The following is a 144,179-nucleotide window of genomic DNA, read 5'->3' on the forward strand; positions in this document are numbered from 1 at the left end:
TTGGATTAAGCTCCATCTGACCGTATCTACACCAGATCTATATTGTGTTTACTCTTTGCTAGGGTGCTGCTATCCACAGATCCACAAATCTTTGCGTCATCTGCAAACTTATTGACCCATCCACCTGGTTTTTCATTCATACCATTGATACAACTAACAGGGGTCCCAACACCAGTCCTTATGGAACACCACTGGTCATGGATCTCCAGATGGAATAACACCATTCCACTACTCTCCTCTGTCTTCTATAACAAGCTAGTTCTGAATCCAAATGATCAATTCACTGTAGATCCTATGTATCTTTACTTTCCTACAATGAGGACCTTGTTAAATGCCTTACTATATGAGGACAACATGCATTGCCTTATCCTCATCAACCACATCTCAAAAAAAACAATGAAATTTCTAAGGTATGATCTGCCCTGACACAGCCATGCATTTCCCAATGTACCTAAATCCTTTATTATCTTCTTCAATAGCTTTTCAACCACTTATGTGAGGCTCATTTGCTTATAATTTCCTGGATTATCTCAATTTTCCTTCTTGAACAAAAGCTACTCTCCAGTCGTCCGGGATTTCACCTGTGTTTTGTGAGGACACAAACCTCCTGGAATCTCCTCTCTTGCTGCTTTCATTTACCTGGTTTTTATCCCCTCGGGCTCTGGGTGCTTAATACTCTTCAAAAAAGACCTAACGCCATCTCTGTCTTGATCTCAATATGCCTTAACATTCTTACATTCTCCATACTCTTCCTATCATCTATGTCCTTCTCCTTGGTGAATACAGATGCAAGTCAAGTCAAGTTTAAAACTGACAGCTTTCCATACCTCGATGAAGGGCTAATGCCGAAAATGTTGGTTATGTATTTTTATCTTTGCTTTACAAAGGATACTGTTTGATGTGCGGAGTTGCTCCAGCATTGTGTTTTTACTTCCGACGTGGTGTCTGGAGACTTCTGTGTTTTACTTCATGTTTATTGTCATCTGATTGCACAAGTGCAACCCGGCAAAACCAGGCCCTCTGGTACTTGGTACAAAACACGCAGACGCACAATCAAACATAACACACATAAAGACAAACAATGCACATGCAGGACAAGTATTTATGTATACAAATAAATAACTAAATATTGTTTCATAATTATGAGAGTCTTTGATGGTTAGTGTGAGCAGTTCCTTTGGTCGTTCAGCATTCTCACTGCCCGTGGGAAGAAGCAAGGAACTTATTTGGTACCTTGTCACCTTCCTTTCTCCTTGAGTGGTCCTATCCTTTCGCGAGTTATCCTCCTGTTTTTTATGTGAGATATCATACAAAAGTTTGTCATGTACAACTTAAAGATGGACCAAGTTTCTTACTTGCTGCAGCTACAAAAGATACACCAAAAATAATAAAAATAAATCAATCTTCACAGTTGCAGTTCCCAGTTTCAATAGCGCAGGCAGAAATGTTGTTAGCCCTGGAGCAGTTTATGGCTCATGTTAACTGCAAATGAAGATATCACCAAGTAAAATGACCCGCCAACATAGGCTCTGAACTTTCAGGGAGATAGTGATCTGCATCTCTATTGACAGCCTAGAGCAGCCTAGACTAAATTATAGTAATGCCTGATGGCTTTTGGAAATAATACAATCTGCAACCTAGAGATGCCAGAATGAGAAGTGAGCATAACCAGGGTGCAAGGGTTCCTTTATGATGCTGACTGCCTTCTTGAGGCAGCATCTCACATGGAGGTCCTCAATGGATGGTGGATGGAGCCCATGATTCCTTGGCAATATCTGCCACTTTCTACAACCTTTTGGTTCCACGAGTTACACAATGGTGATACAACCAATAGTGTATTTTCCACAATACACTGGTCGAAATTTTATAGTGCATTCAACAACATCCCAGTTCTCCTCAGACAGTAGAGGCATTGGGATGTCTTCCACATGTTACCTCAATGAGGTTGCTTCAGGAAAATTTCTTCAATCAGTGGTCACCCTGGATCATGAAGGTAATAATCCTTTCCACTGCTATCTCACCAATGAGGATTGGTGTGTGGTCCAGTGTTTTCACATCCCATCACAGTCCCATAATCTTTCCCTATGCTCTACCACCCGCTACACACTGTAAAATAAAATAATATACACATAAGGTAAGCATAAATTCCTTGGGAATCTCTTCAATCCTACTTGCCAAGGGCATTCATGGCTACATGGCCTTCCTTATGCACTTCTTGAGTTCCTACCCTCAACCTTTTATATTCCTCAAGTATCCTTTCTGTTTGCAGTATTCTGAACTTTACATATTCACACTTATTCTTTTCAATTCAATTCACAACCTCTCTTATTATCCAAAGTACACTTACTTTTCCATTCATCACCTTTCTGGCACATGCTAGACCTGAACTTTAATAAACTTGTCCCTTAATGACTCCCACATGTCATTTGGGGACTTGCCTGAAGACAGCCGCTCTCAATTCACTCCACTAGATCCAGTCTTGATGTCCACTGTTGTCTGGGTGGAGTTTCCCCTTGGTGTTCTGGTTTCCTCCCACATCGCAAAGATGTGCAGGTCAGTAGAATTTAGAAATAATGAGAGTAGATGGGTCCATTGAGATCTCTGACTTACAGATTGTGAAGAGAGGTTGAATAAACCATACTTGTATTCTCTATTATATAAAGGGTTAAATGGTTTGATTGAGGATTTTAAGATTCTATAAGGACTTTTATGGCAACTGTATCTTGTGTAACATGATTTGATCAATTGAGACCCAGGGCATTCAAGAGCAAGTTGTGAAATTTGGAACTGATCGTCTAAGGCACAAAGAATTGTGCTTTAGGCTGTATGATGTTGTCACAATATAGGAAGAAGAAAATTGTATTGGAGTAAATGCAGAGGAGATTCACAGGGATTGGAGGACTAGTTAGGGGAAAAAGGGCAGCATAGATGGAAGGGTTGGTGGAGCTGAACAGCCCATGATTGAGCTGTGTCACTTTGACTATGGCTTGAACAGTGAAGATACAGATCAGCTGTGATCTCATTGAATGGCAGAACAGGCTCCAGGCTAAGTGGTCTGCCCAAGGTCCCCTGCTACTGTTCAGATGTTGTAGAATATGATACTAACCAGCAGCTGGGTTCAAAATTAAATGATGTCAAAGCAATTTAATGGTCCACAGAGAACCGAGGGCAACTGAAGTGTCTTGAGAAGGCAAAGAATAGCTGAGTAATGTCAAATATCAGTCTGGAGCACCTATTATAGCATAGATGCGTATTATTATCTCAGTGTATGAAGCTTCATCGGATATTCTATGCTGGCTCGAGAAAACTGTCTTTATCCTCAAAGATCCTCACAACCCAGGCCATCAGGAAGGAGGTACACTGCTGTCATCAGGAAGGAGGTACAGGAGCCTGAAGACGAACATCCAAAGGTACAAAAACAACTTCTTCCCCTCTGCCATTGAACATTGAACCACAAACATGCCCTCAGTTCCTCTTCTTTTTGCACTAATATATTTGTTTTTAAAATGCAATTTTTAGCAATGTTTGCACCTGCAATGCTGTCACAAAACAATGAATTTCATGACATGTTCATGACAATCAATTTTGATTCTGAATACATAGTGTGAGGTGCAGTAAATAACTCGAGAGTCACTGATTTACAGGCTTGTATTCACAATGGACAGGGACCTCATCCTATGCTGTGACCCGGGCTTTCTGGGGAAGGGCCATAGTGTTAGAGGCTTTATACAAGGTCAAAAGAGGGAGGGCCACAGGTACAGTCTCAGAACGGGGTGGAACCAGGTAATCAGGAGTACAGCAGTTCACCACATAGTGGAAAGGTGGAATCAATAGTCAAGGGTTATTACATTTCTGTGGATTAAGCTCCCCATTATAACATGTCATATAAAGATGTCAATCAACCCATTGCATGTCAGTGCAGCAATCTCGTCAATCACATATTTGCCCATTCCTCAAGTCCTGCAAATTGTTTTCCTGCAAATGTTTATCTAATTCCCTCTGCCTCCACCACTCCACCACTTCAAAGTCCCAGAATAAAAATGTTTTCCCTCTCCCGTATCTCTTACCCAAATCCAATGTGATTTGAACCACTGATTAATTGATCCAGCATTCCTTCATGCTGACATGCTTTGAATTTGGAATGATTCTAATAAATCTCTTCTCTATTCTTTCTTGGACCTTCTTATCCTTTCTAAAGTTCGGCAACTAGAAATGGATGCTGTACTCCATTCGAGGCCTGCAGTAATGCAAGTAATAAATGAGGTTCCAGCGACTAATATTTCAACAAATGATTACTTTCTTATGACATTGGCATTCAAAAAAAAATAGAATTGAAGAAACGTGGGCATCTGGTTAATTTGCAGGTGGGATCTCCATAAAGCAACATCTCGGAACTTCTGCTGTACCGTTTAGGGACCTCAATTTAAAATGAACAATTATAATATTGGCTTTCAGACCCATTAAGATGAGCCTCACCTGTATGAGCTGATAAGATGAGGTCTATCGCTGAGAGTTTTCGAAGACTTGTTTGAGGTTGCCAAGACCTGTGCTAAGTTTAGAGGGTCTGTTCGGATTTACAATTCTATGCTGTCCAAGATAACTTTGCAATGTTAATTCCAGCAAATTAGTATTGCAAAACCTGATGGCTATTGAGGAAGTTAAAAGTTCAAAATTTAGAATGGGAAAAGTTGGGTGGAGTGTTTCAGTGCCATTAACCCACGTCAATTATCTACAAAAATAAGGAGACGGAAATTTGAGAGCACATTTCCGACCTGGCAGGAGATCTCATCAACTTGTTGACTAATTTTACTTCCTAGTGTTTTTGACATTCACCCTGAGGGTTTTTTTTTTGTTTTACTGAGCTAATCTTTGCAGGGAACCCTGGAAATGTGTTCTGCCTTCATATGAGATCCATTCACTGCATTGTCAATGGAAGTTTAAACAAGGGTACAACTCCCAGGAGGGAAGAGTTGGAGTGTGAATCAGAGGCTCAGCTATTACTGGCTCCAAGCTAAGAGCTTAATGTAGGCTAACATGCCAAGATGACTGACTCTACTGGACACCTGAAAGATTGTTATAATGAACCAGGTTACACTGAATGCAGACATGGTCTGCCTATTGTAAGGTCCTTTAGATAGACGGAAGGAGCAATGTTACCAGCATACTGTGTTTCTTCCGAGTTGCAAAATATTTACAATCCACTTGTTGTGAACTAAGGACTGGTGGCTAGAATTCCATATCACTAGGTGTAGTGAAGGAGCTACTATAGGTTGCGGTAGTTAACCACAAAAGCAACTTTATATTCAAAAGTGTCCCAAGAAAGCAGCCTCCATCAGAAAGGACTCAGACCTTGCCCTCTTCTCACTGCTACCATTAGGAAGGAGGTACAATAGCCTGAAGATGAACACCTAACATTACAAAAACAACTTTTTTCCCTCTGCCCATTCAGAAATCTGAATGAGCAATGAACCACACACACACTACCTTGCTTCCCCCCTCCCCCCCCCTCATCTTTGCATTAATTAATTTATTTTTAAAAGGTGTTTTTATGGAAATGTAATTTACGGTAATGCACAATACTGGTGTCACAAAACATCTAATTTTGCGACACATGTTCATGCCAATAAATCTGATTCTGAGTCTTACAAGAGATACTGACCAGGAGCACATTAAGACTTGAGATAGCTTCATGACTTTCTCATGGTTTGCAGGCTACAAATCTGAATGCAACTGAGTGGGACTTGGTTGGGCTAAAAAATAGAAAAGGAAGTAACCCAGCAATTCTAAGATATGGTTTCTTTGTATCTATTAAAGACCTATAGCGAAGTATTCTATACTGAACTACATTACCGGTGTGGACTCGAAAGGCCAACATGGCCTGTTTCCGCTCTGTAAATGGTTATATGGTTATATTCTGTCTTTTGGAATGAAGAATAATAGGTCTCGCATTGATCTACACAATTCCTCTGTGTTAGAGATGTGCTGTAAGTGTGAACATCAGATGGAATTTAGACATCTATTTGCGAATGAGTGGGGAGGGAGGGGTGGGTGGGAATGAGAGGGATGGACTGTGGGAAAGAGCAAAACATGCCAAAAGAAAAGGTTACTCACCCTATTGCTAATGGAGTGGTGTGAGGCAATGATTTCCTCAGTATCTATTGTAGTAATTTGCATTTAAGTGCAGATCGAAGTTCCTCATGTAATGGGGGCAAAGCTGTGAGCCTCATTACACAATAATCCAGTTCCAATTAAGCAGTCTTCCAGATAGTCAATAGCCATTTTTCAACAGCTGCTTCAGCGCCCTCTTCTTTACCACTTGGCCCAGTCCATGTCGAAGAATTGAGCCTCCTCTCAACTTCGAGAAAGATGTTCAAAGCATGCTGAGTCTTGACAACAATATGAAAAAACTTGCACCTTTACATTGCCAAGCCCAATGGGGCATTTTGGATGCACAGCCATTATTGGAATATAGAAAATATTCTAATCAATTGCAGTTGCCAATGCAGAGATGTAGAAGGCCACAGATATTGGAGTTAAAAACAAACTGCTGGAGGAACTCAATGGGTCAGGCAGCTTCTGTAGAGGCAAAAGATAGGACCTTGTGTCAGGATTCATCACAGAAGCATCAGAGTGACCCCACATATTCAATAGTGGCTTAAAAGATACAGACAACATTTAAAATTTATTTATAACACCATGGAAGCTGATTTTGGCCCTTGAAACCCATGCCACCCAATTAATCTATCGCAAATATATATTATTGGAGGGTGGGAAGAAACCAGAGCACCCAGAAGAAACTCATGCAGGACACGGGGAGAATGTACAAACTCCTTAGAGACAGTGTCAGATACCAACTTGAGTCGCAGGTGCTGTAAGACCCTTGTGCTACTCGCATAAGCTATATAAGATAACCTTTTTAATGGATAAACAGCAGCTATTTTGTAGATTTTGCCATTCAATAACATGTAACATTAAATTATCTCCCTGGTAGAAATGGAAACATTATATTTAGAAATTATGTGGATGATGTCCTGAGGAACCACAATCTGTCAGGCTAGGAAGAGACAACACTTTTGAGGCTGAATGTCATTTGGGTTCTCTAGCTTCCTGCGACATGGTCTCTGTCTGAAGAAAATGCCGACTCACATACAGACATGATGGACTGAAGGGCCTGTTCCTGCGCTGAACTGTACTCTCAACTGCTCCAATAACAGCACTCCACTCTGTCTACATTTGTACAGGCACAACTGATTCGCCTGATGCATTAACATGCTCTAAAGCCAGTTTGACTATTGTCTCTTTTGTCTTAACATACATAGATCATTACAGCACAGTACAGGCCTGTTGGCCCACAATAGTGTAATGTAAGATCAATATAAACCTATATAAACTTTCTCAACTTTCTTGCATCCATGTGCCTGTCTAACAGCCTTTTAAATGTTCCTATTGTACCAGCCTCCACCATGACCCATGGCAATGCATTCCAGGCACCCACTATTCTCTGTGTAAATTAAAACTTACCACTGATATCTTCCCTAATCTTTTCTCCCCTCCCCTTGTACAGATGACCTTTGGTGTTGGCTACTCCTGCCCTGGGAAAAAGGTGCTGGCTGTCCACCTTATCTAAGCCTCTCAATTATTTAGACCTTTATTAGGTCATCTCTCCTCCTTCTTCACTCCCAAGAGAAAAACACTAGCTCTGTTAACCTTGGCTAATAAGACACTTTCTCCAGCCCGGGCCACATCCTGCTCAATCTTGCTACATTGTTCTTTACCATGATGCTTTCTGTGAAGTTTTAAATCTAAAATGATACTAGAGTTTGGCAACTTTTAGCAAGCAACCCTGGAAAACACAAATTCAAACTATTTATTGTATTTTCACTGTAGAGAGGAAGACTATTCTGGATAAGTTCAGGAAGCATTTCCTCACCCCCTGAAGATGTAGCTCCTTCTCTGAGTCTTGTAGTGATACAATACGGATACAGTACTTCTCCTCAATTCATCCATGCAACAAAGGTACCAAACTGAGCAAGCTCTATTTGTCTATGTCTAGTCCCAAGATCCTCTAAGTTTTTCTTAACCATCTACCCGTCCAAATGTCTTTTAAATATTGTAATTGTACCCACCTCTACCACTTCCTCTGGCAGCTTGTTCCATATATTCATTACCCTTTGTGTGGAAAAATATGCCCCTCAGGTCCCTTTTAAATCTTTCCCCTCTTGCATTTATTCCCTCAAGTTTTAGACTCCCCCATCCAAGGAATGGATTCATCTTATCTCTGCCCCTCGTGAGTTTATGTGGAAGGTCACCCCTCAGCCTCCTGCACACCAGAGAAAAAAGTCCCAAGTGATGCAAGTCTCCCCTTACAACTTGTTCTCCTGTTCTTTTTGGCATCCTTGAGAATCTTTTCTCCACTCTTTCCCACTTAATGACATATTTCCTACAGCTGGTTTTAGAGGACTGCACACAGTACTCCAAGTGTGGTCTCACCAATGTCTTGTAAAGTAGAAACACAATGTCCTGATTCCAACACTTAATGGCCTGAGTATGAAAGCAGGAAAAATAAAACTTCCAAAATAAACTGTTGAGGTCAAATTGAGTATTGCCGATAAGACCTCTTTTCGTGATATCTTTAACATTTTATTTAGAGTATGTGTACACGAGTCAGCATTTATTGTCCTCCTAATTCTTCATGAGGCAGTTCAAAATCAACCACACTTGTGGGTCGCACAGGGACCATGCAAGGATGTATGGAAGATTTCCTTCCGTTAAGGAAGTGAATGAACCAGATGGGTTTTTTACCACAACCAGGTAATTGTGATTTTTATTCCAGGTTTATTTAAATTTGAATTCCCCAGCTGCTTTGGTGGGATTTGAACATATTTCCAGGTCAATAGTCCAGATCCATGTTTGTTATCCCTGCACATTAAACATGGTACTGTTTCACCCTCATCCAGGGAAATGAACCATTGCTCGCTTTCTGGTGTTAAGCTTCAGATCAGTCTAATCCTATTGAGTACACCCGGAGGCTAGAGTATGGGGCCAAAAAGTCAGCCTGCTGGAGGGATGAACGGAATGCCCTGAGGAGTTGAGAAAGGCGAGGGTGTCCCTTTGCTTCCTTCTGTGTTCACACTTCAGGTCTTCCTTCTGGGGGGGGTAACTGAATCATCAGTTTCACCTTATTAGGTTCCATACACTTGGCCTTAGTTCCTGCTTTTCACTCTCCACATTTTGTCTCCATCCGGCCCTTTCTTGCTTTTTTCTTCTTTTCTCTTCCCCTCTTTTTCTATTTCCTCTTCTTTTTTCTTTCTAAATTTAAATTCAGTCCACGAATCCGTGCCACCCAACTTACACCCAATTAACCTACTCCCCCGGTACGTTTTGAATGGTAGGAGGAAACCCACGCAGACATGGGGAGAATGTATAAACTCCTTACAAAGTGCGGGACTCGAACCCCGGTCCCGATCGCTGGCACTGTAAAGGTGTTGCGCTAATGGCTACACCAACCGTGCACCCTTCTTTTTTCATTTCTCTTTTGTTTCCTTTCTACTTTCTATTTTCTCTCTCCTTTCTCTTTTCTTTCTCTCCTTCCTTCCCCTCCATCTGGCATGTATCAATCACTCACCTATGTCTCCCACCCCTCACTTTTACCCTCTGTCTGTCATTGCTCACCCATCTGTTTCACCTACTGGCCCCTGCACCATCCTCCCACCCTTCTCCTCCTTAAATTGGTGATTTCCTCTCTTCACAAACAGTATTGAAGGGATTTTACCTGCAACAGGTTTTGGAAGGAATATATATGTCAGCATCACATTGAGTGCCGAAGAGCCTGTACTGTGCTGTAATGCTCTATGTTCGAATTCCTTTCTCTCCATGGATGCTACTTGACTATCCGTGCTCCCCCAGCAGATTCCTTTGAAGCCATTTTTATCATGTACCTTCAGATATAAACTTGATCCTTCAGCAGAAGGCATTGAGCATGACTCACTTTGCTCCGAGTCCAAGGCACCATTGATTTTGTACGTTTCTCTCATGCTGTATGGAACAAATGTGCTATTTAAATCCACAATGACCAGCTAAAATAAAAGCCAGGAAATGGCTTCATGCAATGAAGAATTCTCAGCTGTTTGACTCCTGGGGAAAAGAGTTAAACTGCTTCAAATCTGGACTTGCATACAAATCCCTCCAGAAAATGGGCAGAAGGATGCACATTTACAACCCAAAGCATTTAAGAACAGGTCTTGGGACTCTTAAAACAGCAGTATTTGATACTTGAATGTGAGCGAGTGGAAGTTGAGAAAGCATATGGTTTGCAGTGTGGCCTAAGGCAAGATTATTATATTGAGTATTGCACAATGCATCAATTTAGTTGCTTGCAAAAGAGAAGCAGGAACAAATTGGGGTTCAAGAAGAAACACTCATGTAAGATTGTTCTCTTGAGAATTATATGGGCACTTGGGGGTTCATTAAAATGACCACTTTCAAGCTGTTTTAAATAAATTTTAGCTGATATTGATTGCTATCTTCTGCCTGTGGACTTTTTTTGTGCACAATCTTTTAAGTGCTTTTTTTTGGAGTTAATAAAGAAAGGCAGTGGCAAAAGATGATAAATCCAAACTTTTAGTGATCCAAAAATTTATTGTTACATGGAGCACTTTATTGGGCTGTCTCCTTGTGTTAATTGTGTTCATGTACATGTTCCTTCCTGTATACCACTCCTAAGTGATTGTCTAATGGAGGGAGTAAGTGGTGTGAATTCCTGTGAGGTTTCCTGTGGACCTGTTGATGGTCCCACCTAGTTTTATGTGATTTGATGTCTAATGGTTGATGCCAGGAAGAGGCTATGCCTTTCTGGACATTCATCTATTGCACAGAGCCACTTGTTAGGAGTGCACAGGGAGCAATATAAGCGTTATAATTCTTCCTCTTTACACATGCTATTTGAGACCCACTACTGGAGCTCATCTGCAACCTTTGTGAGACCTCTGAATCTTGTCCTCATTGTTCTCCACTCCACTGGGTTTGACTGTGAATTATACTCATAAAGATGAAAGAACATAAGAAATAGCAGCAGGAGTGGATCACAGGGCTCATCGAACTTGAACCACTGAAAGCGCTTTCTTTATTTATTCATATGAAGCAGAAATTTATGGCAAGGACAGCATTTATACTCAACCCTGACCTCTACTTTGTATCTTGCTCAAATCCCCTGGTGTCCTCGAATATGGCTGGCCTCGACTTGATCAAGCAAAAGTCAGAGGTCCGCCATATTCCATGCTGTCTTGTGAGGAGCATGGCAATGGTGGGCTGAATGGACTGCTTCTGTGCTGTGTGAGCCTATGACTTGAGGTAATAGAGTCCCATAGCAGTAAAACAGGTCCACAGTCCAATCTCACCCACGCTTATATTGCTCCCTAGTCTCCAATCCTCTCTGTCATTATCTAAGTGTTTCTTAAAAGAAACTAATGCATCTGCCTCCAGCATTTATGTAATATGTAGACCACTTTGAAGTGAGTCGCTGTTGTCGGAGGTGAAGATATCAAGTGTACAGAAACCACACAATCTATTTGCCTTCGACGTTCTTTCTAAATATGACTGCAATAAAAGAGAAAATGTTGGATATAGTCAACAGGTCTGAGGAGAAATAAGTAACTGTGAATTGAACCAGATCTCTTTCTCCCTCCTCGATGGTGGCTGACTGACTTGACCATTTTCAGATTTTCATTTTGTTTCAGATTTTCAGCATCTGCAGTATTTTGCATTTGAGCAATCTATCACTGCCATCAGGAAAGAGGTATTTGGTGCCATAGAACTTATACCATCAGGTTCAAGAACAGCTGCTACTCTTCCACCATCAGATTCCTAAACAACAAACTCAATCAGAGACTTGTTTAAGGACTCTTATTTTGCACCTTATTTATGGAATGCTGTTTCAGAATGGTGTTTCCTCCAGGGGCTCAGGTTTCCTCCCACCCTTCAAAAAAAACTGGGGTTGTAGGTCAACTATGTGTAATTGGGTGGCATGGGCTCATGGGCAGAAATGTCCTGTTACCATGTGATAAAATTAAATTTAAAATTAAAAAATTGAAAAATTTTAAATGTAAAATGATTGAACATTTATTTGTTTACATTTTTCTATTTTGTATATTTTCTTGTGTACTGTTTTTTTGCACTACTGACAATTAGAAATTTTGCTGGGAATATATCTGAACTTTGAACTCTGGAATATGCAGATCTGTCAGGTAATCTTACTGAAGCAACATGCACTGGCACCCTTTGTTTTCAGAAACTTTGCCAGCAATGATGAGTTGGATCAAAGGGATTGCTTTCATTTTGGAAACTCTACGAATTGGATTATTCATTGTCATGTGTGGCAAGATAGAGTGAACAAGGATGGCTTCTTCCTGAAATTCCATCATCAGTCTCTTGACACTGATCTAAGACAGTTACCCCTGAAGAATTGGAGGAGGGAGCATGAGGAGATGGTCCACCAAGCACCAGGAAAAACACCAGCCCTGGGACTGGATAGATAGAGTGCTTTTCATGGTGAGAATTGCATGGAACAGTGGGCTGATCTTTGGATCAGTAGATCAGTGTGCTACCTTCTCAAAGGATGAAGACCTCCATCAACCTACCACTAAAAACCAAGTTGAGGTCTACACATATAGGCAGAAATGCTTAGATCATTGCCTGACCTGTCTGACAGAATGCAAGAGAGATTGTTGAGTGAGAAGGACAACTCCGACCTCTACAGGACTATGTGGAGCTGGGAACACATCCTTTCTCATATGGCCATCGTGTTCATGTCAATCCTGGGGGATTTGGCATTCACAAGTTGCAGATCAGGTCATCACACAAATGTATCTCCTCTCCATTGACTCTGTCTATATCTTCCATTGTCTTGGGAAAGCTGCCAACATGTTTAAAGCACTCATGTTAGTCCGGTCTCACACTTTTCTCTCTGCTTCTGTCGGGCAGAAGATAGATGAGCTTGAAAACATGTATCTGCAGTTTCAAGGACTGTTTCTTTCCTGTTGTTATCAGACTCTTAATGGACCTCTCATTTGTAAAAATTCTCTGTTTAACTGCTGCTTTCTCCATATCCTACACTTTGTCTCTGTAATCTTATACCCTGCACTCCTTGACTTTCTGTAAAATGAGATCTTACATTTTTTTAAATTATTTTCCACTTGCCGTAATTAGTATGGGTTAAACTTACCAGGATAGCACACAAAACAATTATTTTCATTGTATCTTGGGGCATGTGACAATTAACAATTCAATTCATAAGCTGATGGGGAAGGTATAAGGTGCACATGAAGACTATGGTGGTTCACAGAAGTTCTAGCTGGCCTGTCAGAGCTTTAATTGTCATCCAGGGCAAGTTGCTATTGTCACAACAGACAGAATAACACCCAGGTCCACACTTTCGGGGAGTAGGATGTTGCTTCAAAGTTCAGATTTATTGTCAGAGCATATACATGACATCACAGACAACCCTGAGATCCTTTTTCCAGTGGGCCAGGCAGAATGACCACTCATTGATGAGCGCAAAAAAACTGTACTCATGTAAATATGTAAACAAGTAAAGAAATGTAAACAAATTGTGCAATACAGAGAGATAAAATCATCAATAAAGTGTTTTTAAATGAGTCCCTGATTGAGTTTGTTGTTGAGGAGTCTGATGGTGGAAGGGTAGCAGCTGTTCCTGAACCTGGGGGTTGTTGAGGAGTCTGATGGTGGAGGGGTAGAAACTGTTCCTGAACCTGGGGATGAGAGTCTTGTGGCACCTGTACCTCTTTCCTGTCAGTAGCAGTGAGACCAGAGCATGCGCTCACCACAGGCAGCGTTCCCTGTAGATCATTTTCTCGATAGTTGATGCCTGTGATGCCCTGGGCTGTGTCCACTACCTTCTCCTTGGGGGTGTTGGAGTTAATTGAGTTGGTTCGCCATATCAAGAGACAGATTTAACCAAGTTAAAGAAATACTGTCAATCTGAGTTTATATGGATTTTGCATAATATTGTAAAACTGACCAATTCAGATAGTGTGACAAATTTCTTTCATACTTCAATTCAAAGAGGTCTCATCTAGTAGCAGGAAAGAAACTGATGGATTTGGAAACTGCAGGAATAGATAAAGAGGTCATCTCCATATTGGCAACTAAGGACCCATTGGATAACTTCATGGGTTGGAACCTTCTCTAAGTCGGAGGGACTGAGTAGAGATTGGGAGATCGCTTCGCTGAGCACCTTCACTCCGTCTGCACCAGTGACAGAGTCCTCCCAGAAGCCAAACATTTCAGTTTCACATATCTGTCCATGGCCTTATGAACTGCCCCACCAAGACCACCCACAAATTGAAGGAACAACACCTGATTTTCCGTCTGGGCACTGTACAGCCAGTTGGCATTAGCATTGACTTTTCTGATTTCTACAAACTTGATCTCATCTTCCCCCTCTCCTTCCTTTCCCCTTTCCAAATCTCCACCCTCCCTTCACCTAACTATCCTTCCTTCCCTTGATTGCTGCTATCCCTTACCTCTTTACTCCACTTATCACCTCCTCCCATTGCGACCACCCCATCCTACCCCTACTCTTTTGTTTGGATGCCTGCCCACATTTTTCTATACCTTGATGAAGGAACCAAGCCCGAAATGTCAGTTATATATTTTTACCTTTGCTATATAAAGAACACTGCATTACCTGCTGAGTTTCTCCTGCATTGTGTTTTTACTGGAACCATAAGCTGTCGGGTAACGCAGGGATCAGTGCTGGAACTATACATTTCAGAACAATTTACTCATTTTATTTAAAAGAGACCTGTTTATCAGTCTTACAGCCTGCAGTCCTAATTTTGATGCTCCTGTCCCCCTTCCTGATGGTAGTGGGTCAAAGATAGTGCGTGATGGATGGTGGGGACATTGAATAATTCTTTGACCCATATTTAAGCAACACTCCTGGTGAATGTCGTCAGTAGAGGAAAGTGAGACTCCAGTGATCTTGGCCATTTTGATGATCCTCTGTATTCTGCTCTGATGCTTTGCAGCCACCATAACATGCAATGATGCAGCCAGACAGGACGCTCTCAACTGCGCTCCTGTAAAATTATGTCAAAATGGGGGCTGGTAGCTTTCCCCCCTCAACATCCTGGGGAAGTGCAGGAGCTGCTGTACCTTCTTGACTAATGAAGATGCATTGTGAGTCCAGGATAGAAAGTGTTTTATGCTGAGAAACGTAGCTTTTTATTCAGTAAAAGGGAAGCAGTGGAAAGAGGGCAGAAAAATGGGGGAGAACTCTCTGAGCAGCCATGAATGCCGAAACAGTCTTGGGTATTTATTTTTGGTTTCATCCTGTCCTTATTAGATGTAGTTTTATTGTCTTCTAACAGAAAAAAAGTATAAAACTAGCTTGGGAGTTAAATTTATAATTATCTCTCCACTTCACGAATGCCTTCCACTGATCACAACATCGGTTGCTGAGCACAGGCAGTATGGAAACTCAAAGCATTGCCTCCCATGTCCTATCAGAGGTCAACCTGTGTCTGGCCCGTCTCTCTCTCTCTCTCTCCTTCTGACGTGATCTTTTTGACTTCCATTGTCCTGCCCAGGGCGGGAGGAAAGAGGAGCTGTAAAATGGCCATTCAGCAGCCGAAACAAGCAATCAACGCACCATTCAGGAAGCCCTTTCGAGCTACCTCAGCAGAAAGTGCCAAAGCTAACATTTAAAAAAAAGTTTAATTTCTTCGCCAGTTTGATAAAACCTGCAAACACAGCAATGAGGCAACAAAAATACTTGCTGCAAGAACATAAAAGTCGAAATGAAAAATTTTGTTTTCCGCTTGGCCAGTTTGCTAATAAAATTTTCTTTGACTTTCTGTAACATAACAAACACATTTAACCATTTTTATGTTTCTCTCACAGATCAAAGATCGCAGACCGCAGACTTTATACCATAAAACAGTAGAGCACAGGAATAGGCCCTTGAATGTGTTGGACATGATGTGAAAATCAAACTAAAACTGCTCCTTGCACCCAGCAGTCTCCACTCCATCCCCTTCCTATTCATGCGTCTACCTAAAAGCTTCTAAATGCTACGGTTTTTAACTGCTTCCACCTCCTCCCTTGGCAGCCAGTTCTAGGCATCCACCACTCTGTGTAAAATATTTGCCCCTCACATCTCCCTTCAACTTCTTCCCCCTCACCTTACATGCAAGTCCTCTGGCCTCTAACATTTTTTGCCCTGGGGGAAAAGATTCTGTGTTTCTCTCAAATTTATTCTACTTCTACATTGAGACCCCCGATTATCACTCGTTACAGATAGACCCTACTCGGTTGATAATTTATGTTCCCCCAACGCTTCATTCAACAGCTGTGAGTGTAAGACAAAACCACAGATTAATCAGAACTTTCTTCCTCTGGGACCCTAATTTTATAGGCCTCACACAGTGCATCACAGTAATGCAGCTGGTGGAGCTGCTGCCTCTCAGAGCCGGAGAACCTGGTTCCGTCCTGACTTCAGCTGGTGCGGAGTTTGTTTGTTCTCCCTGTGACTTTCTCTGGATGTTCACGTTTCCTCCCACGTCCCAATGGTGAGCTGGCTGGTGGGTTACAGTAAATTGTCCCTGGCGTATGTGAGTGGTAGGTAGAGTGTGGGAGGAATTGATGAGTACACAGTGAGAATTTTTACAAAATGGATTAACATGGTGGGTGATGGGATTGGGTTTGATGGGCCTGTTTTTGAGCTTTATCTCTCTCTGTGGCTCAATGTCTAGCTTCTCCTAATCTCTGCCGCAGATCAAAATGTTGTCTCTACACCTATAGTTGTCTGTAACTGTTGTGTTTATACCTGTAGTCTGGAGCCCAAAACCTTTCTTTATACCTTCAGAATTGATAGTGACTGTTTACCCTGTGGTTGGAGCTCTGTGTTGTGGCTTTATGCTTGTTCTTCCATTGTTGCCTTTCTATCTAAGTGTCTCAAACTGTTGCCCCACTTTCTGACTCGAGACAAATTTGGCCCACATCCTGGAGACAGAAATACTTTGACCAGTACAGCAGAAATGTTCAGATCTTTGAGTCATGGAGCTGTGCGGGACTGAAACAGGCCCACTGCCCCTTCATGCACATACCAACGCTTTCACACATCTACACAAATCCAATTTGCACATATTAAGACTGCCTGATATCTCAACGCCTCTTAAACATTGTGATTGTATCTGATTCCACCGCTGCCTCTGGAAGCGAGTTCCAGATATTAAACCCATTGTTTAAAAAAAAAGGTTTCCTTCCGATCCCCTGAATATTTGTTTCTTCTCCTCCTCAACTTTTGATCTCTCCTTTTTGGCACTGGCGCATCTCAGGGCTGTGTTCTCAGCCCGCTCCTGTTCACGCGGCTGACCTACAACTGCATCGCCTGATCCAGCTCCCATAGAGTCATCAAGTTTGGAGATGACAACAGTCGTCGGCCTCATCAGCAACAACAATAAGTTGCACTACAGAGAACAGGTGGAAAATCTCATGATATGGTGCAAGAGGAACAACCTGGACAAGATGAAGGAGATGATCATGGACTTCATGGAGGACCAGAGATGATCATTCTTCACTACACCTCAATAGCTCAAAATGGGAGATAATAGAGTGCACCAAGTTCCTTGGAGTTCATTTAAGAAGTGACCTTTTGTGGACACACATGTCCTCACTTGTCAGAAAGTGCAACACCAACAACTCCACTTCCTTAGAAAGTTGAGGCAGTCAAGGCTACTGGCCACCATTCTTATCAACTTTCTACAGGAGCATTCTGGCTGGCTGCATCACAATGCAATACAGTTGCTGTAGAGCAGGGCTTCCCAAATTTTTAGCTTTCTTGGAACCCTTTTGGGGAGCTCTTGGAAATCATGGAACCCAATAGTTGCAAACCCTGAAGCTGAACGGAAGTAGAATGGCATCAACTTCTGGTTCAAGGGTGGTTAAGTCTAATTTAAATTAAATTATTTTTCTTAAACAGTAAGCAATCTGAGGCAGTGTTGCAAAATCCATTTTCTTCATAATTTGATTATTTTGTTTCATCTGAATATTAACCAAATTGCAAATGCAAATATCACCGACCTCCAAGACCCCAAATGCCCACCATCACCAACCTTACAGAAGCGGGTTTGAAACCTGTCCTTAGCTGCCCACAGCCAGACCTCCCAATGATTCTGATGTGGGCATCCATCTCGGCCTCATATGCCCGCAGGTGGTGTTCCTGATGCCTCCGACGTGGGTTTGCATCCCAGCCCCTGCTGCCCATAAGCCCGAGCTTCCAACACCTCCATTGCTAACCCCTGTCCCTGCTGACTTGGTGCTGGAGCCACCATTGCCTACACTGGTGACCCCGACTGAAAACACACCCCCGACACCTATGTTGATGTAGGTCCTGGTCCCAACCAACACAATTCCAGCGCCCATGCTGACTCCATTACCAGTTCTCACACCAACCTCAGTGAGAGGGAGGTGGGAGGGAGAGAGCGAGCAAGTGAGTAAGCTTGGGTGTTAGGCAGTTTAGATTTAAAAAATGTGGCCAGCCTCATACCAAAAAAAAACCTTAGGTTCATTGGTTGAAAATGGTGTCTTGAGGCCTGACATCAGTGGTGACATCTGTGCTGCTGTCATCAGGGCTTAACTTGCCATTTTGTTCGTTAGCATCGAGACAACTGTTTAGAAATACAAGTGAAAAGTAATTTAAATTTAAATTAAATAAAAACAGTTATTACAAGTTTTACTTATTGCTATCCATTTCTTCCGTGGAACCCTGCTCCTTTCTGCGAAACTCAGTTTAGAAGATGCTGCTGTAGAGCATTGCATTGGTCAATCCACAGGACCATAAGAGCGGCAGAGAGGATCACAGGGTCGCTCATTACCGCCCTCCCACCCCACCCCACCATCGATGTGATTAAATGAGATAGTTGCTTAAAGCGGGCTCAAATCTGCTGCACACAGCATTTTCTAGCAACACCCATCAGGAGAATCAGAGCCTGCTCCACGTGGCTGAGGAATAGCTTCTTCCCACGGGCAGTGAGAATGCTGAATGACTGTTGAATTGTTAAAACAACTCCTCGTGACTCTACTATTATTAATAATATTTATTTTAATGTGTGTATATATATATATATATATATATATATTCTGTGCATATATGTGTGTTATGTCTGTGTGTGTGTTTGCAGTGTGTTGCTCCGACGACCAGAGAACACTGTTTCATCGGGGAGTAATGATAAAATCGGCTGATAAGTAAATTTTAACTTGATAACTGCTGCATGGTAAAAGACTACTATATCTGCACCTCTTATAATTTTACATACCTCTATCAGGACACCCCTCAGCCTCCTTCACGCCAAGTCCAGACTCTCTAGTCCTTCCCCATAACTGCAGTCCTCCAGTTCAGACAACATCCTGGTGAATCTCCTCTGCACTTTCTCCAGTGCAGTCACATCCTTCCTAAGGTGTGACTGCCAGAAATGCTAGTCCAAGTCTAGCCTCACCAATGTTTTCTTGCATCTCTGAGTGCAGATCTGCAGTACAGAAGACTGCTTCTATTAAATGCTGCGTGGTCAACATGCCCAAACCACTCTCTGAGCTTCTGCCTGGCACATCTGAGAACGGTGAAAGACGAGTGAAGGGGGGGGGGTGGGGGGGAATAAAAAAAAATGAGGCCGTAAGTTTAAGGTGAGAGAAGAGGAGATTTAAGGGAGATGCAAGAGAAAACATTTTAACAGATAGAATGTGCTGCTTGAGGAGAAGGTGGTGGATTCAGGTATTGCACAATTGTAACATGTGGACCAATTGGACAGGCATTTGAAAATGTTCATCTAGCATGGGCAGATATGATTAATAATGGCCAGTTCAAATGTTGGCATGGATGTATTGGGCTGAGAGGCCACTTCCTATGCTAAGTGACCTGATGATCTATATCACCTGAGGGTACTCACTGGAGTTTAGAAGGATGAGGGAACATCTCATGGAAACATGTACAATTGCACTGTACGATGAAGATTTTTCTTCCTGAACACTTTTGGGTGTATTTTATGCTGATCACGAAAATCACCTTAAAATTTTCCAACAAAATACCGCTTTGTAATTTCCTGTTATATTTTAAGTCTACTTTACTAAACCATGAAGTGAAACATGTCATTTAAATTCATTTTCTGCATTCATACTTGGACTTCTTCCCTGTTGATCTCAATGCAGTCAGTGACGACCATGGTGAAAGGTTTCACCAGGATATTGTGGCCATGGAAAAGCAGTATCAGGGCATCTGGAATCCATCAATGCCGGCCAACTATTGTTGGACACTGATATAAGTGGCATCAGATGCCGAGAATAAATGAATATCAGAGGCTACATATTTTTATGTAAGTTGAAATAATGTGATTAAACATGTTAAATTCAACAAAAGTTAATTTAATGTTTCTCCAAGTTCCTATGTGATACGGCAAATCTGAAATTATCTTTGTGTTCAGCCTGAAGTTGAATCCCCAATTTTTTTTGGGAAGCAAATATTTGTGGTCCTGTGTTATTAAAGGAATCCTGGCTTGGCCTCACGAACAAAGATTTAGGAAGGGGTCTTCCACATCCGCTGCGGTCTTGCTGATGACTGATGAGGCCAATGCAGAATAGACATTCCCGCCTGCAGCAGCTGCAAGGGAGATTCTGTTCTTGGTTTGGTGCTGCTGTGTCACCATCCTTCCTCCATCTCCTTTTGTCCTCAAGGCCAGCCCTGCATGCAGTCTCGGAGGAGACAGACTGGTGAATGGTGTGTCACCAGGCCACGTGATTGGAGGCTAGAGCAAACCACTGGTGATGGTCAGACAGGCACCAAGGGATTTCTTCAGAGAGGCATTGTACCTCTTTTTCGGATTCCCTCTGTCGTGGTGGCTAGTGGAGAGTTCGCCATACAGCACAATCTTGGGCAGGCAATGATCCTCCATCCTGGAGACGTGCCCTGCCCAGCATAGCTGTGTCTTCAACAGCATGGTCTCAATGCTGGTAACCTCCGCCTGCTCGAGGACTTGAATTTTGGTGACAAATTCACTTCAGTGAATGTTGAGGATGGTGCAGAGGGAGTTGTAGGTGGTGACGGTAGGTGAACTACAATTCAGAGCCATACAGGAGGGTGGTCAGTATAATGGCTCTGTACACATTGATCTTTGTGCCTTTCTTCAGATGCTTGATGTTCCAGACTTGTTTGTCCAGCCTGCCGAATGCGCTGTTCACCTTTGCCAGTCTGTTGTCAACCTCTTCATCGATCTTGGCATCTGATGAGATGGTGCATCCCAGGTAGCTGAACTGGTGAACTGTCTTCAGCTCAGTCTCGCTGATGGTAATCCTGAGGTATGAGCTGATGGAGAACCTCTGTCTTTTTCAAGATGACCAAGTCCAAAGAGCTCAGCAGCCTTCTCAAAGAAGGATGTTATATGCCTCAGGGCTGTCTCTGAACAGAGTAACAAGGGCAACATCATCGGCAAAGAGTAGCTCTCGGAGAAGTTGCCTCAATGTCTTGGTGTGGGACTGCAGTCGCCTCAGGGTGAACAGGCTGCCATTGGTATGGTATCGGATGTAGACACCATCCTCATCATCAAGATCTTCTGTGGTCCTTTGGAGCATCAGGTGGAAGAAGATGGTGAAGAGAGTTGGTGTGAGGATGCAGCCTTGCTTTCCACCATTGCCTGTTGAGAAAGGTTCTGAGATGTCATTGTGGCATCTGATTTGACCATGCTGATCTTCATGTAGCTGGGTGATCTTGCTGAGGAACATTTGGGGGCATCCTAGTCGTTCCATGATTTTCCACTAACCTTTCTCGCTCACAGTGTTGAATGCTTTGGTAAAGTTGATAAACGTCACGTACAGTCCCTTGTTCTGTTCCCTACACTTCTCTTGGAGCTGCCTGAGAACAAATACTCTGTTGATGATTTTTCTGTTGACTCTGAAGCCACACTGACTCTCTGGGTGGTGTTATTCTGCAATGACAGGCACCAGTCTGTTCAGTAGTACTCGTGAGGATTTTTTCTGCAATGGAGAGCAGAGTGATCCCCTGGTAGTTGGAGCAGTTGGGCTTTTCTCGCTTGTTCTTGTACAGGGTGATGATGGAGGTCCTGTGGTAGTTTGCCCTTTTCCCAGCAGCAGACAAAGAACTCATGGAATTTGGTGTGTAACACTAGGCCCCCAATGCTTCCAAAATCTCTGGTGGGATTCCATTGACTCCTGTTGCCTTACCACTTTTCAGCTGCTTTATGGACGACGGTCACTTCTAGGGTTGGAATTTTATCCAATTTTATTTTTTCTGGCTGTTGTGGGATGCGATGAATTGATGAGTATTGGTCTATGCTGAAGTGAGTCTGGAAATGTTCTGACCACCAGTTCAGGATGGGCACCTTGTCTGTGTAGAGCGCCTGGCCATCTGCACTACGCAAGGGACTGAACCTGGTGCAAAAGGCCATATATCACCTTCAGGGCTTCATAAAAAGCTCTGTAGTCGCTGGTGTCTGCGCAAAGCTGAATTTTCTCTGTGAGGTTGGTCCACCACACATGTTGAATCTCTCAAAACGTACCCTGGAGATTGCTGCATACAAGGAAGAAGCCTGTTTTCTTATCAAGACAAGATGGCTGAGCAAGGTGTGCCTGGTGGATGGATCTCTTCTTCACCAGCAGTTCTTGGATCTCCTGGCTGTTTTCATCAAATCAGTCTTTGTTCTTCTTTGTGGAAAACCCTAGGACTTCTTGGATGGTGGTTTTTAGGTGTACCCAGAGAGGGGTCTCTGGGGAAACTGGGATCCTCAAGCCTCAACTGAAGGTTCTCTTGGAAGTTAGCTTTCTCTTCAGTTGACTGGAGATTGCCAACCTGAAACTTCTTCCTTGGAGCACCTCCTCTCTTTGTCTTGGGTTTGAAAAGAAGACAATTTTCAGTGGACAAGACGATGGTTCATATGTCACTCTGCACTGGACATCACTCGGGTGAGTAAGATGCCTTGAAGGTCTCTCTGACGCACCAAAATGACGTCAAAGAGGTACCAATCCTTGGACCGAAGATGCATCTAGGTTGCCTTAAGATTGTCTTTCTGCTGGAGTATAAGCAGTTATATATCTGTGGGTTTAAGTCCGATATGACTGATTACACTATGTTGTACGATTGAGATTACTAGTGTGTGTTATCCCTGTTGCAATCCTCTTCCGTGTGTTTTAGTTAAAATCCCTCCTGTATTCAGTTGCTCTTTGAACCCACCAAACTCATTTCCCTTCTCACACAGCACTGCTGTCATATAGAATGCCATGTTTTCTACTGGCCTCAGCTTGGTGTGTAGCTTATAATCCACTCTCTGGCCATGGAGCTTCTCTGAATGCTTGTTATTCACTGCATTTCTTCCAAGGGCGTGACGCTTGTTCAGAATAGTGCAAGCTTTCCAAGTTCAGAAAAAGGTTTCCAGCATGTAAAAGCTTTGCGCCTCCCTCTGCACATCTGAAAAAATACTCAAGGAGAAATTACACTGTCAACTGTTTCAAACATGTGTGTGGCAGTTGTTCACACTGAATCCCTTCTTTCTGAATGGGAATGTTAGGATAATCTGAAGATCAGAGCTGTGTTTTGAGAGATTTCTGAAATGCCAAACACTATTTTGTTTTTTAAGAAAATCATGCATTTGTAGCTGCAGTGTTTCTCAGATTAAAAGATTAATGCAGCATTTAACATTTACTTCCAAGGCAACCCACAGCCTTTTACAGTGAAGATGATCCCTGTTGAAAGGGAATGACTGTAATGAGTTTATTGTCATATACATAAGTACAACATGGAGGTGAACCTAAAGTCTTATCTGCTGCATCCACACAGTATGTAAAATACACCAGTGACAATAGCATACATTAAATTACCACAATACTCCAAAGAAGACAAAAATAGAGATTCAGATAATCATTCCTAATTGCTGTCTATGCAACTTCCAGTTCCCTACCATCCAAAATGGCTCACAGATGCAATAGCCTTGACATTAAAACATAAGGAGCAGGAGTCGGCCATCCGGCTCATTGAGCCCATTCCATCGTTCAATGTGATCATGGCTGATCTGATAATAGGCTGTTCTCCACCTACCTGACTTTCCCCAATATCCCTGAACTCCTCTACTATGTAGAAATCTATCCAACCTTGTCTTAAATATATTTACTGAGGTCACCTCCACTGCGTCATTGGGCAGCAACTTCCACAGATTCACTATCCTAAGGGGAAAAACAGTTTGTCTTCACTCTATCCTGAATCACCGAAAGATGTCTTTTACATCAGGGTGTTGCTTATTGACTTCAGTTCGGCGTTCAACATGTTCATAATTCAGAGGCTGGTGGATAAACTGTCCTCACTGGGACTCAGTACTCCTCTCTGCAATAGGAGTTTGACTTCTTGACTGAAAGACCTCAATCAATCTGGGTTGGTAGCAAAACCTAAGCCCCATCATGGTGCACGTCAGCGCTGTGCGCTCAGCCCGCTACTGTTCACACTGCTGATTCACAAGGGCACTGTCAGATTCAGTTCTAACAGAATGGTCATTTTTGCAGATGCTACAATTGTTGTTGGTCTCAACGGGAACAATGATGAGTTTCATTGCAGAGAGGAGCTTGGAGGACTTGTAAATAGTGTGAGAACAGCATCCTGAGTCTCAACGCGGACAAGGCAAAGGGGATAAATGTGGACTTAGGATGAAGGTTGACCATTCTCCATGGCACATCAATGGTTCCATCATGGCATTAAGTTCCTTGGTGTGCCTATAAAGGATGACCTGTCCTATGGTCCTGCGGATTGACCTCTGATCCATTTCTCTGCAGCAACTGTACAACGCTGTGATGCCGCTGATAGAGCTCCTGTAGAAGGTTGAAATAATGGTGGGTGGTAGTCTTGCCCACTTCAGCCTTCTCAGGAAGTGCAGTCGCTATCGTACCTACCTGACAAGTGAGGAGATGTTGTGTGTCCACGATAGGTCACTGGTCAAGTGCACTCCAAGGAACTTCTAGATAGACAGAGTTCAAAATATAGAAAAATAGTACAGTTAGAATAGTTCAAGAGCATTGTCTTTTACCATGAGGTCAAGTCAAGTCAAGTCAAGCCATCTCACCTTTATTTATCATTCCTACCATGCTCGCAAGAAAAAGACAAGATAATGTTTTTCCAGGACCACGGGAGCATATTTGCATAAGTTAGAATAGAAGTTAAACAAATTGAAATATTAAAATATTAAGACGTATGTGGTAAAAGTCCATGGTCCACTATCCACATATGTTCTGGGATTTCAGGAGCCTGATGGCTTAGGGCAAAAAAGCTGTTGCCCAATCTGGACGTAATGACCCGAGTGCTACTGTAGCTCCAACCAGATGGCAGAAGGGAGAACAGTTTGCATGAGGGTTGTGTGGAGTCCTTCACATTTTTTCTTGCCTTTCATCTGCATTTAGTGTTGTGGATGTCCTTCATGGTAGGAAGAGAGTCCACAATGATAACAAAGTCTGATAACAGCAGGAAGGAGACTGACCTTGAATCTGAAAGATTCACACATCTTGAAAGAGAAAAAGATTGAACTGCTAAAACAATTTTCCAGGACTACTATTTATTCATAATATTTATTTTAATATTTGTAGATATGTACTGAATGTACTCTGTTCATTTAATTATTTGAACTCAGATTTCTTGGGTGTCATGGCTATGGCTTGGACTGTTGAATGTTTCATTCCTAGGCTAGTATTCTACTAAAACCATTTTCACTTCTATCTCGTTTAGATTGTTATCATCCTTGCAGAACAAGCCAATTTTGTGCCAAAATTGACCATCTGACATGTATCCATCCGGAAATCTGTTTCCCAATTACACTGCACAACACACAAGTGTGCTGGAGAATCTCAGCAAGGCATTCAACATCCATAGGAAGTAACAGGTTATGGATATTTCAGGCCTGGCCATTTCACTCAACCCCAGCATCTGCAGTCCTTATTAGAACCATAGATCATTGCAACACAGAAACAGGCCTTTCAGCCCTTCTAGTCTGTGCTGAACTATTATTTGGCTTCATCCTACAGACCTGCATCTTTTCCATATCCCCACCCCCCCATACCCTTCCCATCCATGTATCTGTCAATTTTATTTTTATATGCTAAAATTGAGCCTGCATTCACCACTTCATCTGGCAGCTCGTTCCTGATTCCCACTACTCTCTTTGTGAACAAATTCCTCCTAATGTTCCCCCTAAACTTCTTCCCTTTCACCTTTAACCCATGTCCTCTGGTTTGCATCTCGCCTAAGGTCCATGGAAAAAGCCTATTTGCATTCACTGTATCCATATCCATTATAATTTTGCATACCTCATTCAAATCTCCTCTCATTCTTCTACACTGCAGGGAATAACGTCTTAATTTGTTTAACTTTCCCTGTAATTCAGTTACTCAAGTTCTGGCAACATCCTAGTAAATATTTTCTGTACTTTTGCAATTTTATAGATATCTTTTCTGTAGTTAGGTGACCAAAATTACACACAATAATCCAAATTAGGCCTCACCAATGTCTTATACAACTTAACCATAGCATCCCAACTCCTGAGCTCAATAGTTTGATTAATGAAGATAGCTAAAAGCTATCTTTACAACTCTATCTACCTGTGATACCAAGGGACTATGTATCTGTATTCCCAGATCCCTCTGTTCTACTTTACTCCTCAGTGCCCTACTGCTTACTGTGTTTGTCCTACCTTGATTTGTCCTTCTAAAGAGCAGCACCTCATGATGCACCATCAATAATCACAAAAGACTGGAGTTGTGAACTATCAGGCTTTTATTAACTATAGACTGGAATTACCATCAACCTCATTGACTGATTGAAGCAGAACGGAATAGAGAGCATGCAAGAGGCTATGGGTAGGATCCGTCTTGGGAGGTGTGTCCAGCTGGGAGCAGCCAATCATAGCATAAATGTGGTTTACCACATTCACCCCTCCTTTTTAAGAAGAGTCCTGAGAAAAAAAAGGTGAAACATCTATACATATATACATTTTACAGATTATGTCTGTCAGGGGGTCTCCTCTGCCACTGTGAATGAAGTGGTAATGGTAGGGGTGCTGCCATAGTATCCTGAGCAGCTTGTGGGTTTGGCTTGTAATGACCAGTTACAGTTTGTTGGGGGGGGGTGTGGCAGAACAGGTAAGGGGGAGTGGTCAGCCACAGGCTCAGGGACCCCTAAGGTAGAAATGGTGGGAAGTGTATGTTGGTGGTCTGTGGTGGTTGGGGAGGCGTCCCATGGTGCCAGAGCCCTGATCAAGACCGTGTCCTCGTGCCCGTCAGGGAAGAAAACTTCGGCATACTAGGGGTTAGTGTGGAGGAGGCGGACCCTCCCAACCAATGGGTCAGTCCTGGCATGCTTCTGAAGCAGGACCGGTCCTGAGGAGATAAGCAGGTGGGCAGCGTGGTCCCTGACGCAGATTTCCTCGGGAAAGCAAACATCCGTTCATGAGGCCTTGTTGTTGGTGGCCGTACGTAAAAGTGACTGGATGGAGTGGTGTGTGAGGACATCTTGCCATTGGGAGACTAGGAGGCCCCATGACCTCAGTGCTACGAGGATAGTTTTCCAAACCGTGGTATTCTCCCTTTCCACTTGCCTGCTTCCCCTAGGGTTGTAGCTGGTGGTTCTGCTCAAGGAGGTTCTTGATAACTGTGGACGTGGTCATGTTCAGCCATGAGATGACAAAATGGAGGCAGGAGTATTTGCAATGATTTTGGTGGGAAGAGGGGAGGGACCCCTTGAAATCAATACTTGTGGACTTGAAGGGGCAGGTGGCTTTGATCAGGAGTGCCTTGACTGGTGGGTAGAATTGCAGTTTGCATTTGGCACAGACCTGGCAGTTCTTAGTCATTGTCCAGACTTCCTCAATGGAGTATGGTAGGTTCTGAGCTTTGATAAAATGGAAAAAGGGGTGATGCCAAAAGGGGACATGGAGGATATGGTAGAGGTGGCCATCTGCCTCGAGTGCAGTTTACTGGTGGTCCTCTTGGCCAATCAGGAGCTGGTGATACACCAACCTCAGGTCAATTGTGGGGAATACCTGATATTTGTGCGATCTGGTTGACCATATCAGATATGCGGGGAAAGGGGTACACACTGAGCTGTGTTTACCCATTGATAGTCTGGCTGTAATCTATGACCATCCTATTCTTTTTCCCGTTCTCTACCATATCAGATTATGCGGGGAAAGGGGTACACACTGAGCTGTGTTTACCCATTGATAGTCTGGCTGTAATCTATGACCATCCTATTCTTTTTCCCGTTCTCTACCATATCAGATTATGCGGGGAAAGGGGTACACACTGAGCTGTGTTTACCCATTGATAGTCTGGCTGTAATCTATGACCATCCTATTCTTTTTCCCGTTCTCTACCATATCAGATATGCGGGGAAAGGGGTACACACTGAGCTGTGTTTACCCATTGATAGTCTGGCTGTAGTCTATGACCATCCTATTCTTTTTCCCGTTCTCTACCATATCAGATATGCGGGGAAAGGGGTACACACTGAGCTGTGTTTACCCATTGATAGTCTGGCTGTAGTCTATGACCATCCTATTCTTTTTCCCGTTCTCTACCATATCAGATATGCGGGGAAAGGGGTACACACTGAGCTGTGTTTACCCATTGATAGTCTGGTTGTAGTCTATGACCATCCTATTCTTTTTCCCATTCTCTACCATAACCCCCTGGGGCCTCAAAGGGCTATTGATGGCCTCGATGATGCCGTCGCCCAACAAGCGCTGAACCTCCAACTTAATGATCACCTTGTCTGCTGCATAGTACCGCCTACCATCTACTCCTGTTGCATCGTTTGCAGTCTGCCTATTTGGACACTTGCATAGGTCCTATGGGATAGAGCATCCCGGGGTTCACTAAGTTTGCCAGGCTGGTAGAGAATGTAGTAGTTGTAAGTGGAGAGTTCAGTTCTCCTGCTCGCAGATCTGTGAGAAGAGTGAATTATTTTTCTAGTGAGGTAGTGCCTCCAGTGGTATATTGCCTCTATGATGGCTTGGGCCTCCTTCTTGATGGAGGAATTTCAGGGGCTTGGAGGATACGTGAGAAAAGGCGACAGGTCTGCCGACTTGGTTGAATGTGGCAGCCAGGGCAAAGTCAGAATGGAGTGGACTCGCCTATGGCATGAATTTTTGCCTTGGCGATGTCGTCTTTGATATGGTCAAATGCAGTTTGGCCCTCTGCTTGCAGGGGAAATGTGGTGGCTTTGACCATTGGGCGAATCTTGATTGAATAATTGGGGATCCATTGAGCGTAATATGAGAAGAATCGAAGGCATTGCTTCAGTGGTTTGAGGGTATGTGGGAGAGGTAGCTCCAGCAATGGACGCATGCGGTCAGGGTCAGGGACAATGATGTCGTTCTCGATATGGCAGCTTAGGATGGCTAGTCGTGCTGTCCGAAACGCACATTTGTCGTTGTTATAAGTAAGATTCAGGCATTTTACTGCCCAGAGGATCTTACAGAGATTTTAATTGTGATTTTGCAGGTCATGGCTGCAGATGGTTACATTATCTAGGTATGGGAAGGTGGCCTGCAGGTCTGTCATGTGGTCCATCTTCCACTGGAAGACAGAGACCCTGTTTGTGATGCCAAAAGGGGACATGGAGGATATGGTAGAGGTGGCCATCTGCCTCGAGTGCAGTTTACTGGTGGTCCTCTTTGCCAATCAGGAGCTGGTGATACACCAACCTCAGGTCAATTGTGGGGAATACCTGATATTTGTGCGATCTGGTTGACCATATCAGATATGCGGGGAAAGGGGTACACACTGAGCTGTGTTTACCCATTGATAGTCTGGCTGTAGTCTATGACCATCCTATTCATTTTCCCGTTCTTTACCATAACCCCCTGGGTCCTCAAAGGGCTATTGCTGGCCTCGATGATGCCGTCGCCCAACAAGCGCTGAACCTCCAACTTAATGATCACCTTGTCTGCTGCATAGTACCGCCTACCATCTACTCCTGTTGCTCACTGGCTTGCAGTCGGAGGTGAGGTTGGTGAACAGTGGGGAGGTCACACTAGTCTGCATTAAATACCAACTGCCATTTTGCAGCCCATTTTTCTTACCTGCCCAGATCCCTCTGTAAGTGTTGAAAGCCTGCCTTGCTGTTCACTACATCTCCTATATTTTTGTCATCTTCAAACTTGTTTATCCAATTTACCACTTATCATCTAGATCAATGAAAGAGATGACAAACAACAATGACTCAGCGCTGATCCTTGAGGCACACCACTAGTCACAGACCTCCAGTCAAAGAGGCAATCATCCGCTTCTCTCATAAGGCTAATGTATAATCCAGTTTACTACCTCACCATGAATACTGAACGACTGAAGTATTTCTTGTTTTACTCTTGCATGTTAACTCTTGATTAACTGCCATTTACACAGATTTTTTGCATTCTTATTGGTCCAAGACTGGCAGAATCATCACCTGGCAATATTAATCCATGCCACATAAAGGTGAAATCTTAGACATACAGAATGGTTACAGGCCCTTCCTGTCCATGAGCCCATGCTGCCAAATATCCCAATTAACCTACAATCCTGGTATGTTTTGAAGGGTGGGAGGAAACAAGAACACCCAGAGGAAACCCATGCAGACATGCTGCTTTCGAACCTGGGTCGCTGGTGCTGTAACAGCATTGGATGAATCTTTATGCTAAAGTGGAGAAGGAGAGTCATGGTGCGTGGCCACACATTGGCCAAGTGGAGCCCGGGACTGTCATAAATAAGGTAAATAGTCATAGACTTTTCCCCAGGGAAATGGAATCTTGAACTGCAAAGTTTTGATTTCAGGTGAAAGGAGAAAGCCCGGAGGGGCAGCTTCTTCACCCAGATGGTGGTGCATATATGGAAAGCATTCAATATGGCCAGAGTAGGCCATTTGGCCTATCGAGCCAACCCTACCATTCATTTAGATCATAGCTGATCTTCCACTATCAGTACCCTGTCCCTGCCTTTTCCCCATAACCTTTAATTCCCCTGTCCACATGAACCTTATCTAACTCCCTCTTGAACTTACCCAGAGAACCAACCTCTGCGGCAAATCTTTCCACAGACCAAAAACTCTCTGGGTAAAAGAAATCTCTGTCCTAAAGGGCCTTACCTGCATTCTTAAACTACGGCCTCTGCATTCTTAAACTATGGCCTCAAGAACATGTAATCAATTTCTATTGTGTCCAATCCTTTAATAATCTTATAGACCTCAATCATATTTCTCCTCATCCTTCTAAATTCCAATGTATACAATTCCTGCTTATCCAACCTTTTGGCATACGTCAATGCCACCATCCCGGGAACTAACCTTGTGAACCTACGCTGCACTCCCTCAAAAGCAAGAACATCCTTCCTCAAATTAGGAGACCAGAACTCGACACAATACTCCAGGTGTGGTCTCACCAGAGCCCTGTACAACTGCAGAAGGACATCTTTACTCTGATACTCTATTCCCCTTTTTATGAAGGCCAACATGCCATTTGCCTTTTTCACAATTTGTTGAACCTGCATGCTAGCTTTTAGTGACTGATGTACAAGTACACCTAGATCACATTGCACTTCCCTACTCCCTAACTTGTCTCCATTTAAATAATAATTTGCTTTCCTATCTTTGAGGATAACCTCAAATTTATCCACATTAAACTGCATCTTTCATGCATCCGTCCACTCACCCAACCTGTCCAAGTCCCCATGCATTTTCCTGACATCCTCCTCACACTGCACACTGCCACCCAGATTCGTGTCATCTGCAAATTTGCTAATGTTATTTAGAATCCTATTATCTAAATAATTAATATATATGATGAACAACTGAGGACCCAGCACCGAACCCCACTTGTCACATCCTGCCATCCCGAAAATGACCTGTTAATCCCTACTCTATTTCCTGTCTGTCAACCAATTTTCTATCCATGTCAGCACCCTACCCCCAATGCCATGTTCTGATTTTGCCTACTAATCTCCTGTGCAGGACCTTATCAAAAGCCTTCTGAAAGTCCAAGTCCACCACATCTACTGGCTTTCCCACGTCCACCCTCCTCGTCACAGCCTCGAAAAATTTCAGATTAGTCAGGCATGATTTTCCCTTCAGAAATCCATGCTGACTTGCAATTATACTATTATTTCTGTCTAAGTGTTCTGTCATTTCTTCTTTTACAATAGATTCTAATACCTTCCCCACTACCGACGTCAGGCCAACCAGTCTGTAATTGTTCATTTTCTCTCTCCCTGTCTTCTTAAAAAGTGGCACAGCGTTCCAATCCACAGGCATCTCTCCTGAATCTATAGAACATTGTAAAATGTCAACCCTGGGCAAGTGGTAGAGGTGGGCACAAAAAAAAACAACATCTCAGCAAGTAGGAAAGGTTATGGGCTCAATGTAGGCAAATGAAGCTAGCTTGGTCAATGTGGCTTATGGTCCAAATCTGGCAGAATCATCACCTGCCATATTCACACCAAGGAGAAAGTTTAATTTAATTTAGACATACAATTCTGGCCCTTGAGCCCGTGCTTCCCAGCTACCCAATGTTTCCATGCCATGGAACTCTCGGACTCTGACCTCTCTCCTCTCAGCTTCAGCTGACAGAAATATTCCCAGCTTTACTGACTTATAAACACTGGAGGATTGCCAGGACACTGTAATGGAGCATCCTGCTGGCAATTTTCTGGAGATTGCCATCAACAAACTTTCAGCAATCTTTTTTTTATAACTGCCAATTCTTTATTGAGTTCATTGTCCCACATAACCTATGAGGAATATTTCAGCCACAGTAAACGAGGGAGTGGACTCGGTTTATCCTCAGTAAATGAGGACAGGCCTGAGGGCATAGCAATGCATTTTGTAGCAAAGCATGAAGAGGATGAGAAGGATTAATCAAATAGTTAAATGAAACAGAGACCTGAGGTTTGTGGTAACTAAATATTTGATGTTGGGAGGACAATGTGTAAAGGTTGTTAAATGATTTTATTAATAGAGTCAGCTGTACAGGACGTTGGTGAGACCATATTTGCGTGCATTTCTGGTTGCCCAGTTAGAGGAAGGATGTCATTAAACTGGAAATGGTGCAGAAAAGATTCATAGGATGTTGCTGGAATTGGAGGGATTAAGTTATAAGGACAGGCTGGGAACTATTTCCCTTGAGTGTCGGTGATTAAGGGGTGGCCTTAAGGAGGTATATACAATAATGAGGGGGAAAAGATGAGGTGAGTGGTCACAGTCTTTTCCCTAGGAGTCTAAAAGTAGAGGGCATCAACTTGAGACGAAAGGGAGAAGAATTGAAAGGGAACAGAGGGGCAACCTTTTCTCACAGAGGGTGGAGGGGATATGAAGTGAGCTGCTGGAGACAGTGGTACGGATGGTAATAACTGTAACATTTAAAAGAGGTTTAGACTGTTGAATCAGAATTTTATTGTCATGAACATATCAAAAAAAATTGTGGTTTTGCATCAGCATCAAAGTGAAAACATCTAATATAGACTCTGTTACAAAATTCAAAAGCAATGCAAGAAAAAATAAAATGATGAAGTTAGGCAGTGTCTTTGGTTTATTGATTATTCAGGAATCTGATGGCAGTGGGGAAGAAGCTGTCCTTGTGCCACTGAGTGCTTGTCTTCAGGCACCTGTACCTTTTTTCCTGATGGTAGCAGAGTGAAGAGGGCATAGCCGGGGTAGTGAGGGTCCTTGAGGATAGAGGCTGCTTTCTTAAGGCACTGCCTCTTGTAGATGTCCTCGATGGAGTGAAGACTGGTGCCTGTCATTTTGCAGGTTGAAGTAACCACCTCTAGATGTTTGACACCTCCATACCAGATAATGATACAGCCAGAAAAAATTCTCTCCACGTTACACCTGTTGATGTTTTCGTGAGTCTTTGGCGCTATACTGAATTTTCTCAGACTTTACAGAGGCAGGCGAGCCTTCTTTGTGATTGCGTCAATACGGAGGCTTGAGGACAGATCCTCAGAGATGTTAACAGCCAGGAATTTGAAGTTCTTGAGCCTCTCCACTGCTGACCCCTCGATGAGGACTGGTTCGTGTTCTCCAGGTTTCCTCCTGAAATCCCCAATCATCTCTTTGGTTTTACTAACGTGGAGTACAGGGTTGTTGTTGTGGTACCACTCAACTAGCTGATGTACCTCCCTCCTGTATGCTTCCTCATTGCATGTATCAGAAAGGTTTAGTGGGATAGATGCCTAAATGCAGGCAAATGGAGGTAGCTTGGGAAGTCACCTTGGCTGGTGTGAATGAGTTGGGTGAAGTTTTTTCTTTTTTTTTTCCAAAATTGGACTTCATTCACTTAATTAATTTTGAAAAAAAGAAAACCGTTCAAATTCTTTTCACATCCATAGTGTCAAAAAGATCTATACATTCCCATTAATGTACATCATTAGATTTGTCCTCTAAATACACTATTACCATCCCTGTGCACCTTGTCACTTCTCCATCTGTTGTTTGAAGGACTTCTCCTTGGTCTCAGACCCTCAGGGCCTGGTAAGGAGTTGGGTGAAGTGGCTCATTTTCATGGTATATATCTCTGTAAAGAAGAAAACATGTAGTAGAATTATTGGCGCAGTTAGTTTGGTGGTCAGGTTGGCCCACCTCCAACCTGGTAACTCCTCCCCATAGTTTCCTAATAAAGAGCCCTAATCTCCTCCCTCAATATCAGCCTTGGTTCTGGGCCAGAAGCATGTAGGGATAGGCTGGATGTTTCAGGATATTAAAGCCTTTGGTCACTTGCTTCATGCCTGCTCGTGGTTATTGATCATGCTACACATGCTCTCCCTGTATCTGCGTGGGTTTCCTCTGGATTCCACCCACGTTCCAAAGACGCATGAGGTTAGCTGGTTAATTGGACACATGGGTGCATTTGGGTGGCGTGGATTGTAGGCCGGTAGGGCCTGTTACCGTGCTGTATCTCTAAATTTAAAAAATATAGAATACTCCAAAATACATAGAACATTACAGTATAGTACAGGCCCTACAGCCCAAGATGTTGTACTGACCCATATATACCTACCAAAAAAACCAAATCCCTTCCTACCTCATAACCCTTTATTTTCCTTTCATCCATGTGCCTGTCTAAGAGTCTATTAAATGCCCCTAATATATCAGCCTCCACCACCACCTCTGGCAAGGACTTTCAGGCACCTACAGCTCTCTACATAACAAATTTACCCCTGATGACTCACCTAAAATTCCCTCCCTTCTCTTTGTACAGATGTCTTCTAATGTTTGGTTTTCCTGTCCTGCGGAAAAGGTGCTGGGTGTCCACCTCATCTATACCTCTCATAATCTTGTAGACCTCTATTAAGTCTCATTTCATTCTTCAATGCTGCAAAGAGCAAAGTCCCAGCTCCGCTAACCTTGCTTCATAAGAATCATTTTTCAGTCCAGGCAACATCCTGGTAAATCTCTTCTGCACCTTCTCCATAGCTTCCAGATCCTCCCTATAATGAGGTGACCAGATCTGAACACAATTCTCCAAACGTGGACTCACCAGAGATTTGTAGAGTTGCACATGACCTCTTGACCTTATTCCCCTGATTAATGAAGCCCATTATATGCTTTCTTAACTAGCCTTTCAACCTATACAGTGACCTTGAGGGATGTATGGATTTGGTCCCTTTGTTCATCCGTGTACTCAGTCTTCTGGTTAGTCCTTCGCACTTTGGAAAGGACATTTAGATCAGGAAGAGGGATGTAGAAAGGGTTTTGTGGGACAGTCCTTTGGGCAGCAGAATTCAGTGATGGGAGAAGGCTGGTGAAGCTATGGTTGTATTTTTGGAAGGAGTGACCATCAAGGTGTGGTTTAATATAGTTAATGAGAAGGGTGGAAACCCACAGGCTAACAAGTTTTTCACTGACAAAAGAACTACAGGTAAAATGCTAGAAGTATTAATGATGATTTGGAAAATGTTAGATGAATGGTTATAGACTGAGTTGTAACATTCAAAAGGTAACTTGAACCTGGAGATTTAATTCCATAAGAACGTCTTTCAAGCATTCTGAAATTTAAAAAAAAAATGTCTTTCTTCTCTCGGGTCCATCTCACCAGATGATCTAATGGTCCTTGGAAATTTCGCCCAAGTGCTTCATGAGGTGGAAAGGCATTTAAGTGTGTTGCATATTTCAACAATCCCTCAGGAGCCAATTGGGGTTTATTTCTTGAGCTTTCCCTATCGAAGGCTCATGAAGGTGAGGAACATAGAATCATGGAACAGCACAGGACTGAGATGGACCCTTCTGCCCATGAGGCCTGTGCTGCCTACGATGTCAATTCAGATAATTCCATCTGCCTGCACATGGACCCTATCCCTCTGACCCCTACCTGATCATGTGCCTATCTAAATGCCCCTTAAATGTTGCTATTGCATCTGTTTCCTTCACTTCCCATGGCAGCCTGTTCAAGGCTGTGTTTAAAAAAAATCCTTGCCCACACAACTCCTTTAAACTTTACCCCCCTCTCACCTTAAACTCATGTTGTCCAGTATGTAATATTTCTCTCCTGAGACAAAGCCTTTAAATATGCTATCCTTGTTTCATAAATTTATGATGAGATTTCTACCACTTCCTTGTTATTTGCTGGAATCTGCATTACTTGCTTCCAACAAACCAGACCTTTTTGTTTCAGTTTGGGCAAATTTTCTTTTTCAATTTTGTACTTTTGTTAAACATTGGATATTTCACTGTGAGTTCCAGCTCACATTTAGACCGAAGAAAGGGCATCGAAAGTGGAATTGGAGACGATAAATGACAAGAGTAAACTCGCATTCAAATTGGACGAATGACACATTGTATTCTGTCACGACAGTCTCCCACCAATTTTTGTTAATGTCCCCTCTTTTTTGTCAATCAACCCTTCCCCTCCTTGCTGCCCTTCATCTCTCTGGCCCTATTCTTACTTCTCTTTCCCCTCCCTTGCCTCCTTATCTTGCCTGCCATCCACACATCCTTTCCTTCAGCTTCCCACCCCCTTCCTTTCCTTCCTCCTATCAGAGGGCATATTTCTCAGCCCACTGTCCTCAGTCCTCCTGTCATCTCGCTTCTTTCTTTTCTTCCCCCTTTCTCTCCCCTCCCCATCACCTGCCAATCTATGCCCTTACTCCCTCCTCCTACCCTTTCATCTGCCTGTTTCTTGCTATTCCTGAGGAAGGGTTTAAGCCTGAAATGTTGATTATCTATTGCCTTCCAAGGGTACTGCCTTGCTTGTTGAGATCCTCTACTATTTTCTGTGTTTCACAATCAAAATCATTTAATTTAGAGATAGAAGATACTGCCCAGAAACAGGCCATTTGGTCCATTGAGTCCATGCTGTCCACTAATCCCATATTAATCCTATGTATTTTTCCTCACAGTCCCTTTGGATTGTAACACTTACCTATACACTGGGGATAAATGACATTGGCTAATTAATGTATATTTGGGAGCAGGAAGAAATATTTTGCTTCTGCTTGGGCAAGATTTTTTAAATCAATTTTGTAATTTTGTTAAAATTAAGTATTTAGCTATGAGCTGAAGCAACTTTTAGACCCCAAAAAAGGGCAACAAAACTAATGCTGGTGATTACAATACCACAAGTAACCTGGGGAACCTTTTTGGTGTTTTTCAATTTTACGTTTTTATTAAAATCATGAACACCCGGAGGAAACCCACGAGGATGCAGGGCAAATGGGCCAACTCCACACAGATAGCACTGGATGTCAGGATTGAACCCAGGACTCAGGCACTGTGAGGGGCGCCATTGGTTAAAATGCAAACCTGTTGAGCAGGTCACTGAAATCACCGCCCTGTCCCATACATCGTACAAACAAATGGGATCATCAGTATTCCAACAGACTTTGAAAACCAAGTGTGAACATTCTGAAATAAAGATGGATAAAAGTGCAAATTCCACATGGTTACGCTCACTGTTGGCTTGCAATCTAATAGTTAAAAAGTTGATTTTCCTTTTTTTGAGGATGCTTTATTTCATTTATTTGTTCTTTGTTTGAAAACACAAAGTAAAACTTTTACATTTATTTCATGTAAATAGAAGAAAAAGAGTTGTTTCTCCTTTGGATGCTTGGTTGAAACACTATCTGATGAAGGCCACACATGGGAGTGGAGCAAGAAGTCAGGCAATGACCAGATGTTAACATGCAGGGACCCAGCTGCTGTTCAACAGCCTCCACCCAAAACAGTGACTCTTCTTTTCCAGATGTTGATGAGCCACCTGAGAATTCCAAGTGCTTTATTTTTCCCCTTTGTTATCACCAGAGCTGATTGTTCCAAATCACCCCTGATCATCCTTATGACCAAACCAGTATCAGGTGCTGTTCCTCCATCATCCCCATCATTGTTGCCCAGTGTTGGCTCCCTGTTATCTAAAAGATCTGCCATGGTTACCCCGTTGCTAACACGGTGCCAGACACCTGGGTTCAAATCCGGAGTTGTCCGGAAGGAGTTTGTATGTTCTCCCCTTGTCTGTGTGGGTTTCCTCTGGGTGCTCTGTTTTCTTTCCATCATTCAAAATGCACGAGGATTGTAGGTTAATTGGGGTCTTTGAGCACCATGGCTTGTGGATCAGAAGGGCCTGTTACCATGCTCTGTGTTTAAATTTTTTTAACAATTAAGATTCATTTAAAAATTATATTCCTTCTTGTTGAATTCCTTTGTGATTTGTCATGTATAATCTCTGTAATTTATAATCCTATTATTATATTCAATCTCCCTGTGCTCTTCCAAAACTGGTCTCTTGTGCTAACCAGAAGTTAACCACTCCAAAGCTGACAGTGCTTTACTCTGCCAAGGTCAAAAGCACTAAAGTTCACTCCCTAAATCTATGTCTCCTCCTTTAAGACATCTTAAATCCCCATTCAGTTGCCTCCTCAGAATCTGTACATCATTTTTATTCCATTTAGTTTTATAAATTAAAAAAAAACATTAATTTTAGACAAACAGCACGATAACAGTCCCTTCTGGCTCACAAACCTGCGTCACACAAATACCCCAATTGACCTACACACCTTGTGGACACAGGGAGAACATGCAAACTCCTTACAGACAGAGCCAGGTTTTAACCCAAGTTGCTGGTGTTCTAATAGCTTTCTCTAACCGCAGTGCTAACCGTGTGGCCCTTACTTCCGTGAACTGCTTGCTGCACTTTTGTTACATTAAAGATCCTTGTGAACAATAGCTGATGTGATTCCTTAATTCCCAATTTAAATCCATTACAGTTCTGTCCCTCTTCTTGCCTCAAGTTCTCTACTTTCTAGTTGATTAGTAACATCGCGATGCTGCTGAATCTAAATGCCTCATGGTTTTTAGATAAATGATTCTTAGGTTCTATCTGTTAATGCTCACAGGTAAATCCTTATATTTACCAGCAGAAGAATATAAGAAATGGGATCAGGCTATTTTGACCTTTCTAAATTTAAAATTCTTAAAAATTTAGACAGATGGCACGGTAACAGGTCATTTTGGCCCACAAACCCATGCTGCCCAATTTATACCCAATTAACCTACACCCCCCGGTATGTTTCGAACGGTGGGAGAAAACAGGAGCCTGGGGGAAAACCCAGTTAGACATGGGGAGAACGTATAAACTCCTTACTGACAGTGCAGGATTCTAACCCAAGTCCCGATCGCTGGGGCTCCGGAGACATTGCGCTATCTGCTACGCCAACAATGCTGCCCTATGCCAACTGTGCCACCTTCATCTCCACCATTCTTCTGGATTGTGATGGCTGATCTTCTACCTCAGTGGAATTTTCCTGCACTCTATCCAGAATAAAGTCAATGATTCTGTAAAGGTGCCTTTACTTTCTTGCAAAGAAGTCTCTCCACGTTCCTGCTCTGAGAAGGCTCTGCTTATTTATTTTTCTTATTTTAATGTTTTATTTTTATTCTTAGTTTGTGGCCTTTGGTTCTAGATGCATCAGCAAGGAGAAACTTTCTCCTGAAATTCATTTTCTCAAGCTCTGCAAGAATTTCAATGAGATCTCCTGAACTCTTGAAAATGCTTTCACGATCAACATAATTACTTCCCATACAACAAGCCATTTATTCCTAGAAACTGCCTCTATAGCAAGCGGCCTTCTTTAAATACAGAAACCAGAAGTGTACATAATACTACAGGTGTGGTCTCAGCAAGGCCTGATGTAATTGCAGCAAGTCCTCCATTGAAATCCTGGAGGCTCTGGGTGACCTTATAGAGGTATATAAAGTCATTTGGAACATAGGAAGAGAATGGTCACAGACTTTTTCCTAGGGTAGGGGAGTCTAAACTAGGTTTAAGGCAAGGATGTAAATGGGTCCTCAGGGGTGGTCAACCTTCCAATTTTTAATTTTTAACTTAGACATACAGCATGGTAACAGGCCATTTCAGTCTACGAGTCCGTGCCGTCCAATTAACCTACACCCCCAGTAGGTATTCGTGGGCTGAAGTGACCTGTTACCATGCTGAATGTCCAAATTAAAAATGAAAAGATTGGGCTTCAGGGCACCTTTTTCACACAGAGGGTGGTGGGAATATGGATTGAGCCAAATGTAGACGCGGGTATAATAATGATGTTTAAAAGCTATTTGTACAGGTACATGTCTAGAAAAGGTTTAGAGTATGGGGTAGACGCAAGCAAATGGGTCAGTCTCAGGTTGACAACTTGGTCAACATGGATGAAATAGACTGAAGTAACTCGATAACTAAACTCTAATTTACCACTTGGCTTGCTGCATGTTCACTTCCCAAGACTATTGTCTAACCAACAGCTTGCACCTTTGAGGAGTAAAACATTCAAAGGCATTTCCCTGAAAGTTTGCTACGAAACTATGTTCAGGCAGCTCTTGGCTACTGCAATGTTTCAAGGAGCACCTTCAAAAGATGCAGAGAGTGCTGGGGAGAGAAATTGTGAGAATATATAATCAAATATATCTGTTTTTGGTGCATAGTGCGGTAATTTAATTTATATTATTGTTGTTCGTCTTGCTGTGGTAAACACTTCGGTGCATCTGTACATTGTACTGATGTATATGACAAACTTTCAATAAATCTTTGATCTTAGTGGTAAGCAAGGCAAATGCGTATTAACATTATTTTTAAGAGGATGAGAATATCAAAGCAAGGATGTGATGCTGAGATTTTCTAAGGAGTTTTGCGAGCAGTTCTGGGCTCCATAATCTAAGAAATGATGTGCTGGGTCGGAGAGGGTCCATAGGAGGTTTACAAGTTTGATCCCAGGGATGAGAGTTTTAATGCATGGGTGTTTGATGGCTCTGGGTCTGCATTTGCTGGAGTTCAGAAGGATGGGGGGGTGGGGGGGAAGGAGGGGGAAAATGTTCTCAATGAAACCTATCACAATTTGAAGGGCTGGATAGAGTGGATGTGGAGATTATGTTTTCAGTCGTGGGGGAGTCTGGAACCAGAGGGCACAGCTTTAGAATAAAAGGATATTCCTTTAGAATAATGATAAGGAGAAATTTATTCAGTCAGAAAGATTTTTTTTTCGCCACACACAGCTGTGGAGACTAAGTCATTTGGCTACTGAGTTATTGCACTGTACTCCAGTGACTTTCCTGTTTAATTAAGCCATCGGGTATACAGTATTTAAAGCAAACATTGATAGATTTTTGTTCAGTAAGGGTGTCGAAGGGTATAGGGAGAAGGCAGGAGAATGAGGTTGAGAGGAAAAATACATTAGCCATGATTTGAATGGAGGAGCAGACTTGATGGGCTGAATGGCCTAATTCTGTTCCGACATGGTCTCATGTTATATCATACATAATATTTTCAGTTTAGGTCTGAAAGCATGCCAGCCACTGGTGGTGTTAGAGGGTGATGAAGAGGGTAGAATTAGTGGAGTTCGGAGATTGTGGATGGCATTGCAAAGACAGGGAAAGGGTGAATATGGGGGAAGGAAGCTGGGGTAATCGGAAACAAAGAAGAAAATTTTAAATGGAATTGAGATACACCGGATATTCACTTGATTAAATGGGCACATTTTGAAACAGATTGGGAAAGTATTGTTTAATTGCTTTCTTCTTTTGACCTTTATATGAAACCTTCTCGAATATTAATGGGAAAATAATGTGTTTAGTGCTGTAATTCAACTCTGCGTGGGCTTGTCTTTACTTTCTAGAATTTTCCCAGAGGTGTCATCGCCACGATCGGTCACTTCCTTCTTCTCTGGTGAAGTAATAGACAGTTTCACTGGAAACAATGATAAAGTGCTGAGGACCAGGAATCTGTTTGAATCCGAATAATATTGTTAATTAATTATCAACAGTACAGAAGGCACAATGTGCTTTTAAAAAATGTCAGAAGGTTATTGGGTTCTTTGGGGTGGGATGGGACAGAAATGTTTTCTAAATTTTTATATTTTTTGTAAGCAAGGATCAGAAAGGGATGAAGTGAGGTCGCGCTTTGGGGCACGCCATTCCAACTTCCATGGAAACATGTCAAAATGTTTTGCTTGAGTATTGGGAGAACTTGGCCAGCAAGTCAAAAGTAGGGAACAAACTTGGTGTAGGAGTTTAAAGAGAATCAGAGAGGTTTAGGAGGGAAGACCAATGTTTAAGAGTCTTGACAGCTAAAGGCACGACTCTCATCGGCAAACTGAAGGAAACCAAAGGAGCTTGTGGAAGTAAGAATCTGTCTAAATATAGACTGATGTTGATGAATTGTTGTGACCTCTGTCGGTCATGGTCGACCATGGTAACTTCACCTCTGGTAGCTTCTTGCGTTTGTCTGACACTATAATGTGAAGCTGGAGTGGCTTCTCCAGGGTGCAAGCCAGGGCAGCGTTAATATGGAGATCTGTCTGTTGCCCATGCAGTGGGACCCTCCCCCTCCATGCTAATGACAGGTCCAAAGGAATTACAAAAGTCGATACAGTTTGGTGCCAGCAAGATTGCAGGAGTTGCCGTGCCAGGATATTGGGTACAGCAGTCAGCTGCCTTTGGTACTTCAACTCTGGATTTTTCCTTGGGGTTTACTCCTCAAGCCTTTCCCATGAGCGGATGTAGTCACAAGGCAGTGGAGGTTTGAAATTGGAGTTTTCCCTCTCCCAGATGAATGATCATCCATGGTTAATGAGCCCCCAGGGCTGGCAGATTTAGCGTTAGGTTAAAAAAAATTAAAAATATTTAAAAGTTGTAAAAAGTGGCAACAGAACCAAAACGAACCAAAAAAATCATCTAAAACTACCAAAAGGAACACCAATCAGCACCTTCTGCTGCCAAATGATTCAAAAAAACACCAAATTTCCTGCCAAAGGCCAAATCTGTCAATCCTCAAGATGCCAGTGGAGCATCTTTGCCCTTTCTCCTGTCAGTGAGAACAGCTCCACTGGGCAAAAGAACTAGGCCACACATGAAGGCCACGAGTTGGACTTGGTTGTCAGAGGCTGTTTGAGATGCAAGCCATGAAGAGCATTTGTGTAGCAGTGAGAGCTCATCCCCATGACCACCCTCCAGGTATGACAACATTTTGAGCATGTTGGTGAATACAACTTGAGTAATCCTGATGCTGGGATGGTTGCAGACACCCAATGACTCAGGACATGTGTTGCGATTCCACTAGGCCTGATTTCTCTGAAATTTCAGATTTGCGATTTCAGATCTATTGTCATGACATCACATAGAACCTTGAGATTCTTTTCTCCCTGCAAGGGAGGCAGAATTACCTTGAAACTTAGAAGAACTAGGGTAACCGGAATGGGAAAAATACTCCTGAGAGACATGTCTCTGTGATTGCTCCACAATATGATGCAACATGTTGACAGACATAATGTTTGCCATGTAGGAGGAGACTGTTTTGTGATTGGTTCATGTCTGATAGGATTTGAACAAACAAACCCATGCATTTGTATGTTTGTGGAGCTTCTCGATCCTCTGTGGAGGTGACCTCCTGCAGGTCTGTCTATCAAAGAAAGGCTGAAGAAAACGAATCCAAGTCCTTCGTTGCTTAAAGGAGTAAACTGTTGATGAGATCTCATCCTAGAACCTGAAGATGTATCAATACCGATCCTCCGCATGCTCAAGAGGTTTGCGATGTTCTCCTGGGGTTAAGCAGAGATGAAAGCTTACAAAGGCACCAAGTGAGGAGGGGAAATCTAAAATTGACACCAGTAGGCCACGAGTTGACGTGGGTCAATGTGGAGGTGTGACGCTGAATGGGACTTGGCAAGCATGGTTAAGAGGGCCGTCATTACTATTACCAGTCACTTGGTTCAGACTCTGTTTGTACTAAAATATTTGCCCCTCACCCCCACCATTTTGTTTGGGCATCTGCCTATATTTTGCTCATATCTTGGTGAAGGGCCCAAGCCCAAAACTTTGGTTATGCATCTTTATTTTTGCAATATAAAGTAGGCTGTGTGACTGTTGAGTTTCTCCATCATTATGTCTTTACTAATATCATTGTGTCTGTAGACTTTTGTGTTTTTCTGCTTCTGCTCCGTTCTTGTCGGCTAACATCATCAATGCCTCCACTCTCTCCCTTCTGTGGTTATTCTGTGTTCCTTTTAATGTAGCTACAGCAGTCACCTCAGCTGCTCCTTGTGGGAGAGAGCTCCATGGTCTAACCACACACTGGCTCAAGAAGTCAGTGTCCATATTAGAACATTTCAATGACCCATGACTGGCATCCTCTAGAATTCCTCTGAGCTGCTTTGCCAAGATCTGTGCAGAGTTATGTATGGATTTAAACCTTGAGCTCTTTCCTGCACTATTAGTTCAGAACTCTTCCAGCCAGAAAAGAGATCGTGACTCCTCCATTATGCTTGCAAGTTAATAGGAAGAAAGGTGCTTTGAAGTGTTTGGAGAGAGAACGGCAAATGCGAAGATGGGTCAGGGACAGGAGATGGGACAAACAAAGGGGCAAGCGTGCCTGGAGGAAGTAAAACTGGGAAGGACAAGGATCTAGGGATGCAGGTACATAGTTCCCTGAAATTGGCATCACAGGTAGATAGGGTTGTAAAGGAATGTTTGGCACATTGACCTTTATTAATCAAAATATTGGAGTGTAGGAATTGGGATTTTATAGTAAAGTTGTACAGGTAAAGTCATATTTGGAGTATTGAGTGCAGTTATGGTCCCTAACTACAGAAAAGATAGAAAGAGAGCAGAGAAGATTTACTAGGATGTTGCCAAAACTTCAGGAACTGAGTTACAGGGAAAGGTTAAACAGGTTAGGACTTTTTTTCCCTGGTGTGTATGATAATGAGGGGAGATTTGATAGTGGCTTGGACAGAGGTTAGGCGAGATACAAACCAGAGGACATGGGTTAAGGGTGAAAGGGGAAAAGTTTATGGGGAATATTAGAGGAAACTTCTTCACACAGAGAGTGGTGGGAGTGTGGAAAGAGCTGCCAGCTGAACCAGTGAATAGGGTCTCAATTTTAACATTTAAGAAGAATTTGGACAGGTAAATGGATGGGCAGGATGTGGAGGACTATGGACTGTGTGGGACTAGGCAGTAAAATAGTTCAGCAGAGACTGGAAGGGCTGAAGAGTCTGTTTCTGTGCTGTTATGTTCTACGGTTCTAGGATTTCCATAGCTTCATGGTGTCCTTGCAGATCTGCAGTGAGAGGCTCAGATTGTTAATTTGGAAAGAAATGTTTCATTTCCACTTTGGCATCAGGTGAATTTACATTTTTATTCACAAGTAGATTAAAAAAAATGGCATCCATATTGACCAATAAACCACTGGATGTTGTAAAACGGAATTAAATTGAATTGTTTAAAACATAATTTTAGACATTTTGCATGGTAATAGGGACTTCTGGCCCATGAACCCAATTACACCCAAGTGACCCATAACTCTGGTACATTTTAGAGAGTGGGAGGAAACCGGAGCTCCTAAAGAAAACCCATGCAGACACACAGAGAACGTACAAACTCCTTACAGACAGCATCGCTTACGAAGCTGGATCGTTGACCCTGTAGCTGCATTACACTAACTGCTACGCTAACTATGCCAGCCTTTTAATGTTCCGTGTACAGAGATAAGTAAAAAGCTTCATTTTGCATGCTATCCAGACAAGTCATACTGAACTGCAGCAAGCAGAGCAATAATAACAAATAAGCAGGCAAACAACGATGTATCGAGTAATGTTGTAGTAGTGAAGAGAGTGGAGCATTTATAAAAGAGAAGAGCAGGACACCATACAAGGGGGAATCCATGGGCACACAGTATTTCTGAAGGGATTCTCTTTTGCTTCTCTTTCTCCTATTGATAAGGGTGTCGGGCAATGCTTTTGGTGTCTCTTTGTCCAACAGCAGGAAAAAGTTTAAGTATATTGTGTATGTTACATTTTTAATGTATTATTAAAAGGAACATTGAACCAGTGTGATATCCATTTAAGGGTCAGTTAACAGTGGGAAAGCAACTGTCTTTGAATCTGGAATTTCATGTTTATAAGCTCGTGAATTGTCTGTCGGATCAAAGTGGGAAGAGAGTGCAACTGGGGAGATGAACGTCTGGTTACAAGCAAAATGGATGTCCCACAAGGTCGTGAGTTGTAAATAAAATATAACTAATACAAAAGAACCCAAGTTTCTTTATTACAATAAAGGAAACATCACATGGACTGAGGTGGTCAGCAGCAAAGCCATTTATTTCATTCACCACTTTCTGGAAAGGAAATCTGCTGCCTTTACCCAGCCTGTGCTCCATGTAACTCTAGGTTTACCCAATAGCCCAGTGAAATGGCTGAGAAAACCATTAGTTTTGGGGGCAATTTTGGATGATCAGATTCAGATTCCAGATTTCAGATTTATTGGCTGAGTACATATATGACATCACATACAACCCTAAGATTCTTTTCCTGCAGGTCAGGCAGTAAATTACCACTTAACGGTAGAGCGAAAAAAAACTTACACAATGTAAACATGTAGAAAAATAGACAAATGTAAACAAACTGACTGTATAATACAGAGGAGAAAAAATAAACAAACAATAAAGTGCAAAAGTAAGAGTCCTGATTGAGTTTATTGTTGAAGCGTTTGATGGTGGAGAGTAGCAGCTATTCCTGAACCTGGTGGTGTGAGTCTTGTGGCACCTAGGCCTCTTTTGTGGTAGCAACGAGAACGAAGCGTGTGCTGGGTGGGGTGGATCCTTGATGATTGCTGCTGCTCTCCATCGGCAGCATTCTCTACGGATGTTCTCAATAATGGGGAGGGTTTTGCCTGTGATGTCCTGGGCTGTGTCCATTACCTTCTACAGGGCTTTACACTCAGGTGCATTGATGTCCCCATACCAGACCATGATGCAGCTGGTCAGCACACTTTTCACCACATCTCTGTAGAAATTTGCCAGGGTTTCCAGTGTCATATCAAACCTCTGCAAACTCCTGAGGAAGTAAAGGTGCTGAGGTGCTTTCTTCATGGTACCATTAGTGTGTTGGCTCCAGGAAAGATCTCCCGAGACAGTGACTCTGAAGAACTTAAATTTGCTCACCCTCTCCATCTCTGATCCCCCAATGATCTCTGGATTGTAAACTTCTGGCTTTCCCCTTCTTGAGTCACTTGGTTTTGGTGACACTGAGTATGAAATTGTTGTTGGTGTACCATTTAGCCAAGTTTTCAATCTCCCTCCTGTATGCTTACTTATCACCTTTCTTTGTACAACCCACTGCCGTGGCATCATCAGCGATTTTGTAGATGATGTTGTTGTCATACCAAGCCACACTAACACAGGGGTAAAGCAAATAGACAGGGAGCTAGGAACGCACTCCTGTGGTGCTCTGGTACTGATGGAGATTGTGGAGGAGATGTTCTAACCAATCCTCACTGATTGTGTCCTGGAGAAGAGGAAATCAAAGATCCAATTACACAGTGCTAAGTCCCAGGTCTTGCAGTTTGCTGATCAGTTTTGAAGGGGATGTTGGAGTTAAATGTCAAACTGTAACCATATATAACCATATAACAATTACAGTATGTAAACAGGCTATATCGGCCCTTCTAGTCTGCACGGATAAAAGTGAAACTCCACTAGTACCACCTACCTGCTCCCTGCCCAGAACCCTCCAACCCCCTCACATCCATGTACTCATCCAACCTCCTCTTAAATGACAAAAATAACCCTGCTGCAACCACCTCTTCCAGAAGGTCATTCCACTCAGCCACCACTCTCTGAGTGAAGAAGCTTCCTCTTATGTTACTTCTATAGCTTTGTCCCCTAACACTTATGACCCCTCGTTCCAATCTCTCCTACCCTCAAGGGGAAGAGCCTATTCACATCTACTCTATCTATTCCCCCCATAATTTGATATACCTCTATCAAATCCCCCTTCAACCTTCTATGCTCCAATGAATAAAGACACAGTCTACTCAATCTTTCTCCATATTCTAGATACTGCAATCCAGGCCACATTTTAGTAAATCTTCTCTGCACCGTTTCTATCTTAGTCGATAAACAGCATCCTGATGTATGCATATTTGATGTTTAGAGGTTCCATGGGTTTGTACAGAGCCAATGTGTTGACCTGTGGCTACGATAGGCAAACTAGAATGGATCCATGATGCCGCTCAGACAGGAGCTGATATGCTTCAACACCAGCCTTTCAAAACACTTCATCACTGTGCGTGTCATTGGTTGATAGTCACTTAGGCAGGTTGTCACACTCTTCTTGGACACTGGTGCAATCGATGCCAGTTTGAGACCATGCCCTGCCGGAGTGAGATGTTGAAGTGAGATGGTAAGTTGGTCAGCAGAGAGTTTTAAAACTCGCTGGGTACTCAATGCCCACGACATGAACAATAAATAAAGCACCCTGGTGAAGTGTCTTGAGTAAGTTCCTGATATTAAAGGTGCTATGAGACCATAAGACATAGGAGCAGAAATAGGCTATTCAGCCCATCGAATCTGACCCGCAATTTAATCATTTTCCCACTCAGCCCCATTGCACAGTCTTCGCCCCATATCCTTTGATGCCCTGGCTAATGAAGAACCAATTAAACTAAATATATCAATTATATACATCTAAATTTTAACGGGACTTGACAGTATCTAAAAGTGGAATTTTGAAGGTTAACCAAGGGAGAGAACCGAATTTCACTGACGTGTTTATGCAAGGAGTGTCGCTTCACTATTTAGGAAAACGTAAAACCAAAATCAAAGGTGATTCAGCCTCTCCAAAACAATGCTGCAAGTTCACAGGAAGAGCTGTCAGCTCCTGTTGCTGAGTCGCAGGGGAAGGGAGTGATTGGGATCGGAAGGCACTTTTCCCCTGCCAATCTGAGCCAGGGTAGGGAATACCTTTTATTCCAGGAAAAGCCACTGTGGGAGATTGTACTGCTTTGTGAACAACATAGGACACTCAAAAGAATAGTGTTCATGTGGAGCGCTGTGGGAAAAGGAGTCAGACTTACCAACGGTGACGTGAGAGCAGCAAGTCATCAGAATTAAATCCCACAGCTTCTGAACATCATGTTGGTTCCTTACATTATTCATGCACCAAAAGATTTTTTTTTAGGAAACATCTCTGATGCTTTTTATGATATTTCAAAATACTTCCTGGCTAATGCAGTCACATGGGAAAAGAATCAACATGGGCACGGCAAGATCCCAGGAAAAGACTGTGTGATAATGAATGGATTGTCTGCTTGCAGCAGTGTTGAATGATAATGTCTTGGGAATTTCAAGGCCTGGGAGAGGAAGTGTCATTGCAATTTTTGCACTCACCAATCAATCCAATGATATAGCTCTTCCACAGCAATTCTTTGATATGCCAGCCAAGACTTTTGCAATCACTGTAGGAAGACTTAAGCAGGATTTAAATGTTTCAATGGGATAACTGACATAACAGTGGATGGCGTGCAGGCAACATTGAATATCTGCCATGGTGCTCAACGACTTGGCAGAGACACACACAAACTCTCTCTCTCTCTCTCTCTCTCTCTCACACACACACACACACACACACACACACACACACACACACACACACACACACACACACACACACACACACACTCTCTTCTGTTCTCATACACACATATATGAACACACATGGGAATTGCAGACACATATGGACATGCAGACAATCCAGGTCCATGCATCCATTTGCATAAACATATACATTCACATGCTCTAAATCTCTCTGTTCCCGGCATACTGTTGTATCCATCAAAAAGCTTATCTAAAGCACAGAGGAGGGAGATTGAAAACTTGTCTGAATGGTGCACTAACTGCAATCTCCCACTCAATGTGACCAAGACCAAGGAGCAGATGTAGAGTTTAGGAAAGGAAAACCAAGGTGTAGGGTTCAGAGATCATTTGGAGATCAGAGGTAGAGAGGGCAAGCAATTTTAAATTCCTGTGTGTGTCACTATCTCAGAAGTATTGTCCTGGCTCATCATATTAATGTCATTGTGAAGAAAGCACGTCTGTACCTGTACTTCCTCACGAGTCTGCGGAGGTTTAGTATGTCATTGGAAACCTCGGTAAACTTCTACAATGCTTGGTATAAGTGTGCTGACTGGCTGCATCACGACCTGGGATGAGGGCACCAATACCTCTGTGGAGAAAACCCTGCAAAAGGTAGTGGACACAGCCCAGTACATCACAGGTAAAACTCTCCCCACCATCAGGAACATCTACAGAGAATGCCTCTGTCAGAGAGCAGCAACAATCGTCAAGGATCCACACCATCCGGGACACGGCTGCCATCAAGAAGGAGGTACAGGTGCCGCAAGACTTGTTCAGGAATAGTTCACGTTCAGGAATACATGTTACCCTTCAACTATCAGACTCCTGAGCAACAGACTCATTCAGCAACTCATTTAAGGTCTTGTATTTTGCTTATTATTTATTATTGAATATTTATAATTCTGCATTTACACAGTTCCTTCTTTTTTTGAGTACAGTTACTTGTAGAGAAATTACTAAGCTTAGCCTGCAAAAAAGTGTATCTTAGGGTTGTATGCAGTTACTCTGACAATAAATGTGAATTCTGAACCCTCTTTAATGCTGCTATTATGTATGCCTCCACCATTATCTCAAGCACCCTGTTCTAGGTACCTGTCCCTCTCTGTGCAACAAAAGCATGCCCTGCACATTTCTTTTAAATGATTCCCCCCCCCACCTTGTTTTTCTACTCAAAACATCTTGCAGTAAAGGCTATTCCCAGTAGTTTACTGTGCCTGCCAATTCACTTTTAGTGATTGGCAAACAAGGAGACTCACTTTCCTACGAATATCCAAAGCTTCCAATGTCTTATCATGTTCAAATACGCACCACATTTTTTTTTCCTAACAATGACTTCTCATTACTTTATTCCACATGCCTTGCTTTCGCCCAATCAGTTCGTATTTAGATTCCCTGAAGCTCCCTGCTCCCTGCTCACAATTCCCAGTAAAATTCTTTTCCTATATAGCTGTTCAGAATCTCTTTCAAAACTTTGATTTGCAAGTCATTAGGGTCTGCAGAAATGATGGACTTCATTCCCACTCATTTCTCTTATTGTCCATGCTTTTATCAACTGTTTCTATTTACAGTTCATCGCTCACTCTTTTCCCCGTTTATCTCTACAGGATTTTCTGTGTCTTTTTGTATCAGGACAAAAACAAAATGTTCTTTTGCTTCCTCTGCTGTTTCCGAATTCCCCGATAGAAGTCCTCCCAATCAAATCTTAATTTTGTTTTGGGCATTGATATATGTCTGTGCTGGTGTAAGACGAGTCTTTCCATCTGCTTTGCAAAAGACTCCGGGGCAGTTTTCCTCCATAACTTGTATTCTCCTGAGAGTGAAGGGCTGCTTCACAATAAACTATAAGAGCTCTTCGTACTCTGTTCCAATTCTCTGCTTCCAATCCATGGAGATTGTTCCTTTGGTTTAACTAGCATGACATTCCAAATTTCCTCTCTTCATTCTGGTCCTTCTGAGGAAAAATGCTAATGTTGTATCAATTTGTACTAAGGTACAGGCAAGTTTAAAGTGTTCGCTCATCTCCACCAGGAAATAGGTTATGATCATTCCAAATTAATTTTTCAGATGCTGCCATGAAAGAGAGCGAGAAAGAGAAAAAAAAATTATTTACAATTCAGTAGAAACCTTTTCCAATCAATGAAACCTATGCCATCCAATTACACCCAATTAACCTACCAACCCCATACGTTTTTGGAAACCGGAGCACCCAGAGGAAACCCACACAGACGTGGGGAGAATGTACAAACTCCTTACAGGCAGCACTGGATTTGAACCCAGGTGCCTAACACTATAACAGCACCACACTAACCGCTACGCTAATTGTGCCGCCCCACCTTCGAACCATTTCACCATTCAATATGTCCATGGCTGATCACTCAAATTTGGACAGCACGGGCCGGAAACATACTGTTTGTCTAAAAATATATATTTTTCCAGTGTACATGTTTGCATGTGCATCCCAATAAAAAGAAGGCTCGACTGGTTTCCTCTTGTTCCGAACCATTCTCTGATTTTGGGTAGCAGGATAATGTGCTTTTAGCAGTCGGGTAAATCCTCCAAATGAAATATTGAACAGGGAATAACATCAACTGGATGGCATTAAAATGGACTTTCCCTGTTTCCGTTAGAACTCCAACCCTCCTCCCCATCAATCTTTACTTTGTATACCATCCTCTAGCTCTGTCTGTCTGTCTCTCTTTCCCCTTTTCCCTCAGTCTCCTTTCACACAGCCAAAATAAATTCTCACTTTTCAACACTCCTTATATCATATCAAATCAACCTCTTTTTTTCTGTGGGTCTGCACTTCTCCTCCTCTTCCACCTTTCCCCCACTCTTGTATAAAGATTCCTGTCTCTCCTTATTACTCATACCTTGAGGAAGGGCTCAGGCCCGAAATCTTTACCTTCTATTGGTGCAGCGAGACCGGCTGAGTTCCTGCAGCTTCTCTGTGTGTTTACTACAACCACAGCATCTGCAGACTTTGGTGTTTCATTCAATAACATCATTCTGTCCATCTCTGACATGCAAGTCACATTAGTCATGCAGGGGTGGCAGTGGTTACATTTCTGCAATATTCTGGAAATGGTTGTAACAATACACAAAAGTGCTGGATGAACTTTCCAACTGGATGGGATTAACATCGACTTCTCCAGTTTCTGCTAGCCCCCTCCCCATTCTCCATCTCTTCCCTAATCCCCTGTCTTCTTTCCTCCAGCTCTCTGCCCCTTCCCTCACCGTTCACAGAGCCATCCCCCCCCCCACCTTGTTTGCTGGTGTGCCCTCTCTCCCTTATCCATCTATTACCTCTTGCCTGTGGGTCTGCGCTCCTCTCGTACCCTTCCTCCCCACCCAGCATCCACAGACTCCTAGTCCCAGGAGAAATTATATGAAGGTGCCTGAGCTTGAAGTAAACAGTTGGATTTCTGAGCAGGTGTCCCTGTAATTGAGCTGGGTCCTTGCGTTCATAACTGGAGACCAGTCTAATTTCAAGCAGTGTATCTTCCTTCCAAGCTATTTGAAACCCATGAGTGGATTGGCTGCTCACCACTGATGTTGGGCAGAGAATGGAATCTGTTGCTCATTGACCATATGACCACTGAAAGGGAATTTGTACCCACACCTCACTTGGCAAGCAATGATAGCACAAAGACAGATTCATTGCACCACTTACTCCAAGCCATTTCGCACCCAATTGTACCAATTCCACACATCCCATTTTATCCTCTTACATAAGAGCATGAGCAGGAGCTGGCCATCCAACTCCTGCTCTGCCATTCAATGTGATCACCGTGATTTGAGGATAGGCCCATTTATATCGACCTGCCTTTCCCCCATATCCCTTAATTCCTCTACTATGTAAAAAAATCTATCCAACCTTGTCTTAAATACATTTACTGAGGTAGCTTCCACTGCTTCAATGGGCAAAGAACTCCATAGATTCACCACCCTTTTGGAAAAGCAGTTCCTCTTCATCTCTATTCTAAATCTACTACCCTGAATCCTGAGGCTATATCCTCTAGTTGTTGTCTCTTCTACCAATGGGAATAATTTATCTACCAGTGTCTTATCTGCACCTTGTTTAATTCTAAACATTTCTATAAGATCCCCTCTCATCCTTCTAAATTCCAGCAAGTCCCAGAGAACTCAATCTTTCTTCACAGGTTAAGCCCCCAATCCCTGGAATTAACCTTGTGAACCTCCTCTGGACAGCCTCCAAAGCCAGTACATCCTTCCTCAAGTAAGGAGACCAGAACTGCATGCAGTTCTCCAGATGTGGCCTCACCAGTACCTTGACCAGCTGCAGCATAACCTCCCTGCTCCTGAATTCAATCTCTTTAGCAATGAAGGCCAACATTCCATTTGCCTTCTCAGAATCAGAATCAGGATTTATTGTCATAAACAAATCAGAAAATTTGTTGTTTTGCGGCAGTATCGCAGTACCAACGTTATAAAAAATAAGTAAAAATAGTGCAAGAAAGAAAGAAAAAGTCCAAGTATGGCCGTGTCTCTGGTTCATTGCTCATTCAGGAATCTGGTGGCAGCGGGGAGAAGCTGTCCTTGTGCTGCTGAGTGCTCGTCTTCAGGCTCCTGCACCTTTTTCCCAATGGTAGCAGAGTGAAGAGGGCATGGCCTGAGTGGTGGGGCACCCTTGAGGATAGAGACTGCTTCCTTAAAACAGGTCCTCTTGGAGATATACTTGATGAAGTGAAGACTGGTGTCCATGATGTTGCAGCCCAAGTTAACAGCCCTCTGGAGTTTTTTCTTGTCCTGGGGATTGGCATCTCCACATCAGACAGTGATGCAACCTGCCAGAATAGTCTCTGTAGAATTATTCAAGAGTCTTTGGTGACATACTGAATCTCCTCAGCCTTCTGCAGAGGGAGATCTCTGTACCTGCAGGAAAGCCACCTAAAAGGGCTGACTCCACCTGGCCGGCTGTCGATCAGCCACCCTGAATATAAACCTGAGCTGGCCCCTCCTGAGCCAGTCACATGGGAGCCACCGAAGCATGAACTAATGTTCAGACTTTTACTGGAATAAAACCTGTTGTACAGTCTTTTCTGAGTTTGTGCTTGCTCGCTGCTACCTCAACGCACCATAAGACTCCTCTCAAATTGTAGCCACTGGAGAGGCTGCTTCATGATTGCATCAACATGGATCCTCCAGGACAATCATTAGCGATATTGACACCCAGGAATTTGAAATTCGTTATCCTCTCCATTGTGGACCTCTCGACGAGGATTGGGTTGTGTTCTCCTGATATCTTCTTGACGTCCACAATCATACTCTTGAATGTTGTCATGCCACTGCTCAACTAGTTGATGTAGCTCCCTCCTCTCCGGATCCTCGTTGCCATTTGTGATTCTGCCCACAACCGTGGTGTCATTGGAAAATATGGAGATTGTATTTGAATTGTGCCCAGCCACACAGTCATGGGTGTAAAGTAAGTAGAGCAGTGGTCTAAGTACACATCATTGAGGTGTTTATCACCAGTGAAGAGTAGACGTTGTTTCCAATTTGTACTGAATGTGCTCTTCCAATGAGGAAGTCAAGGATCCATTTGGAGAGGGAGCTGCAGAAACCCAGGTTTTGCAGCTTGTTGACCAGCACTGAAGGAATAATGGTGTTGAAGGTTGAGCTGAAATCTACGAAGAGCAGCTGTTTTCTAGGTGATCCAGAGATCCCCGGAAAGGGATTCCTTCCTTCCCTTTCATCCTTCCCTGATTCTCACAGATTTCGCCACATTATAACTAGTTCAGTGAAAAGGGTTCTTCTGTGAACCGTTTCACATTCATACACCCTTGAAGAGAGCACAATATTGAGTTACAATGAAAAGTCAATCCATAATGATAGGACTGTTGTGGGGTCCATTCAAGAGTTTGGTGGCTGGGGAGACGAAACTGTCTTTAAGTAAGTTGGTATGCCAGTGGAACAAAGGGGAAGAGAGAGTGTCTGGGATGTGATGGGTCATTTAGTGTGTTGCTTGTCTTCCTGGAGCCACAGATGTAGATGGAGTCTACGGAGGGGAGGAAAGTTTACATGCTGCTCTGAAGTCATAGAGAGTTACACCACAGAACTTGACCCTTCTGCTCACAGAGTCCACACCGCCCATCTGCTAAACTACGTTCCAATCCACCCCCTCCCTCTCACCAATGAAGTGGGGACAATGAACTTGACTGGTTGAATCACTGTCTGCTACGGAGGTGCCAATGCTCAGGACAAGAAAAAAAATCTCCAGAGGGTTGTTAACTTGGCCTGCGACATCACGGGCACCAGTCTTCATTCCATCGTGGACATCTACAAAAGGCAGTGTGTTAAGAAAGCAGCCTCTATCCTCGAGGACCCCCACCACGCCGGCCGTGCACTCTTCACTCTGCTACCACAAGGGAAAAAGTACAGGAGCCTGAAAACGAGCACTCAGCGGCACAAGGGCAGCTTCTTCCATCAGATTCCTGAATGAAGAATGAAGCAGGGACACCGCCTTGCGTTGACTTTCTTCTGGATTAATATTATTAAGGCGGGTTGTATAAATATTTACAATGTGATGCTGCAGCAAAACAAGACATTTTGTGACATGATAATGAAAATAAATTCAAATTCTGATCTCCACAGGTTGTTGGAAAGTGGGAGGAAACCCGGAGAACCCAGAGGAAGAGTGGGCAAACTCCTTGTCGACAGTGCCAGAGGCAGGGTTTTAACGCAGGTCTCTGATGCCATGAGGCAGCTGCTTTACCTTGCTGTTAAATTAGGAGGGGTATCTCAGGATCTGTGAGGTCTGTGAAATCTGTGATTGCTGTACTATAATACATCACCAGGAAAGAAAGAAAGTAAGAAAACACAGGTGGCTCTCACTAGTCTGACTGCTCCAAGAACCCCCTCCCTGGTCATGTACCCAGTCTGACTCACTGGAATGTGCACCTGCATTTGCTTCTCAGCTCCACATTTCACTTTGAAAAAGTCCAAAGGCCTGACTTGGTAAACAGGGCTTAGCTAATTTCCTGGCTCTATATTCCACTTGAACCCGTTTAAAAATATTACTGCCATAAAAATAGATGCTCTCTGGGATGGAAAATAAGTTTCCAATTAAAAATCAAAATAGATGCCAACCTGCATGGGAGGTATTGTGGAAAATCACATATGGATTTCTGGTATCTCTGTGCGCAATTCTGCTTAAAAAAAAACAATTACAGCTGATATTTCCAAAAATGTATGGAGTTTGTAGGTTAATTGGTATATTTGGGTGACATGGGCTGGAAAGGCCTGTTATTGTGCTGTATGTCTAAAAATGAGCTGTCTGGTGTATGTCTGTTTGTGTCTGTGCATGTATATTACATATTCATGTGTGTGTATGAGACCCTACATAAGCAAATGTGTTTATGTGCCAGTGGACAGAAAGTTTGTCTGTGTCTGATGCATGTGTGAGCTTGCACAGGTGGGTTAGGGTGTGTGAGTGTTTGTGTGCGTGTATAACATGTTCCTGTCTGTGAATGCACTCAAGCAATTAATTTTCTGCATGTGTGTCTGTGGGCATGACAGTTTGTACACATCTGCATGGATAACACCATAAAATTCTCTCCGATGTAAAGGAGACCACAGCAGGAGCACCAGATATAGACTGGACTCAGACCGGGAGATTTTTTTGTTGAGGACCTCGATTCTGTCCACCGCAAAAGCGTGGATCTTCCAGTGGCCACCCATTTTAATTCTCCCTTGCTGTCATGTCTGTCCATGGTCTTATTTACTGCCAGACTGAAACCACCGGTAAATTGGAGGAACCACACCTCATCTTCCAACTGGGCACCCTCCAACCAGATGGCATTAATATTGATTTCTCTGGCTTTCATTAAAACCCACCCCTTGTTTCCCTTGTCGTCTCTCCATTCCCTGTCTCCTTTGGCACAGACATGATAAATTCTACCTAATCCCTTATCACATCCAATTCACACCTTTTGTTGGTCTGGATTCCACCCCCATTGTTTGAATTCTGAGACTCTCTGAGATATCCTTTTCTTTGAGGGAGGGCTCAGGCCTGAAACATCGGCAATATATCTTTGTCTCTTATAGATACTGAAAAGACCAGCTGAGTTCCTTGAGCATTTCAGTGTTTTTTATTTAAATATAATATCAGGCAAGCAATTCATGTAATAAAATAACATGGATATTGCACATACCAAGTGCAGAGAGGTTTGTGCTGTTGTTTGAAGCTCCTAGCATCCTGTACCAAATTCATGTGGAATTTCCCAGCATTCCAGCCATATTGAGACCAACCTTGGCTACAATGTCGAAAGTGTGTCTAGTTTAAACCTCTTGATCTGTGCATTTTTATGGAACTCACCCTTTAGAGTTGGCCTTTCTGACGCCAGTACGAGAATATTACTCCTTCCCCTTTGATATCAACAGAATACACCATCATGGCAGCTTTAATGAATGAATAAAGTTTATTGCTGTGTTCATCAGTACAGATGCAATGAAAGTCTCACTTGCTGTAGCTTCCCAAGTACATAAAACACAACCGATAAGAAGAGAAAATTCTAATAATGATCACGAAGGAAAAGGGTGAACAAAAGAGTAATAATAAAGATTCACAGTTGATCATAGCGTCAAAAAATGGGCTGTCTTTTTTTGTACCTTTTTTAACTCTCTGTGTTAAGACGTCCACCTCATGTTCACCCTAAACCTTTCCCCTTTCACCCTTAACCCATGCCCTCTGGTTTGTATCTCAGTGGAAAAAGCTTATCTACATTTACTCTGTCTATCCCCCTCATAACTTTAAATATCTCAATCATATATCCCCTCACTCTTCTACATTCCAGGGAATAAATTCTTGTTTAAACTTTCCCTATTACTAAATATCATTGGTAACATTGGGCAATTCACAAACAAGCTGGAGAAACTTAGCAGGTCACACAGCATCCAGGGTAACTTCACTAGGTATACACTTGACCCAGCTTCTACAGATGTTTAATTTTGATGATCTTGGAGCTGTGTTATGGTCAGGGAATATGGGATAGCTTATGAAAATAAATTGCTCTTGAAACCGGAGGTGTCAGTCATCAGCCTCTCTAACTTCTGCCTGAAGGAAACAGCAAGATGACTATGGTCTGTTCAATGTGATTAAAACCGTAATTATTTTCTGACCAATTACGATGTATATTTTTAATACGGTACTTTCATAGTGGTTGGGAGGGAGAGAACTGAACAACCATGCTAAGTAAAAATACAATGTTAGAGAAACTCAGCAAGTCAAATATTTTACCTGTACTTTATATAGCGAAGATAAAGAGACATAACCAACATGTTGGCTTGAGGCCTTTAACGAGGTATGAGCAAAATGTAGACAAACCCCTGAACAAAATGGTGGGGAGGGGGATAGGGGGAGAAGCACAAACCCACAGGCAGGAGGTGAATAAGGAAGGGCGGGCAGACCAGCAAACAGGGGGAGGGGGGATGGCTCTGTGAATAGAGAGGGAAGAGGGTGAAGACCTGGAGGACAGAGGGATAGGGAAGAGAGGGAGAGAATACATTGGTGTATGGAACCATAGAACACTACAAGCACAGAAACAGGCCCCTTTCGGCCCTTCTAGTCTGAGCAAAACCATTTTTTTTGCCTATTCCCACTGACATGCACCCAATTCATAGCCCTCCATAGCTCTCCCATCCATGTACCTACCCAAGTTCTTCTTAAAAGTTAAAATTGAGCCTGCATTCACCACTTCAGCTGGCAGCTTGTTCCACACGCCCACTATGCTCTGTGTTAAGACATTTCCCTTCACTTTCACCCTAAACCTTTCTCCTTTCATCTTTAACCCATGTCCTCTGAATTGTATCTCGCCTACCCTCAGTGAAAAAAAAACTATCCACATTTATTCTTTCTATCTCCCTCACAATTTTAAATAATCTAATCTCCCCTCATTCTTTTAAGCTCCAGGGAATAAAGTCCTGTTTAACCTTTCTCTGTAACTCAGTTCCTGAAATCCGAGCAATATCCTAGTAAATCTTCTCTGCATTCTTTCTATCTTGATATCTTTATTGAAGTTAGATGATCAAAACTGTACACAATACTTAAAATATGGCCTCACCAATGTCTTATACAACTTTAGTATATCATCCCAACTCCTGTACTCAGTACTTTGATTTTTGAAGGTTAATGTGCCAAAAACTCTCTTTACAACCCTATCCATCTGTGATGTCACTTTCAGGGAATTATGTGCAAATCTCTCTGTTCTATTGCTCTTCTATGTGCCCTGCTATTTGCCATGTACGTCCTTTCATGGTTTATCCTTCCAAAATGCAATACCTCACACTTCTCTACATTAAATTCCATCTACCATTTTTCAGCACATTTTTACAGCTGGTCCAGATCCCTCTGCAAGCTTTGAAAACTTTCTTTGCTGTTCACAACGTCTCCAATTTTAGTGTCATCTGCAAATTGTCGATCCAATTTACCACATTATCATGCAGGTCATTGATATAGATAACAAACAATGGTCCCAGCACTGAACCTTGAGGCACACCACTAGTCACAGACCTCCAGTCTGAGAAGCAATCATCCACCACTACTCTCTGGCTTCTCCTGTCCAATCATTGCGAATCCAATTCACGACTTCACCATAAATACCTAGCATCTGAATCTTCCTGACTAACCTCCCATGTGGAATCTTGTCAAAGGCCTTACTAAAGTCTATGTAGACAATATCCACACCCTTTCATTTGTCAACCTTCCTGGTAACCTCTTCAAAAAAACTCTAAGAGATTGGTTAAACGCAACCTACCATGCACAAAGCCCTGTTGATTATTCCTAATCAGTTTCTGCCTATCCAAATAATTGTATTTCCAATTTCTTCGAACATCTTCCAATAATTTACCTACTATTGACATCAGGCTCACCAGTCTATAATGTCCAGGGTTACTTTTGGAGCCTTTTTTAAGCATCGGAACAATGTGAGCTACTCTTCAATCCTCTGGCACCTCACCCATGATCAAGGACATTTTAAATGTATCTGCCAGAGCCCCTGCAATTTCTACACTAGCATCCCTCAAAGTCTGAGGGAATATCTTGTCAGGCCCTGGGGATTTATCCACCCTTATTTGCTTTAAGACAGCTCCTCTTAATCTGAATAGGTTCCATTACCTCGCTGCTTCTTTTCCTTATTTCCCATGACTGTTTACTGAGTGAATACTGATTAAAAAAACATTTATGATTGATGCACTATCAATAACTCCAAAGACTACAGTTATAAAACTTTTGGCTTTTATTTACAATCAACTTGAAGGTCACCCTGTGCTGTGACCCAGCCTTTCTGGGGAGGGGTTATGGTGTTGGAGGTTTTATACAGGGTCAAGAGGGAGAAGCCACATATATAGTTACATGGGGCAGAGCCAGATTTAGGAGTTCACTATAATGATCTCCTCCATCTCTTTTGGCTCCATATTAAGCTGAAAACTCTGAACTTTGAGGGGATGAATTTTTTTTTCCCTTGCTATCCTTTTGCTCTTAATATACCTGTAGAACCCTTAGGATTTTCCTTCACATTGTCTGCCAAAGCAACCTCTTGTCTTCTTTTAGCCTTCCTGATTTCTTTCTTGAGGTTTGTCTTGCACTTTTTTAATACTCCACAAGTACCTCATTTGCTCCATGTTGCCTATACCAGTTATACACCTCTCTCTTCCAAACCAGATCCCCAATATCCCGCAAAAAAAACAAGGTTCCCTATGCCTGCTAACCTTGCCTTTAATCCTGACAGAAACATACAAACAATTTCACTTTTGAAGGTCCTCCACTTAACTCGCACATCTTGCCCGAAAACATTTTATCCCAATCCAAGCATTTCAGATCCTTTCTCATTTCCTCAAAATTAGCCTTTCACCAATGTAGAATCTCGACCTGAGGCCCAGACCCTTCCTTCTCCATAATTAACGTGAAACTATTGCCATTATGGTCATTGGACCCAAAATGATTCTCCACACATACTTCTGTCACCTGTCCTGTCTCGTTCCCTAAAAGGAGATCCAGTGTTGCACTCTCTCTAGTTGGTCCCTCTTTATATTCATTTAGAAAACTTTCCTGAACATATTTGACAAACTTCAAGCCATCCAGCCCTTCTACAGACCTAGTCAATATGTGGAAAATTAAAATCTCCTACTATCACAACCTACTCTCTCTCTACAGATTTGCTCCTTCAATTCTCATTGACTATTCCTCCAATCAGTTTCTAGCTGCTGCCTTGCCCCTTTTTAAATTCTATCTGCTGCCGCTGCTCCTCGGGTCACCTGACCTCTCTTGCTCCAATCAGCTTCTTCTTACGATAAAATGGACTGAAACGTTGGTTATGTATCTTTATTTTTGCTAAACAAAGTATAACCCCTCCCCCCCACACCATTTTGTTTGGGCACCTGCCTACATATTGTTCATACCTTTTTGAAGGGCTGAAGCCTGAAACATTGATTATGTATCTTTATGTTTGCTATATAGAGTGTGACCCGCTGAGTTTCTCCAGCATTGTTTTTGTTTGCTTAAATAACTGTATCTGCAGATGTTCGTGCTTTACTCCTAACTTTGCTTAGTGTTTACCGGAATGATTTATGCTCAGACCACTGCCGAGATGGCTGGTGGAAGGTGAATTATGGCACAGGTTTTCAAGTTGGCCTTTATTCATTTCCAATCAAGGGATGGGTCTAGGATGATCTAATCAGTGTAAGATTGTGAAAAATAGTCAAAGTCTTCCCTGATGTCCCAATGCCAAACCCTGAGGCACGGATGCTATGTGTCAAGCTGATATTTATTATACAGCCATAATTGCTCCTGGATTGTCAAGAACCAACTGCATTGGAGACATGTATGAGCAAGATAGGGTAAGGATGGCACATTTCATTTCCTGAAGGACATGAGTGTACCAGATTGATTTTATGACAATCATGGTTATGTTATTAATCCTGTCTTGTAAAAAAATAATATTTAAAGACTTGGTTTTAAATCGTCCCACGACCACAGAGGCTTGGAATTTACATCCCTGGGATAATGATCCAGGTTTCTGGCTGCTTGCCCAGTAACTTAACCACCATGCTATCATACATCAATGCACAGCTAAGCAACTCCTTCAATGCTGTCAACACAACTGGGGGTTCCTTGCACAAGCAGCAGTTTTGTTCTTTTTCACACAGCCTGCAAATCCTGTTGATCCAGACACCGGGGTTACAGTTATCAGAGTCAGAATGGAGATTAAGAACCTGCGAAGTCGAAGGATGAGGTTGCGTTAATCTTTAGCGGATGGTGGAGAGAGTTGAGGTAATTTATGCAATGAATAGGGGCTCTAAATAATGGAAAACACAAAGCTACATCAAATAGGAGTTCTAGATTGAAATGTGGGTGTCTGCGCACTCTGGAGATACTTACTTCTGAGAGACTCTTTCGTCTTTCAAAGGTTGGAAGTGAGCAGTGGCAGTGGGTGGCCAGAAACCTTATGATGTCGATGTGAATGTCTCAGCCTGTTCACGTTGATTGAGTTGCAATTGTGGGGAGAAGAATCTGCTGAATCCTAGTCATTCCGTGCAGAAACAGGCCCTTCGGCTTAACTTGCCCACACTGACAAAAATGTCTTTACCTAACACCAGTCCCATCTGACTATGTTTGGTCCAAATCCTTCTCTCCTGACCATGTACCTGTCCAATTGTTTCTTAGACATTGCAATAAGTACCTGCAGGCAGAACCATAAGATGAAGGAACAGAATTAGGCTATTTGGCCCAATGAATCTGTTCTGTCATCCATGCTATGGCTGATATATTTTTCCTTACAACTCCATTCTCCTGCCTTCTCCCCATAATCTTTTGGACCCTTACTGATCTAGACAGCAGATGGCATTTTGGCCCTTGTTACAAGGGGTTTGGATTTTAGAGACCAAGGAAGTATTGTCAAAAATGAACAGGGTACCAGTGTACGGGTTTTGTCCACTCATTTAAGAAAGAATACACTGGCATTGGAGGCTGTCCAAAAGAAATACATTACGCTAACTTCTGGGATGAGAGAATGGTCCTTTCTGAAGGAGCTAAAGAAATCAGATCTATATGCCTTGGAGTGCAGGAGAGCCTGGAGGTAAAATTGCATTTGGGAGTTGTTGGTGAAGAAGACAAATGCAATGCTGGAATTCATTTCAAGAGGAATAGAATATAAGAGCAGAGGAGAGCCTAGGGCAAGAGGGCACAATTTCAGGATGGAAGGGTGTCCACTTAGAATAGAAATGATTAGGAATATCTTCAGCCAGAGTGTGGTATATCTGTGGAATTTGTTGCCAGTCAGTTGTGGATGCCAGGCCATTGGATATATTTAAGGCAGAGATTGATAGGTTCTTGATTAGCCAGGGCATCGAAGGTTATGGGGAGAAGGGCAGGCAGTGGGGTGAGTGGGAAAATGGATCAGCCTTTGAATAAATGGCAGGGCAGACTCGATGGGCTGAATGGTTTATTTCTGCTCCTATGTCTTATGGTCCTATGGTCTTATCTGACCTGCGCAGTTCGATAACTAAATCAATAAAGAGGAACATTTGGTTTACAAGGTGGCCTGCATTGTTTTTATAGCTAACATATTTCAGCCTCAAACCCACCTAGGATAAAGGGACAGTGTGCAGTGAGTGTATCCGTATTTACTCTCGTATAGTTCAACAAGGTTAAAAAATCAATACTTTGAACAAATAATGGTTTGTAATTTTGTGCATCTTTCTGTAAGGGCACTGATATGTAAATATTTGTGCATGTGTGCATCTATTTAAAGTCCAGTACATTGGAGTGATGCAATACCAATATAAAGCATACCCAGATTACAGGTGGAGCAAAGCCAATGTGGTTCCAAATTTTTCCAATGCTCCATTCATTCTTTCGTTCTTTAAACCATGCATCTCCAAACCAAGTTCTTCCACAGGAAGGTAGCATCTGTCAAGGCAAAAGTATGGTTGATGTTTTGGATTGAGGCTGTGCATCAGTGTAAAGCAAAGATAGTCTAAAGAGGTGAGAGGGATGGTTGAGATGGAGGCTGGTGGATGATGAGTAGAATCAGGTGAGCAGAGGGAGGAGTGACGAACAGTTGGAGATGGGGGATTGGGGAGGGAGAAGTTTGGAGAGAGAAGCTGGTGAATGATAGGTTTAAAGAGGCAAGGAAAGAAATGTAAGTCAAATGGAACAAGGTAGGGGAGAGGGAAGGAAGAGATAGAAGGTGGAAGGTGATTTGTACAACTGGATAAGAGAGGGGTGATGGGCATGGATGGAACTAAGTGGGGAAAAGATAGGAAGGTCAATCCAAGGGAAAGAAGACCCAGCTGGAACAGACTTCAAGACGAAATTAGAACACAATCTAGTTCTCACTGAGAGGTCAGTAGTGGAGAGAGTCAAGAACTTCAAGTTTCTGGGTGTCAACATCTCTGAGTATCTGTCCTGGAGTCTCCATATCGATGCAATCATGAAGAAGGCTGGGAATTTGAGGAGTTTCGGTATGACTCACATAAACGTCTACAGGTGTACTATGAAGAGTATTTTGGCTGGTTGCATCACTGTTTGGTATTGAGGGGGTCAACATTTAGGACAAGAAAAAAACTCCAGAGGGCTGTTAACTTGGCCTGTGACATCACGGGTTCCAGTCTTCATTCCATCGAGGTCATTGACAAAAGGCGGTGCCTTAAGAAAGCAACCTCTATCCTTAAAACTCCACCACCCATGTGTACTTTATATAGCAAAGATAAAGATGCTTAACCAATGCTTTGGGCTTGATCCCTTCATCAAGGTATTATATTTCGTGACTTGTTCATGACAATAAATAATGATCCTGATTCTGAACATTGAGCGGATGATGAGCAGTTGAACCTGATGGGGGAGGGTGATGAATATGGGCAATTGTGGGTGGAGGGGAACGTTACTCATGAGGTCCATTCAATAGTCTGGTAACAGCACGAAAGGAACTTCCCTCGAATCTGGTGGTGGGTGTATTCATATACCTGTACCTTCTACCTGATGGGAGCGGCGAGAAGAGATTGTGGCTGGCATGGGATGGATCTTTTAATATGTTATGAGGCATCATGAAATGTAGATCAAGGTGATGGAGGAGAAGGTTAGTTTGTGTGGTGACTTGAGCTGTGTTCCCAACTCCTTGGAATTTCTTGGCATCACGGGTGGAGCAGTTCCGCACCAAGCTGTAAGGAATCTGGACAGGATACTTTCATTGGTGCATCTATAAAAATTAGGTGAGAGTTATTGGTGTCAAGCCGAATTTTCCCAGGCTTCTGGAGGAATTGAATTAAAATCAGAATCAGAATCAAAATTTATTGTCAAGAACAAGTCATGAAATACAATACCTTGATGCAGAGCTGAAGGCTGAAGCATTAGTTATGTCTCTTTATCTTTGCTATGTAAAGTACACTGCTAGTTCTCCAGCATTGTGTTTTTAACTTCAATTTAGGGCGTCTGCAGACTTTCGTGTTTTACTCATGTCACAAAATTCATTGTTTAGTCGCAGCCATACGATACAAATATCGTTATAATTTACCTTTCAAAAATAAATAAATAGTGCAAGAAAATAGGAGAAAGGAGGTAAGTGTCTGGGGTTAATTGTCCATTCAGAAATCTGATGACAGAGGGGAAGAAGCTGTCCTTGTGCCGTTGAGTGTAGACTGAAGAGGGCATGGCCTGGGTGGTGGGGGTCCTTTGAGGATAGAGGCTGCTTTCTGAAGACACCGCCTCTTGTAGATGTCCTTAATGGAGGGAAGACTGGTGCCCATGATGGTGCTGGCTGATTGAAAACAGCACGGTAAGAGGGCATTTCGGCTCAAGAGTCCATGCCACCCAATTTGCACCCAATTAATCTACACCCCCGGTACTTTTTGAATGGTGGGAGGAAACCCAAGCCACCCCCATGGAAAACCCACACAGACACAGGGAGAATGTACAAACTCCTTATAGACAGCACAAGATTCAAACTCTGGTCCAAATCACTGGTGCTGTAAAGGCGTTACACCAAACCTGCTGTCTCTCTGGAAACTCTTTGGAGTATTTTCCTATCCTGACTTTTGGCACCTCCATCCCAGACAGTGATGCAACCAGTCAGAATGCTCTCCCTGCAGGAATTTTCAAGAGTCTTTGGTGATATACCAATTCTCCTTAAACTCCTCACAAAATATAGCCACAGGCGAGCCTTCTTTGTGATTGCATCAACATGATGGTCCCCAGGGAGGAGTCACTTGATGGAGTAGTGGCTGGTAGGAGAATACCAGCCCTCACCAGAAAGGAAGGAAAAGAGTAAAGAGAAACCAAAGCCCCAGACACACAAACCACAACAAATAAAACAATAAAGGTGTGGAGGAAATGGCACCAAAGAAAGAAAAGCCAAAAACAATGGGAAGAAAAGAAGAAGGAAAGACGCCGGAAGAGAAAGGTGAAAGCCTTACCTGTACGAAGAAGCAGGGACCCGCCGTGGAAAGAGGAGTCCACTCCCTGAGGTCAATGGAAACCCCACAGGGTCGTGACCCACTGAACGCAGGACTACAAAGATGGCTCACGGAGCCAAACAGAGGTGCGCAACCACGCACGACAAAGACAACACCGACGGGAGGGGGGATCCGCTGTGGAGTGGAACTCCACACCTTGAACAGCTGAGAAAGACCCGACAGCAGGGTTCCCAGCAAGAAGATATAGAAAATAACGGAGACGGGAGGGAAGAGAATGAAAAAAGGAAATCAGAGACACAACAGATGACCAGCCCAGAGGAAGAGGACTAACATCAAGACACCATAATAAAAAAAAACCCAACAAACTGAGACCAAACAGCCCAACAAGAAAGTCAGAAGAGACACAGATATAAGGAAGAGAGGTAGAGGACAAAGGCCCTGGAGCGGACACAGGGGAAGAGGAGGGAGAACATCAAGCTCTGCACAGAGAAAGAGAAGATAAAGGGAATGGACTGTACATAGATTAAAAAAAAATTCAAGAATATATGGAAGCAGTAAAAGAATGGCAGACATGAGAATTTAATGAAATAAAAAGAAGAATAAAAGGTACAGAAGAAAAAGTGAGTAGATTAGAGATGGTCATGACAGAAATAGGGAAAAGAGTAGACAAGGTGGAAGAACAAGAAACAGCCATAGAAATGGAAATGGACGACTTAAAAAGAAAATTGGAAGAAACTGATAAAAAAGTTAAAGAAACACAGGAGTTGTTAGCTCAGAAGATGGATATAATGGAAAACTATAATAGGAGAAACAACATAAAGATAGTGGGCCTTAAGGAAGATGAAGAAGGCAAAGATATGAAATAATTTACAAAAGAATGGATCCCCAGGGTCCTAGGAATGCCAGAATTACAGGAAGGAATGGAAATAGAAAGGCACACAGAACATTAGCCCCAAAAACACAGCCACAACAAAACCAAGATTCATTCTAGTAAAATTCCTGAGATATACGACAAGAGAAAATATATTGGAGAAGCCAATGAAAAAAAAGAGAGAAGACAAAAAGCCACTAGAATACAAAGGTCAAAATTTTTTTTTCTACCCAGACATAAGTTTTGAGCTCCTGAAGAAGAGGAAGGAGTTTAACACAGCAAAATCAATCCTATGGAAGAAAGGCTATAAATTTATGTTAAGATATCCAGCGGTGCTTAAAATAGTTATCCCAGGGCAGCAAAGCAGACTGTTCTCGGATCCGGAGAAAGCATGAGAATTTGCAGAACGCCTGCAAAACAGAAAGAGAGATGAAGAGATGTAACAAGAACAAGAATGACGACAAACTTCATATAAAGAAGAAAAATAAAGTATAAGTAAGAACTAAGAAGGGGAAGAGAAGGGAAGAAAGGAAGTAAGGGGGAATTAAGAGGGTGAGCTTTGTTATATGTGAAGATAAAAGTCTTTTCTGGAGGGGGCTGGGTGGGAGAGAATAACAGTCACTGCAAAATCAGTTGATGCTTGCGAGCGGGTTCACAATCCAAATGGAGAGGGGAGTTGTGGTTGCCCAGGAAGGGACAAGGGGAAACTCAGAGGGGGGGGGGAACATTTGGGGTTAAGGGAATTTTAGATGTGGGAATAGTGGAAATATTTTATGTTTTAGAAGTGTTGTCTTACAGTGTGTTCAAAAAAAGGAAACAGAAATGGATATGAGGGAAAGGTGGTGATGAGGAAGCGGAAATGAGAGGTAAACAAAGTATGAAGTAGTCATGTTGAACTATATGACTATAAATATTAATGGAATACATAACCAAATCAAAAGGAAGAGGCTGTTAAATTTACTGAAGGAAGAAAAAATTGATATAGCATTTGTGCAGGAAACGCATCTAACTGAAGTGGAACATAATAAATTAAGGAGAGACTGGGTAGGACACGTAACGGCAGCATAATATAACTCAAAAGCTAGAGGTGTAGCTATATTAATCAATAAAAATGTACCAATCAAAATAGAGGAGGAAATAATAGATACAGCAGGAAGATACGTAATGTTAAAATGTCAGATATATTCAGAATTTTGGAATTTGCTCAATATATATGCACCTAATGAAGAGCATCAAAAATTTATGCAAGATATCTTTTTGAAGATTGCAGACACGCAGGGGAATATACTGATAGGAGGGGACTTTAACCTTAATTTGGACTCAAAGATGGACAAAACTGGACAAAAATCTAGCAGAAAGAACAAAGTAACCAAATTTGTGGTTAAATCGATGCAGGAAATGCAACTTCTCCCAAAGGAGAAGGAATATTCATATTATTCGGGTAGACACAAAACATATTCAAGGATAGACCTGTTCCTGTTGTCAGCCCGCATCCAAGGGAGAGTTAGAAAAATGGAATATAAAGCTAGATTGTTATCGGATCACTCACCCCTGTTATTAGCAATAGAGCTGGAGGATATCCCACCAAGAACGTACAGAAGGAGATTAAACTCCATGCTACTTAAAAGACAGGATTTTAGAGAATTAATTGAGTGACAAATTAAAATGTACTTTGAAATAAATATGGAATCAGTGAAAGATAAATTTATACTATGGGATACAATGAAAGCATTCATCAGAGGGCAGATAATAAGTTGTGTAACTAAGATGAAGAAGGACTACAATTGGGAAATAGAACAGCTGGAAAGGGAAATAGCAAGTGCAGAAAAAGAATTAGCAACAAGGGGAGATACAACAAAAAAATAAAATATGAAACACTGCAAACCTACAAGGTGGAGAAGAACATAATGAAGACAAAACAGAAATATTATGAGCTAGTAGAAAAAACGCACAAAATACTAGCTTGGCAGCTTAAGACAGAACAAACTAAAAGAACGGTAATGGCATCAAGGAAAAAGGACAAACAAATTACATATAATCCAACGGAGATCAATGAAAACTTCAAGGAATTCTATGAGCAATTATATCGAACTGAGAACGAAGGGAAAGAAGACAAAATAGATGAGTTTCCAGCTAAAATTGAACTACCGAAATTGCAAGAAGAGGAGCAAAATAAATTAATAAAATAATTTGAAATAGAGGAAATCCAGGATATATTAAAAAAACTACCGAACAATAAAACGCTGGGAGATGATGGACTCCCAATAGAATTCTATGGAACATTTAAAGACTTATTAATTCCTCCTCTCCTGGAAGTAATGAACCAAATTGAAGAAACACAAAACATGCCAGATTCATGCAAAACAGCAATAATTACAGTATTACCAAAGACAGGGAAAAATCCACTAACACCAGCATCGTATAGACCAATATCACTACTCAACACAGATTATAAAATAATAGCTAAACTATTAGCAAACAGATTGGCCGACTCTGTACAAAAAATAGTAAAACTAGATCAAACTTGATTTATTAAGAAAAGACGAACAACGGACAATATCTGTAAATTCATTAACTTAATCCATGCAGTACAAGGAAACAAGACGCCAACAGTGGCGGTTGCCTTAGATGCAGAGAAAGCCTTTGACAGAGTAAAATGGAATTATTTATTCAAAGTACTACAGAGATTCAACCTACCAGAGAAATATATTAATTGGATTAAAGCATTATATAAGGGAACATTGGCGAAGGTGACAGTAAATGGATATATATCAAGCCAATTTAAATTAAGCAGGTCAACTAGGCAGGGATGTCCACGATCTCCCTCACTGTTCGCTTTAACAATATCATTGGCAGAACTGATAAGAACAGAAAATAAAATAAGAGGGATAAAAATAAAACAGAAGGAATATAAAATCAGTCTATTTGCAGATGACGTCATAGTATACTTAACAGAACCAGAAATATCAATAAAAGAATTACATAAGAAATTGAAGGAATATGGAGAAGTATTGGTGTACAAGATCAACGCAAATAAAAGTGAAGCGATGCCAATGAATAATGCGGATTTCACAAAGTTTAAAAAAGAATCACCATTTAAATGGCAAACACAAGCAATCCAATACCTAGGTATTCAACTAGATAATAATCTAGGCCATCTATACAAACTAAATTATCAGCGATTAATGAAGAAATTACAAGACAACTTAGAACATTGGAAAGATTTTCCACTAACACTGATAGGAAGGGTAAATTGCATTAAAATGAATATCTTCCCAAGGATACAATACCTATTCCAATCATTACCAATTCACCTTACAGAGAAATTCTTCAAGGAGCTAAAGAAAATAATAAGGAAATTCTTATGGAAAGGGGGGAAACCGAGGACAGCGCTAGATAAATTAACAGAATGGTATAAACAAGGGGGCTTACAGCTACTAAACATTAAGAATTATTATAGAGGAGCACAATTAAGATATCTATCAGATTTTTATCAAACAAGGGAAAAACCAGATTGGACCAGATTAGAGCTAGATAAAATAGGGGAGAAGGTACCTGAACATATACTATATAAGTGGGATGAAAAGCTGGGGCAACTTGGGAATTCACCAGTACTGCACCATCTGCTCAACATTTGGAAGAAGATTCACGAAGAAAGGAAAAAAGCAAATGATCAGCCACCAAAATTAATATTGATGCAAAATCAACTAATCCCGTTCACAATAGATAACCTTTCCTTTAGAGAATGGGAGAGAAAAGGGATCAAAAGAATAGAAAATTGTTTTTCTGGGAAATAAATTATTATCTTTTGAACAAATGAAGTGCAAATATGGTATAACTCATGGTACAATGTTTGCATACCACAACTGAAAACCTACTTGAAGGACAAATTGGGAAGCAGGCTGAGGTTACCAGAAGGAAGCAATTTTGAATATGTGATTACAGACACAATGATAATTAAAAGATTTATAACAAACATGTACATCAAAGTGCAAGAGAAAGACAAGCTGTAAACCCAAACAAAAATTGGAACATGATCTAAACATAAAGATAAAGAATGAAGCATGGGAAAAGCTATGCTCCGGAACTGTGAGAAATACAATAAACATGAGGTTACGCATTATACAATATAATTGGTTACACAGGCTATGCACCATGCCCCAAAAGTTAAATAAATGGGACCCAACAGTATCAGACAGATGTTTTTGCTGTAAGAAGGAAACGGGAACAACAGTACATGCAATTTGGGCATGTGAGAAAGTGGAAAAGTTTTCGGAAGATCTAAATCAGGTATTAAATAAAATCACAAAAAGCAACATACCAAAAAATCCAGAGATCTTTCTTCGAAGTATTATAAGAAGTAAAGAACTTGGACTCGATTTGGATGAAGCACAAAAAAGATTTATTATGATACCCTTAGCTGTAGCAAAAAAATGTATTATGTCAACCTGGAAATTAGAAGATAGCCTGAGAATACAGAAATGGTACATAGAAATAAATAAAATTATTCCATTGGAATAATTTAAGAAATAACATTGCAGTGTTGAAAAAATTTGGGAACCGTACATGGAACATCACCTAAAAAGACAGAAGGAGAAGAAGACAAAATGAACTGACCCAGTATGTAAAAGTAGATGACGCAAATTTCTTGTTTATTTTCATTGTATGATGACATTGTTTAATAGGTTTAATGCATCATATAGGTTGAACGTTGAGTGGGTGGGGAGGGAGTGGTGAAGGAGGGAGGGAAGGGAGGGGGAAAAGGAGAGAAAATGACACTGTGTATATTCAAAAGGGAAATGTTTGTGTGTATTTTTGTCAGTATGGTTCATAGTGTGAAAAATAAAAAAATGTTAAAAAAACATGATGGTCCCAGGACAGATCCTCAGAGCTCTTGACACCAAGGAATTTGGAATTCTTGACCTTCTTCACTGTTGACTCCTTAATGAGTTCTCCTGATTTCCTCCTGAAGTCCTGAATTGATGCACCTTCTTGGCCATTTTAGCAACGTGGTTGGACCAGGACAGATATTTGCTGATACTTGCACCTAAAAACTTAAAACTCATCTGGCACATCCTCCTTGAATCCAATCTGTCATATACTGTTAGAATTTTATAGGTTTCTATAAAATCCCCTCTCATTCATCTAAACTCCAGTGAATGTTGGCTCAGTTGACCAAATCTCTTCCCACACATTTGTCCTGCCATACCAAGAATCTCTCTGGTAAATCCTTGCTCAACTTCCTCCATGGCAAGAACACCATTCTCAGGCAAGGAGAACAAATGATGCAGAATTGTCCAAGTGAAGTCTCAACCAAGAACCACAAGACATCCTTGGCTGTGCCCTGGAATCCTCCTGCAATGAAGGACAACCCACAATACGAGTTAATACAACATAGAAATCGAGAGCACAGTCCAAGCCCTTTGGCCCACAGTGTTGTGCTGAGCTAATAGCCTACTCAAACAACTGCCTTCACTATCCCTGCTGCATAACCCTCCATTTTTCTCAGTTTCATGTACCTACCTAATTGTCTCTCAAAAGATCCTATTGAATCTGCCTCCACCATTGTTGCTGGTAGAGCATTCCATGCATCTACCTCTTCTGAATGACAAAGTAACCTCTGATACCACCCCCTCCCCCCACCCCACCCCCCGTATTTACTCACAAGAACCTTAAAACTATGTTAGCCATTTCAGCCCTCTGGCCATCCACATGGATAAATGCCTCTCATCATCTTATATGCCTCATGAGGTCACCCCTCATTCTCTGTCCAATCCAGGCAGCATCCTTGTAAATCTCCTCTGCAGTCTCCCTATAAGCATCCACATCTTCCTGTGGTGACGAGACCAGAAATGTTTTGAGCTGTTTGCTGTATCTGAAGATCCCTTCAGCCAGCAGCGTATACTAATCCTATACTAATCCATTTTATTTCCCCCCCCACCCCCACTACATTCCCATTAACTCTAAACCTCACCTACACACCTGGGTAATTTGCAGTGGCCAAGTAAAAGATCGACCTTCAAGTCTGAAGATTGTGAGAGGAATCCAGAGCATCCGAGGGAAACTGCGGTCCCAGGAAGAATGTACAAATGCTGCCCAGACAGCAGCACTGGTCACGATCGAATCCGGTCACTGGAGCTGTGGGGTAGCAGTTCTTGTCCCTTCACCACTGTCCCATCAGCTGTTGTTTTACCTCTCTCTTTCTCAGTCGATAACCATTCAGATTATAATTGAGGTCCAGAATGGATAACATCACATTTACCCATATTATACTGCACTTGCCACATCTTCAGCCCCAGGTACTATAATTATCCAAATCCTCTTGGGCTGGGCTCAGAAACCAGTGAAGAGAGATCTGTGGGACTTTCAGACTTGTATTTCTATCCAACTTGCATGACAAAAGAGGATAAAATCAGGATTCTTACAATAATAATAAAATAAATTGAGCAGATTGGGAAAAGGCTATTTGATACAAACCACAGTTCATGCAAGAGATGTGGTTCTCAGCTGCTCTCGCAGCATCCAAAGGAGGTAACAATATATCACCTCCTCATATATCTTTATAAGTTATATAAGGGCTCAGGCCCAAAAAGTCAGTCATGTATCTTTACCTCTTATGGATGCTGCGAGATCGGCTGAGTTCTTCCAGAATTTCTGTTGTCTTTTAACTACAATCGAAGCATCTGCAGACTTTCGCGTTTCACTCAGAGAGATATGATTCTGTCCTGTTCAATGGTCTCCACGTAATTGGATCTTCGTAATCAAACCATTGCCAAAAATCGTAATTCCCACACCATTCCACGACACTGAGTTTCTCCCTAATTTTCACTGAAGAATAGCAAGCAGTGAAATATCATCTACCTTAAAAGCTATCTCTGCTTCTCTCTCTCCCACCCCCCCCCCCCCCCCCACAGGGGATGCCGACCTCCTGAATAGTTCTAGCACTTCCTTTCTTTTCAGATTTCCAGCAGCTTTTCAGCTTTTCAAGGATGTGACATGCAGAGGTCCTGGAATCCAACCTGCTTCTAATATGCCTCGTGAAATGCTTGTCTGGGCTGCCGTGGAGAGTCCTAGCTTGCTTGCCTTGCTAATCTTTGTACTGAGCCAGTTGGTTCTGGAGCTCGCAGTACCCCTGGGCTAGGGAGGGAAAGCGCTGGCTTGGATCCCATCACTGAGTGATATCCAATCAGAACTGTGTCCAGGGAATGAGAAGACAGGGCTTGGCTTGGCTGTGTTGCAATTGACAGCCCAGTAATCTCATAATAATCCTTGGTAAAGCTCATGAATGAATGGGAGACCACACGTCTGGTGGAATAGTTCTATTGACGGAGAAACTACAAAGATGCTGGTGAATTTCTTCTTGTGCATATTCTGAGTGCTTGTTTTTGGAGAGCACATGAGGTACAAGCTTCCCCTCAGCAGCAGGTGTCACTGGGAAGATCAGCATTTGTTGTCCAACTTGGTTGTGCTTTCATACAACTGGATCACTTCAGGTGTCATAAGGAGTTAACTGTATTAGTGTGGGTCTGGAATTATAGAAATGTACAGCACAGAACAAGGACCTTCCATTCCACCTCATTCATACTGACCTAACATGTTACTCCCACTTGCTCCTATTAGGGCCATCTCCCTCTACACCTTTCCTATCCAAGTATCCAACTGTCCAAATGCCAGTTTAAGTATGATGGTATTCTTTTTTTTAATTTACAACACAGTATAAACTGATTTTGGCCATTTAGCCCTTGCTGCCCAATTACACTCTATGTTTCAAATTCAGATTTCTGACATCATCCTGTGGGTGAAGCAAAATTGCTACTTACTGGTCGTGCAACATACACATACAAACAAATAAAGAAATGTAAACAAACCGGCTGCAGATCAGAGAGGAGAAAAAAATCAATGAAATGCAAAAGTAAGAGTTTTTAAATGAGTCCTGAATTGAGTTTATTGTTGAGGAGTCTGATGGTGGAAGGGTAGCAGATGTTTTGGAAGGTGGGAGGTGGAAACCGGGGTACCTAGGGAAAACCTATGCAGGTCACAGGGAGATATAAACTCCTTACAAACAGTGCCAGGCTCAAACCTGGCTTACCAGCACTGTAATGTTTTTGTACTAACTGCTATGTTAACTGTGTCACCCATCTCCAGCACTTCCTCAGGTAGTTTGTTTCAGATAGTCACCATCCTCTGTGTCAGAAAGTGACCTGTCACATCTCCTTTGTTTCTCCCTTCTCACCTGAAACCCGCCCCTTGTAGTTCTGGACTTCCTTGCTCTGTGAAGAAGATTTTGACTATCTATTCTCCCTATGCCCTTCATAGTTTTGTAAATCACTAGAAGGTTACTCCTCAACCTCCACCTCTTGTGTTCCAGTGATAATAAACCCATTTCATTCAATCTCTCCTTATAACTACAATCCCCTTTTCCAGGCACCATCCTGGTGAATCTCTTCTGCCGTCTCTCTATCATCATTGTATCCTTCCTGTAGTTGGGCAACAAGGACGGAACAACATAATCTGTGCAGTCTGATGAGTATTTTGTTGAACTGCAACATGATATCCCAACTTTTATACTCAATGCCTTGACCTATGAAATTAAGCTTTCCTTTACTGCCACCCACATCTGTTGCTGTGGCCTAGCTCTCCAAAGTCTCTCTGAAGATCAACACTTCTAAGGAAACCACCATTCATTCCATTTGTCTCACCAAGACCATTGATCTCACATTAATCTAGATTAAATTCCATCCATCAATGTTCCACTCAACTTGCCAGCTACACCCTTAAACAATCCTTGCTTGATTAACATTGCTTGCAAGCCCAAAAGTTCATGTCAATCCTTGTTTCCAAACAAAATAGTTTGTAGGACCACTTCTCAGGATCTATGCAGATGTTGTTTCCTCTCTGAAGTTCCAACTATGCCAATCCAACAGTTCTCCTTCCTTGGAGATCATCAGTGAACTACTAAAAGGTTAATTTTAATATTTAAAATGCGTTAAATTTCAATGATACAGCACGGTAGAAGTTTCCTCTGGCCCATGGAACCTATCCTGCCCAATTACACCAAATTAACTTACCAACCCTGTACGTTTTTGAAGGGTGGGAGGAAACTGGAGCAACCAGAGGAACCCCATGCCGGTCACAAAGAGAACGTACAGTACCAGATTTGAACCTAAGATAGGTGACGCTGTAACAGCGTTTTGCTAACCATGTTGCTAATTTGAACCTGCCTCTGTTTTAAAAACCCAATCCAGTCACAAGGATAGAGGCTTGTGGTTCGATCTTGGGCTTCAGGGCAGTCTGACTGGGGTTGGCAAGTTGTCCCTGTGGCCATTTAGATTTCCACCAGGTTCACTGATTTTGTTCCACTTGTGGATATGCAGGTTAATTGCCCCTGAATGGCAGAGTTGATAGGAATGTATGGAGAAGGAAATGGATTTAGAGTGGGTGGTTGATGGTCAGAACTGACTCAGTTGTCCAAAAGACCAGATTCTATACTGTATAAATCTATGGCTCTATCATTATGGACTCACTTCCTATATTTGGTAAATCCAGATGTGGAATACTAGACTAGTTACATAACTCTGAGCTAGTTTACTTCACACTTCTTCTGTTGTGAAATAATTACACTTGCTGTTTGTACAGATTGTCCTGTCTGCTCATGAAAGAAAATATTACTCAATATAAATATGGTCAACTGGCACACTCTTTCTTAAGGGCGTAAGGATATGATGCATCTTTTGTAGTACTGTTGCTTTCCTCCCAAGAAAAATTGAACTACAGGAGTTGTAAATTCACTTTACTTTCTCAAAAGGGCTTTTGGAGAGGTGGACTCAGGGCTGGGGAACATTCGTTCAGAGCCTGTATTCAAACAAATGGAATGACGTATGTAGTTCTGGTCACCCGCTGTAAGAAGGATATTATAGAGTTGGAAAGGGTACAGAAAAGATTCACCAGAGTGTTACCAGGATTTGAGGGCATGAGTTATAGGGAGAGGTTGGATAGGCTGGGTCTTCATTCTGTGGAGTGCAGGTGGCTACAGGGTGACCTTATTGAGGCTTACATAACATTGAGAGAGTTGGATGAAGAGAATGCTCACAGACGTTTTGGCAGGGTAGATCATTCTGGACCTAAAGGACATAGATTTAAGATGAGATTTAAGAGGGACCTGAGGGTCAACATTTTCACTGTGAGGGTGATGTGTGACTGGAACGAGCTAGAGCAAGCTACAGAAGAGGGCACAATTATAACATTCGAAAGACATTTGTGCAGATACTGTATACAAATTGAAGGGAGGAAAGTTTAGGGCAGACATCAGGCGTAAGCTTTTTACACAGAGAGTTGTGGGTGCCTGGAATGCATTGCCAGGAGTGGTGGTGGAGGCTGAAACATAAGGAGCATTTAAGAGTCTCTTAGACTGGCACATACATAGATTAAAGAAAAACAGAGGCTTACGACATAGGAAGAGTTTAGTTTTTTTTTGGTAGGAATATGTAGATCAGAAAAACTATGTGGGCGGAAAGTCCTGTACTGGGCTATGGTGTTCAATGTTCTACGTAAAATGTTGCAGTTGTACTCACCTCTGTCATTTCCTCTGCACTCATTCCACATGCCTATAGCACCGTGTGAAAATATTGCCCCTCAGATCTCTTTCACTTTATCTCCTCCCTCTCTCCTTGAATCTATGCTCTCCAGTTTTTTGACTTCCTACCTGGGGAAAAAGACTATGACCATTCACCATTTCTATGATTTTTATATTCCTCTATAAAGACACCTCTCAACCTGTCCTTTAATCTCGGTAACAGTGGGACAAACCTGTTGCCTGTCCTATTTAAGCTGTGGCCACAGTTAAGGATTTGGGATGCAGCAGTGTTGTTCAAACTGGATAATTCAGCTCCTGTCATCCTCCAAACTCTCTCTCAACATTCACAATGAGTTTTACTTTTTTATATTTAGACATGCAGCGCAGTAACAGGCCCTTCCGGCCCATGAACCCGTGCCTCCCAAATATCTCAATTAACCTACGACCCCGGTACATTTTGAACGGTGGGAGGAAACTAGAGCATCTGAAGGAAACTCATGCAGACACAGGGAGCGCATACAAACACCTTACAGACATTATGACAATATTGTGTTTGGCACCGAATAGATCAGAATTCATCTATCGGACATGGGTGATAAAAAAAGTAGATGGTTCTGCGTGACACGAGGAGAGATGCTTGGACAATGGAGTAGGGTTTGGGGAAGTTTTATCTGAAAAAGAACTGAGATTGATGAGGAGCTCTGGAAATGAGTCTGGAGAGGACCCAAAATGTAGTTTAATACTGCATTTCAGTGCACACAGTCAAAGAAACAAATAAGAACAATAAATAAAATCGTAATAATGATTCTATGATAGGCTAATTGGACATAAGTATTGCAGGTCAGATAATTGAAAGCCTTTAGCCTTTCAGTGAGTGAGTGAGTTTGTTTATTGTGATACACGTTATATACTGGACATAATGCTCCAAAATTATTAGCTATCGTAGCTGAACACAGACTTGTAAAGAAAAACTACACTAGTAAACTGATTGAATTAAGTTCAAAGAGACAAAAAAAAAACACGATTCAGTAAATCTCGGGCAAAAAAAAGAGTTTGATTTGAGCAGACAGTTTTTTCGTGGTGTCGACACAGCCTATGATTGTGATGGCAACAGATAAGAGAGGTCATTCTGCCCATCTAACCTTCTGCAGACCCAAAATTCAATTATTCCACCATGTGCCAATCAATGCTCGGACCCTAAAGAGGGAGTGGTTAATTTACAAGACATTAAACATGCTAATTGCAGAATGAATTGCTAACTGAGTGTCATTGAAGTGTTTGAGGGCCAGGCACACAAACTAGTCTCCTCTGCTAAAAGATTATGATGTAAATACAGATAAAAACAAGACACTCCTAATCTGAAAATTTGAAATCAAGCAAGGAATTGCTGGGAATATTAAAGAGGTGGGAAAGGAAATCAATTACCAAATATTGTTAACTCTTGGGATGGGGAATTGAAATGGGGAGATCCCTGCTATTGCTGTGGACAGAGCCGCTCAAAGAAGTGATCTCCCTGTCTGCATTCAGTCTCCCCAATGTGGAGTAGACAACTGGAGCACTGGTTGCAGACGATGACCCTGCAGATTCACAAGTGAAGTGCTGTATCCTAAACAAGGGTTTGATAAATCAAGACAAAGGTGGGAATCAGATTTGGGTATAGAAATTGATCCATTTTGCTGGTCCAACAAACTACAAATCACATGCGCCTCTAGTCAAGGTGAATGGGTCATGTTTAAAATTCTCTGTTGATAATTTAAATGTATGGTTGAAAAAGCAATAAAGCTGTTGATGGGAACATAAGAGGCTGCAGATGCACGGATCTGCAGCAACAAACAAGCTACTGGAGGATCTCAGTGGGGTAAGTAGCGTCCGTAAAGGGAAAGGGACAGTCGATGTCTCGTGTTGAGACCCTGCATCAGGGTGGAGAATGGAAAAGGGGCGATAGCCAGTTGAGTCACATGATGAGTGTGGTGATATGACTGTTTTTACTGGCTGGCCCGCCCTCCGGGGTCTCCCTACCTTAGCTCCTCCCTTGATCCTTCCCATGTGATCCCTGGCCATAAAGGTTGAGTTCCCTCTCCTTCCTGCTCATTTTCCTAGCCTAGACCCGGGCCAGCAGTCTCTTGCTCAATAAGGCCTATCGTTCCCCTTAGTCTTCTGTCTGTGTAATTATTGGGCTACCGATAGTGCCCAACAATGAGCGTAGCAGTTAGCTCAATGCTATAACTGCGTGGTTGACCTGAGTTCAAATCCAGCACTATCTGTAAGGAGTTTGTTCCTGTGTCTCCAGTTTCCTCACAGGTTCAACAGATGTACGGGGTTAGTAGGTTAATTGGTCACATGGGTGTTACTGAGCAGCACAGGCTCGTGGGTCAGAATTGTCTGTTACCGTGCGGTATGTCCAAATTTAAAATTTGACGTATGAGGGGAAAAGAAGGGGCCAGGTAGTGATAGGGGAGGAGTTAATAATAATGGACAGACAGCGAAGAGCGGGAGAGTAGTGGGAACTGCAGAGGGAGAGCGGTGAGGGAGGCTCTCACAGAACTCCCGTCGAAGGGAAGCGGACACTTCTGCAAAGAGGACAATCCTTGAAGAGACTTTGCAGAGGAGATGCGAGATGCAAGATACTGCAGAATGCTGGAATTTTGAGCAAAGGATAAGTTGCTGGAGAAAATCAATGAGTCAGACAGTATCTGCAGAGGGAAATGGAGAGTTTGGTGAGGATACTTGAAATTCTTGTCGTATACAAGCATTCTTTCAACCAATGAATGTGCTGGGAGATCCAAAAAGAAATGAATCTGGAACAAAATGACAGAAGCAATCGCAGGAGGCCTCTGAAGGTTGAAGAAAATCCATGCACATTTTAAAAAATAATAGGACAACTCTGTGATTACTCAGGAGGTTGGACAGCATTTGAGGAGAGAGAAACTCAATGTTCCAGATCAATGATCTATCATCAGAATTGGAGATATGAGAATATAATCTTGTTTTTGTTGGAGAGAGGGGGGAAAGGGTGAAGAGGGCAGAGGGAATATCTGAGATAGGGTGCAGGCCAAATTTATCTATGACACAATGGCTTACAGTGCCTGATAATCACGGTTGATCTCTCACAATTCCATTTCTCACAATTCCTTGGTATTCTTATTTTCCTGTGCTACCTCTATTCGTCTATTTAGAGTCTCTCCCTGACAGATCAGGTATGCGATGATGTTGAAACTAACGTCACCTGGTTGTCACAGTTATTTTTTTAGACATACAGCACCGTAACAGGCCATTTCGACTCACGGGTCCATGCCGCCCAATTGACACCCAATTAACCTACACCCTTGGAACGTTTCAAATGGTTGGGAGGAAACCGGAGCCCTCGGGGAAAACTCATGCAGACATGTAGAGAACGTACAGACAGCGCAGAATTCAAAGCCTGGTCGTGATTACTGGTGCTGTAAAGGCCTTGCGCTAACCGCTATGCCAACGGTGACACTCGGGTATGCCAACCGCACCACCCGTGAAGCTATTACAGCTCCAGCAACCCTGGTTCAAATCCGGTGCTGTCTGTAAGGAGTGTGCATGTTCTTCCTGTGACTGTGTGGGTTTTCTCCTGGGTGCTGCAGTTTCCTCCCACTTCGGGGTTGAGGGTAAATTGTAATTGTAGTTGGGTGGCATGGTTTTAAATGCTGGAATAGGGGTTTACCATGTTCTAAATAAAATATATATATTTTTCTAAACACTAAAAATTATTCTCACCAACTTTCCCCCTCTCTGCAACTTAAAACACATTTGTTTATTTGCTTTAAGAGTTCTGGTGAAGGTCATTGACTGGAAATTTTAATGTTGCTCTACTTTTCTTTGAGGGTACCTGACCTGTGCAGTATCCATAACAGTTTCTACTTAATTATATGTTTTTCAATCCTGTCATTCAGGTCAATATTCATTCAATGTTATTTCAGGATTTAATATTTGATGCATCTCAATGAGATCCAATGGGAAATGAACCTATGGAGACAACCTCACTTTTCTCTTTTTTGCACTAATTATTTAATTTTTAAAATCTTGTATTTAAGATGATAGTTTATAGCAATTTTTCCACATTGTTGTGCACAAAACTGCAGCTGCAAAACCACAAATTGCATGACACGTTTATAACAATAAACCTGATTCTGATCCTTGGACCATCTCCTATCTCTATACCTGAACGTTGAGCATCTAAAATCCTCCATCGTGTTTTTCTAACATTGGACAATGTTCTCGTTGTTCTTCTTATCATCTACAGTTGCTGAATGAATTAAAAAAAAGAGTAACAGGGCAAAGAGAGACTGGAAATGGCATTCATTCTGCCAAGTAAAGTTTGTGTTATCAGATATCATGCCATCTGAATTGGGTCACTCGCTGACAAACATTCCAGAACGATCAGGTATTGGCTGACCTTCAGTCAGGCATAGTTGGCTCATTAGGATGGTGGCTAATCACTTCCAGTAATCCATGAGTAGTTCACATGATTTAGAAGAAATTACAACTTGAGGGTGGTGGAAAGTCGAACTTAGAAAATGCCAGTTTCTTCCAGGAACCAGTTGAAATCTTGAGCAAGGATCCTTTTCCAATCCTCAGTCTCTGATCAGCTTGGCTGGGGTGTCAAGATGTTGACTGCACAGATACATGCTGATCCACTCTCCTCCAAAGTCTGCCCCACTCCAGGCTGGGAAAATGACCAGATCTGCTCCTGAGGGTTCAGTGGCAGAGCGTCCTGCGGTTTTGTGGGATTTGGCTTCAAATCCATCGCAGAAAAAAACCTACTGTTTGATGACAGTAAGGATCCCAAATGAAATAAAGAGATTATGACCAAATTCCTAGTTTAACGTAGAAGAGAGTGGTGCCTCTTGAATCTATCATTGACCAGTAGTGTGTTTAATGCCTACAATATGTGTGCTGAGATCAGAGCAATGAATCTGAGCTGAGATCTATGGTGTGCTATGGTGCAGCAAGCAGATACAAAATACAGGAAAGACTACACTACAGGCTTTAATCCACTTAAACTCTGTACATTAGTCATAGTATCTCGATGGCTCCACGTGTGTGACTGGCCTGAGAGGGGCTGGCTCAAGTCTAGATACAGGTGGAGTTGGCCTCCCGGGTTGTCTACCTGCAGGTACAGTGGTCGCTCCCTGCAGTAGGCTGGTGGGCACGCAGCCCAGTGTTGTGGTTTATTCACCACAGGATCTTAGGTAAAACTATTGGGCCAGCAGAGGAAAGTATTTCTTTATGTCCCGGTACGTACAACGATAATGTTGTTCGATGCATTATACAATGGGTATATGCACTGATATTCTTCCTTGCTGCAGCCAAACATGGGTATTTCGCTGAAAAAACTACAAATAAAACTGAAATAGAACTATAATGGTATACATAGTTGAATTAAAAAGAGACAATAAATACAAAAAGAAGATAATAAATGTTCACACAGTTATCCTAGTGCACAAAAAAACTTTGCAGACATTCCTTTTGTGGTGTCAGAGCAGTCCCTGATTAATGTAACAAGAGCCAAAAAGCTACTCGAAAGTTATTGTTCTTGAACCTAGAGGTGCTGGTCTTCAGGTTTCTATACCTTCTGCCCGAAGGTAGCAGTGAGAAAAGGTTGAGACCAGGGGGATGGGGTTCTTTATGTTGTTGGCAGCAGTAAAACACAGAAAGTCTGCAGACATTGAGATTGAATTCAAAACGCAATGCTGGAGAAACTCAGCAGATCAAACAGTGTACTTTATGTAGCAAAGATAATGACCAATTTTTCGGGCTTGAGCACTTCAAGGTATGAACAAGATGTGGGCAGGTTCCCAGACCAAGAGGCAGCACTTCACATTATCCTGAATGCATTTGCTGAGTATCAACTCAACTGTACATTACACCGGTGATTACAAAGTTTTTGAATAGCTGTAGAGTACCTATGGAAATGTGAAGATTGTGGAAGGCACTGTATGAATGCAAATATTTTTCTTTAAATCTACTTTTCGCATTAATTTTCAAAAAGACTTTTTCTGTGACTACAAAACCCCAAATTTGTGTCGGTCTCCTTATTGCCTTCCTCTCAATGAGATAATTTTTATTGGATCTGGATTTTTATTGGATTCAAGGATTCTGTCAAGGCAAATAATCAAAATAGGGTTATTTGATTTTAGAAGGTCAGAGTTTCTGGTGTGAAACAGCAATAAGTTTGGATTAAACAAAGGAAATGAGATTAATCAGTAGGGGTGCTACCTCACAGGGCCAGTGATCCTCGTTAAATCCTTTGGTCCCCTGTGTGGAATTTTCAAATTCTCCCTGTTGCTGTGTGGAGTTCCACGTGTGTTCTGATTACCTCCAACATCGAGTTCTACAGCATGGAAACAGGTTCTTTGGCTCATCCTATGCTCTATGTTCAGTAAGGGATCACTTAAGGTGGGATGAGTGGAAAAAAAAATTGAGAACTGCTGCTCTAAACCTTTCTGCTGCATCTACCTGTCTAAATGCTGTTTGAATGTAACAATTGTCCCTACTTCTAACAATTCCTTTGTCAGGTAGCTTCATCCACCCACCTGTGTGATGAAAACCTCCTCAGGTCACTTTTAAATCTTTCCCCTCTCATCTTAAATCTATGCCATCTAGTTTTAGATTCACCTGCACTGGGACAAAGGCTATTGACTATTGTCCTTATCTCTACCCCTCATGATTTCATAAACCTCTATAAAGTTCCCCCTTAGCGTCCTGTGCTCCAGGGAGAAAATCCCAAGCCTTTTAAGCCTCTCTTTATAATCAATCCTCCCCCCCCCCCCCACCCCATCACCGTAGGCAACATTCTCATGAATATTTTCTGCACCCTTCCCAGCTCATCTTTCCAATAGCTGGCTGACCAAAATGACGCACAATATTCCAAGTGCGGTGTCGGCAACATTCTTTACTGTGGTGCCGTCTCCCTCCTGCTGTGCTCAGTGCCCTGACTGATGAAAGCAAGTTTGCCAAGTGCCGACTTTACCATCCTGTCTACTTGCATCCAAAAGACCAGTGGATTGCTAGGTTAATTGGCTGCTGTGAATGGCCCCTCGGACATGAATGAGTGGTAGAATTGAAGGGGTGGTGGGGGGGAGGGGGGAAACAAAGGGAGAATTGATGTGATTGTGGAAGGAATTTAAAGATGGAATGAATGTGCGATTGGCGTAAATGGTTGTTTAATAGTCTGTATCGACCTGATGGACTGAAGGGCCTATTTCCTTGCTGTATGATTCTATGACTCTTTGATAGATGGCACTAAATTTTGCTTTTGCTTTTCTTTCTCTTGCTGTAAGAGGTGTTGAGCAATGCGAGTGGTGATTCTTTGCTTTACAGAAGGCAAATGGAAATTTTGTGTAATATTACTTTTCTGTATTATTGCATGGCAATAAAATGAATCTTGAATCTGGAAATTTAGTTTTTATGGCAAGAAATGGGTGAATTGACCTTTTTGATTTGTAACTTCAGAAACAGAACAAGAATGAATTTAACCCACAAACATTCCTATGGAAAGCAATTAAACTGGAAAGGTATTTCTGAGTGTAAAGGTTTGCAAAATGTAGCCATTATAGCTTTTTTAGTATGACCACAAACTTTACAGGATGTTGCTAATGTGTCAATATACTTCTGCATTCAGTCATTTGTGTTATTAGGACACATACACACGCACACACAAACGAAAAACATTGCAGAAGTTCAGTGTTGACCAACTTCTATCCTTTGAGCCTTCGATATTGCACTCATTCAGTGGGACATGAAAGTTCCTACTTGAAAACTTCCTTTCAAAAAGGCCAATGCTAACATGCAAGTGATTAATGTCACTTCTGTGAGGTATGTTCTCTGTCAAAACAAGGTGATAATGTTGCAAGAGCCGGCATCTTTCTGTTAGTTTGTTTTTGGCCAAAACTAATTGTAAGTGACTGTTGCTTTGCTCACCTCTGACTTTTCAATACACGAGAGAAGGTGGAAAAGTTAGAACGGGGGGCATGAAAGGTGTGGATAGGAAACCATTCTACTCAGCAGAAATTTAATTCTATTTGCCAGCAATTATTTCTTCACAGGGCAGCTATTGGCAGAGCTAGGAACACTGCTTTATGTGCTCTAGCAGTCCAGGTTTGGTTTGAACTTCTAGTGCTGTCTGGGTGGAGTTCGCACATTCTCCCTGTGGTCTGATGATTTTCCTCTGGGTGCTCTGGTTTTCTTACATATTCCAAGTTAATGCCATTGCATTGCAATGCTAGTGGTCTAGGTTTGAATCCAGCACTGTTTGTAAGGGGTTTGAACGTTCTCTCTGTGACCTGCATGGGATTTCTTCCAGGTGCTCTAATTGACGACCACGCTCCAAGATATTACAGGGTTGGTTGATGTCATTGGGTGGCACGTTTCATGGGTTGGAAGGGCCTTTCACCATGTTATATGATTAAAAGTTTAAAAAGGTTAATAAAGATGTGCATTAATAGGTGTATTTAAGGCAGAGATTGATAGGTTCTTGATTAGCCAGAGAATTAAAGATTATGGGGAGATAGACAGGCAGTGGGGCTGAGTGGGAAAATGGAACAGCTCATTATTGAATAATGGAGCAGACTAGATGAGCTGATTAGCCTATTTCAGCTCCTATGTCTCTTGGACATAGTCTAATTGGCCATTGCAAACAGCCTCTGGTGTGTAAATGAGAGGAAGGCAATGAGGAAAGATTTACAATGAGACAAGTGTATAAATGGGTGCTTAGACTCATTGTGGGCTCAAATGTTTATTTCCATGCTGTATGGCAATGGAGCTGTTTCATCCATTGTGAATCAGTTGTCTGTTTGACTCAGTTGAGGATTCTGAAGTCAGTGTTCCTGCCCCACAACACCTGAGATCTAGATTTGAACCTGACAGGTTCTCACCTGTGTGGGAATCTCTCGACACCTAACATGTGCCTGGTATGGTCTTCTCGGACTAGTAATCAGTGCACCAGGATTTGAGCTGATCCTCCAAAGAGTCTCACTCCTGCTGCACAGAACAGTGGAACATGGCCAGAAATAACAGCTTCCGTTTAAAATATGACATCTATTAAATAATGAGCTGGATCACAGTATCTAGAATATACAGAAAGATTGAGTAGACTGGGTCTTTATTCATTAGAGCATAGAAGGTTGAGGAGGGATTTGATAGAGGTATTTAAAATTATGAGGGGAATGGATAGAGTAGATGTGAATAGTCCCTTCCCCTTGAGGGTAGGTGAGATTGGAACGAGGGGTCATAAGTTAAGGTTTGGGGGAAAAACTTTAAAAGTAACGTAAGAGGAAACTTCTTCACTCAGAGAGTGGTGGCTGAGTGGAATGACCTTCCAAAAGAGGTGGTTGCAGCAGGGTCAATTTTGTCATTTAAGAGAAGGTTGGATGAGTGTATGGATGTGAGGGGATTGGAGGTTTATGGGCAGGGAGCGGGTAGGTGGGACTAGTGGAGTTCACTTAAATCAGTGCAGTCTAGAGGGGCCAAGATGGTCTGCTTCCGTACTATAATTGTTATTATGGTATATATGGTTATAATATTTTGTAATTTTAAATAAAATTATTTTCTCTGAATTGACCCAGAAAGGCAATGCTTTCTAGACCCTTATAAAAGTCTTGGACACCAAGATATAAGATTTCCTTATTATCACGTAATGTTACATGAAATTGCCTTCTGCCTGCTGTAAGGCAGACAAAGAGTTGTCATTAGCGTAGGGAATCAAAAGAGAGTCCCTTCAGAGACACTGAGTATCCATGGATTTGCCTCAAATTCTTGATTGATATATAAATGCAGAGAGAGTGCCATGCCATCACATTGATAGGGTGAAAAGTTAATTTGAGATCTAATGTCAGTGGAGACAACAAACGGTGGAGATGTTCGGCAACTTATCCAACATTTAACATCATTGGACAGTCGAAGACTGTTTTTTTCTTGTTTTGAGTGATTTCATATTTCTTTTTGTTTCTGCAAACATCCAATCTACTGGCTATTTCAATGTACAAATCTACACACTAATGGGATAGAACACGATTGAGTGAAAATTCCTTTAACTGCACATATCACAAGGCCAGCGCTTGTTAAAACATAATAGTTTTCCTCAAGTCCATCTCATGAAAACAAATTAGCACTATCAAATTAAAATAGCACATGGGTTTGATCTTCTTTTTACTGCCAATGGCTGTTAATTTTAGAGTTCTGAAATCCTGAGGAGTTCCCTGAACTTCTTGTAGTCTATTCAGTGGAGAAAAGGCTGGAGCCCTGGCTGGGAGAGCGGAATTGCTGGGTCACTCATCAAAATTTGGAGACGGGGAGAATATGAGAGATGGGAACTGACATCTGGAATCATAGAATGGTCACAGAACAAAAAGGCCATTGGAAATAAAAGCAGAGAATGCCAGAGGTGCCTAGAAGGATGGGCACCTCCTAAAAACCTGAAATATGAGTTGTTTCCCTCCCTACAGATTATTCCTGACCTCTGAAGTACCTTCAGCATTTTATATTTTCAGATTTCCTGCACCTGGACTTCTTTTGCTTTGATGTTTTTATTCATCAGTCCCCCAAACTCCTCTGTATGAACTGAACTATAAATTACTCTGGGACCACCAAAAGATCAGTCTGCATGACTGAAACATCACTTGTTTTTCTTGAACTAAGGGCAACTCTGAATATTTATTTACCCTTTGACATTTACTTTCTCTTTTTCTGCCGTGGCATATTATGTTGGGGTTGGTGCACGTGCGTGGTTGCAACAAGTTCTACTTGGGGTGACGAGTCAGCATACAGGAGGGAGTTGGAAAACTTGGCAAAATAGTGCACCAACGACAACCTTGCACTCAGTGTCTCCAAAACCAAGGAGCAGATTGTTGACTTCAGGAAGGGAAAACCAGAGATGTACGATCCAGTGATCATTGGGGGATCAGAGATGGAGAGGATGAGCAAATTTAAGTTCATGGGAATCGCTATCTCGGAGGTCTTTTTGGACATTAATGATATCGAGAAGAAAAGACGTCAGCGCCTCTACTTCCTCAGGAGTTTGTGAAGGTCTGGCATGACCTGATGAATTTCTATGGCTACATCACTGTCTGGTATAGGGACATCAATGCCCCTGAGCATAAATCCCAGGACATCGTGAGTAAAACACTCCTCACCATCGAGAAGATCTATAAGGAACACTGCTCTTGATAAGTAGCAGCAGTTGTCAAGGATCCACACCACCCAGCACACACTCTGTCCTCGCTGCTACGATCAGGAAAGAGGTACCACAAGAGTCACACTACCAGGTTCAGGAAAAACTGCTCCCCCTCCACCATCAGACTCCTCAACACCAAACTCAATCAGGGACTCACTTAAGGACTCTTACTTTTGCACTTTATTAATTTTTGGCTCTGTATTGCACAATCAGTTTGTTTACATTTCTTTATTTGTTTACATGTGTACGTTGAGTCAGTTTATTTTTCACTGCCAATAAGTGGTAATTCTGCCTGGCCCCCAGGAAAAAGAATCTCAGGATTGTATGTGATGCCATGTATGTACTCAGACAATAAATCTGAAATAAATAAATAAGCATTTCAATGCATCTGTTTGTTGTACTTACGTGTATGATAATAAACCCTCATTGAAGAAAAATGTTCCGATCATGCCAGCTCCTCCATTTCATTCCCATTTGCCACCCCCCACCCCCCCCGTACAATCCCTGCTGTTCTTGAGTGCTCTCACTCCATTCCCATTCCCTATTAGCTGGCAAACTTTATACAGACAGCACTGGTGGTGAGGATTGGACCTGAGCTACTCAGACAGAGGCAGTATCTAAATAGGTGTACCATTCTACCACCCTGTATCTTCTGCTTTTCACCTTATCTGTTCAATTCTGGTTAAAAGGGAAATAAATTCTTTGGTTTATATCTTATATTTCAATCTGAAAAAATTGTAAATGTGTTTTACAGCTAATAAAATACTCTTGAAGTTTAGTGGCTGTTATAATGTAGCAAATGAACAAAGAATAAACATTACCGCTCAGTGTGAACATCTGGGTTTAGTGTCAGGGATAATGTGGCGCTCATCTTAAATTATATAGATGGGAACAACCACATCTGGCACAGGAAATAGGAGAATGCAGGAGTTAAAAGTGCAATAAATGTAATACCAACTTTACAGGACGAGAGGGCATCCATGAATGATGTAGTGAATGGATATCGGGGAAATATAACTTGAGAAATGTGATGGGAAACATGTCGGGAAACATAATAAGGGGGAACTTGAAAACACGCGTGGATAACTCTCCCCATCATCAAGAACACCTACATGGAACGCTGCTGTCGGAGTGCAGTAGCAATCATCAAGGATTCACACCACCCAGGACAAGCTCTGTTCTCGCTACTGCCATCAGGAAAGAGGTATAGGTGCCAGTAGACATACACTACCAGGTTCAGGAACACCATCACACCATCAGACTCCTAAATAACAATCTCAGTCAAAGACTCATTTAAAGACCCTTACTTTGCACATTATTTATGACTGAATATTTATTTTCTGCAATGCACAGTCAGTTTGTTTACAATTCTTTTTTTTTGTTTTCATTTCTTTATTTTGTATACAGTATGAATCTTTACTTTTGCACTACTGATAAGTAGAAATTCTGCCTGGCCCGCAGGAAATAGAACCTCAGAGTTGTATGTGATGTCATGTATGTACAGTGACAATAAATCTGAATGATGAACTTTGATATCGTTGATGTAGAAATTCAGGGGCAGCACGTTTAATGTAGTAACTAACACAACGCTATTACAGCATCAGGTTCGAATCTGGTGCTGCCTGGGAGGTGTTTGTATGTTCTCCCCGTGACCTGCGTGGGTTTTCCCCGGGCACTCTGGATTCCTCCCACGCTTCAAAGACATAGAGTGTGGTCAGTTAATTGGGTGTAATTGGATGGGATGGTTTTCAGTGGCTAGAATCAGATTCTATTGTGTGGTAAATAAATAAATACATAAATATATACCTCTCACCTCTAATGTAGTTGCACAATGGACAATCATCCTCTTATGTAGGTGAGGGTGAAAATTCCCATTGCAGGATAGATGTCAATGTCATGACATGATGAGATTAATGAAAAGCAGACAAGGTATAAGAGATTTTCATTCAGAGGAGGGAGGAGAGAGAAAGGTAAGTTCAACAAGAAAGTCTGCAGATGCAGATGCACAAATGTGCTGGGGAAATTCAACAGGTCACAGAGCATCCAGACGAAGTAAAGGGAGACCAACATTTCAGGCCTGGATCCTTTGTCAGATATAAGCCAGGCAGGTGCCTGAATAAAAAAGGTTGTGGGAGGGGTGGGGGGGGGGGTGAGAAGAGAGGAGGAAGGAAGGGGCAGGGGGAAGATCACAGGTTAACAGGTGAGAGTTTATAGGTGGGTACACGTATAAGGGTAGAAGAGAAAAAGGCTGAGAACCATATGGCAGAGAAACAACCTTTTGGCTTTTCCAGTCCATGCCAAACTATTCTTCTGTCTAGTCCCTCTGACCTGCACCCAGACCATATCCCTTCATATCTATGTTCTTTTCAAAATGTTTCTCAAACATTAACTTGAGTCTATGTTCACAAATTCATCTGGCAGCTAGTTCCATACTCCCACCCTGTAACTTTTTAAGTAATGGGACAACATTTGCTGTCCTCCAATCTTTTTGAACCCAGCAGTGGCTAATAAAGATGCAAAAATCTCCAATCAAGATCCAGCAATTGCTTCCCTTCTTGAGCTGGGATCGATCCCCTCACACCATGGGGAAGTTATCCATGGTTTGGCTATACTTTGTGAGGAACTTGAGGAGATTTGGTATGTCACCAGAAACTCTTGAAAATATCTACAGATGTACTGTGGAGAACATTGTTTGGATGTATCACTGTTTGATATGAGGTGACAGAAAAAATCTCCAGATGGTCGTTAACTTGGCCAGCGACATCAAGGGCACCAGTCTTCACTCCATTGAGGCCATCTGCAAGAGGCGGTGTCGTAAGAAAGCAGCTTCTATCTGAAAGGACTTTCACCACCCAGGAAGATGGTACAGGAGCCCAAGGGACCCTCACCATCAGGAAGGCGGTTCAGGAGCCCAAAGACAAACACCCAGCGGCACAAGGATAGCTTCTTCCCCTTTGCCATCTGATTTCTGAAAGGACAATGAACCACAGGCACTACCTCACTCTGCCTTATTTCCTTGTGCTACAGGTACTTGCTTATTTTTGAAATGTGACTTATAGCAATACTTGCATTGTAATGCTGTTCTGATTCTGATTCTGATGTGCCAACCTCTTGTTCCCAAGCCTCCATTTCTCTCTTGCTAATATTTCTAGCACTGTCTCTTGCGTGAAGCATTGAGGAGTGTTCCAGTGAGGCTGAGACACAGGGAGGTTAGGGAGCAAAGTCTTAGTTCCTTGGCATTGAATGGCATGGTCATTAGTTGTGATACAATGGAAAACAAGATCAAGGCCAATGCTTTAATAGGAGCAATAAATAGGAAACCTCTCTTGGGATCTCAGAGAGTTCCATTGTTTGACAAAATAATACCAGAACCTGAAGACACTCGAGCAATATGAATCAGAATTTATTGACATCAACACTTGTTGTTTTACGGCAGCAGAACAGGTGAAAAAATTGCTATAAATTACATTAAGGATAAATTAGTGAAAAATTAAGAGAAAAAGTGAGGTGGTGTCTGTGGGACATTGTTCATTCAGAAATCTGATGGCTGAGAGGAAGATGCTGTTTTTGTACCATTTTGTGTAGCTCTTTCCTAGAGGGGAACAGTGAGAAGAGGACATGGCCTGGGTGGATGAAGGCCATTAATGATATAGGCTGCTTTGTTGAGACACTGGCTCTTATAGATGTCCTTAATGGAGTGAAGTCTTTTTGTACCCATGATGGCGCTGGCCGAGTTCACAATTCTCTGTGGCCTCTTCCTGCCTTGTGCATTGGCACTTCCATTCCAGATAATGATGCAACCCGTCAGAATGCTCCCCACAGTAAACTTGTAGAAAATTGCAAGAGACCTTGGTGACATACCTCAAATACCAAACACAGTAGAGCCACTGGTGAACCTTCTTCATGACTGCAATGACATGAAGACCCCAGGATAGATCTTTGAAGACGTTGACAACCAGGAATTGGAAGTTCTTTACCCTTTCCACTGCTGACCCCTTCATGAGGGCTGACTTGTGTTATCCTGGTTTTGCCTTCCTGAAACCCACAATAAGTTCTCTAGCTTTGCTAATTCTGAGTGCAAGGTGGTTGTTGTGACACCACTCATTCCTGTGGTGCTTCCTCGTTGCCAACTGTGGTGTCATCGGCAAATTTGCAGGTGGCATTTGAATTGCGCCTAACCACATAGTCATGGGTATAGAGCAGTGGGGCTAAGGACGCATCCTTGAGGTACGCCTGTACTGCATGGTGAACATTTAAGTGCAAAGGCATGAAAGTTGGTCTGCATAGCACAAGAGCAAGGAAATGAACTGCAATTGAGAAGTTTGGTGAAAAGAGCCAGACAAAATGGGTTGGAAAACCTTTAGTATTTTCATGGGGCTTCTTTTACTGACTTTATTACCCATTGTTTTTCCTGAGCTCTTTCCATTTGATTTGAAATTACTTGCCATCATGTTTCCTTTTTCATTTAATGGGCTTTGCCAGGCATTTTTCTTCCGATTGGTGTGCAGACTCGATCTTTCTTTTGGTATAGTTCCATCTCCAGGCGTGAGAGATGGGATCGACTGTAACAGGGTTCAGTTCAATACCCTGAGCCTTATTACCCAGATGTGAAGCTAATGTCATTCCACATTCAGGAGCAGGGTACCTCTTTCCTGATTTTCATCCAAAGGTCCTGGAATTATTGACTGATGCTAGTAGATCAAGACCTGGTCACCTTCACACAAGTACAACTAGTTTATTATGACTCAGGAGGAAGCCATTTGGCTTATGTAGGCTCCTACAGAAGACCTATCAGTCTCATTCCCTATTTGTAATTCCCTGTGTTTCTGCAATTCTTCAACCCATTGATTCTTTGGCCACACAACATGGGAAGCACAATAACACCATTAATTTTGACAGGTTCATAGATAGGAGGGGCTGATGTGGATCAAATGAATGGAAATGGAATTAGTCCAGAACACCAATTTGTTCAGCATGGACTAGATGGGCCAAAGGACCCTCCTGTTCCATGACTATGACTATTCATTCAGTTTAATTAAAAAAAATTAGACATACAGCACCGTTACAGGGCAATTCGGCCCTACGAGCCAGTGCCGCCCAATTTACACTCCATTAACCTACATCCTAGTATGTTTTTGAAGGATAGGAGAAAACTGGAGCGCCCAGATTAAAAAAAAACCCACAGAGACAAGGGGCGAACGTACAAGCTCCTTACAGACAGTGCGTGATTTGAACCCAGGTCTGGTCCCGATGGCTGGTGGTGTCAAGGCATTGCACTAATCACTATGCCAACCATTGTGTAACCAACATAATTAACAGAGTATTGGATTACAATGAAAAGAAAGATCAACTAGGAGCAACCAAGGGTAGTGTGAGAGCACTGTTGTGGGGTTCTAAGCTGGTTGGTGCCCACTTTCATCTCTTAAACGTCTTCTCCAATGGGTGGAGGAAGTGGAGAGTGTGTCTGAGGTGTGACGGGTCCTTCTGTATGTTGACTGCCTGTCCTGGGCTGTGAAAGATATAGATGAAGTTCATGGAAGGACAGGATGTTTGTGTGATTGTCTAGAACTGCATTTGCCACCTTTCATAGCTTCTTTCAGTCTTGAGCAGAACAGCTGGAAATTGGTGAGCGAAGTGGGGGGGGTGGGGGTCATGCCAAATTTCCTTAGTCTTCTAAGAAAGTGGAGGCATTGGTTCACTTTCTTGACCATTACGTGCTTGCCCCACTAAGTGCATGAACCTATCCACTCTTGCAACTTCAACATGATACGATGTGGACTTTGCCCCCTCTCCTGAAGTCAATGACCATCTCTTTCATCCTACTGATGTAGAGAGGGAGGTTGTTATCCTGGCACCGTTCCACTGGACTTTCTAGATCTTTCTTGTGTTCTCTCTCATTGTTATTTGAACTCCATCCATTACTGTGGATTGTATTTCTGAATCTTTCTGCTGATATGAATGATCACAAATATAAGTAGCCGAGGAGGGGACCTGTTCTCTTGAATAAACAAGGATACATTTGGAAACAAGAAAGCCCACACAAATGCTGGGAAATAGAAATACACATGTTTGACATACCACAGTCAATCAGAGCCTGCAGTGGGAAAGTAGTTTAGCACTTGGGTGTGACAATTTGTCAGATCTCACTTCTGATTTCGGTTCCAATCCAGAATACCACCCAGTCTTTCTTTTCCATCTGGTAATTGGGCTGCTCTACATTCCCAGTAATTGATTTACTTACTTTCTATTCTTTATTAAAAAAAATTGAGCAGTTTGGTTGACATGGAAGGTTAAAAATTCCCCTCATTAAGGAGTAAGTTTGGCTTTAAGTTACAGTGTGTGAAGAGAATATACCTCCCAGTAATTGGCATTGTTGGCACAAAGGGCTAAAGATCATGCCATAAATAAAGGATTCTCAACCTTTCTCCCCCTGAGGTCTCAGCCACTCTGGTGAGCTGCTCTCTCTTTAACCAAATGCACCGTCCTGCCCCAAAATGTCATGAATGGCACATACATGCACAAACATGAAGAAAGGCAAGGTCAGAATGGATGTGTATATGCATACATATATTCATACTCATACACACACTCACACACTCCCTCACACAAGCACAGACCCACACACACACCCTCGCACATGCACAAATGCATACACACTCTCACTCAATTACAACACACACACACACACACACACACACACACACACACACACACACACACACACACACACACACACACACACACACACACACACACACACACACACACACACTCATATGCACTCAGTTAACACAAATGCATCTATGCACTACACATTAGTGCACACACCTGAGTGTGCATTTATATACCACAGAAACACAAAATGTTGACACAATAAAAAAATCCATGGGCCCACCTTCTCACATATTCATGCACCACAGGCACGTAGACAATTAGGCATGCACACAAACAAACATGCTCAGGCACGTATGTACACAGACAAATCCAATCTCCCCACATGTGGACACATAGCTACAGATGAACATATACACACATGCACATAACATATACACACATATCTTCTTCTTTGGCTTGGCTTCACGGACGAAGATTTATAGAGGGGTAATGTCCACGTCATCTGCAGGCTCGTTTGTGGTTGACAAGTCCGATGCGGGACAGGCAGACACGGTTGCAGCGGTTGCAAGGGAAAATTGGTGGGTTGGGGTTGGGTGTTGGGTTTTTCCTCCTTTGTCTTTTGACAGTGAGGTGGGCTCTGCGGTCTTCTTCAAAGGAGGTTACTGCCCGCTGAACTGTGAGGCACCAAGATGCACGGTTTGAGGCGATATCAGCCCACTGGCGATGGTCAATGTGGCAGGCACCAAAAGATTTCTTTAGGCAGTCCTTCTACCTCTTCTTTGGTGCACCTCTGTCTCGGTGGCCAGTGGAGAGCTCGCCATATAACACGATCTTGGGAAGGCGGTGGTCCTCCATTCTGGAGACGTGACCTACCCAGCGCAGTTTGATCTTCAGCAGCATGGATTCGATGCTGTCGGCCTCTGCTATCTCGAGTACTTTGATGTTGGTGATGAAGTCGCTCCAATGAATGTTGAGGATGGAGCGGATTCAACGCTGGTGGAAGCGTTCTAGGAGCCGTAGGTGATGCCGGTAAAGGACCCATGATTCGGATCCGAACAGGAGTGTGGGTATGACAACGGCTCTGTATACACTAATCATTGTGAGGTTTTTCAGTTGGTTGTATACCATAAGACTAGAAGACATAGGCTATTCAACCCATCGAGTCTGCCCTGCCAGTCAACCATGATCTGATCCATTTTAACTCACTTAGCCCCACTACCCGGCCTTCTCTCCATAGCCTTTGACACCCTGGCTAATCAAGATTCTGCCTTAATGACTTGGCCTCCACAACTGCCTGTGATAATATATTCCATAGGTTCACCACTCTTGACACAATAAATTCCTCCCTATCTCTGCTCTAAGAAGATGAGCTTTAATCCTGAAACTGTGCCCTCTTGTTATGGACATTTGCCCATGTGCCTCAGGATTGTGGAGAGTAAATAAATAAGTAACATAAGCCTAGTGAGAAAGCTGTCTCTGAATGCTTGATTTGTCTATCGGCAGTAGGTTATGTTCAGCAGAGCCCACTCATCCTTGTGTGAGCAACCAAATTGGATCAGGTAGAGGACATTTGCGAGAAGGAGAGAGAGAGAGAGAGAGAGAGAGAGAGAGAGAGAGAGAGAGAGAGAGAGAGAGAGAGAGAGAGAGAGAGAGAGAGAGAGAGAGAGAGAGAGAGCATGAGAAAAGGTTCTGGGTTCAAAGTAACCTACCTTGAGGGCAAGGGATACCAAAACCTGTCCGAGACCTCAGCTGACGCAAGCGAGCATCCTCTCCGAAATCACAGCTGGAAAAGCTCCTGCCTCATAGCTCCATCATCTCTGGAGCAGTCTGCGAGGAGTTGGCACTTTCCCCTGTGACTGCTTGAGTTCCCTCCAGGTTTCAGAATCAGACATGTGTCATGGAATTCATTGTTTTGTGGCAGAATTACAGATGAAAACATTGCTATAGATAACATTCGTAAACAACAAATAAATTAGTGCAAATGAAGAGAAAAAGTGAGGTAGTACCCATGGTTCATTGTCCATTCAGAAATCTGATGTTGGAGGGCAAGAAACTGTTTTTATACCATTGGGTGTTTGTCTTCTGCCTCTTGTACCTCATTCCTGATGGAGGCAGTGAAAAGAGGACATTGGCAGGGTGGTGAAGATCTTTGAAGATAGGGGTTGCTTCTTGAAACACTGTCTCTTGTAGATGTCCTTAATGGAGTGAAGGCTAATGCCCATGATGGTACCTGCTTGGTTCACTACTCTCTGTAGCCTTTTCTAGTCCTGTATGTTGGCACTTCCATACCAGACAGTGATGAAACCAGGCAGAATGCTTTCCATAGTACACCTTTAGAAATTTGGAAGTCTTTAATGACATACCTATCTTCTCAACTCCTAATGAAGTATTGCCACACATGAGCCTTCTTTGTGATTGCATTGACATGGAAGCCCGAGGACAGATCTTCAGAGATGTTGACAGCCAGAGTTTGAATTTCTTTTCCCTTTCCATTGCTGACCCCTCGATGAGGACTGGTTTGTGTTCTCCTGCTTTCTACTTCTTGAAGTCTACAATCAATTCTTTAGTTTTACTGTTGTTGAGTGCAAGGCTGTTGTTGTGACACCATCCAACTAGCTGTTCTATCTCACTCCTGTACGTTTATTCATTGCTGTCTGTGATTCTACTGATGACCGAGGCGTCATTGGCAAATTTGTAGATACCATTCGAATTTAGACTAGCCACATAGTCATTGATGTCAAGAGAGAGTAGAACAGTAGGTAAAGCACGCATCCTTGAGGTGCATCTCTGCTGATTGGCAGTGAGGATGAGACGTTGTTACTGATCTGCGCTGATTGTGGCCTTTTGATGATGAATTCAAGAATCCAATTTCCTCCCACATTCCAACGATGTGGGTGATGCAATGACTTTAAATTGCCCTGAGTATGCAGCTGTGTGATAGCATCCTGGTGGTGCTGTGGTGGGGGGCCAGGATGCCAGCCTCAATGAGCATAAGGACCTATTTCCATGCTGTATGACACCATGGGGTTGGCAAGTCCTAGCTGAGTGTGGCTTCTACAAATACCATGCAACTTTCCCATAGATGCCATCAGTTAAACTTTATGCAATTGACGTCAGGACATCTTTCAATGTTCATCATTCTGCTGTTGGTTTGTAAATGGATATGTGATGCACAGATAATTTGGAGTTCTGTGTGCAGTTCTGGTCGCCTAATTATAGGAAGGATATAAACAGAGTGGAGAGAGTGCAGAGAAGGTTTACCAGAATGTTGCCTGGGTTTAAGCATCTGGAGTATGGGGAGAGATTGGACAGATTGGGTCTTTATTCTTTGGAGCGTAGAAGGTCGAGAGGGGATTTGATAGAAGTATTTAAGATTATGGAAGGGATAGACAGAATGGATGTGGATAGACTATTTCCGTTAAGAGGAGGAAAGTTTAAAACAAGAGGACATGAGTTAAGAATTAAGGGGCAGAGGTTTAGAGGTAACATGAGGGGGAACTTCTTTACTCAGAGAGTGGTAGCTGTGTGGAATGATCTTCCGGGAGAAATAGTGGCGGCGGAGTCAATTGTATTATTTAAGAAAAGGTTGGACAGGTATATGGATGAGAAGAAGATGGAGGGTTATGGGCATTGTGCAGGGAGGTGGGACTAGAAAGGGGTGTTTGGTTCGGTGCGGACTAGAAGGGCCTAATGGCCTGTTTCCGTGCTGTAATTGTTATGTTATGTTATGTTATATGCAGCAGTAAGCAGACACAAATCTCGAGAAAGACTGTACAACAGGCTTTATTCAGTTAAAAGTCTCTTCTACAGTGGTAGCTGTACTGGTGACTCCTGAATGACTGGCTTGGGAGGGACCGGCTCAGGATTATATCCCGAGCGGTTGATTGACAGCCGGCCGGGCGGAGTTAGGCCTATGCAGGTGTCGTCTGTCCTCCAGTGATCTTCCTGTGGGTTCAGAGATCGCCCCCTGCAGTAGGCTAGTGGTGTATCACCATTGGATGAAAGCAGATTGTGGAAATGAAGCAATGCAAGAATTAATCTTATGCTTTAACTTAACTTGAAATGTATGCCAGATTATTGTGCTTCATTGAATTCATGTTAATTTGACTCTCAAAGACATCTGATTCAATGTTCCAGTTGCCACAATGGTTGATTCATGTCTGAATTTGTTTGGCCCTCAACTCAATTCACACTGACCTGAGACAGTGAGCATCAGAACATAAATCTAGGGAGGTATATCAGCATTATTCTGGATTTTGTGTCTATTTCTGAGCCCATAATAACATCCATCCACTGAGCCCATAAAACAAGGAAGCTCCGGAAAAGCACACTGCCTTCAGTAACACTTACACCAAACCATTATCAGTTACAATTTAATGCTATTTGTCTCTTCTTTTTGGCACAGCTTCACGAAGGAAAGTTAAAATGCAGCTGAATAACTATGAAGGCAGGCTAGTTCTTGAAAGCTATTTTGTCTCGCGCAAAGGCTGAACACCCATCTTTTAAACGTCGGGTTGAATTTATTCCTCGGTCATCTGGAATTGCTTCTATTTTCTCTTATTTATTTGTAAAAAGAAATTGTAAACATTTAAAAAACTACACTGGACCTCCCCTGCGAGTAAAATACATGTTCAGAAAATTCATCAAATCTTCTGCAAACTGAATGCTTTGGTTTGATGATCTTTCCACGGTCAAACAAAGGACAGCAGGGATTCGAGTTGGCACTGTTTGGGTCTTATTCTCAAAGTGGGCATAGAAAGTGTTCATTGGGTGGTGTAACATTGCAGTCATCTCTAGTTTTTGCCTTCACTTTGTAGGCTGTAATGGCCTGCACTCCCTGCCATAGCTGGTGTGTGTCTGTCACTGTGTCTTTGTCATATTTAATTGTTTTGAAGAACCTGTGTGTCTTCAGCATTTTACATAAACATTTTAAGGACTCAATCATCTAACACAGGCACTGTTAGTTTGAAGATGCTTTTCAGGTGGTTTTGAATTTTCATGAAGATTGCCATCAAGTTGGTGACTGTTAGCCTGAGGGTGAGTTTTCAACGATCTGCTTGGACCTCCAAGGGTGCAGCTGAGACCATGGTGGAAGAAAGGGCATGGGAAAGGGAAGGTAACTCCCAACCCAACCTCAGGCGATTCTACCCTGCTCATCCATTGATCTACTTTTGATTAGGTACTGGAGACGATGGGTTGGTAATACAGGTACACAATCCTCTATCCAGGCATCTAAAATCTGGAAAGCTCCAAAATCCGGCAAGTGGGGAGAGAGACGGCAGCGCGAGTCGGGCGGGTGAGAGACCAGCAGCGCGAGTCGGGCGGGCGGGGGGGGGGGAGACTGGCAGCGCGAGTCAGGCAGGTGGGGGGGGAGAAGACTGGCAACGCGAGGCGGGCGGGCGAGGTGGGGGGGAGACGGGATCATGCCTGGAAGGGAGTGGGGGTAGATACGGCAGCACAATTTGGGTGGGCTTAAATCTGGCTTTCCGAAATCCAGAAAAATCTGAAATTCGGAGAACACTGTCCCCCAAGGATTCCGGATAAAGGATTGTATATCTGTATAACAGGATGAAAGGCCCATCCTATCTAATACACACTCCACTGTTTCTTTGTTAATGACTCTCCAGAATTAAAGCAACCAAGCAAACACATTCTCACACACACACACACATATGCACACACGTGCACACACACAAACAGGCATGCACACACACACACTCAATGTGACACTGACTGAATGCAGTGTTTGACACAGAGAACGGAACAAAGGGAAAATGATGCAATCATAATAAAAATCTCTTACTTTCAAAGATAAAATATTTTTCTCTTGGGATCTTTGGGAGCTGAACATATCCCAATGAAAACGGCAATCCCTCAGAAGTAGATCAGGTCATCCAGGGTATAGGAAGCCTTTGAAATATAACTCATAGAATCAGATATCACTGATCACTCAGTAGTTTAGAGAGGACTCCATTTCAGCAATTAAGGGATCGACACAGTTGTTTGAGACAGACGCCAGTACTTTATCGTGATAGGCTGTTGCCACAATGGGAATGGCTGACCACCTCTGCCTGTGCTCAGGGCCCACAAATCAATGAGCCGTGGACTTGAATAAACACTTACTGTGCACTTTCAAGCAAATCCATATAGTTGGTGGGTGGTCTTTAATTGAGACCCCATGTCATTTCTCGATTCATTTAAACAACATTTGGTGGTTGAATCATAAGAGATGGCATTTCCACAGCCTGTAGGGTTTTTGAAATGGCACCAAGGTGAACATTTGAGGCTTCCTTCCATGCATAGTCCTGCTGTTATTCTGTCCCATGCTGTTATACGGAGCAGAAACATCACTGGTGATACTTGAAAGTGACTCCTTTTAACTCCCATGTGATAGCAATTTGATTGTAAATCTTTATCCAATTAATTAAAATGAATTATTTGTTGACAAGTACGAAGATACAGTAAAAAGTTTTGTTAGCCAGGAAAGTCGACCCCTATTAAGAACAGCAAGGCAATTTAATAATAAAAAGGGCAGGATGTAGTGCTACAAAGGTAAACATAAGGAGAAAAGTATTATTAAAACAGTACAAGTTTGATATGGAATGTATCGATAGGCAGATGAATTTCTCAATGGTTTAGTAATAGAGTCATTAAAGACTTAAATAGTAGATGGTGCTTAATACTTAATTGGCAGGTTATTACTGGTTAATAGTCAACATGCAGAGGTTCCTCATTCTGCTTATCAATCATGTCTGTAATTCCCAGAGCAGTCAATGAGCTATGGCCTGGCCCTTTCCCAGCAATGCTAATGCTCCTCAGTTACATCCCATGGCCCTGACATCTTGGCCCTCCACATAATGCTTTGCACTCCTCTTCCTGCTCCCATCAGCTGTCACCCTGGCTTCAGCCAAACAATAATAATCGGATGTCTGCCGACCCCCGTCCGCTTTGGACAGGAAGTGGAAGCTGTCTGCGACCCTTCGTTGATCCGACCTCATTAAGTGTAGGTGTCAGCTGGCCTCCCCTTTTCAGCAGGAAACAGCCGTTGTTCTGTGAGACCACCTTCTAGCCCCAAGGATCTGAATCGGAGAACGGAGAATGTTTGTGCAACCCTCGATTATGATTGGATCTTGTTGTCTTCAGCAGAGCCCTGACAGCTTTTGGATGTCCTGGTGGTCTGACAGGCTTTCTTCCCATTTCAGAACCAGTTGTAGGACATTTTCTTTGTTTCATCAATAGTGCAAACTACAAACACCTGTATCTTCTTACTGTCAGACAGTTCAACCTGAAGGTTGGTGTTAAACTTGTTTGGACAGTGCAACCTGGTAGCCCAGGGACTGTCAACAGTTGACAGCATGCCAGCAATTAATTTGCTTCCAACCATTCCCATGGCAAGTGATAATGGAGAAGGTAATCCATTTTTCTTTCAAAGCTGTTCATCGAAGGGTAATGTAGCACGTCGAATGACTCAAAGACTTGTTAACTCAAACCAAGGCTCTAATCAGCAAAAGACTGGAGCGTATTATAGCAAGGTCAACCAGTCCAGACAGACCTGGGTCTGGTTAGGAGTAGCCCTTTATGACCTGCCAGTAGACGTGGCTATGACTCTCAGCCAATCACAACAGCTATAAGCAAATATATACAATTCTGTACTATCACATTCACCCCTTCTTTAGGAACAGACCCCAGGGTGAATAAGAGGGAAGGAAAGAGAAGGAGAGAAGGGTAAAAAATATTAGGGCCATGCAGTGTTCATGGACTATAACAGTCGGGAGGCCTGATTGTCCACTGTGATCAGCTTGGCACCGGAATCGGGATAGCTGACAAGGCATCGTCGCTGGGGACTCCGGGTGTGGGCGCAGTCTCGCCTAGACCGCAGGCGTCATTGGCCATGGGCTGGTCTGGTCTGCTGCTTTTGTTCTCCGCGAATGGTTGGGGATTGGGGTTGGAATGTGACAATGTTAGACCCGAATTGGGCCAGATCCCTTACTGAGACCGTGTCCTCCCACCCATCCGGGTACTGGGTATAGGCGTAGTGTGGGTTTGCGTGTAGCAGCGTAACATGGTCAACGATGGGGTCGTTTTTAGAGCAGCAAACATGATGTCTCAGTAGGACAGGTCCAAGGACTGTCAGCCAAGCTGGTGTGGTCATTCCCAATTCTAATTTTCGTGGGAATGAAAACATACGTTCGTGCGGAGTAGTGTTGGTGGCAGTGAATAACAGGGACATGATAGAGTGTAGGGCATTTGGGAGGATGTCTTGCCAGCAAGTGGTGGCGAGGCCGTTGGACTGGAGGGAAAGCACGACCGCTTTCCAGATGGTGGCATTCTCCCTTTTGACCTGCCTGTTACCATGCGGGTTGTACCTAATGGTCCAGCTCGAAGCAATATCGTGCTACAGGAGATTCTGCCTCAGCTCTGCACTCATGAACGAGGACCTCCCGTCACTGTGGATGTAACTTGGGTACCCAAAAATGGTGAAGATGCCTTGCAGAGCCTCTATGACTGAGGAGGCGGATATGTCCGAGCAGGGCATAGCGAACGGGAAGTGGGAGTACTCATCAATCACCGTGAGAATGTAAGTATAACGGTTCGTCAACGGTAGGGTCCCCTTGAAGTCCACACTTAGACGTTCAAAGGGCCAGGTGGCTTTGATGACGTGGGTGATCTCGGGCCGGAAGAAATCGGGTTTGCACTCAGTGCATACTGGGCAGGCTCGGGTCATGGAGCGGATCTCCCCAACCATATAGGGCAGGTTTGTGGCCTTTACAAAGTGGGTAAACCTCGTGACCTGATGACGGAGCTCCTCATGGAGTCTACAGCCTGTCCAGTTGTACACTGGCACATGTCCCACGCGAAAAGACGTCGGGCGGGTCGTTGAGTTTGCCAGGCCAGTACAGAATGTCATAGTTGAAGATAGAGGGTTCAATTCTCCACCTGGTGATCTTGTCATTTTTGATCTTACACCGCTGGCTACTGCTAAACATAAATGAGATGACGTGTTGGTCGGTCAGTAGCGTAAAGTGCCTTCCAGCAAGGTAGTGTCTCCAACGATGGCCTGGGCTTCCTTCTCGACAGAGGTCAGTTTTCAGGGGCCTGGAGGGTCCTAGAAAAGAAGGCGACAGGCCTACCGACCTGGTTTAAGGTGGCTGCCAACGCAAAATCGGATGCATCGCACTCTACCTGGAAGGGTACAGATTCATCTATGGCGTGCAGAGTGGCCGCAGCGATGTCCAACTTGATGTGGTCGAAGGCCACTCTGGCTTACACTGACAGGGGAAGGAAGTGGACTTAATCAGTGGCCAGGCCTTGTCAGCGTACGGTGGGACCAATTGGGCATAGTAGGAAAAAACCCCAGGCAGCGTTTGAGTGCCTTCTGGGTTTGGGGTGGTGGAAGGTCCATGAGCGGGCACATACAGTGGTGGTCTGGCATTACCACCCTGTTTTCCACTACGCAACCATGGAAGACACATTTCTTGAAATTGTAGGTCAGATTCAACCATTTCGCCATTTGGAAGAATTTCTCAAGGTTGACATCGTGGTCTTGCGGGTTGTGGCCACAGATGGTGACATTTTCCAAATAAGGGAATGTGGCTGTCAGGCCATTCTGGTCAACCATCCAGTCCATCTCTTGCTGAAAGACTACGACGCCATTTGTAACACCGAAGGGGACGCTGAGAAATTGATACAAATGTCCGTTCACTTCGAAGGCTGTGAAGGGGCAGTCCTCTGTGCGGATCAGGAGCTGGTGCTAAACTGATCGGAGGTCGATGTTGGAGAACACATGGTATTGATTGATCTGATTCACCACGTCCATGATGCGCGGAAGAAGGTAAGCGTCCAAGAGCGTGAAGCAGTTGACTGTTTGGCTGTAGTCAACCATCATCTGCAGCTTCTCTCCGTTCTTCACAACTACCACCTGTACCCTCCAGGGACTTGCGCTGGGCTTGATAATGCCTTCGTCCAGCAATCTGTGCACCTCAATTTTAATAAATTTCTGTCCCTGAAGCTGTACTGTCTGCTTTTAGTGGTGATCGGTTTCCAGCTAGGGGTGAGGTTGGCGAAGAGTGCTGGAGGAGCGACCCGAAGGGTAGAGAGGCTGCAAGTAGAGTGCCGGGGTACGGGGACTGGCGTGGGCTGTCACTGGCAAGAGGCAAAGCTGAGGCGGTATCTATTGGAGCGCGGTATTGCTTCGAGCAAGACCACTAGATATAACCCTAACGGGCAGGTAGTCCCTCTGGGCCTGCGGGTTCAAAGGTTCCGTTGGGCAAGTGGGCCGTGTCGGGGATCAGCGTCACCGCGGCGAGGGTGGGGGTCATGTGAGCTGCATCTTCCACGCACGGTGCTTGCGTCGTGATGTCAAGCGTTGCCATGCGGTTTATTCCTCGCTCTCATTGGATGAGAGGTCTGAGGACGGGAGATTTAAATTTGAGGAAGACGGTTGGGTCTCGCATGAGGCACTGTGTTTGGTGGCGGCCATTTTAGACCAGCAGACAGTGGCAAAATGGCCGTCCTTCCTGCATTTCTGGCACCGAGCCTTCCTCACAGGGCACAGTGATCTGCTGTGCTTCTCCCTCCCGCAGAAGTAGCAGTTCGGGGCAGTCTCTGGCAGTGCAGCGGCCGCGAGGCCATCGATGGGACATGGGGAGACTGCGTTAAATACAGTATTTCTACTTACATCATAATGAAGGCCCCAGCCCTGTGTATAAGCATTCATGCTTAGGGCTGCAGGCTCCATTGTTTCAGCGATTTTCACTGTCTCAGTAAGGCTGTCTCCAGCAATCTTTGCCTCACCTCGTTAGATCAGACCCCAGTCACATAAGTGTCCCTGATGAGATCGTCAGTGATCCCGGCCGCAGTTTTGTTGGTGCATGCACACGCTCTCCCCAGTAACTTCAGTGCCCGGAGGTAGGTTCTGCTGGACTCACCAGGCTGTTGCCTCCTGGTCATCTGCATGTATCTGGCATAGACCTTGTTCACAGGTCGCTTGTAGAGACCCCTCAGCACATTCATGACAGCCGTGTAGGAGGTCGCATCCTGGATGATCTCGTAGACCCTCGAGGACACCATTAGTTTGTCTGTATCTTCCTCCACGATAGGGTCTGATCGCTGCAGATATGCCTTGAAGCACCTCACCCAGTGCCTAAAGTCACTCTGGGCAGTAGCTGACTGCAGATCGACGCTGAGGCATTCTGGTCGCAGCATTCGCTCCATCCTTTGAAACTTTTGCTGATTAAACTGCAGCACGTCGAATGACTCAAAGACTTGTTAACTCAAACCAGGGCTCTAATCAGTAAAAGACTGGAGCGTATTACAGCAAGGTCGACCAGTCCAGACTTACCTGGGTCTGGTTAAGAGCAGTCCTTTATGACCTGTCAGTAGGTGTGGCTTCGGCTCTCAGCCAATCACGACAGCTATAACCAAATATATACAAATATACATTGATGACAGTATCCTGTACTATCACAGATAAATATTAGCCAGAATACAAGGGACCGTTTTTGCCTTCCTGAGCACTTCAATTCTTACATTCCAACAGTGCAAGTCTCCTTCAGCACTCGATTTTATTTTCTAAATCTTGTTTCATTGGAGCTCTGATAGGGGTCGTTGTTTTACACAATGGATTAAGGGTATCAGTTTCTTTATTAAGCTGGAGAAAATCAAATACATATTAAGAGGGCCCACCAGAAAATTTGTCCATAAATGGCAACCTTTTATCAGTTATTTCTCCTAATAATGAGTGCTTTCAGAGCAAATGACTAACTGCGAGATGGTTGTACTGGTGCAATGGGTAATATACCGATGATACCGTCAACAAAGGTGCTAAGGTGGTCAGGGAGTGGGGAGCCCGGGTGTGTATCTGAGGGTGCACGTGAGCATCTGTGCATATATACATGTTGGGTTTTTTTTCTGTTAAAAAGAAGAAAATAGGAGCACAATGTACATCAGTATGAAGTGTTCAAAGTTGTTTTTGATACTCAATAAATATATTTTGAATAAACCATCTCCTCTGTTCTCTTCCATTCGCCTCCTCTCCCATCTCCTCCTCTTCCCCTTGGCCCCTCCTCCCTTCCCCTCAATGTATTGACTCTCAAGTAAGCTCACCATTAGCTGGGATATGGCCAAGGTAGCACAGATGGAACAATGCAGGAAAAAGCTGAAATCAAAGTTTCAGTTAGATAGGGGCAGTGGGAGTTTCTCAGATGCCCCACCTCGGCTGGTACAATGGGAGAGTGTATTTTAGCTTTGAGCTTGACATTGACTCTCGAGCTAAAACACATGCTGATAAGCACCATAGAATTGGCTCAAAGCCCAGTAGAACAGAGATGTGGGGTAGTATAGTGTCTGGTCAAGTTCGAGTTTGAAGAGTCATCATACTGCCTGAAAGAACTCACAAACTATTTGAATAAATCAGATATGCCCAAAGTCTGATTAGTCAACACCAAGCAAGTTTGAAACACAGCACAGTTTGAAATCAATTTGAGCCCAGATAAAATATAAAATGCCTCCAGGAGATGTGAGTTGAAATGCACTAGATACATTGATTTCTGACAACCCTGTCCATCCCCTGAAAAATCACATGCTGAAGCTTCTTTTTGCAACTGCCTCTGAGTTGCTTCTCCCAGAGACGTGTGAACCTGTGGAATTCTCTGCCCAAGGAAGCAGTATAGAGGCTGCGTTGTTAAATATATTTAAGACATCAATCATTGGACACTAAAGTGAATTAAGGGCTATGGGGGATGGGCAGTAGGGCGGAACTGAGTCCACGACCAGATCCATCATGATCTGATTGAATGCAGAGCAAGATCGAAGGGCTAGATGGCCAACTCCTGCTCCTGTTTCTTATGTTCTAACATTTCACATATTACACTGTGGAGATAGATGCCTTCTCACTCATTAATATTGGTCAAGGGACAGTTACAATGGTTGCATTGACTTCTTCCTCTTCATGTCCATCAGCTACCATTATCTTAAAGGCCTTAGTTTAGTGAGCAGGTAAAAGGGGTGCATAGGGCAAGGACAGCAGTGCACTTATTTGGATATGTAAATTTAGTTCCAATGATGTCAATGAAGAGTACAGGAGAGGAAGTGGCCCTTCAGCCCATAATGTCTGCACTGAACATGCTGCCAAATTTAACTAAATTACAGTTGTTTGTTTGATAGTGCGGAAAAATATGTCCTGTCATTAGTACAGACAGGTCTTTGATAGTCTTGTACTTGATTCCTGATGAAGGGCTTGGGCCTAAAACATAGTGATCCTTTACTTCCCACAAATGCTACATGGCCTGCTGAGTTTTTCCAACACTTTTGTGCATTAAACTAAATGTCTTCAGCTTGCTCATGATCTTTACCCCCCCATTCCATGAATACCTGTGCCTGTTGGTAAGTTTCTTGTGCACTAATATCGTGTCTGCTTCCACGTCTATCCCTGACAGCCTGTTCCAGGTACCTGCAGGTACCCGGTCCAAAATGATTGCCCCACGCATCCGCTTTGTCACTTTCTCTTCTTGGGTGGATACTTTCAGAGAGCCATTGAATTGGGCACCCAGATCCCTCTGTAAGTCAGTGTTTTATTTTATTTTTATTTAGACATACAGCATGGCAACAGGCCATTTCAGCCCGAGTCCATGCCGTCCAATTTACCCCAATGAATGATGGGTGGGAACTAGAGCCCCTGGAGAAAACCCATGCAGACACTGGGAGAATGTATGAACTCCTTACAGACAGCACGAGATTCGAACCTGGTCCTGCCCTGATCTGTAAAGGAGCTGTAAAGGCTTGCGCTAACCGATATGCCAACCACATTGCCCTGTTGTTAAGGGTTTTGTTATTAACTGTATACTTTCTCTTTCCGTTTGACCTCCCAAAGTCCACCACTTTGCTCAGATGAAACTCTGCCATTTCTCTGCCCAGACCTGTAACTATATCCTGCCCAAACCTTTGATAGCCTTTTCCACTGTCCACAACTCCACAAATCTTTGCATAATTTGCTAATTTACTAACCCAACTATCTAAAATTCCATCCAAGTTATTTATGTCTAACACAAACAACAGGGGTCCCAGCACCAATCCCTGTGGAATACCACTTGTCAAGGAATAACACCCTTCCACCACTTTTTCAATTTTTTGGAGGGTGGGAAGAAAGCGGAGCACTTGTGGAAAATCCATTCAGGCAATGGGGAGAATGTCCAAACTTCTTATAGACGGAAACGGATTCATACCCGGGTCACTGCCTCTGTCTCATGCCATCAGGTTCTGCAGCAGTTGCTACCCCTCTACCATCAGACTCCAAAACCACAAACTCAATCAGGTACTCATTTAAGGACTCTTTCTTTGCATGTTTTTTATTGCTGAATATTTACTTTTTCTGTATTGCACAGTTTCCTTCTTTGGTATACATATTTTTTTCTTGAGTACAGCATACAGTTAACAATGAGTTGAAATTCTGCATGACCCACAGAAAAAAAAGAATCTGAAAATAAATGTGAACTTTGTCCTTTGTACTTCGTAATAGCATTACGCTGTTATACTAGTTGAGCTACGCATTTATTAATGTGAGGTTCATTCGGGAGTCTGATAGCAGCAGGGAGAAAAAGTCTTTGAATCTATCTACTTTCTTTACCTCAACATCACTGATGTGGCAAAAACTGTCCTTGAATCTGATGGTATTCACAGTCACACTCGTAAAACTTATTCGTGATGGGAGGAGCGTGCAGAGGGTATGGCTGGGATGGTCTGAGTAATTGAAGGCAGTGTGGGAAGTGTCGATGAAGATGATGTCGGGGAAGTGGGATTGTGCGATGGACTGTGCTGCATGTTCCACTCTCTGCAGTTTCTTGCAGATCCCATATCATCCAGTGAAGCATGCCAACAGGATACTTTCAATGTACTCTTACTGGAGGAGCAGGAGACATGATGTAACTCTCACCAGGAAAGAACTAGCTCATGTCCATAATTTTCATCACTGCCACGTGGCTTCTATGGAGAGAATAAAAACTTTCACAAAGGAATAATAATGACCAATCTACACCAAGACAGTCCAAATGTTATTCCTTTATTCACATAATTTTCTCTCCAACTCCTGTGGCGACTCCTCTCGGAAAAGATTCAAACTTAACCAAAGATGGTTGGAAAGGTTTTTGTGTTAAGGGTTAATGTGTCACATTCTTTGCTGCCAGTGTTGGTCAATGCTGAAAGGAAACAAAAGTCTCAAATCCTATTCTTGCATTTATAGTGAACAGAATTAGGAGGTGGTGGTAACCTTTACAATGTCTATTGGATGGCGTGAGGGGGGAGAGGAGGTGTTGGCAATCTCTCTTTCCCCGTGTACTCTTTTTCCCAGCTCACTTTAACCCATTGATGCGCAAAAGTGCTGGAGAAACTCAGCAGGCCACGTAGCATCCAGTGGAAGAGAGGCAATCAATATTTCTGGTCTGAGCCCTTTGTCAGGAATCTGGAAAAAAACAGGTAGTAAAATGTGGGGGAGTAGGGAGGAGAAGGAGAGAGAAGGGGAAGAAAGAGGAGCCCAGGCTGAGGTAGCAGGTGGGAGGGTAGAAGAGAAAGAAATTGGGAAGTAATGGGGAGAGGGCAGAGGGTTAAGGAAGGGAGGAAGATGGGGAGCTGGAGGGAAGGAGACAGAAGGGTAGGGAAAGAGAATGACGGAGAGGGGGTTAACAGAAATTGGAGGTCGATACTGATGCCATCTGGTTGCAGAACGCCACAACAGAATATAAGGTGTTGCTCCTCCATTGTTTGCCATTTCACCTTAAACCTCCTGTATGCCCTCGAGTTTTAGACTCCACTATCCTGGGAAAAAGTCTGTCCGTGGTCTCATGATAACAGTATGATTTACCACAGCTTACAAACAAATAAAGAATACACTGATTCATTTTTGCAGCACAGCATGAAGTCGATTTTTTTATTCACTAGACACAACATTGGATTCTTCAACTCCCAGACACCACCCCGCTAAACTCGTCTGACCTTCTCATTGGCTCACTGCCACACAGGTGATCCTGACATTCTCACTCTCCTACTCCCAACGAAGGTAAGTATGTGATTGGGTCAGCACTTCCCAACCAAGGCTACCAGCAAATTGAAGGAGCAAAACCTAATATTCCGTTTGGCAGCTCTTAATGGTTTTAACATCAAACTCCAATTTCATTTAACCCTCTCCCCGAGTCTCTCTTTTCCCCTATCCCTCACTCCTTTCATCCAACTCTCCACCCCCTTTCCCTTCCCTCTTGCATCCGAGACCTACCCTCTTCCCCTATCAGTTATCAACTTTCTCTCTCTTCTATCCTCCCACCTCTGACCTCCCCCTCTCTCCCTTTCTCCTTCTTCTCCTCCCCCCCCCCCCCCCCCCCGCCCCACCTTTTTATTCAGGCACTTGCTTGTTTCTGCTTATAGCTGATGAAGGGCCCAGGCCGGAAACATTGGTTACCCTTTACTTCCAATGGATGTTGAAGGACCTGCAGTTTGTGCTTTGCATATCAGTGGTGCAGCTAGACGCAGAACAGGGGAAGTGACCGCTCCCCCTGAGCACAGTCTACAAAAGTGGCACCTTTTCAACAATTTTTTTAACTCTTTAGTTCCTTTGTGTCAAACCTCCTTTATTTTATATAGTTTTTTTTTACTTTATCGCATGGCCTTGGAAGAATTTTCTGGAATCATTCATTACTCAAGCAACCTCCCAATGCTATGAACTGTGTGCTCTGTCTCCTGTGATGCGCTGGTGGCCGCTGGGGAAACCAAAACAAACCATGACGCCATAACCTCCTCTCTGACGCTGGATTATCCCAAGGAACTTCATCGCTTTCATGTCACAAGACGCAACCCCAGATGTATGTAAATTTCATACATAATGACGCTATTACTGAAATGTGAAATTAATTAATTTTGTAGAATATAATTGTATATTATAGCTAGCTAATGAAATATTCCGCGTAATGTAAGAGAAATGAGTATGCGCTTACAAAGCCAAAACACTTTGGCACCCGAGCCTAGCCAATGCACTTTTCTTGCTCTCCTACCGTGGGTGCAATCATAATTCTCCCAACTTTTGGTACTGTAGTCGTAGACTTTTTTTTCTGATAAGGAATGCCATGGAGTAAAACACTAAATAGAAGAAACTACCTGGGTGGGGCAGAAAGAAAATGAAAGAAGTTGCAAATCGAGAAAGAAAGAATCATTAAAATATCAGAGATTGGATGCTCACTTTTCATTCAGCAAGCTCACAACGTTCGCTGCACTAGAGATGGAACCCACTGAAGACTAGCTACCAACCTTCAGCCCAGGATATGGAGATGGTGCCCAGGCCGTTGTGGTTGCACCTGAGGGAGGAACCCTCTAAATATTTGCTAGTACGTACTTTCGGCACCCTGGCTGCTGTGGCTGTACAAGTGGAGCCCCTAGAAGGTGTGACCACTTCAGTAGACTAACGTCCAGAGGACGAAGATGACGCAGTAAGACTATATGCGAACATTGACATTGACATTTAAACTGTAAAATAAATAAATGTCACGTGTTTTTATTAAGTTTTGCTTTTAAATCTAAAATAACAATTATGTACTTCCTTTAAAACTCTCTTCCTTGTGTTTTGATGTTAAATACAAAATAAAAAATGTATGATAAATTTAAAATTATTTGGTATGTGTGGTGGCGCCATTTTTATGAGCTCATCCCCCCCTAACTTCAGAACCTGGCTACGCCCCTGTTGCATATGACTTGACTCTGAATGTGGCATTTGCAGATGTTTTTTGCATTTGTGTCTGAGGGTCTGTGTGCACGCTCGTGTATTTGTATTTCCGATTTAAGTGTATGTGTGATCATGTGTCTACGTGTAACATGCCTCCATGCACATATCTGTGTTCACTCCATCCTGAAATGCAATCAAATTTGTAAAAAAAAGGTGCCTGAATGCAGCATGCGTCATGTGCCTTTCCTTTCAGATAAGGAGTAGTCTTTTATATGAAGTACTGGGACGATCAATCTAAGGAGCGGAAAAAAACATGACAGCTGCCATGAAGAGGGAATATTGATGGCTGATTTACACTAAATGCAGGGCTACTAAGTGACAATAGTTGACACTCCCAGGGTGGGTAAGAGCAATCAGTGGTTGATTTATGGGGTACTTTTTGCTTCTGCTTCCTGCCTCATGGTACACGACTTAGAAGTGAAACCAATTTGAACAGCATCAGCATCAGGGCCTCGTTCTCTTCCAGGCAGGGATGGGGAAGGAAGGTCCGAGAAATGGAAGTCCCTGTCATTGAAGAAAAACGAGTCATTTATTTTCTTTTAAACATTGGATCTCTCTCTCTCTCTCTCTCTCTCTCTCTCTCTCTCTCTCTCTCTCTCTCTTCCCCCCCCTCTCTCTTTCTGTCTCTCTTCCTCTCCATCTTCCTCTCCCTAATCTCTTTCTTTCTCTATCTCTCCCCCTCTTCTCCTCCTCTCCCTCTCTCTCCCTCATTCCCCATCTCCTCATCCTTATCTTTCCCTTTCTCTTTCTCTCTCACTCTCTCTCTCTAGTTTGTTTTCTCTCTCTCTCTCTCTCTTTCCTTCATCTCTCAGTTAGAGAGATAAATGAGCTTTATGCTTCTAGCATGAAAAGTACAGGAAGGGGGTCACTGAGTAACACTCCGTCGTGATAAACAATGCTCCTAATCTGCAGTGGCCAGAATTGGGTATGATTATCCATACCTGCAATCTCCAAATTACCCTACAATTATAGAATCACTCAGCTCTCTGGGAGTTTATTCAGCCACTCATATTTGCTTAAGTTCTTTGAAGGAGCTGCCCAGTTGATTCTTCCAATATATGTTTACAAGGTTGCTGCATAGTTGATAGAGTGATGACGAATTCAGAGATTTGAATTCAAGAGCCACGAGGTGATGTGGCAGCTCTATAAAACTCTGGTTAGGCTGCACTTGAAGTATGGTGTCCATTTCTGGTTGCCTCATTTCAGGAAGGATGTCAATGCTTTGGAGAGGGTGCAGAGGAGATCCACCAGATGATGCCTGGATTGGAGAACATGTCTTAGGGAACAAGGTTCACAGAGCTAGGCTTTTCTCTTTGGAGTGACGGAGGATGATAGGTGACTAATAGTAGTATCTAAGATTATGAGGGGCACTGAGTGGGTGGACAGCCAGCACCTTCTTTTTCCCTGGGGCAACAATAGCCAATACCAGAGGACATCTGTTTCGGGTGAATGGAGGAAAGTTTAGGGGAGACATCAGAGGGACACAGAGAGTGGTGGGTGCCTGGAATGTATTGCCAGGGGAGGGGGTGGGGTGAAGGCTGGTTGTGATAGTACAGATCTATCACCAATGTATATAGTGTATATAGCTACTGTATCTAGACTGTGCTTACAGCGATTGGCTGAGAGCTAAGCCACGCCTATTGTCTGGGCCTTAAAGGGTTGTGTCCCTAGCCAGGTCGGATCATTCCAGACTGGTCGGCCACCTGTGAAGAGCTCCTGTCTTTTGCTAATAAAAGCCTTGGTTTGGATCAACAAATCTTTGGTTCTTTTGACGAGCTCTACACTGGTATAATAGGGAGGTTGAAAAAACTCTTAGACAGGCATGTAAGAAAAATAGAGGGTTCTGGGTGTGAGATAGGGAAGGGTTAGATTGTTGTAGAGTAGGTTTACATGGTGGGCCAAAGGGCCAGTACTGTTCTGTAATGTTCCATGTTCCAAGCACGTTAGTTGTTCTAAGTTAGTGAGAAGTATCTCAGTTGCTGAATTTTTAAATTTTGAATTTCGAACGACATTGTGAATGAGCATTAGCAAGATATATGCATACATCACGACGCTCTTTCCTTTCAACAAGAAAGAGAGATTCATTCTTTTCTTACTATGTACAGGTTTGTTGTGTCATTGATCTGTCATTGGACCAGCTTTGGACAGAGGAAGATATCACATGTTGTTTCTTCCATAGTTTCAAATGCAATATCTTCTGGGAACATCAAGTTCAACTTTAAAATCACATTTACCAAGGTATAGTGAGAAAATTGACTAGCGTACAATCCAGCGACCCAAACCAAACATAGTGCGGTGATTAAAAATGCACAGAGTTACAAATGGAGATCAAATAGAACATTATCTTATGAGTTTGAGGTCCGTTTGGGTGTCTGATAATGAGGCACCGAACAGTTACATATTCACTCGTGTATGTAGGAATTGTGATTAACAACTATTTATTTTCTGCATTTTTTAGAAGATGAGATGGAAAAGAAAGGCATAGACTGAGGAGCCATGGCCTCACATCCCCAGAAGCCTTGGTTCAGTTCTCACTGTGGGAGAGGTCTGTACGATCTCCCTGCTACAGCGAGGTTTTCCTCCAAGTGTTCCAGATTCCTTCTACATCCATTTGGCTTGGGAGATTAACTGGCCATCAGCAGTTGCCCCAAGAGTCAGTGAGTGGTGAAATATAGGCAAATTCAGAGGAATTTTGGAGAATAGAATGGGATTAGTGTATAATCATGAGTGGCAGATGGCTGGTATGGACTTGATAGACTCAGGAGCCTGTTTCTGTGTTTTCTCTCTTCCTCCCTTCCTTTCTTTCACTCTCACAACACACACGCACACACACCCAACAAACAGCTGTTCTCCACACACACACACACACACACATGCACACAAACATATACACACACACACACACACACACACACACACACACACACACACATGCACACACACACACACACACACACACACACACGCACACACACACACACACACACACACACACAAATATATATCTGTATCTTAACACACATGCACACATATACAGTATATACAATTATGCATTAAATTATGCATTAGGAATGTCAGGAGAAAATTCATTAATTATTTGCCTCTCTATTGGCGAGGTGGACGATTTTACTGAAATGGAAGGATGCTGCCCCACCTCCTCATGATCAGTGGTTGCGTGACATCATATCCTGTTTGAAAATGGAAAGGATTCAGATCTAAGATTTTAGAAGTTATGGGGGTCATTTATGACTCACTTATCATAATTTATCATTTTACTCCAATGTAATTTAATTGTCTGACTTGTATCTTTTCTATGTTCCTTATATTTTTTTAAATCTTTGTTTTTCTTTTAATATTAGTCATATGTAGCAACTGGCAATGCGGTTAGGGAAGAGGTTTGAGTTTTTCTCCTCTACTATTTTCCTCTTTTCTCTTTTTTTATATTATTAGCTTTTTTCCATAAAAGATATATACTATTTAGAATATGAATTGTGGATATGATTTTCAATTCATATATGTTAGTGATATACGGAATGTCTTATTTAGTTTATGTAACTGTCTGTACCATCTTATTGAATTGTACCCTTTTTGTTTGTATAAGTTCTTTATTAAAATCAATAAAAATATTTTAAAAAGAAAAGAAATGTATACAAAGATATACGCCACACACACTCAGTCATGCTTGTGTGTGTGTGTGTGTGTGTGTTTGTGTGTGTGTGTGTTTGTGTATAATACATAATTCAGCTCTCTCTCTAACATTCCATTTCAGAGAACTAAATTGTATTCACACATGAAGTCAATCAAGTTGTTTAAAATGTTTCTTTCCATGGTTTGAACCTCAAATAATTTATTAAGAAGTGCACATAATGTGATTGGGTATATTGAAGATGATGTTAGATAGGGTCTTGTTTAGGAAGGGAATCGTGGGTTATAAAGGGAAGGAAAACTATAGTGAATAGACCCATGGCACACACTCAATGGGCTGAATGGCCTAAATGCCCTCCTATGTCTTATGCTGGGTTCAGGCTTTGAGAACCTGGGCCAGAAAACACTAGCAGGTGGGGAGAAATTTAATGACATCACCAATAAAATACTTTCTAATACTTAAATTATATTGCCTTTGCCATCAAGGGCAATTTGTTGAAGAATTTCATCTTTTCACACAATTCTTTGATTCCACAGTGTATCTCCATTTCAGACTTCTTTTAAAAGACAGAAAACAAATTTGTCACAGTGATGTAAACTAATATTGTTGGGATTGCATTGATTGCATTGTAAGTGATGCTTCCAAAATAGTGGTTGCAGGCTCAGCTCGGCAACAAATGAAGCTTTATAGACTGCCCTGAAATTCAGTGGTGTACAAGACTCTCAGCCATAGACACCCAGCTGTAGCACCCTAGATGTACTTAGAACATAAGACATCAGTGCAGGAATGGACCCAAGTGGCTCCTTGAGACAATTCCACCATTCAATAATGTCGCGGCTCATCTCGTATTTCATTTTCTTGCGCTATACCTTCACATGTTGATTCATTAATGCCCCTTTTCTACTTGCTCCATCTCAGGGAGAGAAGGAGAGAGAGAGAGAGAGAGAAAGAGAGAGTTGGAGGAGAGAGGGGAAGGAGAGAGAGAGTGTGTGTGTAAGAGAGAGAGAGAGAGAGAGAGAGAGAGAGAGAGTTGGAGGAGAGAGGGGAAGGAGAGAGAAAGTGAGAGAGAGAGTGTGCGTGTGTGTGAGAGAGAGAGAATTAGAGGAGAGAGGGGAAGGAGAGAGAAAGTGTGAGAGAGTGTGTGTAAGAGAGAGAGAGTTGGAGGAGAGAGGGGAAGGAGAAAGTGAGAGAGAGAGTGTGTGTGTAAGAGAGAGAGAGAGAGTTGGAGGAGAGAGGAGGAGAGAGAAAATGAGAGAGAGAGAGAGAGTGTGTGTGTGAGAGAGAGAGAGTTAGAGGAGAGAGGGGAAGGAGAGAGAAAGTGAGAGAGAAAGTGTGTGTGTGTGTGTGTGAGAGAGAGTTAGAGGAGGGGAAGGAGAGAGAAAGTGAGAGAGAAAGAGTGTGTGTAAGAGAGAGAGAATTGGAGGAGAGAGGGGAAGGAGAGAGAAAGTGAGAGAGCAAGTATGTGTGTGTGAGAGAGAGAGAGAGAGTTAGAGGAGAGAGGGGAAGGAGAGAGAAAGTGAGTGAGCGAGTGTGTGTGTGTGTGTGAGAGAGAGAGAGTTAGAGGAGAGAGGGGAAGGAGAGAGAAAGTGAGAGAGAGAGTGTGAGAGAGAGATAGAGAGTTAGAAGAGGGGAAGGAGAGAGAAAGTGAGAGAGTGTGTGTGAGAGAGAGAGAGTTAGAGGAGAGTGCGGAAGGAGAGAAAGTGAGAGAGAGAGCGTATTTGTGTGAGAGAGAAGGAGGCTGAAGAGTGACCTTATACAGGTTTATAAAATAATGCGTGGTGTGGATAAAATGAATGCTTATGTCTTTTTCCCAGGGTGAACGATTCTAGAAGGCATTGGTTTAAGGCAAAAGGGGAAGATGTAAGAGGAACCAAAGGGATAACGTTTCATTCAGAGTGTGGTTCATATCTGCAACAAGATGCCAGAGGAAGCTGTAGAAATGGGTACAATTACATTATCCAAAGGACATTTGGATAGGTATGTGGATAGGAAGGGCTGAGAAGGATATGGACCAAATGCAGATAAATATCAGTTAGTTGGTTGATGTGGATGAGTTCAGCCGAAGGGCCTATTCCATGCTGTGTGACTCTATGACTCGATGAGTCTTTGAATTGCATCTCACTTCCACCAAAGTGGCCAGCAACATGTCCCACAAAAGACCAAGGGAAATGCTCCATTCCCTTTCTGTTTTGTATGGACTGTGACCAAAGGGGCCATAATAACAGGAAGTGGGAACAGGAGTAAACCACTCAGCCCCTTTGGCCTTCTCCATTGGGATCATGGCTGATCCAACATTTCTCAAGTTACTCTCCTTACCTCACAAACATTATTGATTTTGATTTTTAAAAAAAATTTAGACATACAACATGGTAACAGGTGCTTTTGGCTCCTGTCACCCAATTACACCCAATTGATCTACAGCCCCGATACGTTTTGAAGGGTGGGAGTAAACCCGGAGGAAACCCACACAGTCGCGGGGAGAATGTACAAATTCCTTACAGGCAGGGCTGGACTCGAACCAGGTTTGCTGGCCCTGTAGCGGCATTGCCCTAATTTCTATGCTAACTACGCTGCTCTATTTATAGATCTGTCCGCCTTATCCTTCGATATGCCTAAAAACTCCATCTCCGCAGCCCTCCGCACCAGGAGCCAGAACCCTCGGATAGGAGAAATTCTTCCTCATCTCAGTTATAAACGGGTGCCTCCGATTTGAAGACTCTTGTTTTACACCCTTCTTAAGGAAGCTTCCTCTCAGAATTTACCATGTCATTGCCTCTGATGAGTAAATCACAACCTGTTTAACCTTCCTCTGGCAGACAATTGTTTCATACCTGGAATAATTCCTCTCTGAAATCTATCCAAAGAAATTGTTAACAATGTTTCCAGCATGTTTGTAAAAGGTTTATAAAATCATGAGGGCCGTAAATAAGATAAATAGAATATAATACACAACAGCACAGTACAGGGCCCTTGGCCCTCTCTATTGTACTAACCCATATATTCCTAACAAGAAAAAAGAAACTAAACCTTCCCTACCTACCTCATAACCCTCTATTTTTCTTTCATCCATGTGCCTGTCTAAGACTCTTTTAAGTGTCCCTATTGTACCACATTTGGCAATGTATTTCAGGCACCCACTTCTCTCTGTGTAAATAATGTTAACCCTGACATCTCCCTTAAACTTTCCTGCCCTCACCTTCTACAGATGTCCTCTGGTGTTTGCTACTCCCACCTGGGAAAAAGGTGCTGGCTCTCCACCCTATCAATGTCTCTCGTAATCTTGTGGACCTCTATTAAGTCACCTCTCATTCTTCTTCACTCCAAAGAGAAAGCTCTAGCTCTGCTAACCCTATAAGACTGGTTCTCCAATCCAGGCTGCATTCTGGCAAATTTCCTCTGTACCCTTGCTAAAGTTTCCATATCCTTCCTGTAATGAGGTGACCGGAACTAAACACAATATTCCAAGAGAGGCCTAACCAGAGTTTTATAGAGCTGCAATGTTACCACTCAACCATTGAACTCAATCCTCCTCATAATGAAGGACAGAATACCATAAGCCTTCTTAACCATCTATTAACCTGCGCATCAATCTTGAGAGATCCGTGGATTTGGAACCCAAGGTCCCTCTGTTCTGTGACCCTACTAAGAAACCTGCCATTAACTATTTACTCTACCTTCAAGTTTGACCTTCCAAAAAGAATTACCTCACACTTATCCAGATTGAACTCCATCTGTTTATGCTTGGCCTAATTCTGCATCCAGTCTATATCCCATTGTAACCAACGGCAACATTCTACACTATCCACAGCATCTCCAACTTTTACATCACCTTCAAACTTACTAATCTATCATTCTAATTCTTAATATATGGATCTAGAGGAAGTGGTCAAGAATAGCACATTTACAACATTTAAAATAAATCTACACAGGTACCTGGGTAGAAAAGGTTTAGAGGGAGATAAAAGAAATGTGGGCAAATGGGACTACTTTGGGAAGACAACTTGGTCAGTACGGAAGCAAAGAATGGTAAAACTCTAACTCCTGCACAAAGGTCTGTAAGTAGGAAATGGGATAGCCAACCTACAACTTGTAAGCTCTTTGACTAGTACTGAGATAGTGACCAGATAATTTACTTTTATAAGCCCTGTGTTTGAGTGTTAAATGTTGGAAATTGCCACAGAGAATGTGAGCTTGCTCTTTAAATAAATGGAGTTACAAACCAAGCCAAGGCGAATAGCCACAATACAGAAGAGGCTGGCATAATTGCAATTTTGAAAACCATGGAGATTTATTTTTTATAAATCTAGCCATGCCATCCATCTTGTTAAATAAATTTAACTATTTGCATTACAGTGAGAATTCATGTTATACCAGAAGCGAAGGCATAGCAACAGTTCCAATAGCACTCTCTTCGAAGCCTCTTACACATTGTACCCACAGAACTCACATGGGCATTTGGAAGCAAAATCCCAGCATACACAGTCAAAGGAAAAAAGCAACCACATTCAAACCATGTACAATTTGCTTTGATCTACCGATAAAATGCTTGAAAATAAATAATAGGAAACTCTTCCTCAAAAAGACCAGTCTTCCTTCAGTTTCTGTACCGCCTTGTTGGCTTTTTGAAGCCTGCCAGAGAAAATGGATAGTCTGATGAAGAGGCAAGAGGAAAGGATGTGCATTTCTGTGGTGGGCTTTACCACCACAAAGGATCCATATCTGTAGTCACCATGGTAATAATAGAACCATGGTACACACAAAGCCCACATCATAATGTCCTGACTTACCAAATTAACTACTCTAGCTTTTAGCCAACTGCTGGTCAGAATCAGAATTAGAGTCGGGTTTATTGTTATGAATATGTGTTCATGAAATTTGTTGTTTTGTGGCAGAAGAATTGTGCAGGCAGGGTGAAAATATTACTATACATTACAATTTTGTTACAAGGTTTAAAAAAATAAGCAGAGCAAAAAAAAAGAAAAGTGAGGCAGTGTCTAGAGCTTTATTGTCTGTTCAGAAATTTGACAGCGGAGGGGGAAGTAGCTGTTTTTGTCTTCAAACAGTGCAAGCTCCTCATGTTCTGCTTCCACATGATCCAGGAGATCCTTTTTTGCCTTCCCATGAAGGGAGATGATACATTGGATTTACACTTCATTCAAACAAGGTACCTCTGACTGGGATAGCCAGCTCATCGTCATTTGGGGAAATGTAGAAGGGAGGTTCGAGTAAAGGGGACAGAGTGTGGGAGGTGGGACTGGTCCTTCATGTGGGATTGATGAACCAGGCAGAGGTGAAACGTGACAGACGGAAACAGAATATTGGTAGATGCCTGTCAAAGGGAGGGGTGGGGTGGCGGGGGGAGAGAGAGAGAGTGGGGCGGGGAGAGAGAGAGAGAGAGAGAGAGAGAGAGAGAGCTAATCAAAACAAAGAGTCAGTATGGAATGGATGATTGAAAGAGAAATATAAGAACAATCAAATGAAAAGAGAATATGTGAGTTTTAGTATAAAGAGAGACCAGATGAAACCTCAAGTGAGGAGGCGGGAGTAGATTGTGGAAGAATCCAGTCGGAAGATGGGGCTGAGAAACAGTTTTTTCCCACAGGCAGTGAGATTGCTGAATGACCAAAGGAACTGCTCAAGGAAGGCGAGCTTGCTTTCTTCTTGTCTCTTCATCAGACTATCCATTTTCTCTGGCAGGCTTCAAAAAGCCCACAAGGGGCTACAGAAACTGAAGGGAGACTGGACTTTTTGAGGAAGAGTTTCCTATTATTTCTTTTCAAGCAGTTTATAGGTAGATCAAAGCAAATTGTATATGGTTTGAATGTGGTTGCCTTTTTCCTTTGACTGTGTATGCTGGGATTTTGCTTCCAAATGCCCATGTGAGTGCTGTGGGTACAATGTGTAAGAGGCTTTGAAGAGCGTGCTGTTGGAACTGTTGCTATGCATTCACATCTGGTATAACATGAATTCTCACTGCAATGCAAATAGTTAAATTTATTTAACAAGATGGATGGCATGGCTAGCATGGCAGTCAGCACGACATGGGCTCGAATCAGGCGCTATCTGTAAGGTGTTTGTACGGGCCACTCCGTGCCTATGTGGGTTTCCTCCGGGGGCTCCAGTTTTGCTTCATCCTCGGAACTAACCATCCGAGGCTCCTATTTTTATGAAACAACATTAATCTATTTATTTGTATAGATGAATACTTGTCCGGTGTATGTATTGTTTGTCCATATGTGTGTTATGTCTGTATGTTTTGCACCGAGGACCGGAGAACGCTGTTTCGTCGGGTTGTACTTGTACAATCAGGTGACAATAAACTTGTCTTGACTTGGATAGAGGGGGACAACTAATGATTCCGGAGTCTCCTGTGTGCCTTAATGTCTATTGCTGGGTTCATAGACTGGTGAAACTTTCTAAAATAAGGATCATGGAAATGTGGTCTCAATCTTTTCAAGAAGAATTTGGATAAGTTCACGGATAGGAGGTTCATGGAGGACTACGAACTGGGTACACACGACCCTCGGACCCCATGACTCACACTTAACATGGTAAGTGCCCCCTTTCTGCCTCTTCACCACAAATAGAGGACAGCCAGATGCTCCTGCCTAAAACTAGTCATCTGGCCACCCTAGGGTGGCAATGCCCGCGAGTGGCCCCCTTGGCGCTGACACTGTCTCTCTCTCAAAGGAGAGAAGCAAAGCCTTTGAACATTTTGAAGGTAGAGTCAGAATAGAGTTTTGATAAGCGAGGACGTGAAAGGTGACCAGGCATGGAGGGAAATGTGGAGTTGAGATTAAATTTATATCGTCTTATTAAATCGCAGAGCAGACTCCAAACACTGAGTGGCTGACTCTTCTCTTAATTTATATGTGCAATTATGCGCTCTAATTTCTGTGTTTGGGTTTAAGATTAGATCAGATGCTATTTATTATTGTGTAACAAAACAGAAATATAATATGACATGAAATTGCCTTTAGTCTGTCTTAAAGCAGACAAAAATTTTCCATCAGCATTACCCGATGCTCCTTACAGTAAGAGATAAAGAAGCCAAAGAGAGTCCAGTCAGAGTCACCGACTGTCCAGGGATTCGCCTCCAGTGCTCCTGCAGCCTCTGTAGTCGCTCATGACTCCTGTTCAGTTCAAACCATTGGCAACCCTAGCCCAGATCCAAACACTGACACGGCGAGCCTTCAGCGTCCAGGAGCCTTCAGGATCTTCCCTTGCCCTCAGCATCCTCTTGAATCCCATTTCTGCAGCCTGGTGTGAGTCCTTTGACCTCAAGTTGGTAGCAGCCCCACAGCCTGGGTGGGATCCTTGCCCACAAGTTGCCAACAGCTCGCCGCCTGGGTGTGTCCTTCAGCCGCAGAGCCCCTCAGTGGTCCGCCACCGTAGTCTCTGTGGTTATCCTCTTGCAACCAACATTTGGAGCACATTTAGTCTTGTATTTTAACATTGATGTAAATTTTTAAAAACTTGCAAGTACTGGAAATGGTGGAAGCATTCAATAGGTCAGGCAGAGTCAGGGTTGAAAGAAACAGCGATTCAGTTCTGGTGGAAGATCTCCATCAAAAATGCTAACTGTTTCTCTCTCTGAACATGCTGTCTGACTTGCTGAGTGCTTCCAGCATTTTCACTTTCAATATTAACACTCATAGAAAACATGGACCGAGAATCGTCATCGCAATAACCTTGTAACCACCCGTAAAGGTTAGTTTCAATAATTCAGTGGCCTGTTGGCAGGAATCTTAACTGTGCAGTTCAAAGGGAGACAGGAGAATTTGTACATTGATTGGAAGGTCTATAAATGTAACCAGATGTCCAAATGCTGACCTGTAACAATCGTTTTTGCCCAGTGTCCACCTCTGCCATGATAGGGCGCTATGAATTATTGAAGTGGTTGATATTTCTATATCTTCAGAAACAACAGAAGCATTGGAAACCATAGTTGAAACCTGTTACCGACACTTGTGCTGTTAATTATTGCTGTTTTGGAGCAGTCTCACAGAGCTCTGTAAAATGCACTGAGGGATCCTGTCAACATATCTGCCTCTGACATTGGAGAAAGTGCAGGGCTTTGTAAGGATGGATTCTGCATGACTCATTGCTCGGCCCCTTGTTTTCTCTGATTATATAATGACTTCCAGTTCAATATAGGGAGTTTTGATTCAAGTCAAGTTTATTGTCACCTGATTGCACAAGAACAACCCGACGAAACAGTGTTCTCCAGTCCTCAGTGCAAAACACGCTGACACCCAACCAGACATAACTTACAGACAGGCAAACAATGCCTATGCAGGACAAGTATTCATATATACAAGTAAATAAATAAATATGAGAGACTCAGATGGTCAGTGTGAGCAGTTCCTTTGGTCATCCAGCGTTCCCACTACCTGTGGGAAGAAGCTGTTCTTCGACCTGGTGGTGCTCTTTCTGATCCTTCCGTATCTCTTTCCCGACGGGAGACACTGAAAGATGCTGTGCGCAGGGTGGAAAGGGTCCTCCATGATTCTGTGCCCCCTCTTCTGATAGACCGCATCAATGGGGGTAGGGAGATTCTAGTGATCCTCTGAATGTATTGAAGGTGCCAGAACTAGCAACGTGGTTGATCATTTGAGGTTCATATTCACAACATCTACTGATCAGCAAGTTCACAGGTAGTGACCTTGTTAATAATGTGGCGGGTAAGTCTTGGGTTCCAGTATGATATCGATGTGGTGGTGAAATCATAATGAATACACCGAAATGCTGGAGGACTTAGCTGGTCTTTTCAGCATCAATAGGAGACAAAGATCTATTGCTGATGTTTCGGGCTTGATCCCTTCTTCAAGGAAAAATCAGAAGCAGGATATTTCAAAGTCTCAGAATTCAAACAACAGGGGGAGGAATCCAGACCAACAAAAGGTGTAAATTGGATATGATAAGGGACTAGTCTGTGCAAAAGGAGACAGGAAATGGAGACGGCCTTTGATGTTGGCGTGATAGTGGCCTGCAGCAGCCTATTTGGATCGGGTGAACAGTCTCTAGCGGACATTTTGACATCAAAAGACGTATTTCAATCATCTTCTGCCATCTCAGTGGTCAATAAAACTAGAGGATATATATTTAGGGGAAGAGATTTAGTGGGGAATTGACAGGGACCCGTTTTACCTGGAGGGGGGTGAGCACCTGTAATCCACTGCCTGAGGGAAGCAGAACTGATGACAGCAATTATGATGTGTTGAGACAAGTATGAATCACCCAGGAATTGGGCTATGTGTCAGGCACTGGAAGATAGGATGGTGTTGGTTTCATGAGCCCAGTGGCTTGCCCCATGCTGTAGGACTCTATGACTATGGATATCAGCCATCGGGACAAGCTCCCTTGCTTGGATCCTGAAGTGAATAGGGGGACGTCAGAGGTAAGTTTTTTTTAATACAGAGAGCGTTGGGTGCCTGGAATGCATTGCGGGGGTTGATGGTGGAGGCTGGTACAATAGAGACATTCAAAAGACTCTTAGACAGACACAAGGATATTAGAGGGTTATAGGTGTGAGGAAGGGAAAGGTTAGATTTTGTGGGCAGCATAGCTGACATAGCAGTTAGTGCAACACCTTTACAAGACCAGTGATCGGGACTCAGGTTCGAAACCCACGCTGTCTGTAAAGAGTTTGTACGTTCTCCCCATGTCTGCATGGGTTTTCCCCTGGTGCTCTGGTTTCCACCCACCATTCAAAATATATTGGGGGTGTAGGTTAATTGGGTGTAAATTGGGCAGTACCAACTTGTGGGCTGAAATGGCCTGTTACCGTGCTGTATGTCTAAATTTAAATTTATTTTTAAAACAAATTTAAACATTTAGAATAGGTTTCCATAGGTTGGGACAACATTGTGGACTGAAGGGCCTGTATAGATTCTATGTTCTGTGTCCAAAAATATTCTACGTTTGACGTACTTTGTTTATTGTCATGTATAGAGAGATACAGTGAAAAACTTTGTCCGGGAAAGTCAACCCAGTTCAGCAGATTTTCCAGTCACAAACCTTAATGGTTATTGCAATGCCTTTACAGTGCCAGTGATTAGGACTGGGGTTCAAATCCCATGCTGTCTGTATGGAGTTTGTATGTTCTCCCTGTGACTGCATGTGTTTTCCACGGGGGCTCTGGCTTCCTCACCACGTTAAAAAAAATCATACTGGGGGGGGGGTTGGAGGTCAATTGGGTGTAATTGGGTGGCATGGGCTCGTGGGCTGAAAGGGCCTTTTACCATGCTTTATGAACACATTTTCAGAAAAGGGCAGGCAGAAATGTTAAAAAGACAAAATGCAGAGTAGAGTGAAAAATACAGTTAATATAGCGTAAGGGCATTTTTTAAAAACCAGTGAGAAGTCCATTTGAATGTCTGACGACAGACAGGAACAATGCGTTCTTGGATCTGGAGGTCTGCATAAGCTTCTCCTGAGGGAAAGGGAAGAAGAGAGCGTGAGGGGGAAAGTCTGTTAGCACAGAGAAATACCCAGATCACAGATTCAACATTGTATCTGGTACCAGATGAACTGAAATTACTGTTCTAGTTCTTGGAGTGGTTCAAATTTTTGAGGTCTGTCAAGCTGATTCCATTTTTGGGCATCTGAAATGTGAGAAACATAACATTTGTTTGAAAGAAAATAACCAAGTCATTCGTTCATACAAGATATACAAGACTGGCTGCAAAGTTAGCATGAGGGTTAGTGGGACGCTATTACAGCGCCAGCAACCAGGGGTTTGCATGTTCTCCCCTTGTCTGCGTGGGTTTTCCCTGTGCACTCCGATTTCCTTGTACCCTGCAAAACACTTGGAGTTGGGAGATTAATTGGATGTAATTGGGCTGCATGGGTTTTATGGACCAGAAGGACTTTCGGCCATGTTTTTTATGTTATTAGAAATAAAAGTAATTATACATGTTTTTGAGGCAAAAAACCTGTGAGCCTGGACAAATAGAGGATTTCCACTTTTCCACAGTAATTTGAACAGAAAATATCTATCTATCTATCTATCTATCTATCTATCTATCTATCTATCTATCTATCTATCTATCTATCTATCTATCTATCTATCTATCTATCTATCTATCTATCTATCTATCTGTCTATTTATCTATCTATTGATCTATCTGTCTGTCTGTCTGTGTATCTATCTATCTATCTATCTATCTATCTATCTATCTATCTATCTATCTATCTGTCTGTCTGTCTATCTATCTATCTATCTATCTATCTATCTATCTATCTGTCTGTCTGTCTGTCTGTCTATCTATCTATCTATCTATCTATCTGTCTGTCTGTCTGTCTGTCTGTCTATCTATCTATCTATCTATCTATCTGCCTGTCTGTCTCTGTTTGTCTATTTATCTATCTATCATAACAAAAATAAATAAGTAGTGCAAGAAAATAGAATAAGGTGAGATAGTTCATGTCTGTGGTTCATTGTCCATTCAGAAATCTGGAAGAAGATGCCTTGTACCGCTCGCTGGGTGCTGTCAGGGTTTAAGCACCTTATCTTTCTTCTAGGCTGAGAGCCATTAATACAATCCCTGTTAAAGTTTAAACCACAATACTATCCTGGTAATAGTTTAAACCCCCAGTACTATCTCCGTGAAAACCCTGCCAGGTATAAATCCCCATGCTAAAAGAACACAACTGGAGATGCTGGAATCCAGAGCAAACAGTGAGAAGCTGATGGCACTCTTTGGGTCAGGCAGTGTCCTTGGGGAGTAATGGCCAGTCAATGTTTTGGGTCAGGATGCTGCCTGACCCATTGAGTCCCTCAGCTTAACTTTGTTTGCTCATCCATCCCCATGGCTATCGGCTTTGAGGATGTAAACTTCTACCCCAAATCACTCTCCTAACCCCTGTCAGGTATAAATCACTTCACTATCACCTCTCTGGGTCTGAATCCCTATCCTCTCAAGATTTAAACCATCGATCCTAAGTCCTCTCACACAAACTAGCAGGTTTTAAACCCTTCTTCCATCCCATGTGAGGTATAAACAAGTATTCTATTAGCTTTCAAAATTGAAAAGCCCGCACCCTATCCCTTGTCAGAACCCTTCGTCCTATCCTCTGATCTGTCACATATTCCTTCCCTTCAACCTCTAGTTATAATTTAAGGCCCCCCCTCATATCTCCCCCCCACCCCCCTCCTGCTATTACTTGCCAGGGTTTGGGCAGCACGGTTAGTGTAGGGGTTAGAGCCACGCTACTTCAGTGCCAGCAACTCGTGTTCGAATCGGAGTCGTCTGTAAGGAGTTTGTCTGCATGGGTTTTTCTGGTATCCTCCCACCCTTCAAAAAATATACAGGGACTGTAGGCTAATTTGGGTGGAATTATGCAGCACCGGTTTAAATGGCCAGAATCAGCTTCTACTGTGCAATACATAAAATCTAAAAAATTTAAATTTAAACCTCATTATTCTGGTTGGGCCCCTTTCCCTGCAATAGGTTGACACTCTATTTCCGCTAACTTTATTAAAACTGTCCAATGACAAATGCAAGTTTAGCTGATTGAGTTCACACCTGCCCAATAAATCCCTGGCAAGTTGAATTCTAACCGGTATTGTCAGTGATTTCATTTACAGACATTCCTTTGCGACTTCCTTCCTGAATACCTCAAAAAAAAATCACCATATACATGCAGTTATTTTCCATCATATACTTTCTTTTGCTTGACGATGGCCAGGTTGGGGGATGGTGGGATAGTCGGTGGTTACATACTCTGCCTGGTGTCAGCAGAGAATATCCCTTGGTTTAATCTATAACCTTCGCAGTGTAACGTAGAAGTTGTGCTTTCACAGCTGAATGGAAGAGGTTCTTGAATAGATTGCAATGTGTTTGATGTGATTATAAAAACGTGGTGTGGATAGATTGTTCAGTAATATGATCTTTATGTAGAAAAGAGGGCTAGAGACAGAACTGAACCAGTGCCAAACCCTTTTTGCACTGTTTTTATTTTACCTTGAACTCTTATCGCCAACATCACTGCACTATTTCCATCTGGCAAACCAGACTGAGTATTTAGTTGACCTCTCGCCGACTGAGACACAAATAAGATTGAAAGGGAGTTTGGTTGGTGAGTACATCATAGCCCAACTTTTATATCCCCAGGCTTTATTCCTGCTCTTTATTATTGAACAGAATTGAACGAAGAACGTAAAAAAAAAATCAGAACAGGCAGATGAGCATGTGGGTGGAAGGGAACTGGGTGGGTTTTCCAGAAAGACATGCAGGGCCCTGCGTCTGCTGTGATAGGAGATGATTGGACATCTACGGTGAAGGAGAGGTGGTGGGGGCCACGTTGTCAAAATGGTGGAAGGCATGGAATGTCACGCTGCTGACCCATGACTGCATTGCTAGATCCAGCTCCAACAAAGTCATCAAGTTTAAATTTAAATTTTAAATTTTAAATAATTTTTTTAAAGTTTAAATTTGAACATACAGCATAGTACCAGGCCATTTGGGCCCACGAGTCTGTGCCACCCAATTCACATTCAATTAACCTGCACCTCCGGTATGTTTCAAATGGTGGGTGGGAACCAGAGGGACCAGGGAAAACTCATGCAGGCACAGGGACAACGTACCAACTCCTTACAGACAATGTGGGATTTGAACCGCGGTCCCGATTGCTGGCGCTGCAAAGGCGTTGCACTAACTGCTACCCCAACCGTGCCGCCCATGCAGATGACATGATATTAGTTGGGCCTCATCAGCAATAATGATAAGCTGCACTACATAAAAGAGGTGAAAAATCTCACGATATGGTACCAGAGTAACAACTTGAGTCTCAATGAGGACAGACGGAGGAGATTATCGTGAACTTCAGGAGGACCAGGAACGATCTCCTTCCACTATATGCCAACAATTCTGTAATGGAGAGAGTGGAAAGTACCAAGTTCCTGGGATTTCACTGAACTAGTGACCAACTGGGGAAACACAACATCTCTTCACTTGTCTGGAAGGCGCAGGAATGACTTCACTTCCTGAAAAGACTGCAGCGGACAAAGCTACTGGTCACGATGATGTCAACCTTCTACAAGAGCTCCGGTGAGAGTGTCCTGGCTGGCTGCATCACAGTGTTGTATGGTTGCTGCAGAGAAATGGATCAGAGGTCAATACACAGGACCATAAGAGTGGCAGAGGGGAATACTGGAGTTACAATCTCCCCCATCAACATGATCTACTGCGATTGTTGTCTGAAGAGGGTGCACAAAATCTTTGAGGACCCCTTCCACCCTTCACACAACATTTTTCAGCTGCTTGTGTCGGGAAAGAGTTACAGGAGTATCAGAGCCTGCACAATTAGGTTGAGGAACATCTTCTTCCCACGGGCAGTGAGGATGCTGAATGACTAAAGGAACTGCTCACACTAACCATTTGAGACTCTCATATGTACAAAACAAAATTTATTTATGTGTCCTGCATATTGTATGAGCCCATATATGTTAAGTCTGGTTGCGTGTTTGTGTGTTTTGCTCCGAAGTCTGGAGAATGCTTTTTATCGGTTTGTACTTGTGCAATCAGATGACAATAAACTTGACTTGATGATGTTGGTGGGCAGGGACCAGACAAGTGAAGATGAGGTAGAGCAGAGTTAAGTTTGGTGGGGCAAGATCAGGAAGAAACAATGCATCTATCAGAACAGTCCTGCTTGTGGATACAAACTGTGGGCCCAAAATGGTGGCTATCCCTTTGCCTCTACAAGTGCTGCCTTGGTCGATCCAGCAGTTAATTTCATGCACCAGATTTCAGCACCTGAAGCCTCATGTGTCTCCATGTGAAATCAGATTTATCATTTATCCCCTCCACTCTGCTCCACCATCCAATTAGATTATGGTTGGTTTGTATCTCAAGTGCAAATGACACACTTCTTCACGACAGTGCTTGACCAACTAAAGTCCGCAAATTGGATTGTCTTGATGCCAGCTCCCATCCTGGGGTGTGTGGGAACACCGATTCTCCTGTGCGTAAAGCCCTACAAAAGGTAGTGGACATCAGAGACAAAATCCTCCCCACTATCGAGAGCATCTGCAGGGATCGCTGCCATTGGAAAGTAACAGCAATCATCAAGGATCACCCAGCACACTTTCTGTTCTTGCTGCTACCATCAGGAAAGGGCATAGGTACCACAAGACTCTCATCTCCAGGTTGTGGAACAGCTGCCACCCCTCCACCATCAGACTCCTCAACCACAAATTCAATCAGGGGCTCATTTAAGTACTCTTAATTTGGACTTTTTTTGATTTTTTTTCTCTCTGTATTGTACAGTCAGTTTACATGTGTACGTTGAGTAAAGTTTTTATTTGCAAACAAGTGATAATTCGGCCTCACACACAGGAAGAAGAATGTTAGGGTTCTATGTGATGTCATGTCTGTACTCTGACAATAAATCTGATCCTTCGAAATTAGATAACCTTCTTTCTCTTGGTGTGGAGAGTCTCATTGTTTGGCTGTGGAAGAGTAGCTAGAATCTCATCCTTTATTGACAGCAGAAGAATCACTAAATCCAACATCAAATAAACCAACATTTGGAAGGGGAACAACAAGCCACGTTGCTGTCAGTTGCACATACATCTAGCGCTGCTGATTGGGAATGAATTTTAAGGCAAATTTCCCTTCTCTCTTGATCACTCCAGCAGAGGAATGAGTTTGATTTGTACATTTGTCCTTTTGCTGAAGAACTAAACATACAAAATATTTGCCTGTTAAAGATTTGTGCATTAGGTGAATACACAAGAAATGTTGACGTACCAGGAGTTAAGCAAGAACACTTGTTGATGCTGGGGTCGACGGAGGTTCACACAGAGAGCGGTGGGTGCAGCGAAGGTGTGCAGCCGTGGAGGGAGGTGCATTAGGATCTTTTAAAAGACTATTAGATTGGTACATGGAACTGAGGAAAATAGAAGGTTAAGCAGTTGGGAAATTCTAGGCAGTTGTTAGAGTAGGTTATTAGGTTGTCACACCACTGTGGGCCTAAGGGTGTGTACTGTGCTATAGATTTCTGTGTTCCATGTTCCATGTGCTGGAGTAATTAGCTCGTCATGTGGCATCCATGGGAAGTAAAGGGCCACCGACTTTTCTGTCCAGGGCCCTTCATCATGAATCTCAGGCCCGAATCATTGGTTGCTATTTACTTCCTAGGGATGCTGAATGGTCTGTCGAGTTTCTGCAGCATGTTTGAGAAAATACCAATAGCTACAATTTTGATGGGCCAATATGCTTACTTCTTTCCCTATATCTTGAGATCTTGTAACGCAAGCCCCTATAAACTAATGCCACTGGATTCTGTTGCTGTAATTCACATGGTTGCCCTGAAAACTATTTCTTTCTCCACTTTTAATTCTAATGCCACCTGGAACCGGGTGAATGATAACCCTGAGAGTAGTGAATTCAATTCCAAACCAGGCAAGATCCAAAACTGAATCTTTTGGCCTTTCAATGAGATAACAAAATGGAACAATGCTTGATTTCAGTAAAAAATACACACCTGGCTCACAAATCTTTATTGGCAAATTGGTCCTATCTTCCTGACTCAGCTCCCGAACTGCCAACTGCACATTTTAAGACATATGTCCAGGAGCTCATTCTCCTCTGACAGCCCTGTAAGGTTGCTCCTGACCAATGGAACCGGAATTTGCAAATCGAACTTCAAGCTGATGGTGCTGTTGACCGGGAATTCCTGGACCAGAGGAACTAGTTTAGAGTGGAAATTCTTGGTGATTTAGTGCTTAAAAAGCACCTGAAATGGTCCAGTGGGGTTGGGGGGGGGGGGGGGGGCAATGAATATTTAATTTAGTTTAGAGATATAGCCCCTTCTGGCCCATGAGCCCGCAATACCCAAATGCACTCAATTATTCTATAAACCCCATATGTTTTTTGGAACATGGCGGAAAACCAGAGCACCTGTAGGAAATGGATGCAGTCACTGGAAGGATGTACATACTCCTTACAGACAGTGGTGGATTCAAACCCGGATTACTGTCGCTGAACTAACCACTACACCAGTGGTTCTCAACCTTTTGCTTTCCACTCACATCCTACTTTAAATATTCCCTATGCCATCAGTGCTCTTGTGATTAGTAAGGGATTGCTTAAGTTAGTATGTGAGTGGGAAGGGAAGGTTGAGAATCACTGCTCTAAACCCATTTGTTACTGAAATATTTTGCTTGAGAAAAATTGTCATCGGCCCATTTCCTTTGGAGTTATGAAACCATGCACATAATGAGTCAATCAGGTACGATTAAAACAGTGGTTTTCAAAGTTTTTCTTTTCACCCTCATACCAGCTTAAGCAATCCCTTACTAATCACAGAGCACCTATGGCATAGGGAATACTTAATATGGTATCTGATTGGAAAGAAAATGGTTGAGAATTACTGCCACCCATTGCTAAGAGATTGTTGTAGAAATTATGCAGGATTCTTTAATACCAGAATCGCCCAAAATAACAACACGAACTCAGTCCATTTGTTAAGAAAGCTCCCAACAAAATCAGGACTATTTCAGTTAACTTCATATCTTTGTGCGGAAATGTTAACCAGAGGGACTGATATAGGATTGTGGCGTTTGTTTTGGCCTTCAGTTCCTGCACCCAAGGGGGAGAGAGAGTAATACCATTCTGCTCCCTTTTTAACAAGCCATTGTAATGTATTGTTGGTCTGGTGCATGTCACTGATTGCAAACAATGGACGAGAATGCACACACAACAACACAGACAGCAGGTTGTTTATCTAGAAACTATGCATCTTCCCTGAGACAAAGAAATAAAAACACAGGAAAGCCAAAATCTGGGTCTAGTGCCATGCATTTTCATTCACTTGTAAAGCTTGGCAGTGTAACGTAACCATTCTCAACTTTTTTTTTTGGCTATGCTGCCACTTCCCCCATGCCCCCTTCCCTCCCACCGGCCCCCCACCAGCCAGCCCAGGACTATGCTCAAAGTTTATCGACCCCCTTCCCTGTGAAGCAGTCAAGTCTAGTTGGTTTCTTCTGTACTTCTCTCCCACCCACTACATGGAATACACAAAAGATATTTCACGATTTCAATTTATGGCCCCCCTCTTAAATGTGGGTGAAACAGGAAAATCTGCAGACACTGCAATTGTAGTAAAAACACTCCAAAATGCTGGAGGAAATCAGCCAGTCTTCAGCGTCTACAGGAGACAAAGATATATTGCCGACGTTTCGGGCCTGAGCCCTTCTTCAAGGAATAAGCAGAATAAACCAAAAGCAGGAAATTTCTGAAAGTCTCAGAATTCAAACAATGGAAGAGGAATCCAGACCGACAAAAGGTGTAAATTAGATATGAATCAAAATCAGGATTTACTGTCATGAACAAGTCATGAAATTCAGTGTGTTGCAGCAGCGTCATGGAGCAAACATTCATCTTGTAACCATCTTACAACATTACTCTAAAAATAATCTAAAATAAAAATAGTATCAATAACAGTGCATGAAAAGAAAGGCAGTGTCTTTGGTTCATTGATTATTCAAGAACCTGAGGGAAGCTGGGAAGAAGCTGTCCTTGTGTTGCTGAGTGCACATCTTTGGGCTCCTGTAACTCTTCCCTGCTGGTAGAAGAGAGGTGGGGGTCTTTGAGGATAGAGACTGCTTTTTTAAGACACCGCCTCATGTAGATGTCCTGTAATGTTGCAGGCCGAGTCAACAACTCTCTGGAATTTATTCTTGTCCTGAGATTTGGTGTTTCCATACCAGGTAGTGATGCAGACAGCCAGAATATTCACCACGGTACACCTATAGAAGTTTACAAGAGTCTTTGGTGACATACCAAATCTCCTTAGACACCTCACAAAGTATATCTGCTGGCGAGCCTTTTTGATTGAATCAATGTGGAGTCTCCAGGACAGATGCTCGGAGATGTTGACACCCAGGAATTTGAAGTTCTTGACCCTCTCCACTACTGAGCCTTTGATGAGGACTGGGTCATGTTCCCCTGGCTTCCTCCTGAAGTCCACAATCATCTCCTTGGCTTTGCTGATGTTGAGCACAAGGTTGTTAGCATGAAACCACTCAATGAGTTGATCTATCTTCCTCCTCTATGCTTCATCTTTGCCATTTGTGATTTGCCAACAACTGTAGATGGCATTGGAATTGTGCCTGGCCATACATTTGTAGGTGTAGAATGTGTAGAGCAGTGCCTCCTTGGGGCGTGATAATCACTGAGGAAGAGACATTGTTCCCAATTTGTGCAGACTATGATCTTCAGAGGATCCAGTCTCAGAGTGGGGTACAGAGGCCTAGAGTTTGTAGCTTCTTGACCAGTACTGAGGGAATAATGGTATTGAAGGCCGAGCTGTAGTGGATGAAGAGCAGCCATATATATGAATTGTTGATAAGGGATGAGGTAAGAATTTATCATGTTTGTGAGAAAAGAGACAGAATGGAGAGAGAAGAGATAGGGAAAGGTGACTGGTGAGGGGGTGGGGTTGTGGAAGAGGGGAGCGGGTGGGGTTTTAACAAAAGCCAGAGAAGTTGATATTAATGCCATCTGGTTGGAAGCTTCCCAGTCGGATGTTGAGGATTTGTTCTTCCAATTTTTAGGTGGTTTCAGTCTGGCAGTCATGAGAGCATGATGGATAGGCATGGGATGGAGAACTGATGGGTTGACACTGGGAGATCCACGCAATTGTGTGCTCAACAAAGTGATCTGCCAGTTGGCGTCCAGTCTCTCTGATGTAGGGGAGACCACAACAGGAGCACCAGATGCAGTTGATGACCCCTGCAGATTTACAAGTGAAATGTTGCTTCAGTTTTGGGCCCTGTAAGGTGATGAGGGAGGAGGTGTGGGTGCAAGCAGAGCTTTTTCAAACACCAGGCTTTGATTTCCATGCCAGACCATCAAAGATCTCCTCATCCTTCAAAGCACCTCAGCTCTGTCCACTGCAATAGCGTGGCTCTCCCAGTGGCCACCCATTTCAATTCTCCATCCCATTCCTTTGCTGACATGTCTGTCCATGGTCTCATGCACTGCCAGACTGAGACCACCTGTAAACTGGAGAAACAACATGTCATCTTCTCACTGGGCACCCTCTAACCGGATGGCATTAATATCGACTTCTCTGGCTTTCATTAGCCAATCCCCTCCCCTTCTATCCCTGTCACTTTTCCCTATCTCTGTCTCTGCACCCTATCTCTTTTCATGTTAAATCCTTACTCATCGCTTATCACATCCAATTAACACCTTTTGTTGGTCTAGATTCCTCCCCCCGTTGTTTGAATTCTGAGATTTCTTGCTTCTGGTTTATCCTGCTTATTCCTTGAAGAAGAGCTCAGGCCCGAAATGTCGGCAATAGATCTTTGTCTCCTGTGGATGCTGAAAAGATTGGCTGAGTTTCTCCAGTGTTTTGGTATGCTTTTATCCCCCCTTAAGTGTGAACAGTTGGCGTAGCGGTTAGTGCGACGCTATTCGAATCTATAAGGAGTGTGTACATTCATATTTATGTTACGTGAGATGAAAAGAAATCATAACTTATACTTAAATGTAGTGAAACATGAAAGTTTGCAGATTCTGCGAGGTCTGCTGATTTCCTCCAGCCTGTCTATATTTTTAAGTGGTTCCCACCCCCACCCCTACCCATCTAAGGGGTATGTGGGGCCCCCAATGAAAATGGTGGGTGTGAAGTCATCTTAGTCACTGGGTGAAAACACCAAATGAAGGAGAGTTCGTTGGATGTTTGCTTGCTGCCCTGAGATGGATTCAAAGGCTTGACATGGTCTTCGTGTGGCGGGACTAATGACAAATTCTTTCACTGTTATTCTATCCTGATCAAAGAAGCGATTGGGGCTTTTTGATTTCATGAGCGCTTCGGTTTCAGACACTCGTCTGGACTGGCTTGGTCCCAAGCACTGAATCCCAGCAGCTTCTTTCAAAGGAAAATACCCTCTCATATCAGGTTGCCCAGAGGATTATTGGAGAATGGAATGCAAAGGGAATCCTTAAGGACCAGACTGCCTGGTGAGTCACATCCTTCGAATGATCTCTGCCCTATTCTTTAACTTAGCTTCACAGGGATCATCATCGGGAGTCAGTATAACCTTTGGGCATGCTATTGGACAACAAGGAAGACAGAATCTAACCCCAGGTTCTTGCCATGTAATCACCCACAATAAGTCCAGAAGGATCTTGTTTCAATTCCTGCTGCTTGGAGCTTTAAATGTCCTCTCTGCTGCCTGGGCCAAGCAGGCACAAGTCATCCAAAGCTGACATTCCCCACTACTTCCCATTTATGCCCAAATGCTATATGTGTTAGCATTGGGAAAGGATGAGCTTATCTGTGATGTAGAGCACCTTGCAGAATCACTGCAGTGAACTCCTGGGGGGAAGGATGGCTCACAGGAGATGGGTCCACAAGGTCTGCAGAACTGTAGACTGTAGCTTCTCAGTAGTAAAAGGGAGTGAAGCAAATGATGTGGAGAATCCCTGCTTTCTCTCTCTCCCTATTCTCTCGCTCTCTCTCTCTCTCTCTCTCTCTCTCTCTCTCTCTCTCTCTCCCACCCCCTCCCTTTCTCACATGCATGCACACGCACACAGGTACATATGCACACATACAAACAAGCTCAAAAATATAGCCACACATACACTCAAATATACAAACACAAAACACACATCTCAAGCATTTACAGTTCTGTCTCTCACTCCTACTCAGTCATTCACACAATCACCAAAGCTGTGTATCTCATGTGCGTGCCCACATATTCATGAACAGAAACACATGTATGCATAGCACACACACACACACACACACACACACACACACACACACACACACACACACACACACACACACACACATCTACACAAACATAGAGGCATACGCACACACACACACACACACACACACATGCACACACGTACATCTACACAAACACAGGCATACACACACACAAACACACACACACACACACACACACACACACACACAAACACACACACACACATACATCTATACAAACACAGAGGCAGACACACACACACATACATCTACACAAACACAGAGGCAGACACACACACACACATACATCTACACAAACACAGAGGCATAAACACACACAAACACACACTCACACACATATACATCTACACAAACAGAGGCACACACACACACACACACACACACACACACATAGATCTACACAAACACAGAGGCATACACAGACAGACAGACAGACAGACAGACACACACACACACACACACACAAGCACGCGTGCATACACACAAACACAATTATATACAGTCACACACACACCACACACATGCACATAAACAGATGCACGTGTACTGACTCTTAATCTGTTGGGATTCTGGCAGTCACAGGAAAAGGCTGCAAATAAATGACAAAATGTGCAGGAATGAAGCTCAGTAAATAATGGGAGGGAGGGAGGGATGGGCTGGGGATGCTCCTGCTTCTACAAATGTCTGCCAAATTGGATCAGTTTGGTCGCTTCCATGGACAGCAAGCTTGGTGGCAGTAATATATTCCAGTCAGGTTCAGCAAAGAAAGTAAACAGCTGGTAAAAAATATACGCACCCCACCCCCCACCCCTCAAATAATTGCTCCTGGTACTGGCTTTCACCTCAAGGGAATCAGGGGACCAGATTGTGTGGTGTGGGCCTGATCACTCAGTGCACAGAACTGAGCCACTGGTGTGTTTCTGTCTCTCTCACTGATGCGGGCCACGAATCTCTCTCCCATTCGGTGGGGAAGCTTTTTGCGGCGTCATCTGAAGGTTCTGCTCCCCTGAGCTTTCCCTGTCCTTCTCAGGGCCTTTGGCCTACTGACTCTTAACCTTATCTAATTCTCCCTGTATTCCCATCACCATACCTCTAAGATTCTAGGACTCAACATCATGCAATCAGCTATATCTATTGGCCCATTAATCCCTCAACCATAACATAGAACAGCACAGGAACAGGCCTTTCAGCTCATGTGAAATCAAACTAAAACTTTGGTGCTTCCCTCCATCCCCTTCATATCCATGCGTCTGTCTTGAAGCCTCTTTAATGCTATATCTTATCTTCTTCCACCACTACTCTTGGGAAGTGATATTCAGGTGTTGTTGAAGATGAAATACTGACCAAGGCATCACAACTATTGTCTGATCTCTAGCATCACAAGATATCTTTTCGATGTATGTAGTATGACAATGAGGACAGCAAAAACTTTGAATCGAGTTTATAACAGTGTTTAAATTTAGACATACAGCACGATGATAGGCCCTTTCAGCCCGGGGCCTCCCAATCACACCTGATTAACATACACCCTCAGTCCATTTTGAAGGGTGGGAGGAAACTGGAGCTCCCGAAGAAAACCCACACAGGCATGGGGAGAAATGAACAAACTCTTTACAGACAGTGCGGGATTCAAGCTCCAGACCCAATTGCTGACGGTGCAACAGCATTGCGCCCATGATGTCTATTCTGCACGATTATTCTTTTGAAAAAAAAGCCCACTATTGTGCTAACGTTAAGCACCTTGATTGAAGGTGGTTGATATAATGATCTATCATGTGACAGGAAGTATATTTCATGCAACAGGAAGTTGTTTGAACAGGTATATGAAAGAATAAGATTAGGACATTGATGAAGAGAACTTTGAAAGGGAAACCTTTGAATACTGAAAGGGCTGGATAAGGTCGACAGGGAGAGGATGTTTCCTATGGTAGGATGAGACTGAGATCAGAAGGCACAGGAACGGAATACAAAAGTGTCCCTTTAGAACAGAGGTGAGGAGGAATTTCTTCACCCAGAAGGTGGTGAATCTGTGGATATAGCTGCTTTGGATGGCTGTGGAGGCCTGATCATTGGGGATATTTAACGTGGAGGTTCTTGATCAGGAAGGAAATCAAAGGTTTCAAGGAGAAGGGAGAAGGAGAATGAGGTTGAAAAAGGATAGTAAATCAGCCATGATGGAATGAAGGTGCAGACTTAATCAGACAAATGGCCTTATTCAATGGTCTTATGGAGTTGGAAGTGGTGTTCAAGGATCAAAACTGAGAAATTTCTACTTTTAATGTTACCAGAGCTCTGGCAGAGCAGAGGAAATATCAGAGCACTGTTTTATTCTTTTTCTTTAAGACTGTCATTTTGACCAGGCTTGATTGAACAGACTTTGGCTTAAAATGTAGTTGAGGCTAATTGTGTAAAAAGCCACAACAGGTGCTGTTTTGGGAATCAGCAGAATGAATGGTTTGACCTTGTTACTAATTGTGTCATAAAATAGTTTTCTTGAACACAGTGATCAGATCAGACCATGTTCAAAGAAATCATTGTTTTTGCAACTTTGTTTTGGCTGAACACAGACGGTTTAATGTGGCCGAGGAACCCACACCAGGGTACGGGCTGCCGGCGACTTGCAGGTCAAAGGACTCGCACCAGGGTGCGGGCTGTTGGAGTCTGGCTCACAAGAACCTGGTATCGGAACCAGGACTCGTGACAGCGCTGAGGGCACGAAGGACTCCCAAAGGGCTTTGGACGTCGAAGGTTTCCTCATCGTGTCGGAGTTTTGGATCTGGGCTCGGGTTGTTGATGGTTTGAGCTGACTGGAGTCGTGTGCTGCAGGAGGGCTGGAGGCGAATCAGTGACTCTGCTCTTTTGTTTCTCTTTCTCCGTCTGTGAGGGGTGCCGTTCAAATGCTAATGTCTTCGCAGATTAAAGGCAATTTTGTGTAATTTAACATTTTCTTTTATTTCACGGCAGTAAATAGTGTCTGATCTGATTAATATCAGGATGGAAGCTCATAACATTTTGGTCAAGAAGATTAAGACTGGATTAAGACTGACAGCCATGACACTTATTTATTTCTGCCTCCTGATGTGCTTTCCAAATGATTGTTTGTGAAGTGGGTTTGGAAAATGTCACAACGAAAACAATTATTGTTCTTCTAAGAAGTTTGAATCCAAAGAATCTCAAATAGTCCATGAGATGTCAAGAAAAAAAATGTTACAAGCTGGCTTGAAGGAAATATTTGATTTTATTGTCATTTTAATAAAATAATGTCATATTACATGAAATTGTTCTTGCCTGCTGTGAGGCAGACTGATTCGCCATCGGCAGAAATTGCCCGAAGCTCTTCTTACAGTCACAGAAAGAGAAGCAAAGGAGAGACACCCCCCCCCCCCCCCCAGAGTCGTGGAGTGTCCGTAGATTCGCCTCCAGTGCTTCCGCTGCTTCTGCAGCCACCCAGCATCCAGTCCAAACCATTGGCAACCAAAGCTCCAGACCCGAACCTCCGACACAGTCAGGGACCGCTCAGCGCCTATGGCACCCCCTCGCATCCCAGTTCCGATACCTGGTACCCCTTCAGCCAGTTTCAAGCCAGTCTCCAGGAGTTTGCAGCCCAGCACGAGTCTCCCAACAGCAGGCTCCAGCAGCCCACAGCCTCCCTGTGTTGCCCTCCTTGCTGGTCCGCTGCTGTGGTCACTTATCCCATGGGTCATCTCCTCTGCTTCTCCTTCTCAGACAGGGGATGGCTTTGCCATTTTCCTGTGCTCTGCACCAGTCCTCTGCTCCCCTGGGGTCTGCAGCCCCTCGGTGGCTGCTGTCGATTGTAGGCGCCGCCATCTTGAACGCAGACCCCACGGTCACAGAATTTTAAATAAAACTACCGCAGGCTCTATTAACAGGCCATTCAAAGCCTGCTGACTGGGCGTTTGGGCCCTGCAGGAGCGCTGTATTCCCGCTCCTCATTCCCCGTGGGTCAGCTCCAGCGGCAGCGCTGCCACTACGTCAGCTCCAGCAGTGCCGCCATCACTCGACATTTTAAACTCCTAACACAGTTTATCTGCTGTTTGTAAAGTTGAGGGATTTCATTGCTAATCAGATTTAGTTGCTGTAATCTCCTTGCAGAGTGGATGTTGTTTGCCCAAAGCCCCAAGAGACTTGGTCGATTAAACATTTAGTTGGATTGTTCATATGTCCATACAAGCGGGTAACAGTGGAAAGACCATCACTCCTTGTGCCTGCTCACTATTTAGGACATCAGAGTCAACTCTAACTTTTCATTACTCGTAACCTTTCACTCGGTTGCTTATCAAAACCTTTGAAGCTATATCAAACTTTAGTTAGGCCACACTTGTGCGGTGCGCAATTCCAATCGACC

Source organism: Narcine bancroftii, chromosome 7 (assembly GCF_036971445.1).
Source record: "Narcine bancroftii isolate sNarBan1 chromosome 7, sNarBan1.hap1, whole genome shotgun sequence".
NCBI lineage: Eukaryota > Metazoa > Chordata > Chondrichthyes > Torpediniformes > Narcinidae > Narcine > Narcine bancroftii.